General features: G+C 40.0%; 1 protein-coding gene and 2 long non-coding RNA genes across 11 annotated transcripts; 2 read left to right on the forward strand and 1 right to left on the reverse strand.

Annotated features, from left to right (window-relative positions):
* Window positions 1-25854: 25854 nt before the first annotated feature.
* LOC115619360 lies at window positions 25855-28843 on the reverse strand. Its single transcript, XR_003994990.1, has 2 exons — window positions 28727-28843; window positions 25855-27190 (listed from the first exon to the last, which is right to left on the reverse strand). It is a non-coding gene; the product is annotated as an uncharacterized LOC115619360 (long non-coding RNA).
* On the forward strand, window positions 28217-114281 carry CDC42SE2 (CDC42 small effector 2). Of its 9 annotated transcripts, none has more exons than XR_003994988.1 (8): window positions 28225-28655; window positions 29489-29546; window positions 45447-45519; window positions 80897-81208; window positions 93769-93976; window positions 107146-107247; window positions 111773-111890; window positions 112321-114281. XR_003994988.1 is itself a non-coding variant. In XM_030511431.1 (8 exons), the coding sequence occupies exons 5-7, from the start codon at window positions 81155-81157 to the stop codon at window positions 111869-111871; spliced, it is 255 nt and encodes an 84-aa protein (XP_030367291.1). In that variant the 5' UTR covers window positions 28232-28655; window positions 29489-29546; window positions 45447-45519; window positions 47687-47817; window positions 80897-81154; the 3' UTR covers window positions 111872-111890; window positions 112321-114281. The 9 variants fall into 9 exon arrangements, 7 of the variants coding, with proteins under 7 accessions (XP_030367287.1, XP_030367290.1, XP_030367291.1 ...); XM_030511431.1 differs by lacking the exon at window positions 93769-93976 and adding an exon at window positions 47687-47817 and having other exon boundaries at window positions 28232-28655; XM_030511434.1 differs by lacking the exon at window positions 93769-93976 and adding an exon at window positions 77508-77571 and having other exon boundaries at window positions 28232-28655.
* On the forward strand, window positions 90166-93432 carry LOC115619359. The gene is made up of 2 exons (XR_003994989.1): window positions 90166-92241; window positions 92333-93432. It is a non-coding gene; the product is annotated as an uncharacterized LOC115619359 (long non-coding RNA).
* Window positions 114282-144179: the final 29898 nt, after the last annotated feature.

Raw genomic sequence — 144179 nt, forward strand, 5'->3', positions numbered from 1 at the left:
GCAAAGACAAACCGAATTTTGCAGTGCTGAGATGAGAAAAATCAAGTAAGCAAAAGACTACAATGTAAAAGATGGACAAACCTATTTGTTGCTCTTGTTTCAATGTGATCTTAAATAGGAATCCAGAGGGTCTCCAGACCAGGATAAATAGGAATCCGTGTAAGGAACTGAGCCTAAAAATATCTCAGAGTTGGTCACTGTCTGGGCCCAGCAGGTGTTTTCTTTCTGCAAATTTAGCTTTCCAACCATTAAAGAATCTTACAAACCTGCTTAACGAGCAGCAGAGTAATTAATGGCTTCTCTGTGCTAGGTGGTCGTAGCAGCTGTTTCTCCTCTCCTTGCTTACTTGTTGGTTTACGTTCCAGTACCCAGTCATCTTCACAGCTTCCATTTCCTCCTCACTGTGCGGGTGGTGAGACACTGGCACAGGTTGTCCAGAGAAGCTGTGGCTGCCCCATCCCTGGCAGTGTTCAAGGCCAGGTTGGATGGGGCTTTGAGCAACCTGGTCTAATGGAAGGTGTTCCTGCCCCTGGCAGGGGCTTGGAACTGGATGATCTTTAAGGTCCCTTCAAACCCAAACCATTCTGTGATTCCATTTTCATTTCATTCTGGGTGTGAATCTGTTCTTGATACTGCTGGCTTTGTGCTCATATATATCTTTATTTTCCAAAATTAGTATCGATAATAAAGTATTTTTGCATTCCCTCTGCAAAATTTGAAGTATTAGCTGAAACTTTCAAACATTACAGAGGCTTTCACTTAATGCAGGAAATTCTGTTGGAAAGGGCTCACTTCTTGCTCAGATCTGCTACAGTTTAGCTACGAGAGCCATAGGGTCAGTATGGTTTCACCACGGGGCATTGCTTTCTGGAGGTGCCTTTGTGGCCCATATAGATACGCTAGCAGTGCTGCAGGACCTGTTATTCTGAAGGTGATTTTGGCAGAACAGATGTCACCCCACTGATTACACATAAGAAAATCCTAAGGACCTCAGCTTTTGACATCATTTGCCAAAGATGTGTCTGTCAGAGCCTTACGCTCCTGTGTTGTTCATGAAATGTTGACTTTGTGTACACTGTAGCTTTAATGAAAGCATTAAATACAGTCAAGGAATATTTGCTGTTCAAATATTAAGTTTTGGTTTTGTTCTCACCACCTTTCCCTCTCCTTTATGTAACAGTTTCAAAATACAAGGTTTCTTCAGGTTTTTATTTGGAAGCAGTAGCTCAGGATGGGGATCAAGCATAGTATTAGCACATTTGCTATATCCTGATGTTCATAAAACACAGGAGCTAGGTTTAATCTACGAATCGATTTTGTTTGTATGGATAGGATTTATGTTGAAGTTTTTATGGTCTTCATGTGAAACAAGGTGGCTTTTCTAATATAACAGGGCCAAATTAATGCCCTTCTTTGTTCCTCTGCACTTTGGTAAAGGAAGCGTTTAGTTGCTGTTCTTACAGGAATGCTGCTGTACACCACGAAGTGACTCCGCAAAGTTGTTCTGGAAGTAGCACTAAAAGTTCAATCTGGAAAAGTGGCTTGTGTCTTCTTCAAGGTGCTGAGTTCTCAGGCAGTTTATCAGGTAATATGAAATCAACAAACTTGTGGCAACTCCAGTGACTAAACCTAGCATTAATATTTATTCTCAGAGATCATGACAGCTGAAGGAGCTGAACTAGACTGAATGCTGCATAGCATCATCAGTCCTCTATGTATCATACTGGACTTGTAAATAAAGTAATTTAGCTTCCAGTACTGGCAGTTCCTTACATTTCCTTTACAAAAAGGAAAAAAAATATTGGCAATTGAAAACTAAAAATAAAGGCTGACCAGCTTACAGGAAGAGCTGAGTACTAGTACTTCCCTGCTTAGATAACTCTTTCCAAACTATTTGCAACAATTTAATCCTAAACTCTGGAGTTCAGTGGGCTGCCAAATCTTTGATCTTTAGCTTTATGGCAAGTCAATTACTTAACACAAAGCACAAAACACAATGTGAATGCAGTGTTAAGGCTGGTATTTTACAGCTACAAATGTTTGATGTTTTGATAACTGTAGTAGAAATCCAGTCATCTTTGAGGGTAAAGTGTATGTTGTTTGTGTGGTGTATATCTGGGGTGTAGATATTATGATCTAATTCTGTTGAAAGACTTCACTCATGAAGCTTTTATGATAGCTTTATTCAGCTTTTTTAAAGTTTAGCTTTCCCGTGACTTTTTTTCTGCTAGCAAGAATAAATCTGAGGACAAGAGAGGAGAGGAAGGGCACATCTTTATAGTTTGATGAATAGCAATAATTTTAAATAAGTTACTGGTTTTATAAGCAAATATTTCCATTTAGTTAGCACTTCAATAATCTGGTTTGTGTCAGACAGAGGAGTAAAAGCATCTATTTTTCAAATTATGCTTTCCTTGTTCTTGTAGTATGTGCTTCAGCTTTCCGTCTCATCTACCCAGAAAGCTATGGCTTGAGTCCAGGATTAGTCAGGATTAAATAAACAGCCAGTGAAACTATGGTCTGTAGAAGCTGGGAGGGAGGATGGTGTTCTCTGCATTAGGCCGTAAAAGTGGGAACAGTTGTACTGTTTCACCTGCTGCTGCAGTAGCAGCCCTGTTCTCTGAGGTCAGTGGCTATGTGCAAGGGTTGGTTCAGCCGACCCCGAACTGCCCTTTCCAGCTGAAAGCTATCTCCATAGCTGAGTATGGGAATTTTGTCATTCTGCTCTTTGTGTAGCAGAACTGTGGTAGTGAAAGCAAGCAGGCAGTGACCCATACAATGCTCTGCACTTTTTCCAGTGAGTTTGTAAAGGAAAAAATGAAAAGGTCATTGCAACGCTTCCTTCCCTTTTAAGTGTGTGCTGAAGATAAAAATCTTTGGTCCATGGCTGTCCACCTGCAGATGAGCCAGCACTGATGTTTCGGTGTAGATCTTTATCAGCCCATTCATACATCTGCTGTTCAAGAGGGCTGCTATCCTCTGCTTCAGATTTCCTCCTGACACTTGCAGAGGTACAGCCCAAAGTCAGTCTCTTAGTCAGGAAATTCTTAGAGGATTTTTGGAGACTCAGCACAAACTCTGCCCATGAAAAGCAAGTGCTTTTAAGGGGAAGAAAGAAACCTGCACTTTTCACAGTTAGCGATATCTGCCTATGTCACAACACAAAGAGTACGGCTTTCAGGCTGTAATTCCTTTGGTTGTAATTTCAAAGGCTATGTAAACTTTCTGTAGCAGTTTGGCCAACATGTTACACTACATCAGCAAGGAAGAGATCTCCTATATAACAACTTACTACTGAGAAAGGGAAAAGAAGGAATTCTGGCTTAGCTGAAACTAGTCTCTGCAGGAATTTCTCTTAATGTTAAGAACATGCCAGATTTTTTTGGCCATAATATTTACTTATGTATGTGGTTTCCTCAGTAAATTTCCTCTGAACATGCTTTGTGAAAATACAAGCAGACAAGTGGTCCCACTGGACCCTGCAGTCTTGTCCAACAGTAGCTGAGGTGAGGGTGGCTTCTGTCAAACCAATAAATGAAATGTGAGTTGAGTGAGCATGCAAATGAGAATGAGAGAGCATTAAAATTCATAGAAGGAATAGCAAATAGAATAAAGGAATATTAAGGACAACTTTTTGCACTAGTGAAACAAAAATGTCAAGCAGCCATGGAGGAAGGCCTCAGATCGGCAGAACTGTGGTGGTATGCTCAGTACTGCTTTGCTTTAGCTACTCCGGAAGATAAAACCTAGGGGATTTATGACTCCAAGGACAGAAGATCAGGCACAGAGTTGTAAAGGGAGCATTACCTGCCTTTGTCAGATGGGAAATGTGTGTTATGACGTGCCAGTTACACCAAATGATGAATCACACTTCACAGCATGCTGTTTGACATACTTCCCATTCCCCTACAACTGATTTGTAGTTTGAAGTTCTGCTTTAAGATGCATGTTGGGATGTCCGTCACTACTTTTTTGACCATGTTTCAATGAATGTTTGAAACTGCAGACACTTAGAATGGACAAAAAGCATGGAAATGCTGGCACATGCATTCTGTCATCATTTCAGGGCAGAAGACCCTAAATACGCAAGAGAAAAGGAATGCAAATCCACCCCCAAACCAAGGAACAAATTACACAACATTGTTTCTGCGATCAAGACATCCAGTAAAGTTTGCTGCAGATTGCATCACCTTGTTCTTGTACAGTTCGATTTATTTAAAACTTAATTTTCTAGCAGATGAATTAGTTACTTATGTAATTTATTCAAATATACAGTAACTTAAACCACAGAAGTTAAGTTGAGTGATCTCTCAGGGATTTATCCTAAGTGGCATTTCCTCTACTCTGTGTCAAAGAAAGAAAACAAATAGGGAAAACTGAAATTGTAAAGAAACAAAGAAACACAAAAGCATCTGAACTGAACTGTGTGTAACATCTGGCATGGTTTTGAAACTAAAATCCCATTGAATCCTAGAAAAACAACCTCCGTGGAAGTAATGGAACTCTGTAAGTTTTAGCAAGAAGAAAAGAAATATTAAGAATTTTGTTATTTTATGAATTATTTAGGGGACTGTTTCATATTTGGAAATCACTAATGGTTACTAAACAGAGGTGCAAAAAGCTACCGTAGTATTTATTAAAACAGATCAAGAAAGAATGTGTTCTATCCTTTCCTATGTGAAGTTAGGAATAAACTGAGATTAGCTCTAGGGTAGTATCCATATACATGAGGAAATGAAGAGGAATGAGCTGTAGTTCTGGCTGGTGTAAAATAGCATATTTTTGCAGTACAACTAGCCTTCCAACATGTGCCCTCAGAAGGTAAGGTGAGGCTGGGACTGTTTAACTGCCTTTAACTAGGGCTAAGAGGAAAATACAGGCTGAATATCAAGAAAAGCATGACGTGCAGCTCTCACTGGTGTCACTTAGACTGTTCAGTATCTTCTCTTAGCAAAGTATTGCCTGCAGGCAAGTGGACACTTTTTGTTAGGATGTTTGAAGTCTCACCTCCCTTAATACTAAAGCATGTGCAGTAGACACATTAGAATGAGTAGGAATGAGGACTCAGCAGGATGCTGGGAAAATAATGGGTTGTACCAGCTGTATTATATGTATGTCAGTTTAGAAGCAATGTGCTAAACCACATCGAAGGTAGCAGAAGCTGAAAGGGAAGGATATTCTTAACGCCTCCACCATTGCTTACAGAAAATCAGGAGACGAGGAGAGAGGTAGTATGAAAGATGTTGTGCTGCACTTGCTTTGGTGGGAGTGTACCCCTCTGTAATAGCCCTCTGTGGCTCATGGTCTTTACAGCAGGAAGTCTTCCTGCCAGGTGACTGAAGATGGAAAGTGTGTGAGCTGCTAGTCTTCTTTTTTTGTCTTAATAGTTTATGTATGAACATTCGTACATTCGTACATTTGTACGTTTACTTCCCCTACACGTGTGGTGGGTTGACCTGGCTGGATGCAAGCTGCCCACCAAAGCTGCTGTATCACTTCCCTCCTCAGTTGGACAGGGTAAAGAAAATAAAACCAAAGGCTCGTGGGTCAAGATAAAGACAGAGGGAGATGTCTCACTGATTACTGTCATGTACAAAACAGACTTGACTTGGGGAAATCAGCTTGATTTCTTGCCAATAGAATCAGAGCAGGATAACAAGAAATAAACTAAATCTTAAAAACAACTTCCCGCCAACCCTCTCTTCTTCCTGGCTTAACTTCACTCCCCATTTCTTCTATCTCTACCTCCCACAACACTGCAGGGGGACGAGAAATGGGGGCTGACATCAGTCCATTGCAAGTTGTCTCCGCCACTCCTTCCTCCTCCAGGGCTGGACTCCTCACTCTCTTTCTCTGATCCAGCACTGGGTCCCTTCCATGGGAGACAGTCCTTCATGAACTTTTCCAATTCCAGTCCTTCGCACGGGCTGCAGTTCTGCATGGACTGCTCCAGTGTGGGTCCCCTCCATGGGTGCAGTCCTTCAGGAACAGACTGCTCCAGTGTGGGTCCCCCACGGGGTCACTTCCTGCAGCAAACCTGCTCCAGCGTGGGCTCCTCTTTCCACAAGGCCACAGGTCCTGCCAGGTCCAGTGCGGGCTTCCCACAGGGTCACAGCCTCCTTCAGGCATCCTCCTGCTCTGGCATGGGGTCCTCCATGGGCTGCAGGTGGGAATCTGCTCCCCTCCATGGGCTGCAGGGGCACAGCCTGCCTCATCACAGTCTGCACCATGAGCTGCAGGGGAATCTCTGCTCTACCACCCGGAGCACCTCCTCCCCTCCTCCTGCACTGACCTTGGTGTCTGTAGGGCTGTTTCTCTCACATATTCTCACTCCCTTTTTCTGGCTACTGTTCCCAGCAGTTTTTTAATTCCCCCTTCTTAACTATGTTATCCCAGAGGTACTACCACCATCACTGATAGGATTGGCCTTGGCCAGCAGGTCTGTCTCGGAGCCTGCTGGCATTGTCTTTATTGGACATAGAGGAAGCTTTTAGCAGCTTCTCACATACTCACAGAAGCTACCCCTATAGCCCCCCTGCTACCAAAACCTCACCATTCACACCCAATACACGATGCCCTTCAGGAACTCTATGCAGAGCCATTTTCATAGATGTTGTCAAGTACTAACTGTTAACACTGTATTAGCATAGGTTATTTAATCCTTACCCAGCAGATGGATTCTGAATACTCTGCCCCTGAAAATATTCAACAAAAAATCATTTGCGCTCTGCTGATATTTACACTAGGTTAAATGTGAGGAAACTCAATACCACTTGAATCAGAGGAAGCACTCTGCATGTTTCAGGTTCATTTAAGGGTTGTGAGAGGGCTTCTTGTGGGTCTGAAGCTCTTATTCTGTCACTTACATAGTGTTGGCCCACAGCAAACTCTGATTTGGATACACTAATCAGAGCAGTCTTAGCCTAGGTACAGAAAAATATCTTTTTTCTCTATCTTTCTTTCTGTTGGCCACCATCTGTCTTGGTTATCTTCCCTCAAGACTTGTCGTTCTCTTGCTGTCTGAGAACCAAACCGCTCGATTTTTTGTCAGTATACAGGCCTGATGCTTAACCTGTGCCAAATATCTCAGATGATTCTTTTTGAGAGGTTGATGTTTTTTCCTGTCCCTGCTGAACTGCAGTTCTTGCTGAACTGCAAGAAGAGTTGACAGCAGCCTGTTCTGTGCCAGACAGCTGTATATATGCAAAATGTAAATCATTGTGGATATCCTGAGTCCATTAAAACCAGAAAGGCCAGCGCTTCTTGCTGCGTTATCTTTAACTATCAATCTCACAACAAGGAAGTAAGAAGGTGCTGTATGGAAATACAGGTTTAAAACCCCTGGGTGTGTAGCCCTCACCCACACCATTACTGCTGCAACAATGGGAGAGGACTTTCAGTAGGGAGTGTCGTACCTCCTTAAAGCTTGACTTCATAAGAAAATTCCAGCTATGGCATAGAATTCGATCTGGTCAGCATTTGAGCAAATACCTGTTCCTGCTTATATAAACAGCTCAATTAAATGCAGTGCTTAAATGCTTGCAGAACTGGCAGCATGTTTTATTATGACAGTTTGCCAAGGAAGTAAGGAACTCAGGAGTAAATCTTTCCTGCCTTGTGCACAGAAGCAATCTCAGTGAATTCTCCTCTGCGTGTAAAGCAAGCAGGATGCAGCATAACCTTCAAACTGTGCCAAGCTCTTTCTCACACTGGGTGCCTCTGGGTAAGTGTAGCCTAAAAGCAACACAGTAATCACTCATTTAATTTCTGGAGCCATTTTAAGTTTTTACATTGGAGAATAGATATATATAGAATAGAGTATAGATCTTCACCATGGTGATTGATTTCAAAGAAAGTAGCATCATGGCTCTTATCTTGCATGTTCTATCTCTACTGGCAACGCGGCCGTTATCTAAGAAGTGTTCTAGTACAGTTAGATATATCTATATACTCATACACAGGATGGTAACAGTCACAGAATCAGCTGTAGAGAGCACCAGCAAAGCCTTCTTCAGATCTCCTAACCTATGCTTGCGCATGGCATGTTGCTATGGAACAACAAAATTGTCAAAGAAACACAACAAAGCTTCACACCACTGAAAGCTTGCACAGCTGTGCATGCTGTGAAGCATGCTGCTTCAAAAGCCAAGTTACATGCTGTGTCAAGTGCTTTAACTTCCTTGGTTTGCAATGCTCATCTTTATGCCTTTACATAAAGTACATTAATGCTTTAACAGATATTACCTGACTGAAGGAAGAATTTGAACAATGTGTTTCATTTTTTGAACAGTACATCTGACATAATATTCTAGTGTTCCATCCATCTGTGTACCTGAACATCCTCAGATAAGCTTAGATGAACACAAACACACCAAACATGAACACCAACACACAGGTGTTTTATGGCTTTTGTCTGTGCTCAAGGCTCATTTATTGTATGTAATAATGTGTCCTTGCAGGAAACAGGAAAACTAGAGATGTGCATAGAGAATTGCTCCTTGGAATTCTAATTAAAACCACGATTGCACAGTTTAGAATTGCTTTCTCGGAGCTCCAAATGGAAGACAATATTCTGGCCAATTACCAGTGGACCTGAAGGACCCTGATCTCCTGTACCATGGATAAAACCAGGTGAGGATGGGTCCTGTGAACAGGGCAGTCCCTGGGGCACTGCTTGGAGAAGTGGATGAGATGGGAGTGGGGAAGGCCAGTTGCCCCTGCACTCGGCATACAACTGCTAGTTACTGGCATTAGGAGTCTGTTGTGCAGGAACTGGCAGTGTTGCACTTTTCAGTGTCCTAACCTCCTCACACAGTCATCCTCAGCCCCCACAGGAATCACAGTTTCAATATGCCGAATATTGCTGCTGCCTTGATAGACTCTCCCACAATGTAACAGGCAGGGCTGGACCATCTCAATATCATCTAGCATCTTGAGGTAAGGGTAGGATGGTCCCTAGCCGTGTTAAATGGGGGATGGTTAGCAATGACCAGCCCTGGGCATGGCAGTTCTCAGTGTCTGAGCACAAGCAGAGGGAGAGAGGTACTGGGGAAGCCATGAAGTTGAGGGAGACAGACATGGCCCGAAGATGAAGCTCTGCTGGGTAAGGCGAAATTGCAGAGCATTTCTGAAAAGATCAAAATGATTCTTATGAGCTCCTTCTGGACACCTGGAAATCCAATGGCTTTGTAATTCCCCTCAGTGGCACCAGAGCTTCGTGCTTGCATTTTCTTTGCCAGTTAAGCCAGATGAGTACAGCAGCCTGAGGATCAGCTAGGAAAAGAGGATTATGTGATGATACTAACCACAGAAACTTTTCCTTGTTTCTTTTCTCCCTTAGCCAAGGAACTTAGTGTGATCCAAAAGCCTCTGGGCTCATGCATCCCCCTCTCACTGCACAATCTATCAGCAGCAGGTACTGCTTGTAGCCGGACTTTTTGCAAGCCACATGGCAGTTCTGGAAGCCCAGATTTTTCCCTACTGCTGGATGATTTCTTCATTATTCCTGCCTGACAGGAACAGTACTCCAAGATAGAAACTATTTTAAGGAAGGGGACATGGCTCTTTTCTTTTTTCCCCAGGACTTTTCTGCTAGAGGCATGCTGCCAAAGGGGTTGACTGGATTGTACTTTGAATGTCAATGCTAATAAATTAAGCAAAAGAAAGTGTGTGTCTGTTAGTCTTCACACATCTCAGTTGCATAGCTAGTTAAATTGGATACTTCAAAGGAGGATTTTTATCCCAGTCTCAGTTTGGTAGGCCTGGTGTTGAGGGTAGAGCTATAGTTTTTAGTTGGACAAATAAAGCAACAAGAACTGTGTATAAGGTCTCAAAAATGGTAGTCTGTTGAATTTCATTACTCAGTGACATTTGACTGCTTCTTCATAGTCTCCAAAAAGTTTTAGTTGTTCAGACCAAACTTTGCACAGCCAAAAGCTGCTGTATAAATTAATAATGATTACCATTATTTATCATTTTTAATAGTAGTAAAAGCAAATGCCTGGTGGAGGAGGCCTTACAGTGCAAAGAAGATAGTATAAAATAGTTGAAAACATAATGCAACAAAGGGAGAAACGGAGCTGGGTACAACAAAAACTTGACCTAGCTGCTCAGCATAACACCAGAAAGTTTTATTTTAGGACATGTATATATCGTGTTAACAGAGACATATAAACTTGAGATCGAGGTATGAAATAGAAATGGAAACAAAGGAGAGATTTTCATGAAGAAAAAACCCAGAGGCGGTCAGAAAGAGATCAAGGGCAGCTGCAGGAACAGAAAACTCTGATGTGAGGGGAGCAGCTCAGCAGCACGGAGGGTGAGATGAAGCCAATGAATTCCTGGAGGGAAGCTGGCTTGCTCTTGACTGGAAGGTCAGAACACCAGTCTTGAGCTAAATGTAATGAAGAGGTCAACAAGGCCAGGTTTATACCCAAGGAGAACAGTTTTAAGATCTGCTTTATATGTTAAATGGCAGTGGGGAGCCAAAGGGAAAGAAGTTTCAGTAATCATGGTAGTAGATTGTGGTAATTTATACTCTCAGTTTGGTTACCAGAACAGCAGAAAGAGATGAGGTCTTAAAATCTTTTATAGAAAAAATATTTTGTGTGTTGTTATTGTTCTGTATTCTGCTTATAGCAATGAGTAGATACTTAGGATAAAATCTCTCTGGCCATGCTAGAGTAGAAATACTACACTAGTTGTGACATAGGACTGTTTTGAATAGAAAACAGGAAATTAATCTCTGATTGAGATCTGTTTCTTATCACTTTTGTCTTACTTTGAAGTTCTTATATCCAGAGTATTTTCCCTGCAAGCCCAAAATTGTTTTTATAGTAATAACTCCCCTCCCTTCCTCACTTCTTGAAATTTGCAGTTGATTCCTTTGCATATGCTGTCTGAAGAAAACATCTGGCACTGAGGCAGGACTGAGGTATCCACGTCAGGATCTGGAAGGTCCATCTGCGTGGCAGCATGGGGGCACCGGGCGGTGTAATGAAACCTGCTCACGCTGCGTGGTCCAGAACGAAGAAGAGGTCAGATGCCACTGAGCTGACAGATATCTGGCTAAGTGCAGGGATGTGTGTCCGCAGCGCATTAATGGCCCATGCATTAATGGCAGCTGAGAGTTAAAAATCGATGCTGTTAGCAGAAAGGTCTGGAGCAGTTTATAGTTCCCAAAGGCAGAGGAGGCAGGATTGCTAGCCAAAGAGCCACAGTGGGTTTGTGCTGTCCAGGTGGCACCACAGCTGCATGCATTTCAGAGTGACTATGTCTCTCTTTTGTCTACTGCATTTAGCTGCAGGAATGGGACCATTATAAAACTTAGCAGTGATGGGAGTGCATTTGCATCCACAGCACGTAAGCAGCAGTGTGGTGAGTGTGCACTTAATACAGTGCCTGTACTAAATAACAGATTGCTCTATTGTTTACCAGAGTACCCTGCACAGTGTCACGACAGAGGGGCAGGGTGGTAGTACATCCATGGAAGTAGTGAGCATGAGTGATCATCAGCTATGCTCATAACACACAGTAGGACACTTCTTGAACTGGAACAGCATATGCAATGTGAGTAGCCAAAGCAGGAGAATATCACCTGCTCACAGCTGGCCACAGGCAGACCTGTGAAAGTGGAGTAGGAGAAAGAAAATGGTGGTATTACTGAGTTTCCTTAGGAGGAAGTATCTCCTCCTTACTAGAGGAATCAAGGGCTAGGTCCTCAGGAGGACAGGGTATGTGTTCCAGGACTTGCTTGGGCACCTGGATGCCCTGCACTGCACAGTTGAGGTGGAGATGTACCAGCAGCGACGGTTCTCATCTCTCATCTTTAAATGAATTTGCCCACAGAGAAGAGGAGGCTGCATGAAACTATATGTTTTTTTCTCATAGTTTGGTGAGAAGAAAACACCTGCTTTTGTCTCTTTACCTGGCCTTCCCCTGAGACATCAGCAGATCTAAGACATGGATGAAAGGCCTGGAGGAAAGGCAAAGGTCTGGGACTTGGGGTAATGCTGTGGAGGTCAAGTGCTTTTTCACAGTGTGTGTCTGTGAGGGAGAAATGTCCTGGTCATACTTCTCATTAGGCTTCAGTGCTTGAGGTCATGTCCCTGTAATTTTGTCCATTTTTGTATAAAGAATGTACGTTGTCTTATTCCTCTTGGAATACCCAGGTTTAGTACCCGCCTCCCTTATATGAGGATACTGATACCTATGTATGTGATGTGGGCATGTGGTGCATGTGTGTATATGCACTCACAAACTCATCTTACACATAAGAAGTCTTCTTAACAGCACTATTTTCATCTTGTCAAATATTAGGCTTGATAAGGTTAGCTTCAAGGGGTTTTTACAGCAAAGCAGTAGTATTTTTAGGGCTTTATATTTGGAATAGCAAATCTGGGAGCTGAAGAATACTTCTATGGGGACCCAATATTGCACTAGTTTTCCTGCTTCTCACAGCAGGAATTTTTGTGAGAAATCGCTCATTAAAGTTGATTCAGTGAGATATGGTACAGTACTATAATTCTCTGGTGAATTACACACATCCTCACTGTGCTACAAAATAAATATTTCACACGGGAAATACTTTCTGAGCAATAACCATTTGTCATGCAGACATGCACTACCCAGAATAAAGTTGGGGAGAATTTACTGGTGCCCACAACAGGATAGCAATGATTATATGAAAATTTTCATGCTGCAAGTTTATAAATCATGTTAATAGTTGTCAGGTGTGCTGACTGATGTTGTGCACTTTTACAATATAGGCGTAAAGAAAAAACACAACATGTTTGTGATTACCTTTTCCTAGAAGAAGCTCTGAAAGTTATGGTTATGTTGTTAATAAAATGCCTAATTATGGTACATGCTCTGTATGTGCTTAATATTCATATATAGGTAATTCTTGAATGTCTTGGGCCATCGGGTGAGACTTAGAGGAGCTGACCACAAAATAATAGCTTGAGAAGCTCTGACACTATGCAGCTGCACTTTTAAGCACAACTCAGGGTCTGAACTGTTCCTCCATGGGCTTCTTGCTCCACAGCATAAGCTAGCCCTTACCTCAGCTGTATAGAGTTAGCGCTTTCGCTGGAGTGTAAGGACAGAACCAAAGGCTTCCAGCAGCTACATGCAGGTTTCTCATGTATGCTTAATGGTAGTGTTCAAAGTTGGCTTAACCAGATGCTGACAATATCAGGCTGTGTTTGGCAAAAATATGTTTCAACAAACGTAATGCTAATGGGAGTTACACAAGGGAACACTGAAGACATGAAAACAGGGGAGGGAAGTACAGGGGAAGAGAGGTGAGGGGAGGAAGCCAGAGGGACAGGGGAGATTGGCAGAGTAACAAGCACCTCTTCTCTTCATCAGTCTCCACTTTTAATCCTAAATTTTCTCCAAACCCTCCATATGTTTCTCAACTCCAGAAAATCTTCAAATTGAGAGTCAAATTGCATATACCCTTAAAAAAATGTTCAAGATGCACCACAAAAACGAGTGTAAGACAGTTTTAAGAGATTCAATCCCTGGGGGGAAAAAATGCTTTTATTTTTTACCTTGGAGTTTTAAACTATTCCAGATCTACAAACCTATGAAACAAGTTTCGCAGTAGGTGACTGTAGGCCTCCACTGGTCTCAATATTCAAAGCAGTCATGGCCAGCCAGCTGCACAATCCCCCAGGTCAGATTAGGGCTGTGTCTGTCCCTTGTACTGAACTGAGTTCACCAAGGCCTGAGCACTAACAGCTGGCTTTTGTGAGACATCCTGTCCTCGTGAGTTGCAAAGGTACTTTGTAAAATCTTAACCAGTGAGCTTGGGAAGTGTTGCCATTCTTATTTTACAGGTGGAGAAATGATGCAGAGAGGTGAAGTGGTTTGTCAAATGTCTTAGAGAAAGTAAAAGCAGAGCCAAGGGTGTAGTTCAAGAAGACTAAGTGTCACGACTTTGATTTAAGTGACACTTTCTTTGGAAGGCATCTCATTATTCACAGCTGCTTTTTTGTATAATAGAGATGCTTAATTCTAATTACAGAAAGGAGAACTCTAAGAAATTGTCAATTATGAGAATAAGGCTAAAATCACTAATAAAATAGAGGAGGATGTTTACTGCTGAGAGAAGTACAACGTTGAGTAAGTTGGGAGCATGAACACTGTTAGTTCTAACTCCTACAAACAGACTTTGTTAAACAGGCAGTTGGCACAAGGGATCCTCTGCTGCATTTCCAGATATGGGCTTAGTTTCCCCGGGGCTGTCTTCCATGCATCCACGTTTTAAACCATATAAACTATGACTTCCTGAAAATAAAAATAGCCTTGTTAAACTTAGACTTTTAATAAACTATGTCAGATTACATGAGGCAGGAAAAGTATTTCTTGCATAATAAAAGTTTCTGGGTAGTAACAAGACATTTTAAGCCTTAAAACATGCAACATTCTGAGCCTCTTCTCATGTTCACCAGTTTAATTCTGAATGGAATGAATGCTGCTTTTCTCCACACTCAACTTCCTTCTCACACTAAAGCTTTTAACAACAATAAAAACCTGAAACTCATATCTGAAGTCTTTCATCAGACAGAAAGTGAAACAATGTACAGCAGTATCTGCATTGCGTATTTTCTTCTCTGTGCACAGCAGGACTTCAGTCTACATGCAACTTTGTGAATAGTCTCACTGAAGGCAATCTAACTGTTGCCATACAAGGGGATAAAGAAGAATTTCTCTTATTGTTGCAAGGCAGATTGCCATTCTAGAGATATCCACAGGTCACATGTTTGGTGAAACTGCAGCTCTGGAGGTTGACTGCCAAGTCATGTAGGCAGGGTTTAACTGCTGGGCTACAGAGCAGGCACTCAGTGAGGGCAAGCAGCAGAAGGTAGAGCAATGTGACAGGCAGTGTCGGATATGAGTAGCTTTGAATTTTCAAACATGCTAAATGAATGAGACAATTTGTCTGTGTGAAGTTTGACACTTGAGCGTGTGAAGGGCTAAAGCCTTAATCATATATTAGATTTATTGCAATTATATTTTCAGGTTAAAAAAAACCCCAAACAACAGAAACAAAAAGGAAAGCTAAAGCCTACAGAAGTCTCCTGAGAGCCAAACGTAAGCAACGTGCTATATCATCTTCCCGAGTTTATTTGTAGGCCTAAATCATGGGGAAATATTTGGCATTCATTTTGTCTGCCCACCACAACATGTGTTTCAAACAAGGTAGAGAATGTGGGTTTTGTTCCCTTTTTGGCTAAAAAAGGACCCCTTGCATCATCAAAGAATGGACATTCATTCAATTCAGTCCAGTCAAAAGCACAAGCTAAGGAGATTCTTTCCTTGCTGGAAGAGGATGCTGAAGAAGGGTCCCCTTCTCCCACAGGTACTTTCACTCATCTCTGTCAGTAGCTCTCTTCCTTTCACTTCTGCATTGCTTCAGGAGGTCTGTAACTGCTTATAATTTCAAATCCTCTTCACCGTTAACAGCAGAGTGAAGAGGCAACTGAGAAAGAAGTGTAGGGGAAGCAGTAGCTAAGGACACAGCTTTCTGAAGCACCTTGCTGCTAGCCTGTGGAGAAATTATAGAGCTAAGCACAACATTTACCACAATAGCTATTTTATCTGGAGTAATAGAAGCATGAAATGATAGAAAGTCAGCTTGCAGAATTAGCAGCTTTGCAGTATTAGCATCTTGTGGCCATATAAAGACAGCAGTCTCTAAGGATGTTTCAGTTGTTTCTCTCCAGATAGCACCATTGGCAATGACTCAAGAATACAAAATGAATTACAGCAGAACCACTGATACAAAACAGAATAAAGAAAATCAACGGGGATATTTTTAATGAATCACTTGCCCTGTTACAGGCAGTTTCAAAAGTTATTTTTACGATTAGTTTATATTTATACACTGTTAATTGCAAATCTGCTCTTGCTAGTATGAACCCGTCACTCAGTTTGTAAGGTACTTTTCCATTTTTATGCCCTCACAGGAGGTTACAGTTACTGGAGCCCCAAATTCTTTGTAGAGAATACGAATACAGCAGCCAGACAGTCTTTGAATGGCCAAGGTCAGACAGTCTAATTTTTTAACAATGTGGAAGTGAAAACATTCTATGCCCAGCTGTTCAATTTATGTCTTTTGTTATGCATCAGTGAATTCAGATGGCGTAAGCTAATTTTTAGGGCACTTCTACATTTTGAGGTCTCTGTGTTACAATAGGTTCATCTGACTCTTAAACAAGTATATATGAATGCAGTTTTCTTTTCTGTATTGCCAAATGAGGATCCAGCAGTTATCTTTGTCAAACAAGTAAACCAGAAAATAAATAAATATCATATGTGCAGGGTGGGATTGTAAAACATCCTGAGTACAGGGAAGGCAGAAGTCCTGAGTTCTGGGCCAGATTAGAAGTCACTTTCAAACTTTGATGACAAAGTTACATACATAATCCATAGTTAGACATTATAATAAGGTACACAGCATGTCAGGGCTGCTTAGAAGAGACAGGAAGCCTAACACACTCCGGACAAGTTTTGTTCATGGGTTGCTGCAGTCTGCTGCATGGCGTGCTTACTCTAAATATAAAATAGTTCAGAAAGACAGCAACTAGCATGGTGCAATAGCAGCAGTGCAGTAGAACAAAGCAGTCAGCGCAGAGGACCCTGTGTCTACACTACACACATTTTGGAAGCTTTGGAAGACAAATGCATGTATGAACTAATTGGAAATTCCTGAATTCTCGGCACTTTAAAGGAAAAATTATTATAAGCAAAAGAGACAATTGGAAAAAGAAAATGCTGGAAAATATGCACGTGGCCAATTTCTTTTTTTCCCCTTGTACTATAATTCTTCATGCACTAAGCACCAGCAAAGGCACTTTTTCAGTGTCAAATTGGGTTGAAACAGACCATCTTGATAAAAAACTGTGGAGAAAGTTTTGTATTTCCATGGGTAGCCTGGAACTGTCAAGAGTGGCACTAGGGCCACCCAACTGGTCATTTAAGCATCCTCACGTCCTCCATGATTGTTTCTTAATTTTACTTGCTCCATCTTGTTCTTCATCTTAAATGTGAGCTCCTCAAGGCAGGATCTATTTCTAAATAGGTGAGAACTTTCCTGGTTTGGTTTTAAATATGACATAGTGGGGCTTTTCGGTACTGCCCCAAGGCAAGCAGTAAACAACAGCAAAACTAACAGTAATCATATTTAACAACCTGAGGTTCCATTGCATTTTCAGCCTTCTGCTGCTCCCTGTTTTCAAAGCAGTTGACCACCTTGGGAACTGAAGGAACACATAGCTGTTTCCTGCTTCTGTACATTCTGTTTGTTGTCCTTGTAAAAACTGTATATGCAGCAGTCATATATATGGGTGTACTCCAAATGGACAGAAAAGCCAGAGAAACTGGCATCTTGTTCAGGCACATACATATCAGCAGTTGTAAAAACTGAAATTTGACAGTTTTGAGATTTTCTAACATTAATATGGGACAAATAGGCTGTGTCTTCACTGTGGGGTAAGTGCGCTTTATGGCACCAACATGCTGAATATAGGAGCTGCTGAAGCACCCTACAAGTCCCCAGCGGGTTGTTAATCCCAGTTAGCACTGTATAACAAGCAAGGTATAGCCAGGAACAAGAGGCAGGTATAGTGGCTGTATCCCAGTCTATCCTGGCATACGTGTGCACTCCTAGATTGAGACACTGGAAAGACAGTCATGACCCATTTAATAATATATGGTGAAATACATGTAATTGATGGTGGCAAGTAAACATGAAATTCTTAGCAAAGCTGAGGCACTTTCTGAAAAAGAATATGGCCTGTTCCTGGGTTATAAATTTGAGTGTGTGAAGAACTGTTTGATACAGAGGGAGTTTTGGGAAGGGAGGGAGGGAGGGAGGGAAAAAAGAATGAATTTTATAGCTTTGAGAGCAAGGTGATGATTTGGGTTTGTGTATGTGTTCTTTTTAAGCCTCATTTGAGAGAAGCAGTAGTAGGAAATTTGTAAAGGAGGACCAGAGCAATTGTTCTGTTCCCACAGATTGCCTGGGCGTAATGAATTGAACATAAGCCCCATGTTTCTAATTTGATACTTTGAAAGTCACTCTCTTTTTGCCCAAGGCAGACATCTATTCTCCTATTAAAGTTCCTCTAAAACTAAGTTTAATCCAGCTTCCACTGAAGTCAGTGTTTTTAAATTGATTTCACTGGGAATAGAAATAGGCCTCTAGGATATATCCTTGCATTACTTCTTGGTTTTGGGGGTTGGGGTTTTTTGGGGGTTTTTTTGGTTGTTTTTTTGGTTGTTTTTTTCTTTTGGGGGGAGGGTGCTTTTTATTTTTTGGGTTTGTGTTTTTTTTGACAGATTATGCCATCCTAAGTACCTCTTCATTCTTGAGGAAGTACTTGAGAAATGCCACATTCTTGAGGAAGTGGCATAGGAGATAGGTAAAGAGTTTCACTTCCCAGGAAATCTCTTAACTTTTTCCAAATCTAGAATTGGTTGGAGCAAAAAACTGGAAGACCACTCCCAATCTGTCCTATGGCCCAAATGAATTAGTACGTTTTTCTGTTCAAACCCCCACTGACATATGCCTACATATTGAACCCAGCTTGCCGCTACGAACACCTTAGAAAGTATCCTACAATACCAATCTGTAAATGTTTGCAGGAGGCTACCAAAAGTTTGTTATCAAAGGTTCCAACCATTCCTGAGTGGTGGGAATCTGCTGGTGCAACATTACAGGGAAAGCTCTGACAGCTATGTGGAACAGGTTTGAGCTGCATTGGTTGCCAGCAGCCTATCTTCGCTGTTGTTCCCATTTGTTCCCAACATCACTGATGTTGCACTAGCTCTGGCAATGTATAGGTTAAAAAATACCTTTAAAGAAAATCTTGAGTGGATTTAAATGCTTTTTAAACATGATCCCACATTGCAGTGGTAAATTGTGATAGCTATTTTTCAGCAAGATTTTGGTTTAAGCCCAGATCTTGCTATCAATGCTTGAAGTGCCTTAGGGACAGGGCCTCAAAATAGAACTACTATATATAACCAGATGGTGACAAAACTGTAAACATTCGGGGGAGTTGCTAAGCAGAATGTTGTTCTCAGTCCTCTTACACTGAAGCAATTAATTGCTTTTGGTGTCCCACAGACCTTCTTCTACCCAATAAAACTACCAAAATTAAGTCCACAACAATAGCCTGTGTGATACGGTTACGTTACTCCCTGTTTTGAATTCCTTGCTCCCTGGATAGGACAATGCAGTGTGTTAACAACCAGCTCATCTCAGCTGGCTTTGGTTTTGTCACACAGGTAGGCTGCGCATGGCCTCAGTGAAACAAGTAGTGATTAACCTGCTTCCAAATGCATATTTGGATCAACACAACTAAAAGTACAGAAACCAAAAGGGAAGCAATCTTGTGGTGGACACAAAGCACCAAAGTACATACTGACTTTATAAAATTATACATCCTTATATCCTTATATATAGGCACAGTCCTATTAGGTATCTTTGCCATGTACGGCTCAGCTGTAGGTTGTTTGAGGAAAAGACCCTTTACAATTTCAGTGAGGTATTTAGCATAGAAATCCTTGGAATGTTTTCTTAAATATATAAACGGGCAGGACATTTTATATAGTTGCTCCCTGCTGCTATCCTCCACATTTTCACTGTAACTTTTTTTTATTTTTAATGTATGCACACTGTAATCAGTCTATTTGTCAGGGATTTTTGAAGTGGAAAACAATTCATCAACATTTTGATTGGACTATTTTTTGGATATTAGAAAAGTAACAGTTATATTATTTAGCAAGAGGTAGGTAGCCTGCCAAAATCCTGTAGTTGTTAAGCATACTTGTTTTGCTTATGCATAGTACCTACACTAGTGTGCTTTGTTTACAGAATGAACTGTTCTGGAATGAATAGCTAAAATCTACTCAGGTACAAAGAAAGTCCTATTGCTTTTTAATATGAGATGTTGCTGAAGTTGCTGCAAATTTCAGTGGGAGTTCAATATTTGGAGCATCTCCAAGATCTGGCTCCTAAATTGGAACCTGAATTACATTTAGTACCCATTTAAAACCCGTATCATTTTTAAGTGTGTCCACTCAGTTTTATCATGCAGTGCCTCCTTTTTCTTTGCAATTACTCAGAATTGACCAAACTCTACCAAAATTGCAGGGCAGGAGTATGCCAATTGGCAGCAGCTGAATGCTTCCATTTATGGGCGAAATCAGGTGTGCATTCCTGCAATTTCTCACAGAAAGCTACTTGTATGAATTAATGTGGGGGTTTTATTACTTTCACCTCAAATATTTTCTTTAAGCAGTTCCATAACACGATGGAGGTAAGACTTGAGTACAAGTAGTGAATTCTGAATGGCCCAAGATTTCTCCAAATGATTGCAAGGGACAATGTTTTTCTGCAGTGCAATTGCCTCCTGCTGTGCTGCTGTGACGGTCCCCCAAAAGAGGAGGTTCCAGGAACATGAAATACAACACAGACAATAAAACTTAGTTAAAACTACTTTAAGTGCCATTCAAAGTATTGGTTACCATAATGAAGACCATCCAAGGTCTTGTCTCACTGGATGGAAGCCTGACACAAATACCACTGCAGTGAGAAGGAACCTTGGGCCATCTCACGCTCATTATACCAGTATCAACCTACCGCACTGCTCCTGCTGCTGGCTGAGAGGTAAAACCCTGAAAGTACAGCAGCAAGCTACTTCAGCTGAGGGCTCATACCCCTGAAACCCAGTTCTACTTACACTTCTCAGAAGGCCATACTTGATATTCTATTTTGTAACTTACCAATTAATTCATAGAGGTGAGCTATTTTTTTTTTGGCAGTACAACTTCCAAGGCATTATATCCTCTTACTGTAGAAATCAATATTTTTTAATTTTGTCTTTGGATATAGCACGATTGTATTTAATTCAGGTTAGACATCCTGATGCTCTGCTATGTTAGACAGCAATGTTGCTATGAAGAGCCCAACAGTTACATTTGAGGAAAGCTTACCATGTTTTGCATAGTTTCATGAGGAAAGGAAATAAATTAAGATTAAATATAGACTAGTAAAGGGAAAGAAAATGGTTGATTAAATGCTGCTTTCTCAATTTCATTCCATATGGGAGAAAAGGCAGTCACTCAAGACAGAGAGGAAATAGTTTCACAGAATATTTGGATTTACAGTGCAATTAGCTGGAAAAAATTACTGTGACCATATATTGCTAAAGGCATAAAGCTGCAAAAAAAAAAAAAAAAGCCTGTGGCTGCCTGTGGCAGATATGATTTTCATCATGTCAATTGAGTAATTGAATAGTTCTATTTTCAAGGCAATTCTCCCAAATACATAAATGTGAAAATCTGAGATTTCTCAGTTTTGTGCTGGAATTTCTTCTTTTCGTCTGAGTAAGCAAGGGTTTTCTTACCTCAGTTCAAGTTGTGCATGCTGTGTATATTTGTGTGTTTGTCATAAAAAGGTAAAGTCCCAGCTTTGTAAATCTTTACAAGGTTCATTACGAGAGGTAGCCCAAGAGATAAGAGATAAGAGAAACCCTACCCAAGAGATGGAAAACTACAGTATGTTATTTCCCTTCACTAGACTGTGAAGAAATCACACAGTAGAGTATTTGTGAATGTCTCCACTGCAAGAAAAACTTTTTACAAGACACTAGGGAATTCAATCAACAAAAACCTTAAGAAACTAGAATTTATGAGTTCTAGCATTCATGGAACTTCATAGTGTTCTGTCCTGTTAAGTGAATCTTACTCATATTTTGATCTATACGCATATTTTTGTCCTTTTCTTTTGTAGTTTTGGCACAGATTGGGATTTCACTTCCTTTTGCAAAGCTGAGACTAGCGTTCAGAATAGATTTTATCATCCATTTACACTCCAGGAAAACATTCTCCTACAAGTAATATCCGCATGACTTGTACCTCATTGTCAATGTTATTCACTACATCAGTAAGCGTGTTCAACTGAGGAATGAAAAGGCAGGTGTTTGGGCTTAGCCATGTGCAGACACCCCTGCCCTGTTTTGACCAACTCTGTCTGGCAGTGGAGCTGGACGTGCAAAATTGCACCTTCCCCAAGAATGAATCAGTGAGACTGATGGCATGGTGATAAAAAAACCCAACTGTGTAACTGCACATACACATTTTCTGTGGTGTGGATAGCACCTTCATATATATCCTGCCTCTGGCTTGATCTGAGAGTTTTCTGAAATTCTCACAACTCTGCCAACAGTTAGTGGGATTCCTGTTCTAGGAAAAGGTCAGCACGTTTTTCTCAGCACATCACCTAGTTCTGTTGTGAGCCCCCCCTCTTCTGACTCCTACTACGGACATGAAATAAATACCCGTACTTAATGATAATATTGTCTGAAATCCCAATTGCAAGTTCAAAGAGCATATGCTTCAGGGAATACAGTCACTGTCCAGACGATGAGAGCAGTTGTTTTTTTCTCATGAATATGAATATCCTGTTCAAAACAAATGTCATCAATCTTTGGTGGCCTCGGACTGAAAGCAATTCCAAATTAATCCAGCAGGTTGGCAAGAGAACAAAAATGCCAACAATATATGAGTTAATGCAACTTACTGCCAGTTATATAAACAAGGAAGGCATCATAATGGAGTCGCTCATGGCGCAGCCAAAAACTGCCCCAAGCAGGCTTTTAGTACTACCTATCCATCAGCTAAGTAAGATTCTGTTCCCTTGCTTAAAATTGAATAACAAAATAAAACTAGCTACTGTAAACATTGTATAGCATTGGGGTGGGGAAAAAAAAAAAAGTCAATGGAAAAAATAAATACACTGAAATTTATAAGGTGGAACTGAATATGAAAGTTCATGGTATAAAGAAAAAAGACCCAGGCACACAAAGCACTGTGTGTTAGGAAGCTGAGCATACAAGGTAAAAAACTGGCCTCATTGAAGATAGTGGCATGTGTTCCACTAAGTCATTGAAGTTCTAAGGTCAGCGTTGAACTGAGGTACACCCCTGTGTTTAGGAACCAGTGAACGCTTCATGGAAAGGACAGAATTTACCATAGAAGCGCAAAATGCCCTTACTACTGGATACACCATCTTATTGTATTTTTTTTAAAGTCAGAAATAGAATTATTCTGACTTTTAGGAATTCTAGATTCCTTTTCAGGTTCCTTTGAGGGGAGGGAGGAGAGATGAAAATGGGTTTGAACAGCTTAAAAAAAGAAAAAGCAATGGGGATTTATATTGTTAGCAAATGAAGAGCTGCCATCTTGTCACCATTCCTTCGATAAACTGAGCTGTTTCTGCTGCAGGGACTAGCAGGTTAGTAGTAGTGAGAATGTGAGTCCACCAGGTTTGCAGTTCAGAACAGGGCTGGTGCAGCTGCATTCAAAAACCAGTCAGTGTAAATCTTCAATCGAAGTAGCAACTACCAAATACAATAGAAAAAGAAGAAGAAAATTATCTTAAAGAACAAAAACAAAGGAGCAGTGTTGGCTTTCAAAATGCTGGTTGGATGCTAGGAATTATGATCCTAAATGGTCCAGAGACCTAGTAAGTCACTTAGCTGCAGCTCCTGTTGACTTCAGAGGACTTTTTCCCAGATGAATAAAAGCTTGCTGGGAAAATATTTGAACCTAGCGAGCAGCACTAATGAGATAAATCTGTAAAACCCTCTGTGCCATTAGCAAGGCACCTAGCAAAACTAACAGCAATGGTGAGAAAAATTACACATCGCAGAGGATTCCAGGGGGTTTCCATCCATTCCTGGACCATTCTACCCAGTTTCATAGTAGCATGTTCCAAAGCTTGTAAAACGCAAAGCCTGGTTTTTACAGTGTCTCATAGAATGCCCCTGATCTCTGGTAAAACCAATAAAACTATCTTTTCATAAACAGGAAAACAAAGTTAATCCCTAGAGCTTCTGAAATAATAATGAATTTTGAAAGTGTAGAATTATTTGTATCACAATAGCAAGTAGAGAAGCCAAGCAAATTGGGACTTGCTTAATACCGGGCAATGTGTAAACATAGCACAACATAACAGAAATATGCAACCTAAATAGATCAGACAGCCAGAGGGCAAGAGAAGAAAAAGAGATGCATGTTGAATAATCATGACTTTCAAAAGCCATGTATGTGCACAGAATGAAAACTAAGGAAAGCTACAGAAAATATGTTAGAAACCTAATTACCAGCCCTGGTTCCTCCAAGTGTAAAAAGCACTATTATGTTGTGGGTTACATTTCTGTCAGAAAAAAGAATAATGAATGAAGGTATCATACAGAGATTTCATTGCAGGCTCATGATGAAGCAATTACATCACTGCAGCTATTTAGCAAAGTTCCTTTCAGATAGAAACAGTACTATTATCTGAAAGTCCCACAGGATTTTCACTTGGTGAGCTTTTGTTCAAGCATCTTCTTTTTATTATGTAGAAAAGCTCTGAGCTACTTTGCCAAGTTCAGGTTTTTACATGTTAAGTGAGAAGTGACTGAGTCAAGAGGACACACGTTCATTTCCATTCTCCTCACACTTTCTTGGTGAGTGGTAAACCTGCCTCACGCTATTTGGTGAAAGAGCACCTCAGTTTGTGTTTCAGGTCTCTGGATCTAATTCATGGTACTACATATGGTATGTATAAAGTCGTAAGGGAGCAGGCATGGTGCATCAGCTTTCACATGCGACAGTCAGCAGGTCACGCAGAGGGGCCTGTATCCAAAACGCATGGAAATTCAGAGTTTGCTGGGACTACTAGGTGAAACTTCGGCCTCTCCTGGAAAAAGCAAATCTTTTCCCTAACCTGAACTTGTTCACAGGGAAGAACCATTTAGAGAAAACACTGGGAGATGGATATCCCCAGTAGCTTCCTCTTTCAGCAGAAAAGAAGATAAGAAGCTAGCCTTTCTTCTCCGCCACCACCACCTCCACTGACTGGGTTATGACTGGACTCACCTTCAGTGTTGGTCATGAACGGACCCTTGCAACCCACTGAATGAGTAGAGTGTAACATGTTGCCTCTTGTTAGCTGAGCCACATTAACAGACCGTAATCCTGGCTCCTCACGCACGTGTGGCAACTGCAAAACAAAATGCATTTGCCTAGGCTGCCGCCATGAAGGTACAGAGTTGCCACAGGTAAGGAATGCAGGTATGGTCAGCTAAGGCACTTCAGTGAACAGGTTCCTTAACCATTTGTAATTGCTGGTCCACACCTTCACTGGCTTGTATATGGCTACACTAGAAATAGAGGAATCCTTTGGTGTTTATGAGTGTTACACCCACACACTCCTACTTAGTCACAGCAAACATGTTCATTTTATTGTTAATTTAAAAAAGGGAACAATGCATTATGAAATTTGGAATTGTAAAGTAATTTTTCCCTTTTAAAAAGCAATATTTTTTAATTTTTTTTTTTTTCTTTTCCCACAGATACCATCAAAGCCAGCAGTGTTGGGTTTCTATTTGTTGTGTTTGGTACACTAACTAGCAAGCACTCTGGCCCACAGGGTGAGAAGAATGTAATTTATCATCAAAGGTTCATATAAATATTGAGGTATTTCTGCCTGACCATTTTTTTCATGCTTCAGCATGAGGCCCTGAGGACAGCACGAGAGGAAAAAGTTTTAGAAAGAAAAAGTTCTTGCCTTACTTTGGGTATGGAAAAAGTAATTAGTAAAAGTAGTCAGTAATAAGGGCAAGACTGTGTCACTGGGGAAAGAAATCAAGAGAATGGTCACTATTTAGTCAGAAGGAGATACTTGGAAAGCGGTAAAGATAGTGTGACTGCGCTTTTGAGGAACTAACTGTAGAAAGCAGAGTACAAATTGTTGGTCAGAGCACATTTGTCCAACCCAATTCAATCTACTGAAGGCTTAATTGAGTTTATTTGCAAGCATGGCTGGCTCTGTACACAGTTGGTTCTCACACACAACGTGATTAGTACATTGTTGGTAACTATGGCAGCTGAATACGTACCATCGCTGCCAGAAACGGCCTGGCACATGACTGTCTTCTGACAAGTATTTGGCACACACTTTCACAGGGTAGATTAATCTCCTGACTCTGCTGCTGGACACGGTTTGGAGAGGTTGGCTTCTGACGGGTTTATGCTACTGGCCCACACAGCGTGCCTCTGGGCACTCTAGCATCTGTTTGAGACACGTGGCAGGGCAGATGCCCGAAACTCTGAAGATGTACCAGAACCATCTAACAGAGATGACTGTGGATGCACGACTTGACATATCTTTGTTCCTTGATGGGAATTGCTGCAGGAAACAGTTCCAACTTTGTGTTACCACAGGGTCTGATGAAAATGCCAGAAATCTTTAGAATACAGTGGTACTCCTAATGCGGACAGTCCTTCGTGGGAATTGTTAACATGTTAGCAGCTTTGGCCTAAGATTTCCTGCGATGTTCCTGTGATTCACCTGCTCCCAACTGAAATTTGGCCAACAAAAGGCAGAAGTTCTTACTTACACTACGTCTTAAATACACAATATCAAAGTGACATGTTACATGGTTTTCGCTTCTTGGTTTGTACACTTCCCAAACTGGGATAATGTTTCTGCAGAAGTTTTACATGTAATTATGCTGCTTGAATCACTTCCATTTAACTACACATTTTTTTTCCTGCACTAACTAGCTTCACAGAATTTCTGTTAGCATATCTTCTTCAACATTACTTTGCTCCTTCTCCCAAGAATTCTTCAGGAATGGAGTCCTGAGACAGAGCTTGAGAAAGAAAATTAACTTCTTGTTAGATGGACTGGATCTGCACCCAAACTCTGGATTAAGTTTCTGGGTTTACCACATATTATATGTATGATGTGAGGCAAGCTATACTCCTTCTTTATGCTGCAATTTCTCATCTTGAAAGTGGGAATGATAATACTTTCTCTACGTCATGGAATTCTTGAGAAGTAAAGTCCATTGACAGTAATGAGAAGCTTAGGCAGAATGGAAGCAACCAGCTGCTCTTTGCAGGCATCAGATAAGGGTGTTTGTCATCTAAACTTGGGCTGGAACTGGTTTTCAGTGCCGCTGCCTGCGCAAAGGGAGATCAGTGGCTGGGTATGCCTGACACAGCCACCCCTTGCACTCTGTCCTTCTGGAGGTCAATTAGACGTATCCACATCTGTTACCTCAGTGGGCACAAATAAAGACCTCTGAGAAAAATGTCCAAATTGTAGAAAAATAGCCTGGAAAAATAATGAAAAACAACCATGTCAGTTGATGCAGGTCTTATTAATGACAAGAAATCTGTGTTGTTAGTTGTTAGTAATAAACGGAGTTCATAGTCTAAAAACAGATCAAAGTTTCTGAATGATTTTTTTATTTTTTTACACGCTTGATATCCTTTTCAGACTGTTTTATAACTGTTTGGAGATTTAGGTATAGACTAGGAAATTTTCCACTCTACAACTGATCTCTCCAACCTCTTTCCCTTGTGTTGTGGTCCAAATTCAGCTTAGTGGCAACCTGTTAGCACTGCCACATTTTCCATTTTAACTCATGCTGCTGAACCCCTCATGCTGCTGAATCCTGGATGATGTTCAAAATCAGGACAAGCAGCACACAGGTGAGATGGAGCCTGTCTCTAGGTGGAGAGCTGCAGCTCAACAGCACCAGGTGTCCTTGGGTAGAGCTGCCAGCCGTACTTTGCTACCCAGCGAGGAATGCCTGATCTGGCATGTTCCTTATGTCTCATATTTGAGTCATGCATGCCACCTCCAGCATTTACCAGCACGCAGAGGCGGGTGGTTGCTGCTGTCAACAGCCGGGGGGCAGAAGCCAGAGCCCCTTCTCTTTTCCTGGAGGTCCAACCCCAAGCACCCCAGCTTTTGTGACCCGCTTTCCACACCTCTTCATGGCCTCTGCAATGCCAGCGCAACATTTTGGACAGCCGGCTGACAAAGGGTCAGCCATTTGCACTAACCGCCCCAAGGTGCTCTATCTCCTCACGGCGCGAAGGCACGAAGAGCATCTGAGGAGGTGAGATAACCCCGCTGGCGTCGGAGGACGCTGGAGCGCTGGCTTCGCCAGGTTCCGGACAAGGAGCGCCCATAACGGGGACCACACCCACACCCGCACCCGCCCGGGGCCGCTGTCCCGCCGGGGAGCACAGCAAGGCCGGCGGCGGTTCCGTGGCCCGCCCGCTCCCCCAGGGAGCCCGGGCGGGGCGGGGCGGGCAGGGGGCGCTGCGGCGCTGGCGCCGGTTTGAAAGCGCGGCGGCGGCGGAGCGGGCGGTACACCGATAGGGCTGACGGGCAGCGGCAGCCGTCCTCACCGCCGCCCGGCCTCCTTTGTCCCTTCCCCTCCCCGGCGCGGCTAGCCCAGCCCAGCCGGCAGCACGGAGCGGAACGGGCCGGGCTGGGGATTCCCTCTCCGCGACGCCGAGGTCGCCATCTTCACCCCGACCTCGCCTCGGACCCTGCCGTCCGGGCTCCCGGGAGCCGTCCGGGATCGCGGGAGGGGGCCTGCGCCGCGCCGCGCACGTCCGCTGCATGTGACCGCCGGGCGGTAGCGGCCTCCTCCGCGGATCTTGTCTGCGTCCTCCTCCGCCCTCAGCGCGGCGGAGAGGGGGCGCGGAGCGCCCGACAGCGGGGTACGGAGGTGCCGGGGCGCGGCGGGCAGACAAAGGAGCGGGCGCCACCGTGGGCAGCGGTGAGTGGCAGGGGTGCGGGGGTCCTCGCTCTTGCCGCCCTTCTTCCCCGGGGCGCCCGCGGGGCAGGTACCTGCTGGTGGGCCGGGCTGCGCTGCGGCCGCTCCCTTACCCGGGGAGGGGGCGCAAAGGCTCGGGGATAGGGGGAGCTGCCGTCCCTCAGCCGCCGCCTGAGACCACTGGTGTTTCCCGCACCGCCGGCCGCGCAGTGGCGAGCGAGGGCCGAGCGAGGTGCCCGGGGGCTAGGGCTGGGCCGGGCCGGGCGGGGCGTTGTGGGGGGAGCCTCCGGCCCCGCCGCCGCAGGAGCGGGCAGCGAGCAGCAAGGCCGGCCAGTGCCGCGGGCGTGGCGAGTGATGCTCAGCGGTGACCGCTCCTGACACTCGCACAAAAGGGAGCAAGCGACATATTTTTTGGTGGGCGATATGAAAAACGATGAAAAGGGGGTTTATTATGATTTTTATTATTACTATTATTGTTCCTATTCCCCCCTCCCGCGGGGGGCAGGTGCCGCGGTGAGCAGGTGGGCGGGCGGCGGGGCCGCGGAGCGCGGCTCGGCCTCTGCCGGGCGCAGGGCGTGGTGCCGCGCTGGTGGTGCCGCCTCGCAGCCCTGACCGCCCCGCACGGCGGCTGGAGGGGCACACGCCGCTCAGGGCACGGGGTGCTGGGGCGTAACGGCCGGGACTTCGTCGTGCATTCGGAGGGGTAACGGCGTATTTAACGCGGTTACTTGAAATGCGTTGCTTGTCTTTTTCAAGCTCAGCATTTGTTTTTAAGGCAGTTTTCCGGTCTGTGTAACCTTGTGCTCTTACTGAAATTGTGAATCTTGCTTTCACAGGCCAGGAGAACATAAGGTTCTTCGACTTTTGACTCTGAAGTTGGATGTGCACTAAACTGTAAGTCTTCCGATTTTGTTTTTTGAACTTGGATGGATCAGTGGAGTAATTGATTTACATTTGTGAGACAAAAACTTCAGAAGTAATTTAAGCGGATTTCACCTGCAGATATATTCCTCCTGGACTATGGTAGCCACTAAAAAAATAGAAAAGAAAATCTGTAAAGCTTAGGGGGGAGGGGTTGCTTTAAGCTCTCTTTTTAACTAATTTTTTTTTGTGATGGGCCTTATTTAAGTGTCAAGGCCGTACAGTCACCTTTTAAGCTTTAAATATTCTATAGGAAACACCTGTAGATGCAGTAGTGGTATATTTCCTTGCATTTAACTGAAGTAATTGAGATTAGATGGTGCTTTTTTCCTTGTGCACAAGGAATGTTTAGTCAATTATTTGCTTAAATAATCTGATTAATAATAGCTCAGTCAAGGTACAGATACGTTTCTGAAAGTTGTTTGTTGTCGAAATACAGGTGCAATGTTGAAAGATGTAATAAAATACTAAGTTTCTGTTATAATAAATTTTTTTGAAGGATGAAAGGGACTGTTCTAGATGAAACTGTAGAACGTGATCAAGCAAATTTATTACAACTTCTAAAGAACAAAGTATCAGCTCAAATAAGCGACGAGATAATTCACTACAATTTTAGTACATACAGAAATTCAGTTGTGTGTCAATAGTTGCATTACTGCTCTCCTGAATTTTTTTTCTCCCAGTAACTTGGGTGGGAGATCTGGATATAGCTGTTCAGATATGTAAGATTGTTTTGCTAATGGGTAACAGTTCTTACACACTTTCTTCCTTGAGGAAGGGCTGGTATCCTTTCCACAGCAGAGAATCAGTTATTCTGTGTTCAAGAAACTTCCTTCTAAAGTTTCTGTACATCTAGGTCAAAGCTGTAGAGATCAGAAATTACTGTCTATAGTCTATAAAACATTATAATGCACTTGTACACCAGAGGAATGAGGAACTCTGTTGTTAGGTGTAGCTTGTCTGGAAATGTTACAGCTATGTGATATGTTATCTTTGTTTTAAAGGTTGTTTTGCTGAAAAATAATTGACAATTTACTTATGCTGTCACATAACCAGACAAAATACATTGTTTTGAACCTTGCTAGTAATTCTGACCTGATGAGAGTGTCAGAAGTTCTGTGGTGGTCTGTGGGAAGACTTGTGGACATGGTGGCTTCTCAAGATAAGGAAAAGGCAGAAATGTTTTAAATACCCCTTCGTAGTTTCTGCTGTCCAAAAAATAAGTTGATGTAGAAGTAAGAAGGGGAGAAAAGAAACTGAGTGTGTTTTCCAAGTGGCTTTCTAAATATTTTGCTGCGACCCTTTTTTTTTTTTTTTCCCTTACCTACATACCAGAGCTTTATTTGCAGTGATAAAATATTAACCCTAGTCAAGAGATTGGATCATATGTTATAGAGATGTTACAGTAAACAAGAATTGTTAAATACCTTATTTCATATTTCTCCCCAACAAGAAGTGTAATCTGCACTCTTGCGTTTCTAGGAGGAGTAATGGATTTGTGGTGGTGAATTAATGTTAACCAGCAGCTGCTGCTATAATTCATTGTCCACTGGGGAGGAGTCTGTGTAACACCTGGTAACTTGAGCAAGGCTTTTAGAGCAAACTTGCACAAAGCTTCGATATTTGTGCCAGACCTTTTGACCCTCAAAGGCAGGGTGTGAAGGGGTTTCTTTTTCTGCCTCTTCACCTAGGATTTGCTAGAATTAAAATCCACTATTAGAAAAATACTTTTTCTTTACACTATTGATATATGAATTTCAAGGAAAACATTTCATTCTCTTGAGTATGATTGAGGTGGCATTTTTTTGAAGTTCAAGATTTTTTTTCAAACTTCAGGATGGTGTTGAGACACTTGCTTAGCGTGATTTATAGGCCAGTGCTTTAGGCATGAAGCATAATTAGTCAATAATGGAATTAGTTTACTCAATAAGGAAAAAAAATAAAGTACTTCCTGGAAGTACCTCTCCTGCAAGTCTTTTTTGTTTGTTTGTTTCATTTTTGGTGAACTTGGCTTGTTGTGGAGTGGCAAGTTATAGGTAAGCTTAGCATATACTAAATTAGTAAAGAAAGTCTCTTATCAGTTTGTTTTGAAACTCTCTCATCATTTGTGTTAGCTCTCTGCATAGAAGCCCACTGGGTCCTGGTCAGTGTCACCGAGTACTTGTATGGAATTAAAAGATGACTTTCACTTACTTTTGAGTGATACTTTTGGCTATTCAAATTAGCTTTCAGGGAACTTAGTTGCAAATCTGGATTATACTTGACAACCCATGTCCTGGAACTGAATAGTAATTTATCACCAAAATCATTACTGCAACACATGTTTTTCCTAGATAGGGTTGTAGCTAATATTAAAGACTTACATAAACATGTGTCTGAAAGACTTAGTTATCTTTAGTCACCTCCTTAACCTCTGGGTGTCTGTTTCTCACTGTAAAGCTTTCTGTGTGCTCAGATAGAGAAAATGGGTGAAGTCTAGTGTGGCTTTTTGTAAAGCCTTGTTGTAGCTTGCTGTGTTGTATTCATTAAAATGCATTTGCTAGTAACTACCATATCTGTTGAATATTAGACTTTCTGTGTCTCTTAATCTTAATATTGGACTGTAAAGCAAATAACTGAGTTTTAAGAGCTGAGAGGTGTTGTGAAAGTGTTAGTTACTGTGTTGAAACCTTAAAAGTCACAGAAATGCTTTCTTATACATGCTGAAAGATTGCAGGGAATTGGCTGGTATTTAGTCCACAAATGTAACTGGTAAATGTACGCCTGTCTTGTAATGCAATTTTATCAGTTGTTAAAATATACTTACGGTTAACATGAAGGATTTTTTCTACTTGTCTTGCCATATTACTGTTGCATTGGAAGTACTAAAGCTAAGTGAACAGAATGGTTACTGCACAGTTAAATGCTTTGGTTTCTTATTTTTCGGGAATAAATTTTTGAACAGACTAGATGGAGACACATTAGGATAGCAGGGGCATGGTGTTCCTTCCTGTAGCCAAGCCTGGGAAGAAAATGGAGGGAGGGGAAGCAGAGGAGGAGAAAATGCTTCTCTGAAGGATGCTGATCCTGGGACGGGTCGGTTGAATACTGAGTTCTTTAAAAACATCACTAAATCAAGAGATTTTTGAGTATTCACAGTCGCTTAAAAGTTTCAAAATATTTTGATGAAGCAAATCTGTCTTGCATGATTAGTGTCTCTTGTTTTATTGCATGAGTAGTGATGATGTAAGGAAATAATGACGAATTCAAGGAATGAGCAACTTGGGACAAATGTAAGTGGGTAAGAGCAAACAGCTGCACTGAACATGTTGAAGTGGGGGCTTCACATAAAGAGCAGATCGAAGAGGAAGTTTAACTGTGACAAAGCTGACTGTTATTAGCAAAAAGAATGTAGGACAGTTAGGCTGGTGAGTGTCCTATGACAGCATCTGTTCTTGGGGCCTGTTACATAGCTTGGTAACTCTGCCTGAGTATGCCTTTGGTCTCTTTCTAGTTCAGTGTTTCGTGTGTGGTTAAAGTGGATGTGTGAGGTTAAACTACTAGTCCAAGGGTAATTACTGTCCCAAGAGGAACAGAAATTTCTCTTTGATTGCTTCTCCTCAACTCCAAGAGGAAGAGGAGCTCTTTTGTCTGTAATGAAGGCACAGTTAAGCTAGTGCAGACCTACTTCAGAGCGCTCTTCCGTATTCTTAGTGTCACATTAACAGAAAGGTTTAGGAGGGAGATGTAAGGTGGAAAACATAAGGTGTCAATGTGATTGTCAGCAGGTTTTGCAGGCCTCTTCCTGGAAACATGACTATACTGTAGTAATGATCCCCTTTGATTTATTTAGCTTTCTGTCCAATCAGGTTGTTAATATTTGTCATGAGATGTCAGAGGGACAACTGATACCTTCTTTCTGTGTATGCAGTAATGTGTCAGAGTGGAACATGGGAGAAGGCAAACTGCTGACAGTTCCACTGCCTGAACACTTAAGAACTGCCATTGAGCTTGCTTCCAAGTTATGGTTAAGGTAAATTCAATGAACAACTGAAATGGATCTCTCTGAGTTGTGTTCAATGAATGACTTGCTTATTTGGCTAATGTTGAAGATATGGGTCAAAGTATGGGCTAACATCGTGTAATGCCAGATGTCTGTTCGATTGCAGTTACGTGAGCACTTGATCTTATACTGTGGTTATTAGAAAACTGTCAGCTCAGTTCTTCACTGGGCAGAGTTTGAATCCTCTCCTACAATACATAAGTTGTAACAAAAGTGTCATGGGCCATGGTGAGGGCGCTGTAGAAACCACTGTCCCTGCATTGGAGAAGAGGTGCTAGAGGGGAAATTGCAGTTCATCCTTATAGTAAAGGAGGAACTCTCACCTAAATGGGCTCCTCATGCTGGGAGATTGATTACACATGGTGATGACCACTTGGATCCAATAATTTTTCACACCAAAACAGTTACAGTACTTTGAATTGCACTTCAGGCAGGCAGGGATAAAATACTGTAAGTATCTCTAACCATTTAGGGTAAAACAAAGAGCTGTTTGTTTTAGCAGTGTATAAATCCTAATACAAGGGCAAAACAATGCATGAACCAAATAACTGATTAGACTGCATCATTGTTTGCTGCGTATTTTGGTGTCTTGTGCTTTTTTTTTTTTAAAACAAATTGCTGTACAGCTTGGTTTTGTACTGAGTGTACATGCCTTGAACTTCATCAGTTATTACACGGAGTTCAGAAACGTTTTGTTAGGAAAACTAACTTTCCACAGAATGATAGAATCATAGAATGGCTTGGGTTGGAAAGGACCGTAAGATCATCTAGTTCTAACCCCCTGCCAGGGGCAGGGACACCTTGCCCTAGACGATGTTGCCCAAGACTCTGTCCAACTTGGCCTTGAACACTGCCAGGGGTGGAGCATTTACGACTTCTTTTTGCAGCCTGTTCCAGTGCCTCACCACCCTCACAGGAAAGAACTTCTTCCTTATATCTAACCTGGTCTTCCCCTATTTTAGTTTAAACCCATTAACCCCTTGTCCTATTGCTGTAGTCCCTAATGAGGAGTCCCTCTCCAGCATGCTTATAGGCCCCCTTCAGATACTGGAAGGCTGCTCTGAGGTCTCCACGCAGCCTTCTCTTCTCCAGGCTGAACAGCCCCAACTTTCTCAGCCTGTCTTCATACAGGAGGCGCTCCAGCCCTCTTATCATCCTCGTGGCCCTCCTCTGGACTTGCTCCAACAGCTCCATGTCTTATGCTGAGGACGCCAGACCTGCACACAGTACTCCAAGTGGGGTCTTATGAGAGCAGAGCAGAGGGGCAGGATCACCTCCTTTGACCTGCTGGTCACGCTTCTTTTGATGCAGCCCAGGATACGGTTGGCTTTCTGGGCTGCAAGCACACGCTGAAGCCGGCTCATGTTCAGTTTCTCACTGACCAACACCCCCAAGTCCTTCTCCTCAGGCTGCTCTGAATCACTCTCTGCCCAGCCTGTAGCTGTGCCTGGGATTGCCCCAACCCAGGTGTAGGACCTTGCACTTCACAATGTTGAACTTCATGGGGTTGGCATTGGCCACCCCTCAAGCATGTCCAGGTCGCTCTGGATGGCATCCCTTCCCTCTAGCATATCAACCGAACCACACAGCTTGGTGTTGTCGGCAAACTTGCTGAGGGTGCACTCAATCCCACTGTCCATGTCGCTGACAAAGATTTTGAACAGGATCAGTCGCAGCACCTCTGTGACCCCTGAGGGACACCACTCGTTACCGATCTCCAGTTGGACATTGAGCCATTGACTGCAACTGTCTGCATGCGGCCATCCAGCCAATTCTTTATCCACTGGGTGGTCCATCCATCAAATTTATGTCTCTCCAGTTTAGTGACAAGGATGTCATGCGGGACAATGTCGAACGCTTTGCACAAGTCCAGGCAGACGACATCAACTGCTCTGCCCCTATCCATCAGTTCCGTAGCCCCATCATAGAAGGCCACCAAATTGGTCAGACAGGATTTGCCCTTGCCACGGACTTGTGCACGTTCAGGTTCCTAAGATGATCTTGAACCTGATCCTGTCCTACAGTGGGCCTAAGGTTTTCATTCTCACAGTCCCTGCATTTATCTTCCAAGTGGAAGAAATGGAAAAATTGTTGTCACCAAGGCCTTCCCAGTCAAAATCCCAATTGTCCTCTTAGAAAAAATAAGTGTGTCGGTCTCTTGAATGAAGTTGCTGATTTCAGCCTTAAAATTAGTGTCTTTTCTGTCAAAATACAGGCTTACCTTTGTATGGGCTTAATATACTTTTCCCTCACTTCCTTTTTGGAAGGGGATTTTTTGTCACCTTTTTTGTACTCACCCACTGAATTTGGAGACTATTCAAATGTTGTGCAAAAATAGGACTCAATTTGCTGTTGGCTTTGTCAAAACAGTCATACTAGTAAGTATTGAAATACTATATGCAGAAGGCTCTGTTACGTTTATTAGTTGCTTTTATCTCATGTTCATTAACTCTTGTGCTGACCGATAACATCTCTTTTAATTGGCCCCATGTGATGCAGCTATTCTCATCAAACACCAATTGCTAAAGGAATTCCACCTACTCCTTTAAAGCTTCCTGAGAACAATTTTACATTTGAGCTTGACTACCTATTTCTTCTCTTTACCTTTCAAGTGAATGGCGTCTTGCTCTGTTTTTCAGTACTGAAGTCCTTTTCCAATAAAGCTCAGTTTTATACAGCTTATTCTCCCTTGAGATAATAAAAATAAATTAAAATTGATGTAAAAAAGTAGTTTGAAGTTAAGAGTAGTCCTGTTCACCTGAACTGTATAAACAGATTTTGGGATATGGTAGAAATTCTTCTCCAGCCAAAAGTATGTGTATGTATTTCAGAAGCAGGAGTTTACTGGTTTATTTCCTGGTTACATTTCCAAGAAGTCAGTCTACAGTGGACTGAAAGAAAGGTTTAGAAATACTTGCTTTAAGTACCTCTAATTTTTAGGGGGAGGAAGGAGGGAGCAAGGAGTGGTCTTTAAATAATTGCTTTAGTTTTGGTATTTCATGCAGTCTTATCCAGATTTATTTATGCACCAGATTTATTTTTATTTTAATTGTCCTCAAGCATATGGGAGGAATAATTTGTGGAGCTAATGGACGACTAGACTATGTCAGTAGCTCTGGTGCATTCCTTTGTTGTTGTTGTCCTATCAAAAATTCATCTTGCACAAATGTTTAGTGCACTGTGGTCTGCTCACAGTGGGGGCGTGTCACTGATAGTGTCACTGGTACAGCCAGGGTTTGCTGCGTAATCAAGACGTCTTATTTCAGTGTTGAAATAGTGACGATTGACTCTAATGCAGTTTTCCTCATGAAACATACACCATTGCCAAGCTTCCTGTGAGGTCTCTGAAGAAGAGCCTGTAAATCCCTGCACCAGCTCCTTGTACTTGCTCATGCATGATTGTTAAGTGGTGCTTCCACTTACTGCAGGCCTTTCCCAGGAAGTCAGTAGGAGTGGTGAGGGATGCCTTTCTGTTTCAAGTGTTTCAAGTTAAACTCTGGCTATGATGAAGTTAGTGGTGAACCTCTCACTGAGATCCTAAATCCACTACAACTGTGTCTGTGAAGAAAGTCAATTGCATCTCTGCAAGAATGTAGTAAGGGTAATCTTGGTCATAACTTGCAGGTAGCAGTTATGGCGAAGCCATGTCCCATGTATTTCTTCAGTAGAATCAGAATCGTTAGTTGTATCCCATGGTGCTTACAAACTAATATGTGATGTTATCGCTGTATGTATAGGATAACGCAGATACACAAAAAAACCAAGGATTGTTGCCTTTGCTCCCAGTGCTGTGCACTCTGTTTTCAGGATATGTGTGTATTCATAGTAAGAGGATCCTAATTTCCTAAGGTGATACCTTTTTTTTTTCCCCTTCTTCGCCCCGCCCCCCTCCCCCCCCCACTATAGACCTTTTATATTCCACATAAGCATGCATTTTAGTGAAAAGGTGTATAAATTAAGAATTCCTTTAAAGAAGAAAATGTTGTTCTGGAAGTGACATTTCCACAGACAGTGGAAGCTAGATTACGCTTTTTGTACTGAATATACTATTTCTTTTCTTCAGTCGTTAAACTTAGTTCCCTTTCTTTCAGGGTCAGAAAGCATAATGTGAAAGCTTTGTTGCTTTCTTTCCACTGGTTGAGGTCATATTAAGATTTTTTTTGTTAGTGTTCTTCTGTAATGACAGCTTTATCAAACTATTTGTCTTATCGTCTATTTAAATGTGACTTAATTTGTGTTTGCATCTATTCAAAGATGCTGAGGGCATTTCAAATACTGTACTGTTCTGAAATCCCAGGCAGCAAATTCTGCAAATCACCATGGTAATATGTGTGTGTATGTGGGAGGAAGGCTAGAGTCAGAATCTGCGTTAACAGAATCTGTTAATATTGCATATGCTCAGTGTCACTAGCACTGCTTGTTCTTTGATGTAGATATGTCCTTTGCTTAATTAAAAACAAAGTAATATTACGCGGCTAATAGTGCTTATAGTCTGATTCTTAATCAGATTTCTTTGTAACTAATCCACTGAAATAATCAGGTATGTGGGTAATCATTGAGTCTTCTTTCTCTTCAGGAAATGGCATATAAGAATCTTGTAGCAAGAAAGTTCAAAGCTTCTTTGTTGCCTCTCTAAGATCTTATGGATAGGCTTAAAAGTGAGTGTTTTACAGCTAGAGCTACATACTGAGGACACTCTACTACTGATAGCTCATGTCCTGGTGGTTTCTGCCAAGTCATTGTGAATGTTTAAGGCTTTGATTTGGGTAAGTCTGTCTGGATGCTTTTGTACATGCACTTGTTGCCGTAGACACAGAATTAGTTCTGAAGAAAAAAAAAAAGAGGAACTGTGTTCTGTTTTATAGTGCTGAAGCTGGTTCTTAATAATTAGCCTTAGTCAGTGCTGATGACAGATCAACTTACAAGTTCCTATGAATTTGTAGGAAGACTGGTTGTGCTTTGTGTGTGGAACAAGGGGAAGTTAAAACTGACATTTTTTGACTCTTTACTACTGTAATCTAAATAAACTGGGGGGGGAGAGGGGAAGAGAGGTTTGTATGATAAGGGGGCTGGAACGCCTTGCATAAAAAGACAGGCTCAGAAAGTTGGGGCTGTTCAGCCTGGAGAAGAGAAGGCTTCATGGAGACCTCAGAGCAGCCTTCCAATATCTGAAGGGGGCCTATAAGGATGCTGGGGAGGGAATCTTCCTTAAGAACTGTAGCAATAGGACAAGGGATAATGGGTTTAAACTGAAACAGGGGAAGTTCAGGTTAGATATAAGGAAGAAGTTCTTTCCAGTGAGGGTGGTGAGGCACTGGAACAGGCTGCCCAAAGAAGTCATAAATGCTCCATCCCTGGCAGTGTTCAAGGCCAGGTTGGACAGGGTCTTAGGCCACATGGTCTAGTGTGAGGCGTACCTGCCCATGGCAGGGGGGTTGGAACTAGATAATCCTAAGGTCCTTTCCAACCCAAACCATTCTGTGATTTATTTTACCTTTAACTGTATTGATTGTCTTAAATTTTAATGGGTTGCAGTAACTTACTAGTTTAAAAACAATGGCTCACTGCTATTGACAATTACAGGGCATTGATACCAGTTCAAAATGCAGACCAAGTTACAAGATTTGTGTCAGATGGCCTAAGAGAATGGGCTTCTTCGGTCTTCTATTTCATTGAGAAACCCTATAGCAAAACCATGAAGAGGGATGTAGAGTTGAAATGCCCTCTCTATATCAGGGTTCAGATGAGTCAGGGGAGGTTCATGAGAGCTGCCTGTGCCACCGGCAGAGTGGAGTAATTAGCCTTGTGTGACACGAATACTCAGCCAAACTGTCGTGAGCTGACACAGTCAGATGTAGGTCTGAGCTATCCACGTGTGTGTTCACATCACTTGGTGTATTTTGTTTTCACAGTGTTATTCACTTGTTATATGAAGTCTGTCATAGTAATAATGTTTATTACTATGGTATGTTTTTCTTCTCAATGCCAGGCCTCTTTTGAGAGGGTAAGTGTGGGAAGTGATGACTTTGAAAGTCGTTGCCTTAGAAAAACAAGCTGCGGTTTTTCAAGGCTCTTTTTGCAAAGGCTGAATTCTAGTGCGTAGGGAATGGAGCTGTTTGTATAGCTGATGACATTCTAGGTTGTTTCTTTGCTTGTTGAAGAAGATGTTTAATGTCTGTCTCAGCCTGTCTACTGTTACATACGGGATTTGTAGTAGCACATGGGTTGATTGTCACCTGTGTGATTTAAAGCAGACAGATGAGGTGAGTGTTCATGCTAGATTTTGAAGCAAAAATTTAAGTAAATTACATCCTTTATCTGATGAATCAGTTAAGTTATTCATAGCAAGTTCTCGAAGTCTGTGTCGGCAGGTATGAAAACATAGTACGTGCTTCTGAAAAGCATACTATTAAATGCACCTTCCACCCACCAAACCCCCTGATGGTATTAGACTATCAACCATTTACTTGTGAAAAGGAAAGCTTTTACATATGGTAAAAGAGATGACTGTTAGATTTAGGTTGTATGCTAGTAAAAAAATCTGAGAAAGAGGTGTTAGCACACAGATACTTTTTCCTTCTTTTTGTGAAAGGCTTCGCCTCTCAAACATTATAATATATATTGAATTTTTCCATATTAAAAATCCAGTGTGTCTAATTTGAATGAAATACAAGATTTCACACCTTTCATAGCCGAATTTCTGCACTCCCAACCTTTGACCCAGGTATCTTTCAGTCTTCTCCTTAGAGTGTTCATATAGTGTCGTCCATTCATTATCCAAGTAGACACACCTGTGTCACTGATAAGCAAAAGAATTTAATTAGAACAGAGAAAAAATAAGGAAGCTTAATGCCAGAACAGATAAACATGACCTGGGGGTCAGCCTTCTGTGGGTCTGACTCTTAGTAGTTTCCAAGAGAATTATTATTGTGTTGGGTTTTTTTCTTGGGGAGATTTCTGGAGGCCAGTGAGGGTAAATGTAAATAGTATAAAATAGTGAAATGTCTTAGTGTTGCCATCTTCTAAGGATCTCTTGAAAATAATATTTGAGATGGGGGAAAAGATACTCAGAGATAAGTTCAAGTAGGCTGCTGTCCCAAGTCCTCTTCTAGGCTAGGTTGGTGAATAGATACCTTCCTCCTTTAGAGGTATCTAAGTATAAACTGTGTATCTGTGTTGTCCTTTAAAGGACTCTAATTTTGTGACATATCCGTCTGATGGGAGAAACTAAAACTGCAGAATCATAGAATGGTTTGGGTTGGAAGGCACCTTAAAGCTCATCAAGATCCAGCCCCCCTCCCATGGGCACGGGCATCTCCCACTAGACCAGGTTGCTTGAAGACACATCTAACCTGGGCTTGAATACTTCCAGGGTTGGGGCAGCTTCTGTGATTCTTTGTGCCTTGACTTACATTCAGTGTTACAACCTTATGGCTCTTTTGCTTCCCAATATGCACAGCTCTGAACTCACTGACATTTATTAGCTCTATGCATATTCATTATGGCTCTATTAAATGGAATGGTGTACAAGTTATGAGTGTCATAATGAAATGATAACATATGCTGTAATGGCTATCTGCAATTTTCTGTATGTATGTGACTTTGCCATTGATTGGAATGGAAGGATGATTGTAGATCTGTGAGTATATACTATATATGGCTATAGAGATATGAAAATTACTTTGCAGGTGCAAAACTAATTCTTGGAATTTCTTCCATTTCTGTTTTTAATGGCTTGCAAAAGCATGAAAAAGTCAGGTGTTCTAATCAAGATAACAAAACCCAATATCAAGCGTAGATTTTTTTTTTTTTTTTTTTTTTTTTTTTTAATAGATAAACTGATTTAACTGGTGAAGTTCAATGTCTGGATTTCCCCGCCCCCCCCCCCCCCCCCCAATGGGAAGGACTGGATGTTAGCAGGCTATTTAACTCTTCATCTACCATAAACTCCTGGCTTCTTTAGCTTAGAAAATACTTCTCCTTAGGACACAAATGCATTTTTAAATCTTAAACTTTACTTAGTGTCTTCAAGTTCTTTATCAAATTTCAACCTGGTTTATGTAATTAGAAAACAACTTGGAAAATGCTATGGGACTGCACTAATTATTTTCTCTCTGAATTTGATACATTTAGTAGTAACAGAATTTATCTGCTCAAGTGTTAATCCTTACGACACTTTCGTAGCTGCCCCATAAAAATAGACTTCTTTGTCATTTAGATTCTCTAAAAACAATGATTTCTCTTCAAGTAGAAGCACTGTACTAATAGATATGTTTCACCTTTCTAGGGCAATCTGTAGGCCATTTATCATATTGATTTGTACTTTTATCATCCTTGTTTTCATACAGTGTTTTTATACTGAACTTCTCAAAAAGGCTAATATGCCTTTTAAGCTGTGATGGACTAAGTGAAATAAATCATCTGAGCAAATAATGTCAGAATAATGATGAAATTGCCTGCTAATGTTGCAACATTAGCAATTTCTTATAACTGGTTAAATCACTAATTTAATTATTATTTAGAAATACAGGACATATACTGAATTGTTAGCTCTGAAAATGAGGCTTCAGACAAGCATGAAGCTAAGAATTCTCATGCAAATACTAACACTTAGACGATTGCTATTTATAACTGACATTCTTAATGAATGAATGATGTAGGCAAGTCTTCAATAAGCCATCCAGACTTCATAGAAAGTGGTTACAGCTTGATTAGTAGTGTGCCTTGGCAGTACCTGCAAACAACTGTTCTTTCCACTCTGCTGGCTGGTAGTCTGTGCCAGTTCATTTAATAGCCTTTCAAGCCAGAAGTCTACCATTTATAGGAGTGGTTTTGTGAATTAAATTGTCCATTAGGGTGTGGGTTTAGTCTACAGGCTTTAATTATCTGGGACTCTAGCTGTGACACGATGACTTACAACTTCTGGTCCAGATCTCATTCATGATTGACTTTTAAAAATATTATTGTACAAGGATGGTTTTTATTTTTGTATTGTGACGCTCTTACAGTGTGGCCCTAGATTTCTAATGCTACAGTTTAGGCAAGTGTAATTCATTTATTTTCTACGTAGTCTATTTTTCTTTAAGGAGATGGTTGCAAGAAGACATTTGGCTTAGAAGTCATAAATATAGTTACTCTTGTATCTACTGTTACGTCACTTGTAATAGCATTTATACATATTGAAATGGCCTATACAGAATTTCAGTCTTTACACAGTTTTAGGTTGTTATTTGTACTGTTAACATGTACTCTATGCTAACATCTCATAATACAAGATTGTCTCACTTTTCTCTCTGTAAAATTTACTAATATGAATCTTTCTCTGCTTTGATTTCAGTTGTATTGCATTTGGGTGAGGAGGTCCATGTTTAACTACAGTTAAATTAATTGGTTCTCCTGTCTGTATCAGATATTGTCCACCGTCTTTAACTCAAAGGTAGCCAACTTTCAGTGAGTGACAATTCAGTTATGAAGTTGACATCTACTCTAAAAATGGATGTTTGCCTTGCTGTCTTTAAGGTTTTAATTTGCTTTCTTATTGAACTTGTTAGGCAACCAGTACAGTGTCATGTGTTATAAGCTGCTTGCTCAGCTGTTTTGTCTGAGAAACACTTTATTGTGATGTGATTATTTTACCAGGGGAAAGAAAACTCATCAAAACTCTAAGGTTCTAAATATAGTTCATGTGGAACCCAAGTGTTGTGATACTGAACTGTTTTCCCTGTGTGCCTCTGTTCCTCTCTTTATAATGTCCTCCTTTGCTCCGACTAGATGTCCCATCTTTGGGGCCTCTGTCCAGTAACTCTGGACATCTTATAGTCTGACAGGTTTATTGTTCTGTTAATTAAAGTTTACTTTTGTCTCTGAATTATTCTGAGGTAACTGAAGATAGACAAAGAGTAAGAAGCTGTTGTCTGACTCCTTAGCCAAAGAAAGGAGTCCCAAATATTCTTTCCACAGAGTTTCCTCATATCATGCTGGGGCAATGCAATCATCAAACACAAACAAAATGGCAGTTACAGCCATTTCCTAATACTGTTCCTCTTAGTAATCCACCGTTGTGAAGTCTTTCTTTCTGACCACCCAGATTTCTATCCTAACAAAAAAGGTGATCAAAGCTTTCTGTCTCTTTGACATGTAACGCTGTCCAGACAAGTTTCGCTCTTCTCTTTTCCTCCCTAGCATTCTTCTCTTGATTTACCTTTTTTCTCTCATCTGCCTCATCTCTTTCTACTACATAAATTTTTATGACAGTCTCTTCTGAAAACTACAGGGGTAAAGAAAAAAAACCTCTGGATTTTACTTTTTAATCTGGTTTATGACAGTCTGAGAAAAAGCAGGAGGCTGTTCCCTAGTTTGCTTGCAAGAAAGGGCTGAAATATGACAAACAAGGCCTCTATGAAAGTTGGCAAGGAAATGTCTTGCCATGGAGTGTGAAAACACTGGGAAGCTGAAGTGTAGATCAGTTATTTTTTCGAGGGCTTTTGCCTGTTTGGGGTTTTTTGATTTGTTTGTTCATTTAGTTTTGTTTGGGGTTTTGTTTGTTTGCTTTTGTGTTGGGGTTTTTAATAAAATCTACCAAACATTGCCCTACCTAACATAGGAGATGCATAAAATTTAATTTACTACAACTTTTACCTTATTTTACGTGAACATTTGAAATGTGATATGGATTGTTTGGGGTTTTTAGCTTTCCTCACAGCTTCTGTTTGTTTTGAGGCCCGTTTCCGATATATGACTGCTTTCACAACAGTTTGCCATTATGGGTGGATGCCCTCTGAATACAGCGGTGTTCTGGTTTGTTGGGGTTTCAGGTTTTTTGTTGGCCTTTGCCCCCCTTTCCTTTGCCCCCCTTTCCTTTGCCCCCCTTTCCTTCGCCCCCCTTTCCTTCGCCCCCCGTTTCTCCCCCCCCGTTATTCCCCCCCCATTTTCCCCCCTCTTTCCCCCTCCTTTTTTTTTTTCCCCTCCCTTTTTTTTTCCCTTTTTTTTTTTCCTTAAATGCAGGTTTAACATCAATAAATAATGTGCTGCTACTCCAGCAGATTTTAGAGCAGTGATTCTTCTTGTCGATCAGAGCCAGCTCTTGTGGATGTTTTTCCTTTATGTTATTGCCTGCAGTACTTCTTTTAGTGAGAAATTCTGAACTTGGTAGCAGATGTCATAGGCAATAATTCAATTACAAACTTGTTTGCTAAACCTCACGCATGTCATGAGATTTAACTGCCAAATTACATTTTTTATTGGGCACTTGGGTCAAACCAGTTATTCCCTGAACTGCCTGCTATTGCCAGTGATCCCAAGGCTGATCAGTAAGAAGGATTATCTAAACTTGCACAAAAAATGTTTGAATATACATCTGGTTTAGGGTGTTTCCACCAGCCCCTGCTGGTACTAAGGTCTGACCCTAGCAAAGGGAGCTGCCAAAACTTAAGTAGTTACTGCTATTGAACCTGTGCTCCCTATTTATTTCCTTTAACTATGTCATACATATATATACATTAACAGTGTGTAAACATGTTGTTAGGATGAGAATAAAGCATACCAAAGAGTGCACAAATCAGTGAAGGTTTTTTGCCAACACAGCAGTGAACGAGATAGCCTGTAATCCTTGAATTCATTCACAAATGGCAATAGCTCAGCTGTCCTGACATCTGTGGTACTCTGCAAGGGAGAACAGTTAGAGAAACTACTGACTCTCTTGGTAGCTACCTCTTAATAGCTGTTTTCTTCATGCTAACATGAAATTACATTGCTCTTCGTTATAAGTAATTTGCATTATGAAATGTAAGAGATGGCATAAGTAACTATTATTTTCCTTCCTTGGTCTCTAGAATTGGGGATCTCTTCAGTGAGTAACTTGCTGCTTGAAGAAAGGACTAGACTAACTGAAGTTGCGGAATTCAGGTAGGCAATACTGTCAGTTTACTTTTCACTTTAAATGTTGAGGTAAACATAGATGACAGATCTATGAATATTTATTGTGGCATCAAAACCATCAAAGCGTGATAGGGATTTTAACCTTAAGTAGGTTGGATCTGTTTTCATGGTGGTTCTCATGAAGCAGCGTTTAAAGTGCATCTGTGGTGATGAGCCGCTTGATAAGAAGTCCAGCAGAATTATATATGCAAATTTCCTTTGTGCTCATAATAAAAACAAATTGATTAATATTCATATGTAATTTAGACTAACTTTTAACAGGAGGCCCAGGTACTTCGTGACCCTCAATTAATTTAGTTATTTAAATTGTCTTGTTGCCCCAACAGACTCTGATATTCATGGTATGTGCAGCCACCTGTACTTACTTCTTCCTTAGTTTTCTTACCAAAGTATATTCTTGATGGATTTGCTAATTACTTTATGTCAATTTCACATTCTGATTTCCTTGTTCAAAGTAAGCTTCTAAATAGGTCTCCAGTACCTAATCCTTCAATAAGATGATGAAACTCCTTTGGTGTTCCTTGTGTGATACTTTTCATGGCTTTTAATAATTTAACTTGCAATTTAATATCCTGTGCTACTGCTTATCCTGCTTTGCTTAGCTTTGAAGGACCCATACATCTTGCCTTTACTACTTTCTAATTCCCATCAAGTACACATGCTTTGGTGTGGTGTTAAATAATGTAGATGAATGGCCAGTGTTTTTAATCAGCTGAATTTGCCTCCAGCTAAATTCTGGGATAGATCTATTCCTATTTGACTTTAGTAAGTGATATGATTGCAGAGCATTTATGTAGGGTTAATTTCTGTGGGTTACGCAAGTACTGATGTAACAGTTGAACCCTGAAACTACTGCTGGTTTCTTATGAGCTCGTTCTGTACAGCAACTTTAATTTTAGAAGCTTGTAAATTCTACTTTAATGTTATCCTTTACTGTTTCATATTTTACTGTCTAAAAATTCAAATGAACCATGCAGAAGGATTCTGTTAGGTATCAGTACTTCAGGAAATATGCATAAAAATCTTACGCATGCTGCTTCCTCAGAAAGAGGTGTAACTTGTGGAACATATTGCACAACTCTCATTGAGAGCGAAGCCTGCAAAACACTGTTTCATTTCTCAGGTACTATGTAGTAATCTATTTTACCTTATTCTTTGTGCTTCTGAGCACCATTCATGAAGTATGTCATTTAGGTAGCAGTCAAACTTGATGCTTTACCGTAAAAATGCCCAATTTATGCTGAATTTCATTTAAATACTCGTAAATGGCTAACGTTACAGTTTTCTTCTTTCTCCCTTCCCCCATGTTCCTTTGACAACTCCGAGGTATTTTCAGTATGACTGATGATACCAAACATGTTTGGGCTTATCCTTCATACTGTGCACTTCCTTTCTATGAACACACCCAGGGTTTTTTTTTGGCTCTGATTTCACTGTTACTTGTCAAATCTTTCAGCCAGAGAGCCCAGGGAAGGAAAAGTCCGCACATTAATTGACCCTGGAGAATATGTGACAAGGAGGTGGTTTTATTACTAGCATAATAGTGAAACTGGAAGTGTAAGTGGCATACCAAAGAGCTGCAGTCTCTCCTGCTGGCCCTGCAGTTTCTCCTCTGGCCTGCTCCCACCTCTGGAGCATCCCCAGATGTTTATGTACCCAACCTATGAAAAAAAGTTTAATTTTAGAATGAGAGTTGGGTGTGAGGAGGAAGACTCTCTGTCCTTAAGACTCTGTAAGAAGGAAGGAAGAAGGAAATGGTAGCCCGATCAGGAAATTTAAAATTAAACTTTAAAATTTCCAATCCTTAAAACCCCATAATCAAAAAACCCACCCTGTGGAGGTGAGGGGAGTGGGGAGAAGAGAAGGCAGGCACTTGAGTAGCAGATGTAGGGGTGATAAGACCAGGTAAGAAATGATGATGTTTGAAGAAGATGACTGAGAGGAAGAGAGGAGAGTAAGGGCTGTACTGCAAGCAGCGGAGGCATGAATGATTGCTGATGCAGGAAGACGAAATGGGAAAGAGACAGGACTTCTCCTGAAGCACTAGTGTCAGTGGTTATCGCCTCTGAAGCAGGGGAGGCAGGGAGCCAGAAAAACTCCACAGTGTAAAACGTGTATTTCATTCTTGTGCCAGAAAGAAGTGAAGTGCAGTGGGTGTTCCCAGCCTGTTGTCTGCCCTTTCTATACATGGTCCAGAAGTGTCTGCAGGAAGCTTCAGTCACAGGTCAGCAAGCCTGACTTGGCTTGCTAGCAGCTATGAAGTTGGTGAGTGTAAAATCTCCATAGACATCTTCGGGTATGTTTTTTTCTAGCCTAGTAAAACAAAAACCCATGCCTAAAGTCCTAATACTTCCTTTATCTTAGGCATTTTGAGGTACAAACTGTCAGTTTGAAAGACAGTGATGAAGGACAATGCACCAGGGCCATTCCCTGCTGCCTCTTGATCTAGAACCCTGCAACTTTTCCCTCCCCTTTACCTTTGCAATTGCGTGGCTGGACTTGCATCTTCACTCGCATAGCCAGTGTTCCTTGTTGCATGGCTTGTGCATGACCACGTGGTTGGTGGATGTGATTCCAGTCATGTGAAGAAGAAGGTGTAAGATGTAAGGCTTACATGATGATTATTATGTAAGGCTTATGATTACTATTCTTAATCATAGTTAGAATATTCCTCATCTGGTCTCATGATATTCTGAAACACATACTTTAAACTGCTTAGAGAAGACCCAAAACAATCTGGGGGAAAAAAATCCAAATGTGTCTTCCTTATCTTTTCCATTCTAGTATTGCTACTTATCATCTAATTCACTAAAGGTCTAAAATACTGTGGTAGGGGAGAAGTGGAAAAAAAGTATTTTTTCCCCGTCTGGAGGTAGTGTCAAAATAGTAGTGAATTTTAGATAAATGCATTTATACTAGTAAACAACTTGAGTTTGTCAAGGAAGCCCTTACTCCATTCACATCTTGCACTAGAAGTTTCTGCAGCACTTCTGCAGTACAGTGTTGCAGCCAGAAGTACTAGCCTAAAATGTTAGCAGGCCATTCATGTGTTGTGTTTGTCTTGCCACCACAGAAAATCATGCCCATCTTTAAAGTCTGAAATATGTCATCTTCTGCTTCACTTGTGTAGTATATGGCTTTCAAATTTGGTTTGTGGGCTGTCTTTTCTAAGATTTTAATGCATTTTAGTTTCCTGTTTAAGAAAGCGTTTAGACTTCATCTGCCATGCTTTAATCGGTTCTGTATGACTCCAGTTTAACAATAGATTAATGAAGTTAGAGCAATGGCAAAAGGAAGTTTTAGTCCACTTATTTAATTGAAGTTTATGGTGCTGTTCACTTTAAGGAAAAAGGAGAAAAATGCATAATGTTGGATTTTAACAGTTTGTTTCATGAAGGATTTGTTTTTCAGTTTAGCTTAAATTCTGCATGCAACTCCTGAGTTCTGATCATTGCATAAATCCTGTAGGAAAAACTCTCAAGTAACACAGGTGCAAACTGTGCTCCTCTGTACTCTATTTTACATGCTCATTTGTACAAATACATTTCATTGCTGCTGTCTCTTGCACTGTTTTTGCATCTGACTGTCCTCCACTTCCTTCATTGTTAAACCTGGCTCAAATCACTTGGGTGCAGCTGGATTATGTGTCTGATCCAGCTTCTTACATAGGTCTTCAAAAATGGTTTTGATTTTTTCTCTGAAACATTTCGTTTGCATCTTGAATTAGAGCAGACCTGATCCAATTCAATGGTATTAATGCAGAAGTCCACAGTGCAACTTTTGCTGCAGTTTTTTACAGTAAAGTGGAACATGAGGAACAAAGTCACTGAAGCTTTGTGCCAACAGAAACCATAAAAAAAAGAAAGCTAAGAATCAAAGACCACCAATAACAAAATTGGTGTCTTGAAAGCCAACTTTCATTACACTTCTCTGTATGAAGAGAGTAGCAAGCAAAAAGTAGACTAGGAAAGTGTGGCTGGGAATATTGGTTGATGTCTAAATCAGACATTTAAACTGGTTTGTCCTCCTGCTGGGTAAGCCATCCTGCAGTGTAATGTGAAAGGGAAGGAAACCACAAGGCCCACAAATGGTACTAGGAAGTACACCTGCATGTTGTTCAATTACTGTAATTTGAAGTACTGCATATACATCCTGAAAGAGGTTTCATTTTTGAGGTTTTATATTTAGACTAACTATAGCCGAATGTACTTTGTAATATTTAAAGTATCTCCAACAGATTGGGTGGTTCTGTTCTATAAGTTGTTTTTTCTTTTCTTTCTGGAAGTACAGTCATATGCTGTAATCTTTTCCTTAAATTGGCTAATCTTACAAGCAGCGTGAAATATGGCACCCTGGAAAACCTGTACATTCTTCCTGCCCTCACACACTATGCTTTGCAATCATATTTTTAATTTTATATGTGATTTTTATGAAGGAAAAAACCCCCTGCCATTCTGTAATTAAGGCACAAAGCCTAAGAACTGTAAGAGTTTAATTCTGGTTTTTACCACTAAATAATCACATCTCCACAGAAAATGCCCCAAGCCAATGTAGTGCGTAATGCCAAGGACAAAGTGCTGTCTCCAGTGAGAATGCCAAGGATGAATGTCCTGAGACTACTTGAAAGTTGGCATCCTGTTTCCTGGGGGAGCCCAGGCTGAGTGTTAATAGACCTTTTCACAAATTGCTAACTACTTATTGTCTGTCTTCTGTACATCAGATTTGTAGTTATCCTCCAATGTGCAATGCCTGTCCATTCAGAAAAGCTACAAATGTTCGTGCATTATATAGTCAAATTAGACTGCTATAGGTATCAAATAATTAAGGGATCCTATTCTGCAGCATGAAATAACTTGAGATACTTAAAATCTTTAAGTTAAGTAGCTCAGAGGCAGAGCTCATATGAAGTCTAAGAATCTGATCTTTGCAGGGTGGATGCAAAAGTGAACACAAGTGGAGGAGATCTATTTCCCTTACCATATCTAAATCTTGTTCTTGAATTCTATGTGCAACTTCTAACCATGGCAACTGTCCATTTTCTTTAAAAGAAGGAAAAGGATAATATTCTTTGTTGTATTAGTGATCCTATATCAAAAAGGAAAGAGGAAATAACAAACAGACTTTTGCTAATGGCACAATTTAACTTTCAGGTTCATCTTGCACAGAAAATTCCACTTTGCTGTCTTTCTTTGGACCAGCAATTGCTACAGCATACTGAAGGACATAGAATGTTTTATCTTCTAGCTTCGCTTTTTAACATTATATACAGCTTACTGGATACTCCCTTAATAGGAAAAACAGTTTAAGCTGTGTCCTTGAAGGAGGCGTGTGTTCCAGTAAGCACTTATTCAGGACTTTGGCGCATAGATTCAAAATACTGTTTTGAAAATCTTACCCATATTCAGCTTTGCACATGCAGATCTCACAGACATCTCGCTTTCTTTTTATAGTTTCACAGATACCTAGTCTGCATGTTTACTCGTGTCCAGAATTGTTGCAGTTTGCTTGAGCCGTTTAATGCTACCCGGTGTCAAGGAGAGACTGATTTAGTTTCTTGGAATGTGCTTCATTCAGATCGTATTAGGCTTCTCACAAGACACCATTCTGTGATATCATTTCCTTTCTAAAATATGAGTGAAGTAATTTCTTGCTACTCCTGCCTCTGTAAGAATGAGCTAGTAGCTGCAGCATTTTCCGAGAATCCTATTTGTTCCTATAACTGAGGCAAATCGGAAGAAGCACATTTTGTCTTTCTTCTGAAATGTATATCAATCTTTAATACTTCTAGTCTTTCTTGATTTCCAGTTATTAATCCTAACAGGGATGTTGTCTGTTACTGAGTAAATTGGGGAGAAATGGTAAGCAGGGCAATATTTCCATTATTCCTGTTGCATAATAGATCTGTGCCTCTCTTTGGCTGGATTACGCATGACCAACCTTTCTTTTGAGGCTGGTTTGTTAGACTTCCTTCCAAGTATTTGTCAACAGTTACTCTGTCAGTCAAGTTTGGTCAACCAGCCTTAGTTATAAATCATGTTCAGAGGCTGAACTGCACTTGCACACTGCGAGCACATTGACTCATTAGTACCCGAGTTTGAAGAACTGGAAGAGTGGCCTCAAGCTGTAACTTCCTTAAATCCCATTGAATTGACTCGGGCAGGAAAATAGTGGTGGGGGAGTTGCAGTGTCTTCACTGGGCTTTTTGTTTTCATTTTAGTTAATATACGTGAATTAAAAAATGAAGCTAGTAATGCCAGCCTAGACCCCTTTTTAAGACCAGTCTTTTCAAGTCAGTGGCAGTATTGTTAGCAAAGAGGCTTTTACTGTAGTGAGGTAGGAATGTGAAATACCCTTTCTTAAAGAGAAATGCATGGATGATTGTTATTTGTTATACATGTATATGAAGAGATGTTAATTTCCTTAGGCAGAGAAGGGAGTGGAGGCATGGAGAAGCATTGTAATTAATTACTGGGGGAGGGGTGCCAGAGGAATTGTTTGAAAGCCAAATCTGTTCTTGAGTAGCACCTGCTTCTCAAAAAATCCATCAGGCTCTGAGTGGAAACTGCTGGGTACTTAGCACTTCTGCAAATCTAGCTACCTAACTTTCCACTTGAGTTTTGAGATGATGCTAGCATAAGGGTCCTAACTTGAGATGCCACAGGAGATGGGGGTGCTTCTCTATTGAATGTTATACGCTTTTCCATGAACTGTGACTTAAGTAATTGAAAAGCCACACTGTGACATGAATCTCAGTAATCCCAGCTGATTTTAAAGTGCAGATCCCCAGACTAGTTTGTACACAGATGTTTTACCTCATTTATCTGTTGTAAGGAAAACAAACTCATGGAGGATTGCTGACATTTCTTGCTGTTAACAGTTGCCATGGAAGAAAAATATTATTTACTGTGAAAATTTCATTATGTACCTTCAGATAAGCCAGTCTAGAAAATTATTTTGTTAAGTTCTCTCTCCAAAGACAATGGTTTGTTTGTTTCTTTACCCCCTTTCTTCTGCTTTCCATCTACCTCCTCAATGTCTCCTGCACTCTTTGCCTCTGGATATTTAGATGTTTCAGCAAAGCTTCTTAATGCAGTGGGTTGTCTGTTTTGGTACAAGTGCTTTTACTTCCCCTTTTCTTCCTTTTTTTTTTTTTTTTTTTTTTTAATTTATTAAAAAAAAATCCAAACAAATAAAATAATCCCAAAAAACCAAATATATCTCTGACCCAGTTGTTTTATATTGTTTGTAAACTTCAGGTCTGTTTCATGAGTATAGTTTTCTTTTGCTCTGCTCTGCTTTACTTATCCTCTCCCTCCCGATAGAAGACTATAACCTTTCCTGCTACCTTTATGTAACCTTTCCTGCTACCTTTACATCTCTTCCTGTTTCTTTCGGCTGCCTGTATCTCAAAATAGCTGTAGTTAGATGCTACAGAATTTGGTGATGCCGTTAGACCCGGAATTTGAAGGCTGCTGGATAACATGACAGTCCTTTGAAGTCCTTTGTGGGGTGGCACAAGAGAAAACTGCACCTACTTCTGTTTTAAAAGCCTTCGGGAAAGTTGCTAGCTCTGCAAAAACTGTCCGTAGTGCCATTTAGGAATGAGGGACTTGGTATGCGTTACTAATGTAGCAGTGGAGGCTCTTGGATGCTCTTTGTTAACCTAATATATTGCATTGCTGTGGCTAGTAACTCCTTTTACATAGGCATCAATTCCCAGATGTAAAGCTTTGTTGCAGAAAAGTCTGACTTATGTTAAAGTTTGGGGACATACAACAAAGCATGTGTTTGTTCCAGTCCCTAGAGACTGATACACTTTCATTTCCACATATGTTTAACAAAGTCATGTAGTGTTTGCTTACCAAAAGCTTCTACAGTAGAATAGCACAGCAGCTATTACTAATTTGGTAGTGCAAGCCAAGCTCAAGTGTGGAAGTGTTTTTTTGTTTGTTTCATTTTTCAGATAGGCAAGAATCTTCTGGAAGGAAGACATGTTCACATATATCCAGAAATAACAGCTTGTTTTGCAGAAACTGATTGTGTTCTGAGGACATGCTCAATAATGTAGTTATTAATAACAAGCAGTTATGAAAAGAAAAAACATCTGTCACTTCACAAATTAGGAGCAGCAACCGAGAAAAGCTTCTGAAAGGCTTTTCACTATTTCATTGTCCTATTAGTATTTGTATATTTTAGCAAGTACTTTATTTTTGACATCCTGCATTTTCAATATTACAGTAAAATAGGCTATTCATCAAGAAGTGGAAGAAAGTATTTTAGACTCATTTGCGGAACTTCTGCAAAAATCCCAAACGTTTTGTCTCCTTCCCCATCAAAGTACCAGTAATGCATTAATGAGTGAAAGCGGATGACCAATATGCACTGACTGTTATTACTAGATTGCCAGCACTGTCTAAATTTTTCAGGTGCCTGGGATATATTATAGAGCGCGTTAAATCAGCATTTGGTTTGAAGTCTTAGTCTCAAGTACGGGGTGATAGCTTTGTGCACATCTCACTAAAGCAATTGGAATGCTTGAGATCTCTATAAAAATAATTTACATACATACTGGATAATTTGAGATGCTCAAAAATGGATGTACTAGAGACACAAAAATCAGATTCATTCTGTTTTGACAAATATCAACATCATTCACTACATTGCATGTTCAAGAGTTACAAGTATTTCAGTACCACTGTGTGTTATTCTGCAGCTCCTCTGACTCTTACCCCTCTTTATCCTTCTAGTTATTTCTGGCTTGTGTGCTGCCTAATGTGAAACACAAGAGTTAGTTTATCATTGTTTGGTTTGGTATTTGTTTGTTTGGGTTTTTTTTTTTTGGGGGGGGGGGGGGGATGGCGCTCTAGCAAATGTGTATCTTTAACAAAGAAATTGAAGTATTGAAGTTCTTCCTACCAGTTGTTGTACCATCCTAGTTACACAGCTGTACAACAGGAGACAGAGAGGGGGTTATAAGATCAGGCTAGATAAAAGAGCAGGTGGAATCAAGTTTTAAAATATGTAGTATTACAAGCAAGCATATGGTACATGTACTTTTTTGTTTTAATAATCTGTATTCCTACTTTTAAATATTTACAAGATATTCACATGGAAGGAAGCCCACAATTGCAGGTTAGTGCATCACAAATTCTGGATTAAAAGAACAATTAACTTTTTGTTGCATTTAGAAGTATTAGAAGTATTTGAGTCGTCATCCTCAATATCATCCTCAACTCCTGAACATTCCCTGACACAATCACCCCCTCACCCTTCCCAGGTTATTAATGCTGGCAGTTAACTGTGATGCTTGTTCAACAACTGTGTTGAACAGTTGAACCATGTTGCTTTTTTCAAAATGCGAACTTTAAAGAAATTCCTATGCAAAAATTAGGCTTGTTCATCTCTGCTTTCCTTTGTGCCCATTCAGAAATATTCACATGGTGCTCAAAGACCTCAGCAGAAGTTCCAAGAAGAAACATGTTAGGGAGGATCTAGCCTGTTTCTGAAAAGGTTACTAAGAAATAGACTAGACTGTCTGTGTATGTCCTGTGTCAACACACAGTTAAAATATCACACTTCTATCTATGATCCTTCCAGTGTATGCATCATAGTTGTTAGCGTATGGGACAGGTGGCCCCCTTATAGTTGCAGACTGTATATGGAAATCATCATCCGCTGACTCTTGGGGAGTGTGGTAAACGCATAACCTTGCCAGGATGCTCTGGTAATCTTACGGGCAGCAAATGCAGCAATTCCTATTGCCTTCTATGGAGACTTGGGTTCCTCAGATCTGGCACAAATCCCAAATGTTTCTTCCAACTGTTGTTAAAGAGACAGACCTTCAGGTATTAGGACTACTGATCTCATCACATTAAGTGAAAAACTAGTCTAACTTTTAGTTAAGGCCTAGAAAAACTTCTTTCCTTTCCACCTCTTTCTGTGTAGTAGTCTGACACCCTATTTGAGAATGCTTTTGCATCCCATGTACTCTCTGTATGTGCTTATTTATGAAAAACTAATGATCACTTTGAGTTCCTTTCAGTGAAATCTTCTGTTTCCACTGTAAACTACTTACCTGCACACAGTTTCAAAAAATGTGTTGTATGAGTTATGTATTGATACTCAGGGTTCTCATGGAGAGTTAATTTCTTTCTGTGTTATTTTTCTGCTATTCAAGAATGAATTTTTTGCCTGAGGAAGAGGAGTCCAAAGTGAAAACCAATTATTTTTGCTTGCTTTCTTTACTCTGACACTAGAAATGCTAATCAGTACTTTATAAGAAATTGCTGATGTTTACAGGCAAGTTGGTACCAAAACCAGTCCAAGTAGCAATTATGGAATCACAGAATCATACAATGGTTTGGGTTGGAAAGGACCTTAAGATGATCTACTTCCAACCCCTCTCCCATGGGCAGGGATCCCTCATCCTGTACCATGTCACCCAAAGCTCTGTCCAACCTGGCCTTGAACACTGCCAGGGATGGAGCATTCACCACTTCTTTGGGCAACCAGTGCCTCACCACCCTCACAGTAAAGAACTTCTTCCTTATATCTAACCTGAACTTCCCCTGTTTAAGTTTAAACCCATTATCCCTTGTCATCTTACCTAAGCACTTGATCTGATACTGTGGTTGTTAGAAAACTGTCAGCTCAGTTCTTCACTGGGCAGAGTTTGAATCCTCTCCTACAATACATAAATTGTAACAAAAGTGTCATGGGCCATGGTGAGGGCGCTGTAGAAACCACTGTCCCTGCATTGGAGAAGAGGTGCTAGAGGGGAAATTGCAGTTCATCCTTATAGTAAAGGAGGAACTCTCACCTAAATGGGCTCCTCATGCTGGGAGATTGATTACACATGGTGATGACCACTTGGATCCAATAATTTTTCACACCAAAACAGTTACAGTACTTTGAATTGCACTTCAGGCAGGCAGGGATAAAATACTGTAAGTATCTCTAACCATTTAGGGTAAAACAAAGAGCTGTTTGTTTTAGCAGTGTATAAATCCTAATACAAGGGCAAAACAATGCATGAACCAAATAACTGATTAGACTGCATCATTGTTTGCTGCGTATTTTGGTGTCTTGTGCTTTTTTTTTTTTAAAACAAATTGCTGTACAGCTTGGTTTTGTACTGAGTGTACATGCCTTGAACTTCATCAGTTATTACACGGAGTTCAGAAACGTTTTGTTAGGAAAACTAACTTTCCACAGAATGATAGAATCATAGAATGGCTTGGGTTGGAAAGGACCGTAAGATCATCTAGTTCTAACCCCCTGCCAGGGGCAGGGACACCTTGCCCTAGACGATGTTGCCCAAGACTCTGTCCAACTTGGCCTTGAACACTGCCAGGGGTGGAGCATTTACGACTTCTTTTTGCAGCCTGTTCCAGTGCCTCACCACCCTCACAGGAAAGAACTTCTTCCTTATATCTAACCTGGTCTTCCCCTATTTTAGTTTAAACCCATTAACCCCTTGTCCTATTGCTGTAGTCCCTAATGAGGAGTCCCTCTCCAGCATGCTTATAGGCCCCCTTCAGATACTGGAAGGCTGCTCTGAGGTCTCCACGCAGCCTTCTCTTCTCCAGGCTGAACAGCCCCAACTTTCTCAGCCTGTCTTCATACAGGAGGCGCTCCAGCCCTCTTATCATCCTCGTGGCCCTCCTCTGGACTTGCTCCAACAGCTCCATGTCTTATGCTGAGGACGCCAGACCTGCACACAGTACTCCAAGTGGGGTCTTATGAGAGCAGAGCAGAGGGGCAGGATCACCTCCTTTGACCTGCTGGTCACGCTTCTTTTGATGCAGCCCAGGATACGGTTGGCTTTCTGGGCTGCAAGCACACGCTGAAGCCGGCTCATGTTCAGTTTCTCACTGACCAACACCCCCAAGTCCTTCTCCTCAGGCTGCTCTGAATCACTCTCTGCCCAACCTGTAGCTGTGCCTGGGATTGCCCCAACCCAGGTGTAGGACCTTGCACTTCACAATGTTGAACTTCATGGGGTTGGCATTGGCCACCCCTCAAGCATGTCCAGGTCGCTCTGGATGGCATCCCTTCCCTCTAGCATATCAACCGAACCACACAGCTTGGTGTTGTCGGCAAACTTGCTGAGGGTGCACTCAATCCCACTGTCCATGTCGCTGACAAAGATTTTGAACAGGATCAGTCGCAGCACCTCTGTGACCCCTGAGGGACACCACTCGTTACCGATCTCCAGTTGGACATTGAGCCATTGACTGCAACTGTCTGCATGCGGCCATCCAGCCAATTCTTTATCCACTGGGTAGTGCATCCATTAAATTTATGTCTGTCCAATTTAGAGACAAGGATGTTGTGTGGGACAGTGTCAAACGTTTTGCACAAATCCAGGTAGATGACGTCAACTGCTCTGCCCCTATCCATCAGTTCCGTAGCCCCATCATAGAAGGCCACCAAATTGGTCAGACAGGATTTGCTCTTGGTGAAGCGACGTTGGCTGTCACCAACCACTTCATTGTTTTTCATGTGCCTTAGCGTGGTTTCCCGGAGAATTCTGCTCCATGATCCTGCCAGGCACAGAGGTGAGACTTACTGGTCTGTAGTTCACTGAATCTTCCATTTTCCTCTTCTTGAAAACAGGGATTGTATTTCCCTTTTTCCAGTTGTTGGGAACTTCCCCTGACTGTCATGGTTTTTCAAATATATGGACAGTGGTTTAGCAACTTCATCCACCAGCTCCTTCAGGACCCGTGGATGGATTTCGTCAGGTCCCATGGACTTGTGCACATTCAGGTTCTTAAGATGGTCTCGAACCTGATCCTCTCCTACAGTGGGCCTAAGGTCTTCATTCTCACAGTCCCTCCATTTATCTCCCAAGGCTTGAGCGGCACGGTCAGAGCCCTTGCCAGTGAAGACTGAGGCAAAGAAGTCATTGAGTACCTCAGCCTTCTCCAAATCCAAGGTAGCCAGTGCTCCCATTTCCAGCAGGAAAATTAATAGGTTTTAAGCATTAATTAAAAACTAATTAATATTTTTTATTTTTAGGGTGGGGTTTTTTGTTGTTGTTTTAATTAATAGTTTTTAATTTTTTCTAATTTATTTAATACTTTTGCTGAAGGTTCTGAATGGAAGCTCTGCCCATATACCTCTCTCCTTCACAGCGGCACAACTGTGTGAATGTGTTCATAGAATGAATCCAATTGTTTATGCCAGTAACATTTTAAATTAAGCTTTGGGAAGGTAGTTCAGTGTGAATGAACATTGCTTTAGACCGAAGCATGTTGTGCTGATTTGGTCATTGTGTCCTTTTCTGTTTTGTGTCTTCTATCTGTGTCTTCCAGAAAAGGCCGTGACTTTTAAAAACAATTCTTTCTGGAAGATTAGAAGTATTAGGAGACTGTTCTTAGTGGTTTTAAAAAAGACAAATCTCATCTCCCTCTTCCTTAAATTGAACTGCAGCTTGAACTTCCCATCAAGTCATGAACAAAGATAACTGGTTCATAAATGAGCAGCTTCTGAAGACCCTTCCCTGGAGGGGACCACTTGTGGTGGTGGCAGGCAGCTTAGCCAGGGCACCCGATGCCTTCTGCAGCTCTTCATATGTAAATGCTCACGAGTGAGTGCTGGGGTTGCCCGCCTGTTTTCTAGTGGGGGGAGAAAGGGGAATGCTCTATTCTGGCTGTGCTCTGCCTGCTCAGAGGAGCAAATAATGGAACCCTTTGTGCCCCCCTCTAAAGACATGTGCTTCAACAGGAATGGGCTGTGCAGCTGCAACCCTAGCAACAAGGGCCTGGAGAAAAGAATGGGGGCAGCTTTCCAATGGAGGATGGCCACATTTGAAGATGAGCAAATTAAGCTGGTAGCCTAGTGTTTAGAAGAACCAGTGTGGCTGTTAATTCTCCCTAGGGTTTTTTTTTTTTTTTTTTTTTTTTAATATTTTAATACTTAGACTGAAATCTGTGTGGTTTTTAATACATAGATCAATGATGTAAGACTTGCCAGTGTCTTTGTTGGTTGCTTTTAACTGTATGTTGGTTTGAGCTTTAGGAATTTTTCATATTGAACATAACACTTTTAAGTCGTTCTCATAACAAGTAGTAAAAATCCTTGGTTATGGGTGGGATTTGGGTTTTTTTTGGTTTTGTTTTTTTGTGATTTTAGAGTCTTAACTTGATAGTTTTTCCTGGAGAATTCACACATAATTCATTCTTACCAGTTAAAGGGCATGAAGGTATTCAATTCAAGCTGATAATTTTTTAATGTAGATGCACAAAATGCTTAAAGAAGCAGTGGTTTGAGAAATAAACTTATTGTAAAAAAAAAAAAAAAGTGTATATATTCATGGGACTATTTGCAAGATTTGCATTGGTGCTTCCAAAGTGGTTATGCTTATTATGACAGTTGATTTCTAGATTAGTTAATGTTAAATGTTTTAAGATGCAGCAATCCTATCCATTTACATGGGAAGTCCTATAAATGAATTGGGATAATGCTACTGATGTGAATACAGTAGGCTTCATTAATTACCTAGCTGTGGATACTGATTCACCAGCCACAGTTCTGGCTGCGTGTCTAGGAGAAGAGGGAGTGTTTGTTTGAGGGAGACACTGAATAATGAATACCTTAAGCCAAATGATCTGTGGCAGAGTGGCAGACAAAGAGGGCTTTGGGGAAATGACTGATTATCCTCCATGAAAGGATCGCAGCAGTATCTGGCCTTCATGCCGAGCCTTGCATGTGAGCCATTGCCCTTCTGTGTGGAGAGAAAAAGGAGAAATCAAATCCACGTAGGAGTAAAGACATCTTGCCGGTGAAGACACTGTGTTACTGCATCATACTCACCTAGTTACTGTAACAAAGAACGTGGAAAGTTTAGTTATTTTAGTTCTGTTTTCTAGTATTTTGACAAAGGCAGTAGCCATTTTTTGGTTAGGTTGGTACAGATCTTTTGTTGTCTTCCATTTTCTTACTTCCTGTATGCAGTCTCTAATGTCTGTGCTACCAAGATGACTCTAAGTGAAGTGGGAAGGGAAAGGTCTGGCAACTGCAAAATATTTGGAGGCAGCTTAAGTCCAAGTTACGGAATTCTCAATATTTTTGTGAGGGTTAAGAAAAATGAGGGAAAAGTTTTGGACTTGGGTAGGATTCGAGGCTGTACTTAAATGCTAGATTTAACTACCGTACCTTGTGCTCTTTGCAGAAGTTGCTAGTGAAAGCAAAGTTAGAAATTTAAAGAGCTTAACACCCCTTTTAACAGCCTTTTCCTTTGTTTGAGAAGGAGCAGCCATAATGGAAAAACACATTAAAGAGCAACTATAACTTTTATCTAAATGCACATTCTTACATTTTAATCTTAACTTTTTAGATAAAAATTATTATACCAGGCAAAGGAATTGGTGTGTGTTTTTGGGGCTTTTTTGTTCCCAAATATACACAGGATGTATTTGACAGCAGATTCAAGGAAAATGTCCCCCACCCTACTCACACTCTGAAACGAAAAAGCGAACAGTTGTGTGGCATTGGAGGAGATAGAATCTCACTCAAACTTTGTATGGTAAACTGAATTGTCACCTTAGAGATGTTTGACGATTTAGTCAAAGTAGTTGCTGCTTGCTTTTCAGTTGAGTGTATTTGCTTAAGTCAGTTCTACATGCAGACTTGATTGTGCCCTCCAGCAAAACCTTAGTGACTCATCTCCAGACCTTTCACTGGAAAGGAATATACAAATGAAATACTATGATGTTATTAAATAATTAAAAAGAAAAACCCTGCGACAACCCAACTAACCAAAGAATGGAACCAAGACAAATGCGAAGGCAGAAAAGACCTTTTTTTTTTTTTTTGTTTTTTCTTTTTCTTCCCCCCCCCCCCCCCCCCCCCCGAACAGAGAGGATTCTGCTGAATTTTACAGCTTAAATTTTCAGTGATAATGGAGTTAGCCAGCAGTTCTGTAGTATGCAGAAAGAATGCTTACCACAAAATTTGTAAAGGTCAGTATGCAGATACTTACTGATTGTATGTACTTCAGACCTATTGCAGTCTCTTCTTCAAAAGTGGCTGCAAAACTTCTTAGGAGTTCAAGGTAACTGAGAAAAGAGGCCAAGTCTCTAAAAGGACTAAACTCTCTAATAGGGCTGAAAAAAAAATAGTACATCTCTCAAAATCAAAAAATATGCCATTTCACCTGTTTTGTAAAGCCGATGTGCTAGTTTGCGCTATTTTTATCTTCCCAAATCTTGTCTTTTTAATTCCTGTTTCTTGGTCATTTGCCACAGCGGTGCTTGAGAGAAAATGAAGCCTTATGGTACTTGGTGCTTTGTATTTCCATATCGCTGTCATCCCAGCACAAAACAAAGCTCCAGTGTTTAAAACCCAAGCATAGTCTTATTTAAAGGGAAGCGTGTACCAGTATCGATCCATAGGCTTTTCGGACTATGGCAGTATCAGGAAAGGTAGTGGATTTGTATGTTAGGAAATTGTAATGGTCTGTCATGGTTTTCCATAACAACACTTGGAGCCAGAGTGATCCTTCTGAATGTATATTTAGCTTGTGGTCTAGGGAACTAAGTATTTGCCAAGAGAAATAACTGATTAACTGACTTTGCCTGTCAAAAGAATCGAGTAAGACAACAGACCATGGACAACAGAGTAGATGGTATTGGCAAATAGTGGTGGGTTTTTTTTGGGTTTTTTTCTTTTTTTTTTTTTTTTTTTTTTTTAAGCTTAAACTTGGTAAGCCGTGTAATTCACTTCACTGTCTATGACTTGTTCTGCAGTCTTCATCAGCACAGTTTACAAAAGAGGTCTTAGAGGCACCTGACAGTCTTTCCTGATAACGAAGAGCTACAATGGTTGTTGCTGCCATTTTCCTTATGGCTTTGTTACATATGTTACAAAAAGATCACATCTTGCCTTGGCTGTCTGGAAAACTTCCATGGTTGGTCTTGACTAAAGGAACTTGTATTTCCCTGTTTCAAGAGGGCAAATGGTTTTGACTGATGTGAGAAACACTTGGGTCTTCATGCATATATTTATAAAGGTTCTTACTCTCTGCAGCAGCAGCATTCTTTTCATAGCAAGGAAACACAAGCATTATGCTTCATATTTTATTCAGGACTTCTCAAGTTTATCAGCAGAAGTACTGTATGTCTAGTGATTGTTTTCACATGGGAAATACCATGGTCAAAACACTGTTTATTTTTCAGACTTCCATTAGGGGTTTTGTTTAGGTCAGAAGGTTGGAAAGAAGAGGGTAGTGTTTTCTCTGTGTGTTTTGTTTATCTTACTTACCTGCGTGCAAGCAGGTAACTAACATAATGAGAGAGATTGATTGGGGGCAGCGTGCCCCTGATCCTTACCACCACTGCTGATAATGTTTTCAAATGTGTTTTCTCGTAAATAATTTCATTTCTTCCATTTTCCTTTCCTTCCTCTCAAACAAATTCTCCAGAGCTAGGTTTTTATACCTGAAAGTGTTCATTCAGTGTGGATAAGCAAATAACATCAGGTAATGTGACAGTGGAATTTAAGTGCCCACAATGGGAAAAAGAATGCAACTTCATTGCTGTGCTATCTTACAGTGATAAGATTTTATTTCACATTGCTAACATCTGCTATAAGTAGATACTCTTTTGGCTATTACAAAATGCGGTATTTAGTGACTCTTTTTTCCTCACCATATGTGTGAATGGAGAAGAGTAGTATAGAAATTCCTGAGGAAGCAATAGGAAAGCAAGAAGTAGGTAGTATCTGATAGGGCAATATCTGAAGGTCGTGCCAGGCTAGTGTGGAGGCCTGGACCACACAGGGCAGGAGCAGGAAGCATGGCCTCTTCTTTCAACAAAACTTCTGGGAATGTGAGTGTAAAAGGACTCTGTATCAAGAAGCACCTAGTTCAGATATCTTTGAAAAGCTGTTTTTCACCTTTGCTGTATGGAAAAGGTGGACTCAGCACAAAAGGGCCTCTTGGCTTGTTCTTTCTGTTTTGTTTTCTAATTTTTGGCTCCTGTCCCCGCTGCCGAGGATTCAACATGTTTGCTTGACAGTGCAGTACTTCAAGGAGAATAAAGATAATAAAAAGAGGAGAAACGTTACAGTATCTGGCAACTTGAGACACCTGGAGGGTGATTGCTTTGTTCGAAATACTGGCAGAAAGGTGAAAGGTACACAGAACTCTAGCTAATCCCAGTTTCAGCCTTAACAGCAGTGAAATAGTGCAAGTATCTTGAAGGAAGAGTTAAAGAGGAAAATGTTTTATGTTTTCTAATGTGTGGTTCACTTTTCTTGAATTCCTGATTCCTCTGTTACTCCAATATCTTTATTCCAATGTTACTCCAATATTTAGATTTGAGCTGTACCAGGTAGATCAGCCTACAGAACCTACATACATAGATAAGACTGATGGAGATTTTTTTTTTTTTTTTAATTATTATTTATTTAAAAAACAGAACCGAATCACAAAGCCAAATACAATACATGAGTGGGAAAAATATCAAAGTAGATTATGAAGTAGGGAAAATTTCTACAAAGCTTTGATTATTTTATAAGAAAACAATATATTGTATGGTTTTACTTGGAATGTTATACATACTGAAAATAATAGTAAAAGGCAAGTGATGTGTGATGTCACACCACACATACACATTCCAGATGCTTACTTGTACTACTCCCTGTATTCTGCCATCTGTAAAATGAGGAGGTTGAGAAATCGTTTGAGAAAGGGAGGAAAGAAGTTGAGGGGGAGGGATGGTAAAGTGTTTGTTTAACTCTGAATTATACATAAATGAAGGGGCACACTTTTAAGACTTAGCTTGCTTAGTCGTCAGGATAGTTTTCTAAGGGTACCAGTAGATTCCCCATAATTTGTTTTCTTCAAGTGACATTTGAATGCCTATTTTAACAAAAGATCATGAAACAGACAAGAAGTTCAAGATCTTGGTTTTCATTCAATAATGACATTAATGTCTCTTTGTTTCGAATATTGGACAACAACATTGTAGGGGCCTCATCAGACTGGAAGAACATCCCATCCATTTATCACTGTTTCTGTTTGCATCTAAAGCAGGCCATCGTCAGTTTAGCTGGCATTTGTCTACACAACAAATTTTCAAACTTGAGAGTGTTTTTTCCACTTAGTTTCCAGGGTGTGGGGTTTTTTTGTGATTTTTTTTTTTTTTTTTTTTTTTTGTATATCTGTTAAATGCGAGGTATTAGAAGCACATTGGCAGCCACATATCAACCAATTACTTAATTATGTATTTATTGCCGTCCTTTCCTCCTTCCTCCCCCCCCCCCATAGCTTTTACCATTAAGCTATATACTTGTTTAACCTGGGTTAAACTGATTAAATCTGTGTTAGAGTAGGAATGGGGACCTGAAGGCGTGTCATGGAACAGAAGTGCTGATTTGCAAACATCTTCAAAAGTGTAGTTACCCAGTTATATCAGTAATGTCATTTGTGCTTTTGGGCAGAATATTTTTTTTTTTTTCTAATTAAAGTTGTGTTTTGTGCATCCAGCTATCATCTGGCAGCTTGACCATGCAAATAAGAATGCCATGTTTAATAAATAGGCTAGATTAATTGATACCATGTTTATTCTTTGTAACTTCAATTTTTCATTCCTTGGTGAAAACACTGTACTGCTGTCTTAATTGCTCTAAGCAGTTAAAAACATTAACTTAAAAACATTAACTTCTTAGGTGATAGCAACTAAATGAGAAGTTCGTGTCTATGTTCAGCATAGGCGCTTCTCTTTTCCCTTAGGGCAACAGAATCTTTCTGTGAAATCAAAACAAAAGTGTCATATAGGACTGTCTGAGTTGGCTGTATGTTCTGAGCTTCTCTTGAGGTTATGGTTACTAGTTATTGACAAAAAAGTAAATATTTTATGATAGCACTGTATCCGTAAATGCATTTCATGCATGAAGATCCTAGCATAAGAAGGCAAAAAAACCCAGATCCTTTCAGTCCAGGTATTTTGTTGTTATTGTTACTATAACCTGGAGATAGTTATTGTATTTTTGACATGATATAGCTTTGATTCCTTCATGGAAGATGGAAATACACGACACTGCAGGCCATTACCTTAAAAACAAAGTTAGAGCTAGATTTTGATGCCCAAGTACTTCGTGTGCACAAATCGGCTCCCTTTTCCACACAGATGCCTATGCAGGGGGTGAGGTACAGAGCACATGAGAGTCAAAGAGTTGACATTTGGGATGGGGTCGCGCTCTGAGGTTAGGTGAGTCTCGGTCATGTCTGTATGTGGAAGCTGTACTAGGTGGTCCAGACTCCTTTTCCATAGTCTGCTCTAGAGTCCTGTCTGGCATGGGTACCACTACTCTGCTTGTGAAAGCTCTCTCTCACATACGTTTGGCACCTCCTGAGGTGCCCACATGAGAAGTGGATTAAATGCAACGCAATAGTTATGCATGAAACCACATCTCAGACAAATGAGCACCAACCTCTTCCTTCTATAGACATTGTGTATGTGACAAATGGCAAATCTAGTTTTATATCCAGTGTGTTCTTGGTTGCCTTCTCTCCCCCCCCTCCCCCCCCAAGAATGGGTTTTCTGATTTCTTTTTTAATAGGGTAGTTTGTGCTTAATATAATTCACAGATAAAAGACTTTCAAAGGCAGAAGTCGTAGCGTAGGAACGTAACTGTAATTGAAAGCTAGTAGGAAGCTTGTAGGAAGTAAGCAGCAAGTGCTGTCTGGCTTTGAGCTGAAGAATGGAATACTCTGATGTGGAGGAGGGGGTGATTGTGGTGTGGTGGTTTTGCAGATGTTTTGCCCCCCCCCCCCCTTTTTTTTTTTGGGTGGGGTGCTGTATTTTCTGGGAAGGTCTTGTGATGTTGTGGTAGCTACTTGATAATCCAAAGTACAGCTTTCCAGTCAGTTGTGGAAACCAAGCCTGGCAGAAAGAGCTGCACAGCTTGTTAGTTTTTGTTTAATGAAACCAGAGCTTAGTTAAGATTCCAGATAGTACAAGCACTGTGGTTTACTGTGTGTTCACAACATCTGTTTCTGAACACCTGGTAGCATGATAGAAAGTACTGTTTTTCAAAATGCGTTGAGAAGCAGATAGCTTTGCTGAGAGTTGAGGTTTAGTGTACAATAAACAGTTTCTACCAACAAGAAGGTTAACAATTAAACCAGTGACTGTGAAGGTAAAATTGAGAATAAAATGTCATGCTAGTTAAATCTTCTTTATTGACCTGGGTAGGAATAAAGAACAGATTTACAACTGTGTGCTTTTGCTCTAGAATGGCTTGGTTTTTGTGCTTCAGCATTCTTGTGTATAAAGCAGAACCATTTGCAGTGTAGCTGAGGGTCTCAGTCGCTGGTGGAATTGAGATTGGAGCTGGACAGTTACTCTCCTTTCATGTGATTCTTAATGTCTTTGGGTGTCTTCTGCCCTACCCAGCTTCTTCTTTTAGGACAAAAAAAATGCTATCGTGATTATTTTTCAACTAGTTTGTATTGAATAGCTGGCATGACTCTGCTTTGCAAAAGTCATGTAGTAGTGAATCTAATTTTTATTGTGTGACATGAGCTTAGTCTAGAATGTATCGGAGAAAGAATAGGAAGGGTGTTTCTACTGCACAACACGCTTAAGAGCTAATACAAAGCAGAGTTTTTAATGAAGAGAATTAACATCAAGTGGATGAGTATGTCAGAGCCAACTGACTGAAGCACTTTTGCAGTCAGAGTAAACTAATACATGTGGTGCCGGCAAATCAGGTTTTTTACTGGTGAGAAAAAGAAGACCTTGATAATCTAAGTATCCATCTGTTATCTCCTCCAGTTTTTAAAAAAATTGACAATTATCTGCACTGAAGGGGCTTGCAAATGTGTGTAACATCAGTGAGGCCTTACCTAGGGGCTGGGAAACTGAACAGAGATCTTTGACCAAGGGCTTGTTCCCTGAGGAGGGCTGGTCTGCCTGCAGCAAGCAGGATGCCCAGTGGCTGCTCCCACCCACCCTCCTGCACCCTCAGCCAAGAAGCTGCTTCAGGTCTGAGGAATGTTTGTATTTATCACAGTTCATTCCACAGGAGGGTTTTTCATGTTTTTAGAAATTGAATTGAAATTTTTTTCTTAAAAACCCACAACAACAACAAAACCCAACACCACCAAACACAGCAAATAAACAAAAACCTCACTAAACCTCAGAATTTACAAGAGCAGTTGTTTGTTGTGAAACATTTTTTAACGCATTCTGTTAGTAGGCTCTTGGTTAAGATTGGATAGTTTGTAACATAGGATACTGCCTGCAATTTATTAATGAGAGTTCTTTAAATTGTTGTCTGAATTTGCATCCAGAAAATCATATCCCATCTGTGGTATGCCTGGTTTTTAAGAGGACATATGGAAGTAAAAGTTATAACTACATGCTATGCAGGTATTTTCTGTCTGTTGTCTATTTTATGAGAATACAATTTTGAATAGCTGTAGTTAATATAACTAGAAGTTCATTGTGGAGTTCAAATAGTGTAATCTGGTGGTTATTTAGTGTCAGAGTACACTTTTCATATTGCCTATTTACTTCCTTATAGCGAGCCATTGACTAAGAATTGAGATACATAAAGTTTCTTTCATATTTAGTAGGCAAGCATTGCAAGTTGCTTCTGGTTTTGTCAGCAGCTTTCAGTCTGGGGAGCTGAAATGAACCTGTGTAGCATTTGTAAATATGAAACTCATTGGCAAAATAAATCTTGGCTTTGACAAACCTTTATTCTAGGTTTTTCTGCTCACTGGATGCCTACCGATGTACGTAAGCCGTATGCCACTGTATACATAGGCATTTCATAAGAAAGCCAAACCATTTGAGATTTATAGTGTTTTACACTGGCAGTAGAACTTCAGGTGGCTTCACCACCGCTAAGATACGAACTGCAGGGCATTTTCCGAATAAGCATTTTTAGCAGTAATGGCCTTGAGCTTTTTGTGGGTACACAGGGAACACAATTCAATGTTTCTTGGCAAGATAGGCATAGCATTTCTGAGGAGCCAATTCAGCTTCCTGTGCATTCAGATTTCAGAACAGCTGTAACTGTTCTGCTTAGAGTACTTATTTTGTTAAAATGTTTCTGGAACATTTTGAAACTTGGTTTTTGTAGAGCACTTTGTTTCTTAACTAGGTCAATAATTCTGGTATCTCCACTGAAATTGCACTTCAGCGTTGGAGATTTGTCTTGTGCACCATGTATTTTTATTTTAAGCTAACTATATGCTTGGCTATTTTTCTACATATGTTACGACATTGTGTCTTTTGGGTTTAAAATCGCACGTCTCTCTACCTGATCTCTTAAGCTTCATCAACTTTTGTTAGGCTTTGGTGGAGTTGTTTGTGTTGCCTAGTATGTAAAAAGACATGTTGCAGATGAATTACTAAGAGAAACCATTGTTATTTGGTTAACTTAAAAGGGTTTTATTATTAAATTGTGATTGTCAAATGATAATCAGTGACTGAATGAAAATTAAATGATAATCAATAAGGCAATAATGGAATGGTAATTAAGCAGTTATTTAATCCCATTTTCATGAAGGATAAGAAGGAAGACCCTGGTAATTACAGGCCTGTCAATCTCACTTCAGTGCCTGGTAAAGTTGTGGAGAAGGTAATTCTGGAACTTACTGAAAAATACTTGAGAGACAACACAGTCGTTGGTCATAGCCAGCACAGGTTCATGAGCGGAAAGTCCTGCTTAACCATCCTAATTTGCTTTTATGACAAGGTCACCTATTTAGCTGACCAAGGGAAACCAGTGGATTTTAGCAAAGCTTTTGATACTGTGTCTCAGAGTATCTTTCTGGTCATAATGTCCAGCATATGGCTAGGCAAGTCCATAATACATTGGCTGAGCAATTGGCTGATGGGTCAGGCTCAAAGGGTTATAGTACGTGGGGTCACGTTAGTCTGGTGGCTAGTCACCAGTGGGGTTCCCCAGGGCTCAATTTTAGGACCTGTGCTCTTCAATATTTTTTGTAAATTATCTGGATGTGAAGGTCAAATGTACGTTAAGGAGGTTTGCTGGTGATACTACATTAGGAGGAGCTGTGGACTCCTTCTAGGGTAGAGAGGCCTTGCTGAGAGATCTGGATAGGCTAGAGAGTTAGGTAATCACAAACTGTATGCAGTTTAACAAAAGCAAGTGCTGGATTGTCCGCCTGGGACAGGGCAGTCCTGGTTATACATGCATACATACTGGGGGATGAGAGGCTGGAGAGCAGCCCTGCAGAAAGAGGTCTGAGGGTTTGGGTTGATGGCGAATTGAATAGGAGTCAAGTAGTGTGCGCTGGCAGCCAAAAGGGCCAACCGTGTGCTGGGGTGCATCAAGCACAACATCACTAGCCAGTCGAGGAAGGCAGTTGTCTCACTCCACGCTGCACTGGTGCAGCTCCACCTCGAGTGCTGTGTGTGGTTGTGCGCACCTCAGTGTAAGAAGGACATCAGACTATTAGAGATTGTTTCCAGAGGAGGGTGACCAATATGGTGAAAGGTCTTGAGGGCAAGACCTGGGAGGAGCAGCTGACATCACTTGGTTTGTTCAGCTTGGAGAAGGCTGAGGGCTGACTTTGTTGCAGACTACAACTTCCTCAAGGGGGGCAGCAGAGGGGAGCTGCTGATCTCTTCTCACTGATGACTAGCAATAGGACATGAGGAAATAAAATAAAGCTGCTTTAGGGACAGTTCAGATTAGACATTAAGAAAAAGTTCTTCACCAGGAGTGTGATCAGTCACTGGAAGCAACCCCAGGGAAATGGTCACAGCATCGTGCGTGGCAAAGTTCAAGGAGCATCTGGACAATGCTCTAAGTCATATGGTTTAATTTTAAGTAGTCCTGTGAGGAGCAGGGAGTTGGACTTGATGATCCTTATGGCTCCCTTCCAAGTCTGTGATTCTCTAGAATACTCTAGATACTCTATGGTTCCATGATACTTCTAGGTCTAGTGTAAAACATCATTTACCTTGTTCCTGGTATCAGATGCTGGGTAAGGGGTCTCTCAACCTTGAGTAATCTCCCTGCTCAAGGGGGAGATCACTCCTATGCGGACTGTTGCTGTACAGAAGAGTTCAATGGGCTGGGGGACTGGGAGAGGGGTGGGGAGAGGGCTACAGATATTTACAGTGTAAAGTGATTGCTTATGGTTAAACCCTTCTGTGGTGTATCTGCAGGTATGCAGCTGTAGCAGTTTGTTTTGTCTAGTCCCAGCTCGGGCTGGTACTGTTAGTTCCTGGTAAGACATGGCTTAGATTCCTTAGTCCCTGTGAAGACACGGCCTATCACTGTTCTCACGGTTTGTCCTGCGGGGCTCACTGCAGTCAGACCTCCTTGTTGGTGACGCCTGAAACAAAGCACTCTTCACTTAGAGTGTGTGCATCCATCACAGGCTTGCCAAACAATAGACCTCCTCTGCACTTCCAACAAAAAAATTAGTAAGGAAATACCTATCACAAAATGGAAAAGGTTGAGGATTTTCAAGATTTTGTTTGCAGTTATATTTTGTTATACTCTTGCCTTTGATCGTGGGGATAAGTATTTTATCAGTGTTTTGAAAAAGACATTTAAGAGCTCTCTGGGGTCAAGTATTTCTTCCGCAGACTGAGTACTCAAATTCAACTGAATATTAAGGATCATTTGCAGTGATTCTCAATCCGTGGGAGGGAGAAGGAAAAAGCAATAATTCCTCTCAGTTAATACATAGTATTTGAATCAGTCTGCAGTCTGAAGGTGGTCCCAAAATAGGGTACTGAATTATAAGGGGTTTTTTCTGTGAAACAACCCTCTATAGGTACTGGTATTATCACTGCTAATGAGCTGTGTCTATTTGTGAATATGTAATGGCTTAGTGTGAACAACTGTAGAGGAAGAAATCTCCTGAAGAGTTTTCCTTCCCTCCCTAAATCTCATTCAGTTTTGAAAAAAAAGAGTGTTTGTTTCAGAAAAATAAAAGGTGCTGTTGACTGCAAATGTCATTGCATACTGGCTGCAATCGTAATACACAAAATTTTTCTTTACCATCTGATTCTAGAAACTTTATTCAGTTTATAGTTGTTCTCCTTAATACAGAGTAGCTGTCTGAGGTTTGTAGAAGTAAAAGCTTGTTAGCTTTCTCGTTATTGTCATATTTGTCATATGTAGCATATGAATGAAATACTTTCGTGACTGCTGCAGTTACTGTATTGCAGATTGTGTTTGTGGCTTCAAATGCACAGGTGCATGCACACGCAGTCATGGTGTTCAGTAGGTTTCTTGTGTGTAGAAATGGATAAGAGGGGTTATCTGTGCTTTGGAAGTTTAGAATATCTCTGTGCTTGCTCCTTATTCAGTAGCTGTATTTCAGTTCATGGTTTTCTTTGCAATTGCTTAAGGATTATGCAGTTAGGATACTCTTCTGCATTGTGGCATATTTAAATGATGACACATGAACCTAACTTCTTTGTTGCTGCTTTTCCCTTAAGTGACTTAAGAAATGTCTGGAGGCAGAGGAAGAGAACCATCTCTTGCTGTATGCTGCTAGACAAAGATGAAACCTGACCCTCCTGTCCAGGTGTCACTTTGTGCTGTGTGTTACACAGTAGTGTGCTGGCAGGTCTCTGGCTATCAATGGGAGAACAGGAAAATGACAGGCAATTTAACGCTTCCTCCTCTCCCCCGCCCTTCATGTGCTGTCTTTTGAAAGCACATGTGGCTATGGCAAGTATTTTTAAATGCGGCCATCTTTCTGACTAGAGTATTCTTTTGAGACTTGCTTTGTCAGCCTGTTCGTGCAGTTCCCCATATTTAGCTTCAGAGTGAAATCTTAACAGGCCCGAGTTAGCACTTACACCTCTCACAAGTTCTAAAACTTCTGTGCTTCCTAGCTCTGCCATATGTCCCAGTAACTTTCTGCTTTTCCTGCCTAACTTTGGTTGTATTGCTTGTATTCCTGCACCATTTTCTGTCTGAAGATGTACTTCCTATGAAATAAACGAAGTATTTTCACATACTGCTTTGAAGTGTCTAGTCAGGAAAAACTGGTGCCACTGCAGACCAGTTGTAGCCTAATTTAGACTTGCATATGTGTAATTGTTGTGTGAGTGTTGTTTAGATGAGGAACCACTAAACATGGTAGAAATTCAAGCCAGCAGATGCTATGTGTATTAAGCTGCTGAGTGGTCATTCAGGAGAATTAATGGGAGTGCTGAGAGTGCAATGGACTGCACAGTACAATAGACTGTACTGCTGCCTGGGAACTGGTACACCTGAGAAGACAGGCTGAATGAACTAACAGGTTCTGTAACTTCTGTATATACTTCAAACATCCTAAATTCCACTTCTATTCCAGGGTGATCCAAGTATCTTTGAAAATGTGATTTGACTTAATTCTTAAGTTTCTTTAAGCAATCTGTCATGTGCATACATGCAGGTGCACTCAGAGTTCAAGTCCTCTAAAGCAGCTGATAATAAATTATAAAAGGGCTAGAGAATAAACATAAAGAAATGATAGGGCCTTAAATGCTAGCAGATGAAAAATGTGCTGTTCTGTCACACTCTGAGCAGAAACTATTGCTGTTTTGTTGCTTGCAAGCTACGGAACTGAAAGCTAAAGCAGAAGCACCCTGCTTGAGCTGACGTACTCTTCCTGTTTGAAACATCTCATCACCATGTGCCAAGGCAGGCTTGAACAGGGGTGATTCATCTGGCTTTTCAAACAGGCAGATAAGCACCTTAAGTGATGTTACTGGATGACTGAGTAAACTTAACTTATCCGGTCCCTCAAAAGGTGATGCTGCTTTTCTTACTGTAATTGGTCCCATAATTGTTTTGTACTTGAGTGGGAGGTGAGGAAGTGACAGCAGTAATCTACTGATGTGCATTAAAATGTCTTTAGATGCAATGGCAGACTTTTGTAAGGCTGTCTATGCAAGTTAAAATCTGCAATAATGGTGTGCCATGTTGATTTTATTTTTTTTTTTTTTTTTTTTTTTTACATGAAACACTGTGTTGGTGAATCTATCTCTGTAAACTGACAGTTTTAATGGCCTTTTCTTCGATTGTTCCCACCTGTTCCCTTTCCTCTATCTTAAACTGTCCTTGGAGATTGCTGTGGTGTATTATTTTTCTGTGGAAAAAAGAATAAATGCTGTAAATAATGCTTCTTACCTATTGTCATACTAAAACCAGCTAGGGGTCCCTTGAATATCTTGTGTAGCCTGTTACGTGGTTTGTCATTGGTGGTGCTTTTTTTGCCCCTGGAAACTGTTCTATTCCTTTTAATGCCACACTGTTAAAGTGAGGGACTGTCTGAATGCTGATGTTGAGCATTTCCCATCCTTACTTTAGACACATTAACAGGGGGCTCTTCAGGGAGGTTTTGAGGGCTTGGGTTTTTTTATTTTCTTTCCATTCTTTATGGAAATAGTACCCTGTTCAGAACCTGCCTCAGACCACTGGTTTGCATTATTTATTTTTTTCTCTGGCTGCTATTACATGTTAGAATTAACAAGGAGGCTGGCTGAGAAAAGTCTTCTTTTGTGTTACCTTCAATAGGGCTTGCCAATTAAAAAGATAATGGTATGCACCAATTAGAACTTTGACTCACGAGATTTATTTATCCTTTTAAGGTGAGTGAGCAGGCAATATGAAATCAGATTTCCTCAGTCATAGGAGTGGATTCTCAATGGCTTCTCATGTGTTCTTAACTCACTGGTTTTGTAGGTAGGGCAGAATAAATTATGCCTAGACTGTGGGTTATGTAGAATAAAACATATTTAATTTGTCTTTAGTTTGTCTTCCTGCTATTTAGTAAATAAAATTGGACTGTTAGTTTTCTGTTAATCTTCCTGTATTTTCATAGTGCAGAACTATTAGATGTTCTGTGCTGTGTTTTTCAGAGAAGTAGGTTCCTGTCTGCATGCATGTGTGGGAAATAATCTGAGCTATGTGTCAGCTGTTTCAGAAGGCTGCATTGAACCCGTGTATGTTGAAAGCAATTATTAGTTGAAGATACAGGAAGCTTTGAAATTGTCAGTGCTAGGGGAAAGGTTACCTGCACCGCTCAGTCACTGACACAGTATTGCCCTTTAAACTTGGTTTGGTCCTGAAAAACTGTGCTTTTCTTTTTCAAACTGGGCACAGGGAATTTTTATGGAACCAGTGTAATACGTTTTTCATTTGTTAGTTTCGTGCACAAAGAAGTAACAACCTTTCAAAGGCATGGCCACTTAACTGAAAAAACAACTGGGGCAGAGGGGGCAGGTCACTTGTAATTGATAAAATGAATGTTTAAGCTTCACACTATCAAGACGTTTTAAAGATGTTTAAAGGCTCTGCCCTTCAAGCTACCAGCTGGCACTTGCAAACTATGTGTTCACTGTCACGCTGCATGAGTTGTTCTTTCCTTGGCTAACAGGTGTTCTTTTCCTTCCTTCACCTACTTTACAGCTCCCTCTCACAATGTCAGTGACCTGATATGAAAAGCCTACTATTTCTCCTTATGGACTTGCTGTGGTTCTCTTCCTGTATCTTTTGCCCTTTTCCAGTATATTTTCTCAGATGGGTACATTTGTTGTGGGGAAACTTCTGATTTGAAACTTTCCATTCAGAAGCAAAGCACTCTCATAATATGTAGTTGTTCATGGCTATTAATTTGTGTTGAGCTTGATTTGAAGTACAGCCTATTCCTAAGTGACTTAAGGAAATACGCTAATGAAAACCATTTCAGTATAAATAGGGGAAAAACAACCCCTGACTCCAAATGACTAATAATCCCAAAGTAAAACCCTATAATAAAATCTTATAAAATATCTTTGTTGTAATGTTCAAAACTGTATCATAAAGATATGAACAAATTACCTTTTTACAGAGTCAGGACCTATGTGTTCCAGGTTTGAAAATACACAAGAAAGTCTTAACTCAAACTTTGAAGACGCTTCTTCAATGTCTTTAAACTAAATCCTAAAGAACTTGGGGGATGGGGAGGAATAGATATGGGAAGGGAGAAGGTTATGAGAAAGTGAAAAAGAGCTCAGCCTATGTAGATGCTGAATGTTGTCCTTTGTCTGGCAAGAGTTACTTGCAGCTCAGGTTTCTCTGGATCTGAAAGTGCAAAAGATAATTGGTGCATTAAAAGCAGTGCCAAAGTCCCCACAAGTGCCTGCTCTGCTAGGTGGAAGGGGAGGAAGAGGGCTTCTGCAAGTGCACTCCTCTGGTGCGATAAAGTTTCTGATCTAGAATTCATGCAGGAAGGCAATTTCTCTATAGGTCATGTTTAAAATCTCTGTTGCTTTTTGTACAGATTGTTTTATTTCAAAAAATGAGACTGGCAGGTGACTAAACACTTCTCACTTCCTTTGAGAGCCACCAGTTGCCACAGCTCCAAGTGTATGGAAGCGTGCACCAGCCTAACCTCTCTGTTGGTTTGGACACACCTTAATCGTTTCCCTCCCCTTATTTCTTGCTGCCACTTGGCTGTATCTGCTAAGCAGCAAGAGGAAAAAGTATTGCTACAATAGAGATTTAAACTGAAAAATATTAAAGAAGTCTTAAAATTTCACTCTGAAATGATAATTTCCCATTTAGCAGCTTGCAGGATTGAAACAAGTGATAGCTGTTCAGAGCCTTTAAGAAAAAACAAAAGTGTCCTTTATGGAATGATACTTCCATATCAAGAATAATTGTAATTTTTTTTCTTATGAATTGAGACTAAAAAACTAGTAGTAGTCCTGGTCACAACTTTGTGCATACACGAGCATGTCATAGTACATCATGTCATGACATACCATGACATGGCATACCTAGTTATGACCTTGTGCATGTTTCACTTTTTAATTTTATTTTTTTTTTCTCTCCCCTTCTCCTTAAATAGTAGTCTGAGCTTTGGAGCAAATCTAGTTAAACACCTGCAGTTATTTTCTTTCTCTTCCTGTGGTTTTATTTGCTTCAAGTAATTGTCAAAGAGCGCTGTTACCGCACTTCCTGTTTGAAGCCACAGTGAACAGTATGCAGTCAAAGGATATAGAGGGTTCACCCTTAAAAAGAGCTTTGTAGATGATTTTTTAAAACAGCGTCAGTTCTTAAGCAATATAATTAATAAGCAGGTTTATTCTAAGTGACCTTCTATAGCATGCAGCATATTCCTGTTTGGATCAACTAAGGTAGATAAATGTTCTCTATCCTGCTTTTTGCCAGTAACATGAAGAGCTTGGGGGGGGGAGACTGATTTCCTTTTTTGTCCTTCCTCCTGTCCTGTTCTGTTTATTTCCTACAGAAATGTTAATACTGCTTTAATAAGAAAAACTGCTGATACTGTAGGAGAATATGCTCCACCCCTACTATTCGTTATTGCAGTGTTTGTACTTAACTGCCTTTATGACTGGTATTTAACAATAAGCAGTTGTTGTGGGTTTTGCATTAGATCAGCTACTGTAGAATAAGCTTTCTGAGTTCTGAAGCTTGGGTTTCACTTTAAATTTTAAACAATGTATCTTTTTAAATATTTTAATTTCTTCATACTGCTTAAAAATTCTATAAATGCTATGAACTTGAAGTTGTACATAAAGCCTTAAAATGTGACAACCTGTATGTTTTTGCATTGTGAATCGTACACCCTAAATTAAGTCTCAATTCAGAGTTTGGAAGGTTTAAATGGGGAAAAGTAAATAGGTGTTTCACCATTCATCACTCTGACTAACTTTCTGGTTCAGACAGAATAAGCACCTTGTCTTTTCAATGTGAGTGGTATGGTGGTGTGTTCTGAGCACCATAAACTATATAAAGAGTAAAAACAAAGAGCATTAGAGCTATTGTCTTGAACTGTTTTCTTCAGCCTCTGTTGTCATCTTCATCTGGGAAGTCTACACAGACAAATGCAGCAATACATGTGAACAGTGCCATATTAAAAGCCTTGGTCCTACAAAGCAGAGAACTAGCTGTGAAGTACATGTTTGGGATCTCATTAATTGCAGCTTGGTTTGGCTTCGCAGGAACACTTTCTCAAGAGAATTCTAGTGGGCTGATACTACATAATTACCTGACTGGTAGCTGTAGGTCAGTATGGTGCTTTCTTCTCTTTCGTTCGTTCGTTCGTTCTTTCGTTCGTTCCTTCGTTCTTTCGTTCGTTCCTTCGTTCTTTTGTTCGTTCCTTCGTTCTTTTGTTCTTTTGTTCTTTTGTTCTTTCGTTCGTTCTTTCCAATAATTTGGAAAAGAACAGAAGAATTTTCCTGTTTCAACTTGTTCTTTAAACAAATAATTAGCAGCATAAGAGAAGTCCTAGTGTGTTGCTATTGACCGTGCAGTGCTGGTACACCTTTTGCCTTCAGTTTAATTGCTTTTCTTTTCCATTTTGGTGTGATTTGTACCTGATCTTTTATACTAACTTGGCCACTGTAAAAATCATTTGTTTAGCAGAGTGGGGGTGGATAAAATTGCAGTGCTGCAACAAATAGTGCTAAGTTTTGTTTGCTTTTTAAGAGGTGCAGTTACTGTCAGTTTTCTCCAGGCTTACAGATATGTCCTCCCCAATCGCTTTTTCTAATTAAAAGGCAACAGATTGAAAAACTGCTTGGTACTGCTTGTAGAACCATAGAGTTAAAGGCAAGTGTGGCATTTTATAGGCTATAAAATACATTTTTAAGAATGAACATGTTATGAGACTGTTACCATGATCTCTAGCTTCACTTTGTCATTCAGCAGCTTTTGATTTAAGGAGGGAAGTCAGTTGCAAAGACAACTCTGTCCTGGAGGACACAAGTCCTACATGCTGAGAGTGGCTGGGTGGAAGAGGTTTTCTGCACTCTTGAGTATTTTGTAACCAGGAAGATCCTCCCAGGCTTACAGGAGCGTGCACAAGTCCTTCGTTTTTCTTCCTAGGGCTTCAGCTCAGCACAGTGCTTAATGCTGCAGTACGCTGGAGGAGAGAGAGTGCTAGCTATCGCTGAACAAATGAGGAGATGGATCAGCAGAGGAGATTCCCTGCCTTTTCCATATAAGTCTTCTGTACACAAGTGTAACAGCGGGATGGAAGTTAACCCTTTGTGAGAACAAGCATTTGTTATGTTAAATCTGGATTTTATCAAAAAGACACTGTGGGGAAGCAATAATACAAGTGTCAGACTTTCAGCAGTTGCAAATCCAAATATTGAGTCACTCATGCAGCAAGAGAAGCCCACTGTGATGTATCAGTTTACAGCTCTGGCAGGTTACATATATTAGACTTCAAAATGCAAATTAGACTTTGGCATAGTTGCTTTCTCAATTTTTCTGAGCAGCTAGCATTGGGGAAGCACTGCTGTGTTTCAGAACAACGTGGAGCTTAACTTCTCAGAAGTAAGCTCACCAAGTTTTAAGGAGCTATAAGATGTACAATGACTGGACTAAAATTGTCAATTGTTACATGCTTAGCAGCAGTTAACCACATTTTTGTTCCAATTTTGCTACATCTTGAATCAACTTCAGAAAAGAATTGGATAGCATGCAAATTCTGATACTGTAGAGAACAGTATTTTCTTATCACACCTTTCTGCATGAGTCCAGCTCTTGCTATTTAAAATTCATCAAATTTACAGTAACCAGAAGAATTGAGAAAATAATGTGAAGCTACCTAATTATGAAGTGAAGACTTCCTGAGAGACTTTTATATTCATTCTTGGATTTCACACTGTTTGTTGGTAACTTTGTTGCAGCTTCTTGACATGCGTATGGCATTTAGCTGATCATTGAGGTAGAAAAAAATCTTTTTAAATAGTGAAGATAGTTATATTAGCATTGTACTAAGAACCTTTTTTGAAGTACCTGAAAAAAGAAAGGTTGTGTAGAAGGATTTTTTTCTTTTTTTTCTTTTTTTTTCTTTTTTTTTGGGCGGGGGAGTGTTTCAGTCTTTTTTTTCTTACCCTCAAGGTGTTCTGTTTAATAGAATTCCTTTGCTTTATATGGTGTTAGTGATAGGAAAAGCTAGCAAAGCATTTTTTCACCACTTCATATTCTGATCTTTGGGCAAGAAATAGCAGGCATATAAACTTAAACATTACCAGTAGCTTTTTCAAAGCTAGGAGAGGCAGGTACTTTTGCTAGGGTTTTGCTGCTTAGATGGTGTTACTGCAGTATACATTGATTTCTTGAAATGCCTCTGTTAGTCTCTTAAAAGGTAAGAAGTGGGAAAACTTCCCAGAGGCTTTGGACTTAGTGTAGGAAAGGTACCACTGTATTTGTGTGTATATGTGCGTTGTAGGTAACAGTCTTGGAATGCACCTGGCTAGTCGTGGCTGCACAGTACAGTAACTTGACATGTGTATAGTATGTGAGGGACCTACTTGTGTATGTGCTTGACATGCAGAGAACTGTTAAAGGCAGTAGCTAAGTGGGACTGCTCCGTCACAAATGTGTGTGTATGTACATATGTATGTATGTGTAGTTTGTGTATCCCATGGAGTCTCCAAACCACTTCATTCTGTGAGGAATTTTATGCAAATAATGATGCATAATTAAGCACATATTTCTATGAATAAAGATGCAGTTTTATATAGAATTATTAAGGAGTATGCATGTAAAAAACTTCTGAATACTCATTATCTCACTTTCTCTGCAAGTGAAGTTTGAGAGATGCCAAGATAAATGACCAGGGTGAAATCTCACAGGAATTTTTATTGCACTTTTACTGAAAGAAACTGGGTTGGAGATTAACCAATAAACGTTATTTTAGCAAAGGAATGGTTGGAATCTGGAGCCTCAGTTCTGCATGACGAATTCTAGAGGTTTGAGGAAACGGTTTCAAACTTTGCAAGTAGTCTCCTATTTTGAAGCCAACTTCACATGAAGGAGGAAGGTAGAGTGAGTGGAACAAAATTACCTTCAGTTGACCAAGTCCAGCCATTTTGCAAATTTTCTAAATACAGAAATTCATTTATTTCTTCAGCATTTAGAAAAGCACGCCTTTATTTGACAGCTGTGCAACAAGGTTGAGTTACTGTTTAAACCTCACGCCGTGAATGGACTGGGTAACTTTTCCATTGAGAAATATGAAGTGTCAATAAGCAAAATTCCCTAAGAAGTTTAAAGGGGTGTGTGGGCAATTGTCACTTTCTAAAATGACACTTAAAAGTTAGAAACAGATCAAATAGAGATGACTGGCAAGAGATTGGATACCAGTTCTTGATATCACTTCCTCTAACCAAAGCTGGAATGTAAGGCTCATATGGATTTATGGTATATGCCATTGTTGGTATTCACTGTAGAAATAAGCACATGACCTGTTTGCTAGTGTCTCTTCAGTCTGTGGTTCAAGATACTGCTAAGAAATCACTGGTGTGGGTGGTTGACTGGGAGCACGAGATTCTGTATGTTCTTTCTTTTTGATGCAATGTACTTCTGCTTTCAGGTTCACATAACGCTAAGGACCAAAGAAGCATACATAACATTTCTGTGGTGCTGGGACCAACCTTCTGAAAGAAGACTCTAACTTTTTGCCTTGAAGGTGTTTGTCCTGGGACTGTCTTGTCTTTGGAGAAGAGCTCAACAGAGAAAAGATTTTCAGATTGGAACCATTATAAGTAAACCTACTTAAAGGACTTGCTACCTGGAGACAGATTTACGGAGTCCTGCTTTTCATCTGTGTTCCCACTGCAGACTGTAAACAATGAGTGAGTTTTGGTTGTGTTTCAACTGCTGTATTGCAGAACAGCCTCAGCCTGTAAGTATGAATATTGCCAATGCTTTGTTTTTGTATAATTAACTACATCGTTCACACTTTCTGTTTTTCTTGCAGTTTTTTAAATTACTGCTGTTTGGCCAAGCTCAATGAGAATTAAATAATTAACTAGCATCCTGGCTCTGTGGGCACAAAAATTGTCTGTTCCAGACTGTTGTCACACAGATATTTTCCTGTCCTTGCGATCAAATCTGTCTAGTTTTTGTAAAGAGCCTTTATTTGTTTGAATTGAAAAGGAGAGGAAGTAGTCTAAACTAATCTAAACTATCATTGTAAAATAAGCAATTTTTGAGTGGATATATGTAAAGGTCCTGGCTTCTGCGTGGCTTAAGGCTTGCCTTCAGATGTGGTTGGACAATGATGAAGGAAGGTAACGATTCTGTTAAAAAGTCCAGAGTGAAATCAAGTTCTTCTCCAGCTTAATTTAATTAAGGATTTCAGCCTTAATTGTTTTATTAATTTTTAGATGAAACCTTAGGAAAGTGAAGGGATGCACTCATACTGTAAATACTTTTTTTTAATAGAACTTGGAATGGTGGTTGTGTGAAAAAGTACATAGCAAACAGTCGTATAGAAGCACATATCAAAGTATATTTCGGACAGAAAGTACAGTAATAGTATTTGGTTTCATATGTTTGAAGTACCTTTAGAGTGCATTCCTGAGGCCAGTGGTGTTGGGAGAAAGTCTGCTTGCATGAAGGTGAAATTAACTGGGAATATGGTTAGCACTGTGAGGAAAATCATTATATGGTGTGACATCCGTATCAAGCTAGATGAGTGTACAGAAAGGACAGCCATCTTGCAAATATGTGGAAAAGAGCCCCATTACTACTAAGGGTATGTCAGAATTACAGTGACCAAGAGAATCATGGAGTGAACAGAACAAACATTAATATGTTCAGATGACAATGTTTGGCTTTAGGGAAGCTGCAGGATTAAAATAATAATAATCTGATGTTAGGTAGTGTCATTGCGCAAAGCCTGAATGCCAGACTGGTCCTTGGGTGGCAAATACTAAAGTTGTAACCATTACAATTTTAACAAATGAATGCAAGTGTATCCCTTAGTCAAGTAGAGTTGTGGGAAATGAACTCTGAGATACCAACAGGGGAAGCTGCAGTCCTCTCCTGTTGCTTGGATGCCATGCAGTCCTTTAAAATGCTAGCTGTGTCCATTTATAGCCAAAGTTACTGCCTAGTTTTTGGAACATCTGTTTCAATTAAAAATAAGGCATGACTGTTAAAAACCTTTGAGATGGAAAATAGCATGTTTGTTTACAAGAATCCTGAGGCTCAGTCCTTACAAAATCTTGACTTATGTTTTAGTTATTGCCCCAAAAATACACAGTATGCTAGTACAGCATGTGGGTCATAACTCACGGAAAGGGTAGAGAATGTACTTCAAAAGCGGAGAAAAGGAAAACAACCCATTTTTGTTGGTCAGTTTGTGCTGACCTGATAGTGTGCATTTGCTTAGAAAAATAAACCCATCCTTATGTTTAAGATACAAATAGCATGTTGCCGAGCATTGACCTAGTTCCTGAAATCTGCCTTTCAAATGTTGTAGGAGCCTTGCTTGTTATGAAGTGCCAAAATTTTTCAGGATGCATCTTAGATTAGAAAGTTGTGGGCTCTGCTTCACATGCTTGACAATAGGTGCTTAATTGTCCTTCCCCTGCAATTACTCAGCTCATTTTGCTGTGTTGTACAGCTGTTTTTCAGCCATGCACTGTTGCTGTAAGCAGAGTATTTAATCAGATACATACACATCTGAGTAAGTACAGGAATGTTTTTTCCTCTCTGATTCGTAGCAAAGCATGTACTGTCAGTATGTGCATTCAGTCTGTCAGTTTAGCCCAGGTTCTCAGGAGAAAGGCCTCATCTGCCCGCTTTCATCCCTTTCTGGTGCCTTCTTTCATTTTTAACTCCTGCATCTGAACTTCCCCATAGCCTGAGTGTCGCAGCCATCAGTTTCATGTTCAGCATGCTTCTTCTGTGGAAGGACTAATGTGGTCTTGTAGCAACACTAACTCGCTTCAGCCTCTCAGAATATAAGACCTTGAAAGCAGGAAGTTACTTAATCTGCCACTTGCTCTGATCAATGCTTAAAATGTTCCTTTTGTTTTTAAACTTCCATTCTCTGAACCCTTTTATTTTCTCATTATCTTTATCACGTGCTGATATCTGGGACACCTTTCATGTCACGGTTAGTGACATAAATTTTTATGGAATTTTTACTGGAAGAAAAGCAAAACTTTTAGTAGTTGCATATTTCTGTGATACTTACAGCTTTCATTGAGCTAAGGAGGTCTCCTACTCTCTTGAAATCAGGATGCAGGAACTGTCTCTGCTTTCTTCTGGCAAAACTCTATCGTATTATGTTAGGAATCTTCAGTACAGCACCTCTATTCTTTGTGCTGTAGTGCACTTAAAACAAAAAACATGTATGTGCACTGAGTCCTTTCAGTAAGTTTAATAGAAGGCTATTATTCGGGCTGTACACAAAGGCATTTTCTAGGTTATTGCCAATACTCTGTATGCCTTCCAGACTTGCATATGGGTGCTTTCCAGTGCATTTTCATGGTTTTGAACCATGTCTTTTTAGATTAGATTTGCACACTGTATGGCAATAAGAACACATTACTTAATTTTACTGCCATCACTTTCCTAGCAGCATACCCCAGGGCAGAACAGTAACAGTGTTGCAGTTATATGTTAATGCACTTTAAGGGGTCCTTAATTAAAAGACAATATTCAAGTATTATGGTCATCTCTTGTTGAAATCTGTCACAGCACAGCTTTCTGTCTTTTGTCGGTGCTAAATTGTTGCACCATGTTCCTGTGAAATAAAACACAGACGTCTTAGAAGCAGTGTTCTTCTCTCTCTCCTAATTTTTTCTGGTTGCTAAATGTTTCACTGGGTGTTTCCAAGACTGCAGTATTCATAATAAGATCTTGGAAGGGGCATGTTTGAACGTGGGTCTCTGCTTCACTCTAACAGGATGGTAAATGAAGAAACTGAGTATGCAAAGAAACAAAAATAAATAGTGATGCAGTTGAAGGTGCATGGTGGCTTAGGTCTTGCTTCTTAATAGCCCAAGGTCTTTACCACAGTAGAATGCAAACAAAAGCCAAGGGAAGGTGTTCTCTTACCTCCTTCTGGTTTTCTCTTGTCAGGTTTGGATTGATAATATGTTTTACCACAATGAAGACTGCAAACAACCAGCTGCTTAGATACCTGCTTTCATTATACCAGGGAGGTGATATTAATCTCTTAATAACTATGTTCAGGTTTTCTTGGTTGTTTAAATAGCCTGAATTCAATCTCATGATCTGACCCAAACCTTTTTGGTATTTTGAGAAGAGTAGCATTTTCTATGATTGCACTAGGTTTCTTACACCTCCCACTGATACCCTTTATAGGTTCTGTTAGCTGATCTTGCACTTTCCAGTGACAAGATGAGGTTTTCTTACCATGCTTCCTATATGCTATCATTCCATCCACTGCTGTGTTTGAGTCAACTCTGCCAAATCCCTACTACCGGATGCATTGCTTGGTAATGGAAGTTTAGAGAGCCTTTTATCTTGCAGATTTTCAGAGAAGATGTCCATGTTTTGTTGGGTTTGTTTTTCTTAGCCTGAGTTCATTGCCTACACCAGGAATCTGTTATTTTTCTCCACCTTTTTTTCATGTTCTCTGCATTTTTAACTTGCATAGTTAATTTTTGGTCTGAGAAGCCTTTGGTCATGATCTGGTGCGCTCCCACCTGGTTTGGGCCACTGCCTGGTACAGCTGAGCTCTACAGTTTACTTTGACCTTTTAGTAAAGTGACTGCTCTGCTATAAAGGAACAAACTGTGCTCTCCATCTTGTTCCGCTTCCTTCTCTAGTTAATTAGTTTCTGGTTTGTTGCTTATCTCTTGTTCAGATAACTTCCATATTGGATTTTGTCAGAGGGCTGTTGCAGTTTTGCTGCATGCTATGCTGTAAATGTTTAAAGTGGTTTAGAAAGTGAAGTTTCCTTCATCTCTTTTTTGATGTGTGAAAGAGGATTGACCGATCTGTATTTATAGTGGGAGACCCACCTTAAAATACAGGCAGAGGAAACCTTGCACATACTGCTGTATTTATCAACTGATCTGAATGCTAAATGACACAAATGACATAAATGGTCTTGATTCTGATTACTTAAGGAAATTAACCACATAGATATTGTCAGCTCTAGCTTTTTTTCTAGAAAAGGAGTCATAGATATAGCTAAAGATCTACCACCACAAGTCTTGAAAACTTGAACATGATAAAGATAATTAAGCATTCAGTATGCATAACAAATGCAGAATAAATCACCTTCAGTAGGCTTGCACAGTAAATCGGGAGTTTGCCACTGAAGTCGTCCTGGGCCAGGCTTCCCATTCGGTACAGCAGTTCTGTGTAAGTGCAGCTTCTTGCTCAAAATAACTAAAACTCTGGCTTTCTTACTCAACAGCTTTGATCAGCCTACCACATTCAGTAAGTCTATGAAAGACTCAAATGTAAAAGGTGACAACTCTAGAGAGCCCTCGTATTTCAGAGTTGTCGTACTGAGTTACATATTGAGCTGCCAGTTAAGATGTTTAAAATTCCTTCTATTTCCTATTCAGTGCTGTTGTAGAAGTAGCCTGAGGGAACACCTTATCAAAGAGGGCAGAGTTAAATAAGCAGCAAAATACTTGGCTTTTATTTCTCAAGCCTGATCTGTTTGTGGTGCTTTCAGCCTGATAGAGCTGCTTTAGATTTTTCTTTTGCCTCTAAATTAGCCCCACATGCTTTAAAATATCTATTGTGATGTTAAAGTATTAGAATGGTTACAAAGACAACAAAAAAGGCAATATTTTATGCGTTTATAAATACTCGAATGAAAAGTTAATATTTTGTGACCCTTTATAATGGCTCTGAAATCTATAGGAGCTCTTAGCTGTACTGGTGCTATTTATTTAATGTAATAGTAGTTGATGGGATGGAAAGTAGCTCTTGGGGGGGCTGGGGTGTTGATGTGTGTCTTCACATGATGAACATATTTGAGGAAGGATGTAATATGCTTTTAATATTTACAGGTTCTACAGAGCTTAGGCCTTCTGCTTGAACATGGGGGGGAAGTAGATTGTGCTCTTTGTTGATCTGGACACCAATGTTAAAGCCATTGAATTGCTTGTTTCTTTTAAATCTCAAAAAATTACAGTAAGAAGACATCTTCAAAGGCAAAACCCAGTATGAATTTCTGACAGAAGGAGCTGCTGTAAGAAATGCTGATACTGCCCCTCACAAGTTCACACTTTTGCAGCTGCCCTTGGAGACTGTGCTGAAGCATTTATGAAATTAACAAATCCAATGCAATTTTTTCAGCTGGTTTTTTCCCATTCTGCTTTTCAAATTGCAGCCAGGGGAGATAGGCAAGCTTGTGGGTTTAGGGGCATTGCTACTTGCCAGCAGCTAGAGGTGGAGGTAACCTGGACATGGTCTGAGATGTGTGCTTTTACTGACTCCATGTGGAAGTATGCTTTGTGTTAGTGAATAGAGGAGTCAGCATTGCTCTAAAGCTAAGTTTTCAGCCTTTCAGCTCTAACTGGTTTTGATATGAAAGGGAGCATTGAGAGTAGAAGCTTCCTCTGCTGCTATCTTACTGTATTTTTGTTGTAAGTTTTCTGTAAGGGATCTGAGATGTTCTGTTGTAGGCAATTCTTAAAACCAATATGCAGCTCACAAAATATGCATTTTTAAATGGCTGTTTTAAAGATCTCTGCCTGCACTTAGATTTTTAATTCCAACATTAATATTTCACAATTATTAAAGTTTTTCTTTTTTCAGACTTCTCAAACTTTCCGTTCTGCTGTTCCTGTCATGACTCTCACTTACGCATGAGACATGCATGATATCAAAGTTCCCATTGAATTACATTATAGCTACTCTCCGTGTATTCTCAGAGATCCCCAAGTTATAAGATACCTGTTAAGCCAGACTTTAATATGTAGTCACTTGCAATGATTTTCTCACTTTCATCTGCAGAGTGGCTTAGCTGATTGCTCTGGAATGCTGACTTCTGTAATTCTGAGTTAATATCCTGTCACAGAGAAAGGAGAACGGAAATGTGGAGGTTGGGCAGAAAAGCTGAAGCTGTGAACTGATTCAGGGAAGTAATGCCTCTCTGAACCCATCAGTTTTATTTTTGTTTTTCAAACAGTTTTAGAGAGGTTTTTAGCTACTTGGGTGTACCCTCAAGAGAGCTGTAGTTTACTACAGCTGAGGAAAGATACCATCTCTCTTTGTGTTTTCTCCCTCAAATAAATGTGTGACATTGAGTGATTTGTTGACACGTCATGCTCTGGGAGTGACCTGGCATCAAAAGGGAGAGGTTCACCTGGCATTTTTTTTAATAGTTTTAAGTTACATTATCTTGCTTCTTGCAATCATTAAATTCAGCTCATTCAGTCTCAGAAAATAGTGTGGGTTTATAACATGCTCTCTTCAGCAGGCATGAGATCTTCATAATTGTTTGTTTCTCTTGCTTGTGGTAGGACTGTTGTTCAGTGTGAATGTAACTACCCTTTTTGTTCTGCTTGATGATTTATCATAGAGGACTACCTGGTTCATAGTTTGTATGTTTTGGTACTGGGATGCTCCCAAACCAGAATATTTTAATTTTGTTTCATCTTTGGCAGGCCTGCATTATGGTTTAGGTGTTTCTAACCTGCACAAGATGGTTTGAAGTTTGTGTGTGGCTGCCTTATCTGTGGAGATTGAGAAATAATCTCCAGATTACCAAAATCTGGTTTAAAAAAAAAAAGAAGCATCAAAATTGTGATTTGTTTAGCTAGACCAGCACTTCTCTGCTAGCATTGCATGGCTTTTCATGCTCTACTGCTGTGGCATGGTGGTATTAGCCAGCTAGAGCTCCCCACTTCTGAAGCAGAGGCTCAGAGCTCCTCATAAGAGTGAACAGCAGGAAATGCTGCTGTTTATTGGAGGATGCCTTCCAAGAAATTGTGACCTTTTAAATGCTTGTACTTAGTTAAAAGTCAAAAGCATTTCTGATAGGTAGTGACTGTGGTGACAGATGAGCGCAGATGAACTCTCTGGAAATCTGTCAGTCTCTTATTGTGGCCTCATATTGTTTTAAGCGCAGGTTGAAGTCTTGCCTCCACTGAAACCCCCATGTTATGCCACTAATTTCGAGTTCAGTTTTCTTGTAGCTCAGGCCTGATTTGAGAGGTCAACATTGCTGTCCTTGTTTTACAGCTGGAAGATGTTAGGCAGGTTATTTAGGGAGCTGCGTGATAGTCCATCGGTGGCTTCAGAGCCTCTGACCTTAAATGACAAAAAAACAGAAAAATAGTTTTCGTATATGGGGTGATGTGGTAGGTAGAGAAAAATGGATAGGATTTGGATAAAATGGAGGAAAAGACTTCAACAGGATTGGTGAATAGATGATAATTGGGGATTGTGCCAGAATGATATAATTTGAGGTGATGTCACATCAGGGTTTTCGAAAACAATTGCATAAACTATAGTTATTAATCTTTACCTCCTTATGTATATTTGTCTAAAACTTGCCTTTTGGGTTGCTTTATTAGTTTTGTGAACTGAAAAACTGCTGCTTTCAGGAATTAAAGAAAGCACAATTGGCTCTGTTCAACTGGAAACCGAAGTTGTATGTTATGGGAGTGTAGTATTTATAAAAGAAAATTACTTTTATAACTCATTAAGTTCCTCTAAACATAGGGGGCTTTCAAGCCAAACACGCTTCAGGTAGATTTTTTGAAAGATTTTAGTAAAATTAATACAGGACAACATGTTACTTAACTCTCTCTAGAACAAATATGACTTTAAATACAGTTTGCCATCCTCCAGTTACATGTAATTTCTAGGCTTTAGGATGATGGTTAGATTGTAGATTACTGTTAAAATGGGACAATAAATCCTGCAAGGCATGTATTCTGAACAAATCTTCTAGGATATGCAAACACACACACATTTATGAGTGTGTGCATGCGTGTAACATACTGGATTGCTTGTATCCTTGGTAGCAGCTTGGCATTGCTGAACTTGAGAAGAAGAAATGCCAGCACAAGAATAGGTGTGCTGATCCACAAAATAGCAGGCAAGAGGAGCCTACGGGCCTTTTATTTTCCGTGGAAAAATACCAAATGCATATTTTCTTTTTTTAATATCAGAATTAAGCTTTAAAAATTAAATGCTTCTTCAATTTGTAATGCAAAAAAAGGAAGATCTGTGGGAGGAAAGAAAATAAATGCAATGTCTGTACTTCAGAGAATAAAAATATAGGACTGATGTGAAAGAGAAGAGCTGGTGCTATTTTGCTGCTTTTAAAAAGTATTTTAAAATCTGTCAAAGATTTTTAAGCCTGTTATGCTGTGTGGATATTATCTTTTCTGTAAGCTAACCATGAAGACAGTGCAAATCTGTAAAACACTATGCAACCAATGCTAGGCTGCTAGTAGCAGTGAGTATGAGGGAGAAGTGATTAAAGTGGCCATAGTGAAAGCAGCGTGGATTAAATTGGCTGCTGGAAGACTAGAAAAGATATAATCAAGGTCTTTTTGTATGGCCCTACCACTACAGAAATAAAACATACACACGTATCTCAGGTCAGTGAGATTCAGCTGTTCCTTATAATTCAGGAATAAAATGCCAACATTTCCATTGAGAGAGTAATTCTCCTACACGGAGAAGATAATCAAGAGGAACTGTATACATTTTAATACTTACACGTCTTGATTAAAATCTGGCAAAAAACTGATGTGTGAAGACAGATGTGTGTTAGCGGATTTGGCAGTTAAAGAACTGAAGGTTATGGGGTTTTCTGCAGGGTGCAACACAGTGTATTTCTACATAGCAAAGGCATACAAACTGTAGTTCCTGGTTTCTCTGATTTGTGAGGTACGTTTTAGATGGTGGGTTGGATTTTGTTGTTTTGTTGTTTTGTTCAGAGTGTGTGTGTGTGTGTGTGTAGGGAATAATCAGCTGAATTGCATGAAACAAGTGCCAGAGTATTACTCTCAGTGCGTGACTGCTAACTGTGCTAACATTCTCTGAGGAAAGGCACTACAAACAGCTTAAATGTTAAGGCAAAAATCTATTCTAGCTAGATTTTTAAATGGATGCTGTTAATTATAGATTACATAGTTAAGTCTAAAAAGACAATATATACTTGATGTTTATTGTAAATATCTTTTTCCATATCTAGAAAAATTATAATACAAGAGGAGTTTCTGAAGTGCACAACACTCACGTGAAGTAACAGCATTGTATCATCTGCCATAATATTTTATAAATGTGGGGGCATCTTGTTCATCCTTTGAAGACAGTAAAATCAGTCTCCTTGTATGCTGCTGGTAGCATGCTTCATATCACCAAAACTACATTCTGCAGTATCTTTTGTCTCTTGCACATTCTTTCTGAACTTGACACCAGTGTAAACACTAATTTCTGTTTAGTCAGAGTGAACAGAAGAGCTTACAGGAAAAGTGATCAGGTACTCTACAGGGTCTTACATTACATAATAAATCTAGCATTCAGAATTGGTCAGCTTGCATTATTACCCAGTGAAAATGAAAGAAAAATTATAAAGGGAATGAGAGGATTTTTGGGGGGTTTATGTCCTTGTATTTTTTTATCTAAAAAAGACAGGGAAAACTTTTCTTTTGAAGCATGCTCTGAAATACACCTTGAAAACCTGCTTTACATTATAGTTGTTTGTTGGTCAATAAAATGTACATCAAGTGATTGACTCTTATAAGAATCCGTTTTTGAAAATAAGCAACATTTCCAGTTGCCAGGTCTGCAAACTTGATCTGCGTTCAGAGTCCAGCTGAATCTTTTTCCCACACTGGTATAGTAAGTTTTCTGCAAGTAATCCCTTTGCTTCAGCTCACTGGAATTTAGTAAATAATTTGGTCATGCCCAAGAAGGAATAGAATTCAGCTTAGGCTCTTAGCAATGTTGCCTCTGCAGGCACTGTGGGGGTGAACATCACTGACAACTTTTTTATGACCGAACATAGCAGACACTTGCAATGTGTGAGAAAGGAAATGCTGTGGGATGCTAACTGTGGTATGGCTCATTCTGTTACTGTTCCTCAGATAAATAACCACACCTAAGTTTTAGATTGTGTTTTATGCAAGTTTTCTTGTTTTAGTTTCTTAATCAAGAATGAACTGTAACTATATAATCTTAAAACACAGAAGAGTGGTCTGAAAATGGAGCCTGCACGGAAACAACTGGGAAGGACAGAAAGGTTTGGGTGTCTCAATTTTTTCCTTTGTGATCCTAAAGACAGAATGTGGAGTGTCTTTGATAATGCGTACATCTTTCCGTTTTCTGACTTTTTTAGCTAGGCAGCTGGAAAACAAAACCTTTGTTCTGTTCTTAGTGGAGAAACTTATGTTTGCCCTTGAGTTTTAAAGAATATCAGATTCTTAAAATGTACTTAAAATGTATTTGCATTTTCAGTATAATATATTAAAATTAACACTTCAAAGCTTAAGATACTATGTTTGAGATTGTCTAGAATGATGTTAGAACTAGGGTCACTTCTGAAGCTGTAATGTTTGGCGTTGTGTAAAAGCAGCTGCAACGTAAACCAAGCATACATTGTTTTTAAGACAAACTTTTTAAGCCTCTGAAGAGCTATAAGCAATTCCCTTTTTTTCAGGAGGGACTTTAACATAGCTGCTACAAATAATTTAGGACAAAGAAAGGTAAGGGAACAGCCAGAAGCTTAAAGTGGCAGGATTTCTTAATACTATTCTATTGTCTTCTAACTCTACAGCCTTTGAGATTTTTTATCGAGGTAACTTGTATATCAGTTGTTCTTTCCAGTAGGAGAAAACAGCAGCATATCAGTAAAATTCCTGCCTGGATGGCTGTCAAATGACAAAGTTGACTAATACCTTTAGGAGACCAGGACAGAGGTGACAATAGAGAGGAGTGAGGAGCTGGGCCAGGGAGGACTCCTGAGAAGTGAGTATGTGGTGGGATGTAAATGCCAAGTCACCTGGAAGGATGAAATTTTTCTGGCTGTCCATGCCTGCATACATGTTCATTTCACCAGGTTGTGAATAAAGAGATGTGGAGCAAACACCAGAGAGACGGCAGGACTACCACAGCCTTCTGAGTTTCAAAAACTGCGGGATCTGAGAGAGCTCCATGGTGCTCAGTGTTGCAAAGCCAAAGCTTCCCCTTCTGCTGAATGTTAAAGAACCATGCTTTCCTATTCTTCCTGTCTTAAGAAGCTCCTAAATATGGGCTTATTCTGGCAAGACCCATAGATCTAACACACTGAGAAAGCCACTAAATTTCCTGGATTCCTACAGTGGGTCCAACTTCAGAATTGACAGTACTAGACTGAAGGAATAGTGGCGAAAAGGTACGCAAGTAGGAGACACAATAATAGAAATTATGCTCTCACAGTAATAAATTTATCACAGATAAATTAGTGCAGAAGACCTGCAAGGCAAGGAGGGATAGGCTTGGCACAGAAATGGATTAGTAAGTAGAAAGGTTTTTCTGAACACTACGACCAGCCAACATTGCTTCTAAAATGATTGTGTGATGTGCTGTTGATTGTACTTGTTAGTCTAGCAGTAAATTCTGAATCATGAATGTACCTGAGACTGTCTTCAACAAAATTTGTGCCTTGTCTTAGTACAGCGAGTGGAAAGAGCAAGGAGCTATTGTTACTACTCCTGAATACTTCTTTTCAATGGGGCTGTGTTTAGAAGAGTAGAATTTGACAAATAAATTAGGAATTTGGGGCATTTTCTGACTTGATGAAATTTAAATAGTTAATGATTGTTTACACTCAAAATCTGAGGAATTGTGGCATGCCTCAGCTAGACTATGCAAAAGTGCCTGTACATGCTTGGAACTGGTGTTTTCCTTTTGATAGGAGGTTGGGCAAGGCAGTAAGGATTCCTTTGTTTTGCTAGGGAAAGCAGAACACTCCTTGAAAGAACTTCCTTGTTGAACTGAAATAGGTAGGAATACAGTGCTGGACTAGAAGTTTTCCATTTTTTCTTCATCTTTCAAGTCTATGGATTTGCAGTGGCACATCATGTTGCTCTTCCTTTGCCCTCATGCTTCTGATAGGATTTGTTAAGTAGCTCCTGAATAACCACACTCTGGGCACAGCCTTCTGTGTGGCTGCTCTGTTGGATACTATTCTGAATATGTCAAAAGCTGAGCAGAAAGCTATTTTAAGTCAAAGCACAGCTGTTGATTGAAACATTTCTTAAGAGTTGCTGGTAGAGTGCTCCTCCAGAGAAGCTTCTAGCTATGCTATGTGTGGGCTCGGCATCTCAGCATCCCTAAAATATCTACTTCCCCATCTGTTGCTAAATTGTGTTGGATGCTTGCTGTATTGTTTATTTTTAATTTTGTGTATAATGCCATCATTTCAATGTCCACTAGTGCGATCACCTTTCAAATGCATGACTTTTTCATAGTGTGGGGAGAATATGTAAGGATGTTCCTGCTTCCCTTGTGTAGGTTGACACTCCATCTTGCTTTGAATTTCAAGAGCAAGCAAAGAGAGACTACATCATACATATTTTGGTACACCCTTGTTCCAGTGACTTACCTAAAATGAACGAGATGATCAGTTTTTCCAACGTTCAAATTTGAGATCTTCGCGTAAGTCATCATAGGAGCAACCAGTGGGATGGCCATTGAAGCAGATTTGTGATTCCATGCTTAGGTATGCTTCTCCACACTGCAAATCAGGGTACCCAAGGCTGTGTGACTGTGTTCATATGCTAATGAGGTGGCTGGTCAGGATGCCTTTGGAGCAGCAAGGAAAACCCAGAGTTAATGAGTTCACAAAGGTGGCAAGTAAATGCCAAAGGGAAGATTGCCAGAAAGGTCATCAGTCAGGAGTGTGTCTCATGGATCTGACACACGTTAAATGTAATAGGAATAGTTCCCTTAAAAAAGGATTTGTACCAAAAAAAGTATCTTCATTTGGATGCTGGAAAGAGACTCTTTGTCAGAGACTGTAGTGATAGGACAAGGAGTTTCAACTTAAACAGGGAAAGTTCAGGTTATATATAAGGAAGAAGTTCTTTACTGTGCGGGTGAGGCACTGGAACAGGCTGCCCAGAGAAGTGGTGAATGCTCCATCCCTGGCAGTGTTCAAGGCCAGGCTGGACAGAGACATGAGCGACACGGTGTAGTGTGAGGCATCCCTGCCCATGGCAAGGGGGTTGGAACTAGATGATCTTAAGGTCCTTTCCAGCCCTCACCATTCTATGATTCTATGATTTAGATCAAGTTCATTTTGATAAAACTTCACCGTGAAGTTAGTGGTACTAGAAAAGCAGGTGAATGCTTAGTTATTTCATATCCGTATGCTTATAAACAATAAGCTGCTGCTACTTGGGCAAACTAATGTTAAGCTTCTAAGATGACATTCACACAGGTATTTAAAAGCTGATGAATTCACTGTGTCTTTGTTGACTCTTCAGGATATTAAATGTCATGGCTTTGTTTTCACCTGTCATGTAAGTACTAGACCTTACACTTGTTACTCCTACTATGAAAAAATACCAGTGCTGTAACTCCTGAAGATCCATCTGCTCCCAGTAAGGGTATTACTGTGAGTTGCATGTGGAGATTTTCTGAAAATACCATGTGTGCTCTGATTTGTTGTCATAGTCGAAGGTGAATCACAATGTGCAGTACCAGACTGCTGCTTGCAAGCACATATGGCAGTGCACTTACAGCTGTTAAGAGCAGTGGATGTTTTAACTAGCCAGTCCAGAGAAAGTGTTAGCCTTAATGAAGAGATTATTTTTGTATGGTGACTGTGACTGAGGAGGATCCTGTATCTGGCAGTAGCTATTGCTTGTTTGGAGGTAATAGTTTATTATTTGTTCTTTTACTTTTCTGTGATAGAGTTTGGTATGTGCATATATCCAGAATGTACATGGGAGTATGGAAATCTTGTATGTAATGTATCTTACGCAACGTGTATGCTTCCATACAGGTTTAAATGTGAGCAGATGCCTACATTATTTTAGCCAGCTAGCTCTGGAAAGTCTTATTACAGGATTTGTGAGCACAAAGCATCATTCCTTAACAAAGTAATTTCAGTATGCAGTGTGCTTAAGGATACCCGAAGCTTTGCTTGTGTTGTAGCTGGAAAGGGGAATGACATTCATTTGGTTGAGCAGGAGGGGCTACATGTTGTAATCCTGACACATGTTCTCTAGAGAACTACAGCTCTTGTCATGCCAGATGACCTTACAAGTATTTCCTGTGTTCTTTCTGGAAAAGGTCAGCAAGTGAAAGAGAAGAAAGCTGAACATGATGCAGTTTGTGGTGTGTTATCAGCTTTTATTTAAAAGCTCTTAGAAATTTTCAGAAAGTTTGTATTGTGGTGTTATCTTATATCACTTGTTTAATCTGTATCCTTCAACATGTGATCTCCCCAGTGATTTTGATCACTGGGGAGAATCTACAACATCTGTGGAATAGGGAAGTCAGTTCCAGCCCGCTCTACATTTTTCTTTATCAACAGCTGAAGTTAGAGACTTGAAAAATCATATAGGTGACAAAAGACTTCTGGATGTTATCTAGTGCAATCCCCCCACTCAGAGTAGAATCAACCAGACCAGCTTTCACAGGGACATGTCTACTTGTGTTCTGGTGATCTTTAAGGATAGAATCCAGATTCGTTAGGTTCTTGGTCCAGTGCTTGACCACCTACATCACAATTTTAATTTAAAAAAATTTTTTTTTTTTTTTAATTGGTGTTTTCTATCTTGCAACTTCAGATTGTAGTTCTTCATATTATCACTGTGCCACCTCCAAGCCTCTCTCTCTTCTGTACCATCCTGTTAGGCAGTGAAAGACTGTTAAGACCACAAGCAGATGTCTCTTCTAAAGGGTGAACAAATCCACTCTTTCAGTTCTCTCTCTCCGCCCTCGTGAGACCCCACCTGCAGTACTGCATTTAGCTCTAGGGCCCCTTCCATAAGAAGGATGTGGACCTGCTTGAGTAAGTCCAGAGACCATAAGGATGATCAGAGGGCTGGAGCACCTCTCCTCTGAAGAGAGCCTGGCAGAGGTGGGCTTGTTCAGCCTGGAGAAGAGAAGGCTCAGGGAAGACCTTTTAACAGTCTTCCAGTACCTAAAGAGGGGCTACAAGAAAGCCGGAGAGGGACTTTTTACAAGGGCATGAAGTGACAAGAGAAAGGGGAATGGCTTTAAGCTGACAGAGGGTAGATTTAGATTAGTCATTAGGAAGAAATTCTTCAGTGTGAGGGTAGTGAGGCCCTGGCACAGGTTGCCCAAAGAAGTTGTAGCTGCCCCACCCCTGGCAGTGTTCAAGGCCAGTTTGGATGGGGCTTTGAGCAACCTGGTCTAGTGGAAGGTGTCCCTGCCCATGGCAGGAACATTGGAACTAGATGATCTTCACAGCTCATTCCAACGCAAACCATTCTATGATTCCATACAGCGTACACCAGAGCTTCTTCCCCTTACCTGTGTCATAGCTCTGGATTCACTCCAAAAGGTGCAGTGATGAACTTTGTTTCCAGCTGTGTGGGTTGGTAATAAGCATTTGGTCCAAGCAGCACCTAACATGTTAGAAGTTATACAGCTTGGCAACTGTAAGAAAAGTGCATATGTTAAATGCTAAGTTCTGATTTTTGCTGAAATAACACAAGCCAGTATCACAGCCTTGTTCATTGCGTCCTGCTATTCTTGTCATTGATAAATTATCTTTTACTCTATAATCAGACTGTGTAGTCCATCTAAAAACATTAAAGAAGTATGGTTGCTATAGGAGAAAACCAGTATTATTATATTAGATAATTGTTGCTTGGTTGGGTTTTTTTCATTGTTAGAGGCATTAATCACCAGAAGTAGTGAAAATAAGTTTACTGGAAAGAGAAGTTAATTCGTGGTAGAATGTGACAGCTAAGCTACAAGTTATAAATGTAATCTTAAAATTGTCTTAATATGTATTTTGAAAAGGACAGTATTTACTACCTATACTAAGGAATGGATTCTGATTTGCTATGTGACTTAAATTTGGTTTAAGCATCTGGAATGGAACAAGTTCCCTTTAATGTGTGAGCTAAACACATTTCTTTAAAAGATCTATTGTCTTTCCTAGTCATTTGACCTCATCTGGCAAATTTTCCTGTTTATTTAGAAAACATAGGCTACAATTGCCAGTTTTATCATGTGATGACTAACACCATCATAATATAATGGAATATTGTGTAAACACATCAAAAAACAGCCACTTCAAAAGATTCAAGAAGGTGCTGGGTTTGCTAAAAGCAAAAGAGCTGTTTGAGATAACAATATGCAATCCAGTTTGAGGTATTAATTTACAAAATAGATTAATTTCATGTGAAGTTAAATTTAAAATCAGGCTGGAAGATTTGATAAAGTCAGTTTCTCTGCCGTTTTTCATTCTTTTATTTTCCCTTTTGTCTTTTTTATAACTGTGAATGGAACTGCTAGTTTCTTTGCTTGGGAGTTCAGGAAGTGACAGTTTGCTTGTTCTTTTTTTGCTGCTTGAGTCAGTAAGTGCCAAGTGATTTTGCTTAAAGGCCAAATCTAGTGTACATTTGATAATCAATTTACTATATGCTAATTATAACAGCTTACATTATTATTAAACTTACCTCTTTTCAGTCCTTTGTCTAAATTTCCAAACTCTTTCTCCTTTAACTGGAGAAGTCAAGTAGCATCCTGGATTTCTTGAAAACTTGATGAAAGCAGACTGTGCTGGAGGCCTGCTACTCATTTCTGTTGCTTAAGAGCTGTCATGAAAACCTGTACTGATTTTTCCTCCTGCTTTGGTTCTGATTAAGCCATAATTTTTAAGATCCATAAGCAATAAAGACTCTTAAAGCATTCTGCTAGAAACTGCCCATTTAAGGGACTGAGAAAAACGTGTTAGTAATGGCAGCAGCTTTGGTGTTTTCGGTTAATGAGGGTCATAGAGCTGGTCAGAACACTGTGCTTATCACCACGTTACTGCCTTAGAATACATCTGCCACTGAACTATGGTGATTTGAAGGGAGTAGCTAGCATTTTAATTTATCTTGCATGTTATCTTAGTTGTGTTTCTCGGTGTTTCTTCTGTGTGGTAGACCTCTTGACATAAGACGTTTGAAACTTAAAGGTCTAGTTCTTCATCCTTGCTTCTTCAGTCACTGTTAATTTATGGTTCAAAAATTAAATTAAATGTTAAAACTAAATATCTGCTAGTGCCTGACTGAACTTTTAACATTACTGTGGATGGTATCTCTTTAATTTCATCAAGTTTTGCATAGTTCTCGCATAAATGTTGGAATTGGCAGTGGAAGCTCATGGGCTTAAAACGCTGGAAAAAAAAAAGTACCGTGATATTCATGGAAATGTTTAGGAGGTCTGCCGCCTTTTCATCTAAAATACAGTACTGGCTATATGACGATATCATACATCCATCCATTGGTTTCACAGTACCAATTTGCTACATAATGATCCAGTTGCTAGAGATGGGAGTGTATTAGCATTCCAGCTTTATAAATGTACATGCATATTGTTGGCTTTAACATGAATCTCCAGCTTCCTAATTAGGGAGGACTGTGAGGAGAAATGCATCTTAAACACACAACACACAAAAACAAATACAAGGGATACCCTTGCCCCTGCAGCTCCTTTATGTAGGGTTTGATGGAAGACACTCTCTAAGACCTTCTTAGGTAGTTTTCATGGGTCAGTATTGGGACCCCAGACACGTGATTAAGACCACAACATATCTTGAAAGACAGACAGACATCCTATGTGTATCAGACTATTTTGGGAGCATTATAGCACATATGTGGGAGGACAGAAAGCCACCTCTACAGAGTGATGTGATACTTCCTATTCTGAGCAAGTAACTAGCTCTTTCGCTGTGTTAGCATACAGAGGATCAGTTGAGTGGCATAGCACAGGGATTCCTTTGCTCCTGGTGCTCTTTTCAGAGCAGATACGAAAAGCAGGAGAGATCAAAGAAGGAAAAATGAAGGGTGTTTTCTCTCTCCTTCAGTTTTTCCTGTAACCATCTGAATCCCCCATCTTGAAATGGTTGACTATCTTGTCTTTGATTAAATCCTTTCCTTAGATTTCTGTCTTAGCTTTATCTTTGGCCTGTACTGCTTTTGAAATTGTAGATGAGTTCTTGAATACGAAGCAAGCAAACAGCTCTATTTCGACAGAGAAGTCTATCATTGAAAAGTTTAATAGGTCACTTTGTTCTCAGGGAAAAGTTATGAAACACCTATCTTGATTAGTGGTGAAGATCCCAGAGGCTAAATTAGCAGATTAAGAGCTTGTTTTTTGCATTGGGTTAGTCTGAAATTAGCACTAAAATGCATAGTAACAGTTCTCAAAAAAAGAGTTGCTGTTTGAGGGTTATTTGTGAAGGAAGGTTAAACAAGTAGCTGTAAGCTCCCATATAAATCTGAAAGTTCCTATTAAAAAAAAAAAAAAGGCAAATCACATATCTACCTATCACTGACTTGAAAGCAAATTCACTAGGCATTGCATTTGTCCTGTCTACCTTAAAAACAGCAGTTGCGGTGGCTCTACTGGGATTACTTCTACTGTAGGGGAGCTGGGGATTAGGGTTGTTTATATTAACTTTAGATCTCTTAGTGTGGCAAAGGATTAGATGATGTGGTTAAAAGTAATTATACTTCATTATGTTCAAATTACTCTGCTGTTAGTTAAAAGTCAAGCTTGCAAACAGCTATTGTAGAGAGTGAATTGCTTGTTACTGTATATGATGCCATTTTAGTGACTGAGATAGCAGCGACTGAGCAGTCTGAAAAACTGACCCCCATGTGGAGACAAGTTTAAAAGCTGTGTAACTTTCTGAATTCAGTCATTTTTCTGCTTTGAAAAGAGCAACATTTTCAGAGGTAATAAATGTAACTGGTCATTCTCTGAACACAGAAATTAATTTTGCAGAACAACTCTTTATTACGTCCATATGGATGGTTCACTTCTCTATTCACCAGGGGGAGTTTCCCAGTAGAGGGAGTATATTAAGTCTTGACCAGGGCTTCAGAGGGGAATTAAATGTTATTTTCTTATCTTCTTGCCAAGAGAGATAAGCCTGTTTTATTACAGTAATCATTTAAGAAAAGGGAAAAACTCTTTTTTTTTTTTTTTTTTTCTTGCTTAACTAGGTTACCAAGTCTCCAAGCTAGCAGTAAGCATTGCTGACTTGAAGGCAGTACTGGCAGGTGAACGGGGCCCACTGAAGCCTCAAATGCTGCTGCAATAGCCCACTCTAATGTGGAATATTATGATTTGATTTACACAATCCTTGGTCTTCTTAAAGAATAAACTGGAAAATGAATCTCTGGAAGTTGATGCTTTTGCCGTGCATAAGGTGAGGTGCTAAAGCATGGTATTTTGTTTTGGTTTTCCCTAATTATGTATCAAGGCCATTTTTGAAGTTAAATACAAAAGTTTCTCATCATTTTGTTCAGAAAGGGAGGCTATAAAGCACAAGGATTATGCCTCAATGAATGTCATTTCTTGAAATTTTTTTCTGCACGTCCGTCTTTGTGGCGAACTTACAGATTTTATATTGAAATAACAGCAAAGCCAAAATAACATGTAATGAAAAATAGTAGAATAAGGAGAAATTATGACAAAATTGAGCCAAAGCTCCTCTTCTTTATAGGTAGTTAGAATGAAAGATAGAAAGAACGGTGTCAGGAAAAGGAAGGTACATCACTTGACACTTTGTATATGGATCATTTCATACTGATCTGATTGGAAATATGTTGCACAAGATCAGAATAGATCAGCATGCTATTTCCTTTCTGATATAATTTACTCTGCCCTACATTTTTTGGAGCACTGGTAACTGAAGTGGCAGAGAAATGCCTTGAAATGCGATATATGATATATTAATACATATTGTTATGTAATACATAAATATATCACGTGCAAAATATTTTTGCTGCATATAAAATAAGACAAAACTATATATATATGGAAGCACAGTCTTGAAAACTGACATTTGTAACATTTTGGTAAATGTTACAAAGTTAGCAGTAGGAAAGTGTTATCGTTGCCTTGTGGTAGCTTAGTGATACTAATGAGGAATAATAAAATGTTCTCAAATGAAAAGCAACTGTAGGTGTGTTAGGTTTTGAAAAGAATGGTCATAACAAAGATTTACCACTCATGATTTGAATACCAAAATTTTTTATTCTTAATGCGAGTTGCAAAGTTCCAGTATTCCCCTGCCACTAATTTGTTGTGAGTGTAGACATACTCTATTTGTTCCCTGTAGTATGCTCGCACTGAAGGCAGTGGGTATTCTGTTGCCTAGTTTCTTGCAGTTAACTTTTCTGAGATCCTAAGATCTCAGGACAGCATGCACCTGGGTAAAGATCATTGGTGTGTGGGAAAAAGAGTTGGCAGTTTGTCTTGTGTGTTAAAGGGGAGGTAAATTACAGGTGCTATGAGAAAAGTGCCATATATGGGAATTTTAATAAAGCAATGTTCTCAGAAGCTCTACATGTTCCAGATATGGTGGTGACTTATCATCCCCTCTGAATTTCCTCAGTTTCCACCATGTTTTGCTCTGTGCCTTGAAAGCATGTTCCTCATCCACACCCACATACCACTTCCATCTGAGGGCTGACCAGGGCTGAGACAGAGCTTTTTGCAGATCAAATCCACACAGGCTTTTGTGTTGCAGCATCCTTTGAAGTGCTGTGTGTCACTTACATCTAGCAGTTTTCTCAAAAAATCTGGTTTAGATTTAGCAGAACATGGTTTTCTGCCAGCTAAACAGAAGAGACTGCTTTTGGTCCCCAGCATAGGTAGGTTGGTACTTGACTTTGGGACACCTTTGTATAATACTCTGACTTCATTTGCAACTTCTACTTTTAGCAGCTTCCAAAAAATAATTATCAGCCTGCTAGGATCTAAGTGACATCACTCAAATATACATTTGAGACCTTGATGTTACTCTGCATGTATTTTCTTTTTCTTATTTTTGAGTGGCCTGTCCTGAACGGCAGAGAAGGATGCATAAGGAGAAAAATTTCCAAACCTGTTCTTTCTCGTATGTATGTATACAGGCAAAGAACTTGCCTAATTCAGAACCGTTGCCATCACTATGAAGTGGCTTGAGCTAGAGAAGCACAGCCCTAGCCTCTGAACAAAATTTGGAGATAGTCAAAAAAGATCACTTCTTCCTTGCAAGCCAAAAATAAAGGGGAATAATAAGGAAATTTTACATGCCTCTGGACCCATCAGTGGAAATTCTTTGTTTAGAGAAACAAACTACAGTTTTAAATGTCTTGCAATAGGTATTTTTTTGACCTATGAAATCGGTATTTCAGAAGAATGCTTGTGGCTTTGCTGAAGGGCAGGTTGTATACGTGGTATAATTAATTTTTTTCTGAATGAAGTTTTTAAACTGTTCACCAAAAGTTTCAAGAAACTTGCACGGTTAAAATTATTTCTGTGTGATGCAGCTGTTGGTGGCTTTCTGAATTCTCATCTTGTACTTTGAAAGAGATGCTACCCTGTGTGGGTGCAAGGCATCACTTGGAGATTAAGAATAGAAGAGACATCAATTCTTTACTTCATTACTATGGTAACTGATATGTGATCCAGTTTCATTGCTTCTAGTATATGTTCAAAGCAAAGCTTCTGAGGTGGGTCCTTGGACTGCTTCCATTCCTCTCAAACATTTAACACACAAACCTGCATGTCCTCTACTTCTGTTTAAAGATAACTTACTCTTTTTGTGGTGTGAAGACTACCTGGTGTGTACTTCACAATTCAAATTCTGCAGATTGTTTTCAAGGGAACAAACTGAGTAAAGCCATTAAAATGTGATATTCTGTAATCCACTTCTAGGATCCCTTTACAGGTCTTTTCTCATCTCTCACCTCTGTTGTGCTCCTTACCACCCATCCCCCCCTTAGTAAAGAAGGAAGTACCCTAGGACAAAGCTGGGGAGAAAGAAGGCTGAGTCAAATACTACAGTTGAGACTTTAATACTACAATTCAGGTTTTATTCTTTGCCCACTGATAACAAATGCTTCAGTAACTTGGCCCAAACCAACAAGAAAGGTAACAGCCCAGTTAGTTAATCAATATGAACTTCCTTTTACTTCCCCCCTGCTAAGAAACAGTCACAAATAAAACAGTTATGGGACATAATGTCTCATTGCAGTTAGGCTGCTAGAGTTGGGACACATAAGTGTTCTGTCAGAAAACATGTTTAAAGCCAGCCTTTAGATGCTCCCAATATTCAGCTGCATGTATGTTGAAGTCCTTTGCACTAGCATTATAAACATGCAGTTGGTTTATATATCACCTTTATAGTCAGATCTCATTACTACAATGGTTAGTGGTGTATGTATATATTATAAGGCTAATTATTTGTGGTATGTTATCAAGTGGAGTTTGGGGCATGGGTGACAGCTAGCGGGAATACATTTTCAATGGGCTGTGTCAGTTCAGGCATGTGGCTTGCATAGGAACAACCATGGAAGGGCTCCAGTGATGCACCAGAGGGAAATGAGCGTAATTGTACAATTCATTTCTTCTTAAGTAAGAGATAAATGTGCTGCTTCTCAGCTTCTTTCAAATTAAATATACTGAATTTACTGAAGAGTCAAATCTGTGTGTTAATTCTTATTGTTTATAGAACAATGGTTTTGCACATATTCTTAGAGGTAGAGGGCCTCACAAAATACAACTGCACAGTAAAATGATGGCAGAGCTAATGTTTATGGTGTCCTCTGTAAAAGCTTTGTAACCTTTACGGGCTTGCTCCTGTTGCTCCTGCCTCCTGTGTTGCATTCCTTGCACAGAGGTAACTTTTTACAGTGCTCCCTGTGTCACTTCACCCATGCTAATTGGTCATGAGGCTGTGCCTATGGAAATGGCACATCCTAGTAAGAGCAGCTCAATGTCCATTAGCAATGGTAGTGTTTCATCCAGAAGAAGTCTCATTTGTACACTCCAAGATTCCTCTGAAATTAAATTGAAGCATGGTAAATGTGGACTGGCAAAGTTGCTTCAAAAGCATGCTCATGATCCAAGCTAAAACACTAGTGTAGATACAAACTGAGCTCTCCTGCAGAAAAAAAAAAAAAATATGATGTGTGATTGTTTTTCAGAGTGAATGATTTTGTGGTCTTAATGTAGCTGAGCATTTAAATACTGTTCCACTGCTTCAGGAAGAGCACATCAGTGGGCACATGCCAAGGTGTAACTGGCTGATGGCCTCTGATACGAAACTCGCTTAAGATAAGAAACAGTGTTTGATGACAGTTCACTTTAACTGCTGGTTACTAGTTGACTAGCAGATGATTAGCAGAAAATCATTTACAGTCACAAGATCCAGCACATTAGCTCTGTTACTGGCATGACAGTGATCTTAGCAACAAGTAAAGGGGAAAGGAAGTTGAGTTGCACAAAGAAAGGGTTTGGTTGTTCGCAAAACAAGTAAATAAACAAAAAAATCTGAAAGCTTTGGGATTATCTACATTTTCTCTGCATAAAAACCCTGCATTTCAAAACTCTACTAAAACCAAGAAATCATAGCTTTATTGTTCAGTCATATAAATGAATCTAACTGTGGCTGTTGGTTGTTTTTTGTTTTTTTAAGGGGAAGAAGGGCAACTACTACAAGCCTGAAACAAGTTTAAGTGTTTTAATTGGAGTGGTGGGTTTCATACAGCTCTCTAGAGCTTCTTTCTCTGTCAGAGCCATAACATATTACAATACTATATTGTGTAAATACAGCAAAGGGCATTTAAAATAATTCTCAGGCTTGGTGGAGATGCTCCTCGTCCTGAATGTGTCAGATGAGCAGTTCTCATCTAGTGGAAGCAGAAACCTGGTGTGGGTCACTTATGCCTTTAATAGCTGATATCATGCATAACTTAAGAAACTGTATGCTGTAAGTATAAGTGAGCTTGACTTCTAGATTGAACTATTAATGCATTTGCGAGCGTGGTAATAGATTCTGTTTGGCTGTTTGTAGCTCTGTGAACTCTCCTAATGTTTTCTGTAACTGAGACATCTCAGTTAATTTTCATAAATATTTTCTCTGTGAAAGCTCTCAAATACATGAAGATGTTTTTATAGCTATGATTATTTTACTTGGTTGATATTTACTTGGTTGATATTACTTGGTTGATATGACTTGTTGGGAGTAAAAAGTTCACTAATAGTTTTCGCATATATCAGGACATTTTGGTTTTGCTGTTTCTATGGGAGTATTTTATGTGTTTCTCCTCACCCCAGCTATTAATATGATGCAATAAGGTACTGAAATGTACTGAGATCTGACTTTAGTAATAGGGAAAAGGTGTAGTAAAGGATTAAATGTGTTTTGTACTTGCTGGCTAAACCCCATGACGTATTCTCATAGTCGTGGGCTCTGATTCATAAAGATTTAATCTGTAGCGGTATTTCAATAGCAGCTAGCCCAATCATGAGGCATGTACCTTCGTGTCTCTAGTCTGGGTGGTCTTACGATCTCATTGCAGATTAGAAACAGAGATACCTTTAAAAATGAGACTGAGTGGACTTTAAGATGATGGGAAGCTTTTAATTAAGCTCTCAAGTAGTTTCTTAGCTATTACATCTGTATTTCGTATGACACACCTTAAATGGAGATATTCATACTATTGTAGGGTTGTTGTCAGTTGGGGGTTTTGGGTTTTTTTGTTTGCTTGTTTGTTTTGGGGTGGGGTTGTTTGGGTTTGTTGTTTGGTTGCTTTTTTTTTTCAAATACAGATACGGGCATACAGTGACTGCACAGTGCATGGTTTGCTCTGTGTAAACTCCCTGGCTCTGGCTTAAGAAATGAGTATAGGGTTTTCTTGGTTTATTCCTTTAGATGCAATACTTAGCTGGAGGCAGGCAACCAAAGGAGATTTAATTAGAGGAAGTCCTTACTGCGTCTGATTTTTCATTTGCATGTTATTACATTAATAAAAAATGAAGCTGTGACTCTGAGAAGGTGAGGGGTGGCAGGGGCAGACCTTAAGCAATTCTTGCTTTCTGTCTCATGGTATGGGAATCAGAGTCCCTAATCAGGCATCCTGCCTCACTATCACACTGCACCCCTTCAGCTCACATTCTACAACCATGCAGACTGGAAGTTATCTGAGTATATGGTGTTCAGTAAAGATATGTCTTTGACCAACCCTGATCAAACTCAAGGCATTGTTCTGAACATCACCATGAAGGGTGTTACAAATAGTGACGTAAGTTTCCATGGCATGCAAATCAGAAATCTGTAAGTTAGTGTTTTTGTAGGCTATACTAATGTTCTTTGATCCTTAATTCTTGTTTTGGATGACTAAACCTCATATTTTATCTGTCACATCATGATTTAAATACAAATATAGGCAGAAGTTACTGCATAAAACACTGCAAATACTGCTAATAAAGGATGGAATGTATTAAGGTAATTTACAAATGTTTTGTTGACCTAAATGTTAGGTCCACTGATACCACTCCTGAGTGGTATCAGTGATGGTCTAATGATCTGCTATAGATCATAGAATCATAGAATGGCTTGGGTTGGAAGGGACCTTAAAGATCATCTGGTTCCAACCCGCCACCCACAGGCAGGGACACCTTCTACTACACCAGGTTGCTCAAAGGCCCATGCAACTCTGCCTTCCAGTAAAAGATACAAGGACAGTATTGCAAATGTCTTATTTAACCTGAGAATTTGGACTATGCTTTTTGACTATGAAAATACCTTGCAGTATATGCAATATCCTATGGACAGTTAACTTCTATATTTTTGACACTCACTGTTTTGCCTTTTCAGTGACTCTCATGTAGATGGTTTCTTTACCTTCCTTTCAGAAAAGACGGCGGCGGATTGACCGAAGCATGATTGGGGAGCCAACAAACTTTGTTCACACAGCTCACGTAGGATCAGGGGATCTATTCAGTGGAATGAATTCGGTAAGCATGAGCAGATGAAGAGCATTTCACCTTAAGCAGAATACAGGAACACTGTATGTGTATATTGTGGCTGAAGCAATTATTATTTTTTTTTTCCAACTATGAGAAAGAATCTCTGTGAAAGAACAACCTGCTAGCATCTTAATCTCAAATCCTAAACTCTTGCATTCAAGGTTACAGAATACCATTTTTAAAATTCCTCTATTTATGGACAACACCTAGTAGATTCTGTATAAATTGTATAGGCTATGGGTAGAATACTTCTTAAAAATTTGTTCTGATGGCATGTATGAACTAAAATAGAGATGTATCTAGAAAATATACTAGAGTATTTTAAGTAACTTCTAAGTGTCTTGTAGTTGACTAGATTTCTTACCTTAAATGCTTTAAGCTATTTTAAATATTGTTCATGTAAAACTAATTTACCTCACAAAAATGGTGCACAAATTTTCTTGGGTGGTGTTTTTGAGGTTTTTCTATACTATGTAGCCCTATTTGCAGTGTGAATTATTTCCAGAGCAAGCAGCAATGTCAGAGGCAAGGTTTTGTGGCTTCCTGTAGATGACAGGAGCAATAAATATTTTTATCTCCCTGAAAGTGAAAACCAGAAGGTAAGGTAAATACTGAAAATCAGCTTATGAGGAGAGATTTCTGGTGTACAGCTTCATATTTATGTGAAATGTCAATCTGTTTTTAAGGTCAATAATATGCACTCTAGAAAAGGGTTGTATGTAGATAATGATGAAAATTAACTTCTTGACCTTAATAACACTCTTTAAAGGAAAAAAAATGTTTTGAGATTAAAATGATGGAAAATACTTCTTGACAAAGGAGAAGAAAGAGTTCTCAGAGGTATCAGAATAGAAAGCAGAGTTGTAAAGGAAAGAGACCATTTTAATGTAGGCAAGTGAGGTCATTTGTAGTTTCAGCTAGTTGACAGCTTGTAACTCAGTACATATTGGGGAAGGGCAAAGATAGAAAATCTGACATGACAAACAATTTGCTACACTTTCCCAGAAACAGTGTAATGGGTTGGAAGTGATTTCTATGAAAACATCTCTAAGCATGTTAAACAGACAAACACAGCCTCAAATTGATAAAATTCAGTTAAAGCTAATTATTTATTTAATGCAAAGTATTACATTAATATTTAAAGCCATTCTAAATTGAAATAAAGTAATAAAGTGAGCAGGTTTGGTTTGTTGGGGGTTTTTTGTTTAGGTTTTTTTTTAGCATGGCTTTTTGCTTTTTGTGTTTGTTGTCTCTCTTGTGAGAACCTTCCTCATTCTCACAGCTGAGCTGCCCCTTGTGATGGTTGTGGTGATTGCCTGAAGCTTTGCTCTTTCACGTCAGACGTTTCCCTCTGCTTGCCCTCATCTTTGCCTCGTGTAATATCCAATTAATCTCTAGATAGTAGGTAATCATTATTGTCTCTCTACATAGACTTTTTCATTTTGAACGCTTATAACTGGCTATCTCTTTCTCTCACTTCTTTTCATTTGGATAATGTGCTGTGTCAGTGACTAGAGTAATTTTTTTGATCCCGGGTAGAAAGGATCTGTATGCAAAGAATAATCCTGTTTTTCCCTCTCTCTTCAGAAGCACAAATCTCTGCTTTTTCACACTGCTATTTTCCTGCCTCTTCTGTGGTGACTTATTGTGGTAATATTCCATCCAGTCTCCTTGTTCATTCTTCACAGTGTAAATTCCAAGATTACAATGTAAACTTCCATATGTTTTTCTGCTGCTTAATTTCCTTTATAGTATGGACACTATATTCCTTCATGAACCTCCTTATGCCTTCTCTTTTCTGAATACTTCAGAAGGACCTCCTGCAATTTCATTAGCTTTTCCCATGTGAATTTGGTTCTTATTTACTATGTGGAGTGTGCCTTTTTCTCATCAGCATTGTTCTTCATTACATGCCCTTATTATTCTGAGTACAGTAGCTTTCTGACTACTGAAATATTTTGCTTTTTTGTTTGCTTTCTCTGTAGAGCATCTCACTCCTTTGTCAAAGGTACATTTAAACAGTCGGAGTCCTCTGTGCACTGTTTCTTTCTCATTCCCATCACCACCTTCTTTTATGTTCGTATTCCATAGTGAAATCTCTCACTTTCTTCTTCTGCTTCATATTCCTCATTTTAGTCTTTAAATTCATGTGTTTTGTCCTTTTCTTAGTTTTCCCTCGTTTTCTTTCTCAAGGGTTGTCTGTGCGATTTCCTAATTCTAAAAGGAAGGGGAAGAAAAGGAAAGAAGAAAATTAATCAGACATAAGCAGCACAACAGATTGTATGATCTCTAATTGGTGCAATCCCCTTCACTTTCCAAAATCTTTAAATTCTTATCCTATCTAAATTGGACATAAGAGAGAACAACCTTGCTATTACGTATCATCAAAGGAAGGCAATGGCATCTTTGGGAAAGAAAAAAATAATTGCATTTCATGGTGCATGTTTTTGTAGCTCAGACTGCCTCAGAAGGAAGATGCTTCAGAAAGAAGAACACCTGATAAGCCTACAGCTGTTATACCTGCTTTTGCTCAGTGTTTTTAATGTTCTGTATCTCCTATAAAAGCTTTAATATACAAAATGGCCACTGAACTGCTAATGCAGTCAAGTTTAATTTGCTGCGTTCTCTTTGCTTTAGATGTAATAGCCTCTGTGTTTTAGCCTCTGTGTTTTACTTCTTTACCCACTAACACAAACATCTATATGTGTGACTCAAGTACCAGAAAAATTATTCTAACCTCTAGAAGTACTCAAAAATTTACGCTTTGGCCAGGCAAGTTGTCAGGCTGGAAGGTGACATGGCCTGGAGATGTTTTTCTGTCTCTTTTTCACTAGAGGTAGGGTCATTCAGGTGAAATTAATGCCATCCTCAAGTCATTCTTGTGAATACATTTACATGTATATTAATTCTTTTCTGAGAGGGAAAAAAAAACCCAAACCAAAAAAAGAAAAAAACACCAGATTAAATTCAAACTCCTTTTGTTCCAGTGACCAACAGAAGATGTTTGGTGCATGTGACCAGCTGGATAAAATGTCAGAGTTCTCAAACACCACCCCGTAAACGTGGATGCACTTATCCTTACTTCGTTACTGAGTTTGTAGTCCATATTGGCTCTGAACACTTTTCCCCTGAAGAAAAATGCAACTGTAACTTTGCTTTGCTGCTGTAGCTGTATCATGTATTTGAGCAAAGCGTCAAGGTAGAAAATGGCTTTGCACTGAGTTTAAATACAGAAAAATCAGATCTTTTGCACAGTGCTGAAGACAAAGATCCTAAAACAAGTTTGTTTTGTTTTTTTTTTTACGTTGGCCTTGAGAAACTGTGTGTAAGGAAGAGTTGTGCTGATTAATTTTGTGTGTGTGCATGTGTTTTGCTTTGCTGTAGAAAAGAATATACTTTTGTCTTTGTAGATAGGGGAAATAACGTGCAAGCTACTTGGAAATATTTCTCCAGTGCTGTTTTAATACAGTTTTCTAGTGTTGTTTTGAGGTCTCTGTGAAGGAGCATACATGTAATAATTGCAAGTGGTGCCCTGCAGGCATAGGCTTTGCTGCAAGTTCAATTTCAGAAGCTGTAGCCTTGAATGTGTTATTTTGTGCTCATTGTGTACTTGTTACGTATGCTCTGGAGTGCAGAGGGAAAAAGGCAAAACCTTTAATGCTGGAGTTGTCTTCCTGCAGGCACTTGGACATTATTATTTTGACTCCTGCAACACAAGCAGTAAAGAACTATGGATTCCCTTCCTTTTTGTTGAGAAAGGCAATGAAAGCCATAGAGGGATGTGCATGTCTTGGAGTGAGAGGGGAAGCGTTCTTTATGTATTTCTTTGCATCAGGCTAAAAATACCTTCAAATAAGCTATTTCCAGGGAAGTTGGTAGACTGAGTATGATTGAAACAATAAATTCCCTGCCATCTAAAAGAATAGAGCAATGAAGGAAAGCAGTGTTGCTGTTGTGTAAATAGATAAAAAAAAACTTCCACGAACCAAAAGTTCCTTTTTGGTTTAGAAAGTTCTTTTTTTAATTATCTGAAGTTAGCCATATGGTGCAGATGCTATCCAGATATTTTGTAAGTTGTCTATTATACTTTTAACATAACAGTGTCAACTTCTCTGGTTTATCATACTTGGCAAAGAACCCTTTCCATATAATGAGGTAAATTATAGATTGTCTGATGGAGTGGAATTGGATACCAGTTAGAGATTTGATTAAATTTTTTTGAGTAATCAAGCGGGTCAGTGAAAGCCTGAATCAGCCAGTTTTCTTTAGGAGAGAGGAAAAACTTCTGCTCAAGCACCAGTTCTTCCCTCTCTCCTGCTGAGCTGCCTGCAGAAGTGAATATTCCACCAAGCCTATGCTGCACATGTCCTCATGCAAAAGTAATGCAGCTTTAATGCCAAAGGAGCACTTGAAAACCAAACCTAAACTGAGAAATAGAATTGGAAGCAGAAAATCCATAGCTCACTAACTGCCTTTCCTCTTTTCTCTGTCCCCCTTTACCTTCTGTCTCCAGGTGAGCTCAATTCAGAACCAAATGCAGTCCAAGGGAGGCTATGGAGGTGGCATGTCTGCAAATGTTCAGATGCAGCTTGTAGATACAAAGGCAGGATAACCCTGGGGAAACCTTTCCAGTAAGTATTGCACTGTGTTTTTTAGGCACTGGTAGAGTAGTAAGAAGAACAATCATACTACTTCAGAATTAGCTCCCTATAAATAGCTGTGTGTTTATGATGCCCAATTTTAAAATGGATTTCTGAGTAAAATATACAGTGTCATGTGAGCATATTATTCTTTTTACACAATGAACTAGAGCTTGTCCTGACTGCATCAGTCTGTCTGTAAGACTGTTTTATACCTAAGGTGATGTTGTAGGCAAATCTTTGCAAGTGAAGTTAGTTGTATAATTTTGTGATATGGTTAGTATACCATTTTTTGCAACAGTTCCATCCATTTAAGTGTAGTATATAAGGTGTCGAATCAATGAATAGCAGCGTTAAAGTAGGGGAAATGGTCACTCAGAATGTTCAAAACTCAGTTTAATATGGTGGTTTTTTCTTCCAGGTTCTTGTGGGTTCCTGTATCTTCTTTCCTGTGTCCTCTTTTTTGCCTTGGTGACTGCTTTCTGTGCTCATGACGAGAGAAGTGATGGCTCGTTGTTCACCCTTTGTGATTACTCCAGTGAAAAGTTGCTGTTCTGCTCTGATGATGCCATTTATCAGATTGGTCCAACCGTGCCTTTCAGTGGCATGCACGCATTTGCTTCTACCAGAATCATGAACATAGAGCTGTTTAGGATTGGGTTTAGTTTTTCGTTTGTTTTTAAGGCAAATTAAAGCACCAACCTGAGCTTCCCTAATCCCTCACAAATACTAATGTGCAACATTCTGTTGCTTTTTAATCATTAAATCTTTTGTCCACTAAAGTCATTTAGCAATGAGTGAGTTTCCGTTAATGTCTTCAGTCATCTATTGTTCATACCCATTTTTGAAAGGTCTAGGACCTGCAAGCACAAATGATTATTTCATACAAAATCAGCAGAGTAGATGACCGCATGCTTTGTGAGGTTGCTTTGTATGGTGGCCCTCTTGGTGCTAGCAGAAAAAAAAAAAGTAAAAATTGCTTACTGCAGACTGGTGAAAAATTTTGCTGTGGCACCAAGTCATGCCTGTTTCTAACAAAGGATTTGTAACTTAGCTGCTTCAGAATTATGTTTTTATTTTAGTTTTTATCCAGCTGGTCTTGAAGTAATAAAGAGAGAGCTTGTGTTCATGAGGCATTTGTTGTAAATGTTCAAGTATATTTATTTTGAAAGAGCTGACCTTGAGACTGTAAACCAGTGTAGTACCGTATCTAAGTGTTGTGGAAGTGCTTTAGTCTATTTAAAAAAGCATAAGTTTGGCTGCTTCTTTTTCTTTTTACAGTTTTTCTTAATTTTAGGCTGTATGGTCATTTCCAGTAGCAGCATGTCAAACTGCCTGCAATATTAGCTGAAAAGTTTAGTAGACCTCTCGAGTAGTTGGCAGTTTCTGTGTACTAAATATTTAGGGGCCATGGAAGTTGCTAAGAGCAACATACTAATCTGGCAGAACAGATGCCAATGAAAACAACATACAGGGTGACTTTTTACTAAGTCAGTAAAACGCCTTTTGCTCAGGTTCCAAAGCATGTTTCTTTCACACGTTGTGAAACTGTATTTTAATATTGCACTGTTTTCAGATTATCTCTATAAATGGTCCCTTTTTTTCCTCCTTGTTGGTGGTTTGAGAGAAGTCAATTATTTGAGTCCTGGTTGAGTTAAATTTTTATGTGGGGAAAAAAAAAACATCCAAACAAGGCATAACTGAGCCTAGTCAGATCTGTTTTTATACGTGAGCACGCATGTGTTCATAAATGTAGATTGCTGTCAATGATTCTTTATTCTTTTTCCATACTTACCCTGATTTCACATTGCAACAGCTGTCAGGTTGATTTAAACATTTATGAACCTACCTAGCCTTCTCTCTCAGTTCACAAACAACACACAAAATATAGGGCCATGGTGGTAGTTTGCCTTTCCTAAATTGTATTCCAGTGGTAGGTGTCAAGTTATCTGGTTCAGTAGTTCGAATTGGGTTGGATAGTCTTCACTGATTAAAGGTACTGATTTGTGACAACAGAAGATCAAGATGTTCAATTGTCTGGGTGCATAAACATGGCAGTGCAGTGATATATATATTTTTTTTTTTTAGAGGTCAACATTTCCAATGCCACTTTATCAATGAGTCTTAAATATACTATGATTACAAAGTTATTTGAACTTTGTCATTGGTAATAGCAGCTTAAATTTGCTTGCCAAACATATCTTGCACTTGTCAAAATGTTTTCAACTCAATAACCAGGAGAAAAAAATATGACGTATTTTTATAACAGACATACTTTTTTTGTACATTGTGTTCATTCTTGAATAAAGTCAGTTCAGTGTTGGCTTGGAGATATTAAAAGGAAAGTATTGACTTTTATTCAATAAATGTTTTCTTTCAGTTGGTGGCCTATACTTTTTCTTTTCATAAATTACATTTGCATTAGAAGACCACTTGCAGCTTGTGGGCAAACTTGTGGTGAAAATTCTCTGAGAGTAACTTACTAGTTTCAGTAAGTAATTTGCAGACTGGAGTGTTTTGACCCTTTTGTTGCCAAGTGGATTAAACCATAATTTTAGTGGCAGTTTTGTTGCATTGATTTAGCGTGTATAGCAGGGGCTTCTGCAAGGATCTTCAAGGAAAGGTTTCTTAAATACACTGGAAACCTTCATATACAGGATTTCTTTCCTTTTGACTGCAACTGGTATGTGTGTTATTCTTTTGATTGTGATACAGATTACTGTGGTGATCAGACTTAATTGTACAACTAGTCATCCTAATATACACATATGCATTAAATATACCTGCAAGGCACAATATTGTCTACTCTGTATTTGGCTCAATTTTTATATTTGACACTCTCAAAGTTAATTCATTAAGCACTAATTTACAGTTTTAAAGCTCATGATAAATTGTTGTAAAGACTGGTAATGAATTCTTTAGCTCATGGCAAGTTCTTCAAATTGCCAGTTGAGGAAAAAAGAGAGTTCTAAAGAGAAAGAAAGATCAAGATAAAGCCTTGAGATACCAATCAACTAGAGTGTTCTGTTGTTTAAATGTTGAGGTTATAGAAGCTTAGTACTGTCTACAAAGGTGTATCTTGAAGAGCAGATGCTTTAATATAACCGTGTATAAAAACAAAGGGGTTTGACCTCTTAAAGAAGGAGCCAGCCTGCTTTCACTTTGTCTTTAGGCTGTTTAGCTGCCTAAAGCAGTTGTATGAGTCAATTTATCCCTTTTGTGCCTTTTTTGATTTTTTTCTTTTTTTTTTTTTTTTTTTTTTTAAGTGAGAAGGTGCAGCATGAGCAACCAAGTCTCTAAACATAGTTTTGGTCTTACGTCGTACTCTTGGTCGACTGTACTCTGCCATGATTTGATACACCAGAAAACCCTCACCCTTCAGATCCAGAAAATTGTTAGAAAATCTTGCCCCGTCTACATAATGACGTTCTAACCAAGTACAATACCTGTTCAGTCACAGCACAGTTATTCTGATTTCAGTATTCCTTGTCTTTTGGTTGGCTTTGAGGGGGGTATTTGGGGGGGGGCGGAGGATAGAGGGCATTCAACTAAATAAAATACTGATTTTCAAAGTCTAATTTTTAAAGCTATTCCTATTTTGTGTATGTCCATGAGAATAGGGCTCCTTCCTACAGAATGGAAAGTTGATTTCTTTGAGCTTTATAAGGATTCTGTGGATCTCCAGCACTTTATTGTATTTCCTGATCTCCATCTTCATAGAAGATCTCTATGCATGCCACTCAAAAGATTTAATGAATTGACTGTACTTTCTTGCTTTATATGCCTTAAGAAATAAAGAAGTACTATGCCCCCTTCTGAAACCAGCAGGAAGCAGTACAGGGTTTGCCCACAGAAAGTTTATTAAGTTTTTATATTTGTGAAAACAGTTTAATGGAAGATGCCTGGGTAGTACACAGTCCCACAGATCAAAACGTTTAGGTGAGGATTTCACATAAATTGTGATCCTGGATTTTGAAGTTTTGGAATATTGCATTTATTTGAATTTAAATGGTAAAATTGCCATTACTGATTCCATATCCCTTTTTCTGTGATCACAGCTATTCACTGAAGACTATGCACAATTATGCATCATATTGTTACATTATGCACTATTTACTCCAGCATTTTCTTATTCCTTAAAACAGGTGTTAGCATGACATAATGATGAAATCTGGACTGAACAGATTTAGTGGTATAGTGCAATTCCATGAGCACAAACAGTTACATTAGGACACAAACCATTTTTGGAGTAAAGGACATTGTAGGCTCAGTGTTTAGGACTTCCTTTGTATTAAGTCTGGGAAAACATGTTGGTTGCAGCCACAGGCTACAGCTTCCCTAAAAAGCTATGCTACTAACAGCAAGAAGATGTACAAATGATCATCAGCACAGCACTACCTTACTTAGGAAGTTCACCTGCCTGAGGCTGATGGCACGTACAACACGTGCCACTGGGATGTTAAGAGATACTGAGTGAAGGGATTGACAAGCAGCGAGCAAGATTCCCTATGAAAACTTAACCATATCCTGATGGCAAAAATCTGTGTAGAAATGGTAAATCTTAGATGGTTCTTTCAGTGTTTGCTGTTAGGTGATTAGGAGAAATCTCTGTGCATAGCTGCAATAAGACAACATAAGGGGAAGTTATCATTAACTTGAGCAAGTAACACTTCCTAAATGCAAGCCATATTTGTTAATCATCATCACTGTGAATGTATAGCTCTGGCTAGATTCCTTGAAAATCAACAGAACATCCTTATTCATAATAGATGTCCTACGTTATGCAATATTGGCAAATACTAAAGCAGTATTCTGGTGAGCAGATTAAAAATGTTTATGTAAGGAAGAGGAATTGCATGTGCTTTTTAGTATGTCAGAACAAGAAAACCCATTTACTTTCCCTGTATTTGTGGCATGAAGCAAACTGCTCGTCACTTAATATTACTAAATCAGCTATAAATTATTGAAAAATGTGCAGTACTCAATAAACTCACAACTGTTTAATTGTATTTAGCATCCTGAATGATAACTGCATGGTCCTGACTGTAGTTCCATATACATGGCATTAAAGCCTATTGAAAATGATATGCTGGATCTGCCAATGCTTAGTAGAAGTATTTCAAAGGCATACCAGTAAAACTGATTGGGGCTGGTCCCACTGGGACTGGTCCCATCTACTTATTCTCGCAGCCTGTGCTAGCACTGACACTGATTTGGCTCTCAGCTGACTGTATTGGGTACTGACTTACAGTAAAGTTTGGGGGTTTGGGCCAAATTGGTTAGTTTTAGCCTGGATCCACTTCTTAATGCTTATCCAGAGTAAGTATGGGAGTGGCATGGGATCAGAAATAATTTGTTATGGGGAACACTGATAACCTGGCTGTGGAAAAGCATCAAGCTACTTCCACTTTTTGGGAGTGCCATTCCCAGCTTTGCACAAGTTATTCTGTTTGGTTTGGGGGCGCAAAGCACATAGAACATGTTGCCAAATGGTCAACTACATCACCACAAAGAGTCAGCCAGCCTCAAGCAACATCATTGATTTCTGCCATCAGTGCTAATTGCATCTGTCACCACTACACAAGACACGATTTTCTTCCTTCACACAAGCTAATAGAATTTACATGTTCAGACTCCAAACAGGTTTCTTATTAAGCCAAGAAAACACAGTGCTGGTAGAGCTGTCAATAATTTGCTGAATACCAAGCTTACTTAAATATGATGCAGAGACTGCATTTATGAAGGATTGAGCTGTCATACAAAAGGCATGTTCATTTGTTACAGCTATTTAAGCATTTGTGGGGGCTTTTCATGACATGGATGGTCTACAACCAATGTATTGTTGGATTTTTTTTTTTTCCAAAAAATGTGATGATTAACAGAAAATAAAAGTATGGTGTTATGTTTGGTTTATGATGCTTCACTTTTGGACTTGGCTTGTAGTAGAAGACATTCCTGGTATGCCATGACACAGTGCACAGAGGAGGGCTGCAGATCTGGTAGGTAGCACTGAAAGTGGCTTACTCTGATTCTCCAGCAGGTCAAGAAGGTGTTGGTATGTGCAAAGGTCATGATAAGCTTCATCAGTCCAACACTGACTTTGAGGGTAGGAGATGTTTCAGCACGAAACAGTGAGCCACCCACTATGGTCACATGTGGTTAATGCTTATGTACATTTTGGCACTCCACAGCTTTTTCCACTTGTCATAATTTCACCTACTGGAGCAGTAACAATTGTCTCGCGTATGGTGTATACATTAAGCAGCAGAAATAATGCACGGATGTGGGGACATTATGCTGCGTTTCGATTCAAGTGCATAAAGGAGAAAAACGTTTTGGAAAGTGAAAATAAAGAATCAGCAATCACATTTCAGCAAGCAATGCTCTGGGTTTGGAAGGACTGATGACTCTGGGGAGGGCTGATACTAATATTGATTGAGTGAAAAGAAAGGAGGGTAAGTGGGGGAGGAGGATAGGTGTCCAAGCGCTGTACCCAAGCCAATTCCCCATAGTGCTCTGTTCAAGAAGGGAGCTATTAGTGACAGCCACAAAACCAGAGCCCAGTGCAGCAAGGCTTGTTCATTTTTCACTGGTTCGGGTAGTAGGTTCCAAGCCAGTTACTCTTTCTGTAAGTTGCAGCAGACATACAGTTTTCAGCTGGCATAAGCAGGATCCATTGCAACAGGCACGGTAGGAGCAGCCCAGAGGAACAGGGCTGCATGGTGAACAGAGCTGGGAAATGAGAATCTTTTTCACAATTTTCAAAGTCTGTATTAAATGAAAACTATTTTTCTTAATGTGAACACATACAGGATGGTGCAGTGGATGCCCATGCAGGTCCACATCTCTTAAAAAAACATTCAGAAACCTGTTTTCAAACCCATTTTCTGGAGCTGGACAACATGGAGATTATATTCCTGCTACAGGTCCAAGACCCAATATTTCTTTTTATTGGCTAAAACCACGCACTTCTATATGTTTACAACTATCCACAATTCCACAGATGCTGTTTTCCTCAAAGACAGCCAAAACGTACCCAGCCCAACCTTTGGATGGGAATTAAATTGCCATGCCATGCTTTGGTTAAGAGCTTCATCACTCATTCTCTGAATCACAACCACAGCCCTGGAAATAGATGACAGAAGGAAACACTGTGGCTAATGCAACAGCTTTGTAAAACCTCAAACTGCAAAGTTACATCAAGATGACTGCTTACTAAAACAATTTTAAATAGGATTTTCAGCCTCTTAAAACTTGCTTGCTTACCCAAACACTTACAGCAAAATTAAACTGGTTTGACCTACATTGATGCAGGGGCCCCTACTGTACCCAACATACATGCTGTAATGAGACATAACGATTTCTTCTCTAAGAAACAAGGCCTGATGTTTCCTGGGACACAAGGCACCTCTCAGCCACTTTATGATGTGTCCACGTGCCTCCTGTGAGGCAGCGCTTCAAATATCCACCCGGCAGCAGTGCGGAGGCAGCACAGCACCAACAGGACATACATTTTGCCCCAATCCAAAGCGCCAGAGCCATCTGGCATGAGGGACTTCCAGTGATCCTTGTCAGTGCTCGCAGGCATGGCAGCCACCAGCAGGCAGATGCTGGTGGAAGCGCAGTGGCCAGTGTGGTCCAGCCAGGTCTGCCACTGCAAGACTCGCTCCACCACGCACAGCCGCTACAGCCCCGGTCTTACCCCAAACTGAGCGAGCTCTTTGCATCACACCCCCAGGCAGCCCTGCTACCTTCTCAAGTGCAAATCCACACAGCATTGCACTGAGTTAAGAAAACCCGTCTCCAATCAGCTTTTCTAAGTCCCAGCGCTTGGCTAACTGCGCAGAGAGAAGTCAGGTCTGCCAGCTGCCTGCCCCCATTTAGTGGGATTATGCCAGCCCAGTCAGCTGATGGAAGGGCAACTGGAGCTGGTTATTCTCAATACAATAATCAGTGCTGTCAGTGCTTGGAAAACTGTGATCAAATATGTGCAGCTGCACATTTGGATCGCTTTCCCACTGAACGGAAGAAACTCGCACACTCATGAAGAAAAACCCTGTATGGGACTGACATGCCTTCTAAATTTAAGCTTCTCTCTAACTAAGAAATTTCCACAGTCCTGTGCAACAAGCCATGCCACAGGGCCCATAACACACACCACCTCCTCACACCACCACCACCCCCCAGAATTAGTAATCCTGATGTTCACATTACAAGATGTTTAACAAGTTGCAATAAATATTTGGGTAATTAGAAAGTGGGCACTTGCGTCCCTGGATGAGCACTGTCCCTAGGTAAAGCCAGTTTCACAGCACAGTGCACTGTTTCCCAAAAGAGAACCTTACATCCAATCCTCTGACCATAAATGAACCTGAAATAAGAATGGTCTTTTCTAAGCTGGCAAAGAGAATCCAGAATCAGATTGTTGCAAAGAGTTTAAAGGATTTTACAAAACTAGGAATACATGTGTGTCCTTCAGGATTTTATTGCTTTGGGTTTGCCTCTGCACAACCTTTTGCCCTAATTTCTGGTACACCACATCATCTGTATTTTATTCCATCACTGTGTACTACTTAAGGTTTTCAGCTTCTGAGAACTATTTCTCGAGACTACATGCTACTGATGTTGCTTGCATCCTATTCGAGGTCAGTCTTAATCCTCCCATCACAAATGGCATCATAGTCACATTTATATGGATTATCAGGAATATGCAGCAGGAGCTAGTGAATTTCAGTACATGAGGCTTGAAATAACAAACATAGAAAAATTGCCCCTAACCACCTCCTAGAATGCTCCTGAAGAAGCATTAGCAGTGTTTTGATATCTGGTTGGGGCTAATGTACTCTAAAGGATAACAGCAGTGCCACATTTTGATTTTATAGCATTGTACCAAGTAAGTGGCATCCCAGGCCTCATCCTCATGTCAGTAGGTAATACTTACTGAAAAATCACTTCAGAGCTTTCTAGTGAGGTGCACAAACACACAGCATATAATAGACACTTTAAAAAAGAAAAATTTGTATATTTGTTATTAATAATTATATAAATAAGCTATCTCATATATACATATATATACATATATATACACATACATATATATACACATACATACATATACATGTGTATATATACATATAAAAAAAAAAACCTAATTGCCCTGTCCCTTGCCTGTGTTCTGTGCCCAGAAAGATGAGACTGCTTCAGAAGCATCAGAGTAACAAAAGAGTTCTCTAATGCTTCAAGCAACTACCACAAGATATGAAAAAACAGATCTTCTGAGAAAAGTAAAAAGAGTCACAGCACTCTTGTCAAAAGGGCTCATTTATTTTTATGAAATAATTTATTTGAAAAAGGACTGCAGGAACTGAGCCAGGATAGAACAACTTGTCTCATCAGAGGCACTTTGCTAATTTCTGCCAGTAAGAGCACTTAGGGTCACCTGGGTGAAAAGAAAAAGACCTTTTCATTTCTAATACAGCTTCACATACAGCTTTTAGTCATTTCTATCACAAATGTTCATTTGATGGGACATAGAAACAAGATCCGACCTGTCCTCTGCCAAGGTGCTGCAGAGAGACAGTCCTGTTACCAGTATCTTGGCATGATGGAAGACCAACCAAGAGGAAAGACCAAGGAATTTGCACGGATAGATGGGATAATTCTTTTTCCTCTGGCTCCAATAATCAACACCTCCGAGGGAAGAGGGGAGCAGGGGACGGTGAGCTGCCACTGTCAGGCCAGCTGTAACTGAGAGTTCTGTCCATGACACTGCTTGTCTCGCATTTTGCTCACACACACTGACCTGGTATTACTAGCTCTTGGCAAGAGGCACAGGTCTCTATGCAACCTCCCATGGTTCCAACAAGCATCTCTGTGAGCGTGCCTGTAAGTGATTAGCAGAGAGGTTGTTTACAACACTAAGATGTCCCCTTAGTCAGACCCAATGACACAACATTGTCATTCTGATGTAATACCTTCTTGAGCCCTTATCCCTGAGAACAGACATGTCAAAGACATACCATCTATTTTCCTTACAGACAGGGTGACCAATGGCAGGACACTATTGAGAACATAGCGCCATGTCCTTATCGGAGCTAAATGCTTCAGGTCTTGCCGTTTTGTTCCTCTGGTTAAATGCAAAGTCAATATTGATTTTGATTGTTTGTTGTTCTTTAATCAGCAAGTGGGTTTGATGTTTGTATTTCTGGGTTATGGGCAGCAACAGAAAAATCCCAGCCTGGCTGGCAGTTGAAATGCATAAAAAGGTATGTGCTCCAGGGTCAGTGGTGCTCTTAAAAGCCAGACCCACAGTGTGGCTGCTCAGCTGTTCAGAGGCTAAGCACAGACCTTAGTACAGAAGCCCACAAACACGAGCAGGCTTTGGCAGCAGTTCTTCGGAGTGAGAAAAGGAAAATTCAGTGGCTTCTGCACTTTCAGGCTCCACCAGCTTCCTTTAGTCAGGTAAACCTGCCTAGAGAGAGGAAAATGGGAAAAGCCTCTGGACTGCTCCTACAGTTGATCCCTGAAGGAAGAAACACTCTGGGGCATCAGCCTAGTCCTGCTGTTGAAAACATGGCAGCATGCAAAGCATCAGCTGGCAGATGACTGTTAGCACCAGGACTCAAGGAAGATGGTAGGCTAAATGATATAAGCTTATTGTAGCTTATAGAAAACTAATAACTGGCTTTCCTCCTTCTGAAAGAGGCTGCTGCAGAGTTCAAACGTCTGGGGTTTTGTGCAGAAGTGACCAAGGTGAATGGCACAGCGATGCCCACTGATGAACTGAATAGACAGTTGCAGGGGCACAGCCTGCCTCACCATGGTCTGCACCGCGGGCTGCAGGGCCATCTCTGCTCAGGCACCCGGATCACCTCCTCCCTCCTGACCTTGGTGCCTGCAGAGCTGTTTCTCTGACATATTCTCACTCCTTTCTCCCAGCTGTTGTTCCACAGTGGTTTGGTTTTGGGTTTTGGTTTTTTACTCTTTCTTAAATATGTTATCACAGAGGTGCTACCATTGTGGCTGATGAGCTCAGCTTTGGCCAGCAACGGGTCCATCTCAGAGCCAGCTGGCATTGGCTCCATCAGACATGGGGGCAGCTTCTGGCATCTTGTCACCACCCCTGCAGCCCCCCCACTACCAAAACCTTGCCACATAAACCCAATAGACCAGTATATGCTCGGTATTGATTTCTCCCTTATGCTCGTGAGGGTTTTGGAAAATGCGTTGTGCAGACATTATCCTCCTTCACACAAGGGGGACTGTGAATGCTAAGCCTCCAGTACACTGCACAGAACAGATGCTGTAAGATGTCTGCTACCCCCATTCATACTGGCTAACAGCTGATCTCCCTTTGAGAGCGTACGTGTGACTTCACCTAGCAAGGCAGCGCACAAAGCTTCAGAGGTCTCCTGGCATTCTGTGGTGTGAGTTGTCTGTGACCACCGTATGTGTGGTCTGTACGTCACCACTATACAGTGGTGTGAGCTTCTGTGTACATCTCTCTAGTGCGCTGCTGCCCTTGGTACCCTACATGTGTCTCTGAGTGAAGGCAACTCAAACAACTGAGACGCACACTGACATGGTGTGCAGGCTTCTCATTCCAAGTGAAAGAAAAATAGAAACACATGAATCTAGACAAAAACAATAAAACCCCACACACCTCAACTTTGCTTTCTTGCCAACACTCTGCAGCTTCAGTGAGGGTTATCTCAGATGTCAAGCTTAGGGCAATGCCATTCCTCACTGAGCATTTGGCTGTCAGTCTTTAGAAGGTCTAAAGTCCTGAAAAATCACGAATGTGAAGAAAACAACTCAGCTTCAACATTGCTTATCCACTAGATCCTGAGCACTCGTTAAATTCTGTCACAAATCAGCTTACAATGGTTGGCTTGGTTGAGCTGAGTGAACCCGGGACTCCCTCTGTGCTCCTCCCATCTGCACTGTGAGCCCTTCTTTGTTGGGCTGTGCCTTTCAGCAGAGCAGTCAGATCTAGCAGCCTGCTAAAACTAGCTCCGTGGTAATGCTCTTCGAGACCTCAGCTCACAGGAGAGAGAAAAAAGGCAGCAGCAAACAACCTCCCCTCTAAAGGTTAAAACAGTGTTTTAAACTCTTTGACACAGTGCTGTATGTGCCATATTACTGTCTGCTGTGCTCCTTTGCTTCAGCTGAAACTGTAAACCCTAACCAGCAGTGCCGATGGCTTTCTGCTGGCAACCCCACCTCCTGTTGCACCGTCTCCTTGGCTCTAGCTGTGAGCCTTGCTCCGGGGCATATTAGCACCAGTTCCAGCCAGAGCCCATGACCCACCCGTTTCCCACCATCCACACTGAGAAGCAGCATTTTACTGATTTTACTGCCCCAAGTTAATCACTGCCTCAGGAACACAAAAGCTCTTCTTGGGTCCCTTTGAACTGTCCCAGATCTCTGAAAACCAAACTGAAGGAGTAACCAGGGATTGTTCTTTTTTCCTTCTTCCCCTACAGCAAAACAGTAACAAGTTCTAACAAACACACAACTAAGAAAAGAGCTGCATGTTTTCTGCTGCGTTTGGCACTCAGAAGCACGCACTGGCTAGCACAAAAATACGGAGGAAGGAGAGGAAGATGTGTAACTCACACTATGATGCTTCTGTCATCAAGTCTGGCTAAATTCTGGATCTTCTTCCCTTACCTCCTCTTAGACCTGGCAAGCAGATGACCTGGCAAGCATTACTGAAAACTGTTGTTGGTTTTGGACACCTTCCATCTCTCTTACTTCCCTATAGGTAAATTCAGTGAGCTGTTGTATGCACCCACTTTTGCTAGATAGAAAATATACTTCTTTTTGAAATATGCTGTTCAAGAAGCATGTACACAGGACGAAACAGCACATGCATAAGCATGCCTGGTTCTCGGGTCATGCTCCAGCCTGGTACTGGTTTTCAAAACACTCATTGGCCCTAAGCTGCTTGTGAGAGAGGTTACATGAGATGATATTAAGTAGTCAGGCAGCATGACTAGCTTCCAGCCTTAGCTCAGGTCTTCCTGCAGTGGTTTGTTCTTACATGCCTCTCCAACTTTCTTGCCTGAAAGCTGACCCTAGCAATAGGGGACATGTGGTACCAGAATTCCATGAACAGCCCAAAGCTATAGGAGTGGGCACCACTCACATCCATCGTATCCCAAAGGGCCTCATGCTCCAGCACTGCCATTTCTCTTGGGAAGGTAGTCCCTCTCTGCTTGGGGATGGCAGAGTGAACAAGCCTCTCCCACTCTGGGCCCCTGCATTTGCTTTGCATCGCAGTGCTCCTCCACAAGGACGAAGTGGTTTCTAGCACCACACGTCATAGCAGTTTCTTACCGACACCGGGAAAAGAAACCTACCCACCCCACAGCTCCTGACAATGTATGATCTGTACAACAGCAAAGCTCACAGGCATGGTTCTCCAAATCCTCACATAGGATCAGGAACCAGCTCTGCAGACACATTAATTGTTCTGAGAGCAGCTGTAAAAGCTGCCTGCCCAATTTACTGGGCAATTACTGTTGTGATTCTTGATGAAGCCATTTACATTTAGAATACCCTGCTCAGCTACAAAGGGAATAGCTGCCCTGTGCTTTGTTCAGCTCCGCTGCCTCGGCTATTTCCTGCACACTGAAAATGGTGGCAGTGCCACCACTGGGTGCAGTTGCTCCATCAATCTAGGCACAACCCAATTTTCCACTCCCTCTTAAACACGCATCTGCACATCTTAGACCGTTAGAAGGTGCCAGGCACATTTATCACACAGACGAGGCCTCTGCTGCCTGCAGTAAAGAGAAAATAAAGATGGCGCACTGTAAAATGAAAAGCAGAGCAATGTACACTGCAGATGTAGGGCATGAAAAATGTCACACATGCATTTAATCTACCTATAAGACTGTTTTCTTGTGCCAGTCTGTGGCAAGGCAAGCTTCAAGGTATCTGCACAGCAGCTGGTTTCTCCCCCAATCTCCTACTTGCTCCCACACTCCTCGTACACTGGTGAAACCAGTCCAATCATCCTCTCAAGCTGCACTGCACAAAACATGACAGAAGATACTTGAATGAAGGCATGAGAACAGGGGCATTTTTAAAGCTCTGCTGGGGTCTGAATGGCAGCTCTGAGCTTGGGTCAGTGGCATCAGAGGCAGCCTCTCTCCCAGTCTCCCCTTCTTCCTCTATGTGATGCTGCTGCCCCATATGTCCAAAGCTCTGTCTAGGCTGCTACTGCTGCCACCTTACCCTCTTTGTGCCTTGCCTCTCTGCTCTGATAGACCCCTTACAGTTTTTTTTCTCTATGTGCTGCTCATGATGATTTTCCTTCCTCTCTCTTTGGCACTATTTTAACTGTGTGTTGTTGCACCACCCTGTGGTGTGTGTCCCTCTTTCCTGTTCCTCTGTGCATGACTACAAAAGTGTACTACAAAGCACACACTATATTTTCTGAACCTTTGGTGCAGGGGGGAAAGGTAAGTGGGAGGAGGAATGATGAATGAGCATACGGACAACACATCTGGAACTACAATTACTGGTAAACTGTCCCATAAGCATGATTACCCATATATACACAGGTTCACACCATAGCTACTATGTCCTCTAGGGTTTGATAATTAGATTCTCTAGAAGAGATGTCCCATGACTCTTGCTCGTATAATGCAGGTTTTTCATGATAGCAATAAAGTACTTGGCAAAAGCTGCTCTGCAGAGGTTTGAAAGAGAAATATTTTAGCTACTAGCACACTTTGATCTGTGGTGAAACATGTCCTGACCTCTGATATTAGAATTATTTCCACAGCTCATTACCTCATTTGGATAAGCTGCTCTTGGGTCCCATCTACTGTAGGGGAGCTTCTTCGGGCTGGGAGGTCTGAGGAAGTGGTGGATATCAGGGATGGAAATTTATGGGTGCCTGGATCACCTGTACTAAATCTATGAGGTTTTCAGTGCTTGAGAAGTGCTTACACACTTGAGGAAAGATGCGAGGAAAATCATAGAATTGTTTAGGTTGGAAAAGACCTTTAAGATCACCAAGTCCAACCGTTACCCCAGGACTGACTCATCCACCACTAAACCATGTCCTTCAGCACCAGATCTGCATAAACTGCCCCTTATAAGAGTTGTACTAGGGATAAGGAAACAGCACTCTAGCAGCTGGTCTCATAAGAACAAATAAATAAGACACAATGCATGAAGTTTTAGTGTTAAGAGCTCCTGAGCAATCAACAAAGCACAGAGACAGACAAGACAATAGCATTGTAGATACTACTTTTGCATGTCAATTTCAACCACTTGTGCAGTGTACAGTGTTCTCCTCAAACACTGCAGACCTATTTTGTGGGTGGTAGTGATGAGAATGCGCCTGTTGCCAAACAAACTGCTAAGTATACAGCCAATTCTTTTGCGTTCTTTTCTTTTTGTTTTTTGACTCTTTAGATAAGAAGTTTACTGGGGATGAGACAACAGCACTCTAGCAGCAGATCTCATAAGAACAAATAAATAAGGAACAATGCAGTGAGCTCACAGGACTGCCATGTGAGGGTTGTGTGGAGCCTGATGACAGCTAAGAGAAAAAAGGGACTGAATACAGCCTGCAGCTGCTAACACCAAAAACTTCTAATGTTCACAATACAAACGTGTAAGTGGACTCAGACAAAAGGTAATAACAAATATCTATAAAACTCATTATCAATCTTGCCAAATTAAGAAAATCACTGCCACGTGCAAGCATGAACATTATAATGCTGGCTCTAAAATGAGAGCAGATTGAGAGAAAGGACACTTATTTTGAAGTGAAATTTGGAGGCTGTTTCTTGTTGACAGTTCTGGAGACTGTGGAGGAAGAAGAGAAGAGCAAAGACAGAGAGGAACAGAGATTGTATCTGTGTGTGTATCTGAGCACAACTCCAAGCTAGGTCAGGTCATTCTAACCTTTTCTGTGTTTTTCCACTCTTCCCTTCCATTTAAAAGCAAGACCAAAATACAAGCTAATAATGGGGTTGGTATGCCTCTGAAGTCTCTGCTCATGTATAAATCTTCCTTAATTGCCCAAGCCAAGTAAACTTTCAAACTGCCAGAAGAGTAGGCTACAATCCTGACTTACAAGCGTACAGAGTGCATGCATTCCCTCAAGGACAGAGAATTGTATTAGCAGCAATATTCAGACTACATCTGCAATGTCATGCTTGTTAAATAATTAATATACTTAAACATTACTCTCAAGGGAGAACAAGGGCTTCAGGACATCTACAAAATCATTCTTGTAGTAGCCTGGGCTATTTTTTGTATTACAATTATGTCTAGAGGCACCAGCTGAGACTGAGACCTCCATTCAGTCAATAGGCTCTGCATAATCAAGAGTAGTCACTTTAAGTTCTTCAGGGAAATCTGAACCAACAAAGCAAGATATAAAATATTACTTTCAGGTGTCAGACCAAAAACACATGCAAAAAACCCCAGCCTTCCCCCCCCCCCCCCCCCCCCGAAAAATACTTGCGTGCCTTCAGCTTGTGGCACAATCTCCTGTGAAGGAGTCAACAGGCTGAACTGACAAGTATTTCTGCAGAAATGGTTTGCAAGTTCCTTTCATCAGTCCTTAAAACACGTCACATATACAGGCTTTATCTTCCCTTTCTATTCTGTCACAGAATATAACTGATACCCACAATGAACAAGAACTGCTGGATAAGGAGGTTTTACATCACCATAGGTTTTTCTCTAGGTGAGAAGTGTGCCAGTCTAAGCAGTTAAATTGGCATTAATCTAGTTCTTTTTTTTCCATAAATGAACTCACTGAAATAAATACAAGCCAGAGGACTTAAAACAGTTTTGGTGGCATCTGATGTAGTTAAAAAGCTAGTTAAATGAAAACAACAATGGTTTCTCTGATATTCCACCTAGAAGTAGCTTTTGGGGAACTTTTACAAGGAAAAGCATTTCTTAGAAGAATGCTACTAAAAAAGTAGGAATTAGATAAAAGAATCGCCATTCCGAGGTTTCTTATGTTATAATAGCCTGCCTTCTTCAGCAGTGTATCTATCTGCTCATATCTGGTAAACCTGGAGATGCTCCATGCACACAGAATTTCGCTATGTTTTCCTTCCTTATGTTGCTACACAATGGTGTTAGGATATCTTCATAGCAAACAAACCAATTCTACTTTATTTTCCTCTTCCCTCTCACCTTACTACATCAAGATTTCCAGTGTGTTACCTTCCTCTTGGTCAGAGGCACCAAAAGCAATTCTGTTCTTCTGATGCCCCTTTGCTAAAAGTAAAAGTGGTTTTTGCCTAGTTCAGATAGAGCCATCCATGCAGAAATGGTACCAATAAGGAGTTTTTGCTGTAAGGACACTAGATGAGGATAACTGTGGCATTTTATGAGTCGAGTCCTAAGGCTGAAGAAAGGTTCAGTAAATAGTCATATGTAGATTTTACTCAAATAATGGAGACTATGTATGGAAAGGCATCAAAACTTTCACTTAATAATGTTTTTGTTTATTTTGCACCTTAAGTCAGCTGCGCTGTTGACTGGCACATTTGTCACTGGTGAAGCAAGCCTGTCTAATGCTGAACCTCTCAAAACAATGCTACTGCATTCTACTACAATAGATGTAATTACTCCCATGCATGCAAAGACACAGTTTCCATGCATGTAAAAAAATGCTTGATGGAAGTACATGGAGTAGGTTGCTGAAACACAAGCTTCTCCGTACATTCAAATATATCTGATTACACACAAGTGAAGGTGGAAATGCACACGTTTCTGATTGGTCTGGGAAACTTTTAGCAACTAGTGGTGGAGAAGAGCTTGTGAGGGCCATCACAGTTTATTCCAAAGCATTGAATTAGGTCATTGACAAAGAGTTGCATATTCAGTACGCCAGTTTCCTTTCAAATCTGTAAGATTAAAGAGTAAAAAAAAATAGCTTTAAAAAAGCCCTTTTTATCTTAATTTTCTTAGATATAATTCAGAAACAATTAAAAAATTTGCATTTTACCAACACTGGGAAAGCTGCTCTAAGTCTTGAGCTACATTAAGTTGCTAGATTTCTTGCATCCCATAATGACCCTGTGGCATTTGGTGAAGACAGAATTCCTGAGGAATCAGCTGTCTGGGTGTCTGGTTCCTATGTGGAAACAGAATAATAAAAAAGATATGGGTCAAAGCACCCAAGCAATAATGGAGTTATTTGTCTTGGTGGATGAAGATATCAACATTCTGGGTTAAAATCATGAACTACAGGAGAAGGAATAGAGATGTTTTCCCCTCAAAGTGTCTTTTCTTATTATGAATTCCCACCAGCACTGTTAAAATTTGATCATTTATTTTTAGCATGAAAGATAAAAATGGGGATATTAAATATGTTTTATCCCAGCAGCAATTCGCTCTTTTCACTCAGCATATACTGTCTTACAAGGATTGAGAGATGATTTTTGACAGTAATTTTTTTTAATAGCCCTGAATAAAGATTTCTGACAGCAAAGGCAGCAGATTCTTTTCTTCTGTACATGGAACTTAGAGTCCAATTCAACAGAAATAAATCCATTTTCCCTTTTGCTAACCAAATATGACACAACACCCAAGAATTAGCAGAAACTGCTGATTTAATGAAACATTAAGGAAGGGATGGGAAACAGGTTTACTCCAAAACAGCCAAAAGCTACAGAGCAAGCTCAGCAGGTAGCAAGAATTATATCTTCTTCGATGTTCAGTTATTGAAAAATAAGGTATGTCACAGCATGGCACATGCACTGGAAACATCTTCCCATGCGGTTACTGCTCTGAATCACAGAGGTGCTACAGGCAGAAAATTGGGTAAGGCTTTAAAGCGAGTATAAATGCAGATTTAAAAAGCATCTGACTTTAAAGTATCAGTTTGTCTTTGCATGCACTGCAGGATTTTTTTCTTTCTTTGCACTTCTTGATTAAACAATTTGACCTGGCATGAGGCAGGAAGCTTGTAGCAAAGAGGAGAACTTTACATCTCAACATTAAAGTGTTTAGTCCCAAAACAATTTATGGTATTCTGTCTCATAGTGTATGAGACACCCAAAGTTAATAACCATACAGAGTGAAGAAGATAAAGAAAAATTCTTAAAGTATATTTTAAAGTTTTGAAAAAGAACATCCTAGAAGCTTGTAAAAGCAATTAAAATATTTTTCTTTAATGACAGAAAGACAAAAATTTGGAAGCATTACTGTGTTCTGTGCTATAGCAAGAGCACAAAATGTGGACTGGATATTAGTCACATACTATCCATTTTTGCCTAAAGCTACCACCAAGGGACTGCCTGGACCATCATTGTGTATGCCTTACCGAGAGAGCACACGTTTCAATCATTCCAGCAAAGACAGAACCACCAGCAGCACCAGAGGAAGGCTTTTGCCAAGAAACAGCTGGAGAAGATGTGCCGGAAACGATTATGTGCTGCAACAGCTATGGAAGCAGCAGATCACTGTGCAGAAGGAACCTTTAGGGTTGCATACAATAACAGCAGTGGGAGGGAAGCAACTGAATGAGTTGTCTGCCCAAGCAAGCCCCTTTCCTTTTGGTTCTCTCTTTTTACATAGATTACTCTCTTACTGGCTTCTGAGCATCTCCATAGCTCAAATGCCTTTCCTAAATCATTCTGAGGAAGCAAACCTCCCAGAACTGCAGTTTGCTGGCTCCAGGCAGAAGAGTGATAAAAGCTACAAAAAGTATTGTTATGCTGTGTAGAATTATACAATCACAAGCCCTGGGGGTCTTTGCTTTAGAAGTTTCCTGTTGGCAGTAAATCTCAAAATCCTAAATAGTAACAGTACTTTGCTGACACAGGAATTGAAACAATTTGGGGATGCTTCTCTGAGCTCTTTGACTTACTGACCTCGACATACTTCTGTCTTACAAATACAAACCTGTGAGACATCACTTTAGTTTTCCTGGATCGTCAAACCAGTCACAAATTTCCAATTAACCTGCTGACCTAGCACTTACAGATAGGATTGAATTGCTGATCAGATAAAGGTTTTGTCTGGGGCAGCAAAGTTACCTTCTGGAACCACATAGAAGCGTTAGTCCAAACACTGCACTCACTCCTTGTATAGCTAAGTCAAAGCTCTGGGCAGCACTGTGGGTTAGGAAGGCTTCTTATCTAACTTCTCTATCTTAAAGTGAACATTCTGGATAATTTCTGTGGTACCGCCACACAACAAGATAGCTTGTTTCCTGCCAACAAATGTGGCATAAGTACTATTCTACCCCAGAGATGCAGACACCAGCAAAAGGGATTGACACCATTCTGACTTCGCCTTGCAGAGGTTTTCTTGGCATGTATAAAATCCCCCTAATCCCTTGGCTCACCTGTAGCCCATTTTTTGATAATTTAATAGGTCTTTCCAGGTTATGCAGAAACAGGACATTTTCTCCAGAGTAGTTGCATAGAATTTGGCATTTTCAACACCAAATTTACCTGACTACATCTACCTGGCATATATGCGAAGCCAGGAGTTGTTCATGTTTATCCTTGATTATATATATGCACAATGTAGTATGCCCTGCTATGAAGGCCAGATAACAGGCCCCAGAAAAATGGTATTTTTGTATAAGAGCACATCAGCATGTACATGATAGATAAACTTCCCAGATACACAGGTTATAGGAATCTGGGTTGGCAGAGGACTCTGTTATAAAGTTTTGCTGTATTAACCAGGGCTTAATGTCTCAGGAGTAAAGTCAGGTTGCTTAAGAAGATTAAAAGTCACCCCAGCATTACAGGATGGAAATCTAGACACTTTCAAAAATGGAACTGCGTATTTTTTAAAATGAGCTATACAATGATGTGGTTTGTTTCAGTGGTCTTCTTTCATCTATATTTTAGGTCAGTGCAGATTTATGTACTGATGACAGGGACTTTAACATAGAAATCCTAAAGATGGTGCTCAAAACCCCAGGGCTTCTGAGTTCAATATGAGTGGAAGCAGTTTAACACCTAAGAAGGCACTTGTGAATGGGCTTAGGAACATTAACAGGCTGTTCTGCAGAATAGCTGATTCCAGACACAAATTGCTATCAACTGTTGAGTTGGTTCATCTTTAAGACAAATGATGTAGTTAAGTATACTTGCAGCAGGCTCAGCTGCAGTCACAGAAGCAGCTCCTGCTGCCCACAATCAACACTGCCCCCTGCCCTGCTGCTGCCTATGGCGATACAGATGTTTCCTGGTAAAACTGATGCAAGCAGTTCCTGCCCATTTGTCCTCTGGACTCTTCCCTGTGCCATGTTCTCCCCCATTTTTGGTAGTTGTGGAGTTTGTGAGACTGCTTCTACAGCCACAAGTTAACCAAACCAAGGAACTGACCAAGGTTAAAATAACTATTAAATAAGCAAATAAAAAGCAGCAGCTTTGCTCTTAGGTCAGATATCCATGGACCCACAGCTTCTGGTGAGAATGGCACATTCTCTACATTGCTGCCAGCCTGACATGAATAAATTGTTGATGACCCGAGCTGATATTATGAACTGAAGAGAATACGGAGCAGATACATGTTCTTGTTGGCTGCTTCTGCAGGGCTGGGGACAATAGCCTCTGGCGAAGGCTGGAGGGAGGAAGAGAAATCAACCACTGGAGCTCAAATTCCTTGTGTTGGTGAGTCAGCACTCTTGGGCTTCAAGTAGCAGTGTGCATCTAGTTCAATTTCTCACACATTTATTTTTCTTTTTCAGAAATAGCAGTATTAAAGTGAAATTTCAAATTCTGGAGTGCAATTCTGTGGCAAGGGCTTGTGCAGAAAGCCAAGGAGACTTGCTCAGTAAATTGGGTAGGCGTCTGTGGTTGTTTGGTTCCACAAATATTTTACTTCCTATCACTTTAGAATAATTCCAGCTTAGTTCTGGGTAGCTTTTGTCAGACTTTTTCATCCCTTTAGAACATGAGACCAAATTAATCTTAAGCCGCTCAGTTGTGGTGGTTTCTGTTCCAGTTCCTATACATTTAACAACAGCAACAATAATAATAAAGTAATTATTCTTCCTCACTCCTGTGATTTATCAGGAATCTCTGGTTTTCACGCTATTAGTTTTAAAATAGTCTTCTGACACTTAAACATTAAGCAGGCATCTGAAGTTGCCATCACTGGCCAACATAGGTAAGTCAGCAGAATCCCCTTATGTGGGTACCCTTACATTGGTCTCACTTTTTTCTGAAGAGATAAGCAATGGGAAAAAAAAAAAAAAAGATTTATATTACCATGTATAGTTTTGTCAGTACAGCTATGTCTATGCTACCATCATTTTCCTGGCACTGTTCCACTTGTTATTGTAAAGGACAGAACTTTCTGTTAAGCACAGAAGAGTGTTCATTGAGTAACATGTACTCATATTAAAAGAGGCTTTTAATATGTTAAAGCACACTGTCTTTGAGGGTTTTTTGTGAAGATGCTACCTACATTTGGCACACATAAAATATCTAAAGAAGAAGATTAAAAAATCCCAAATAATATATCTCGCTTCTATCCTGAACTTAAAATTTTAAATAACTTAAAACTAACAATTTTTATAGAAAAATGAGTGACACCACTAGTGTAGTTAATGCCCCAAATCTTATTCTTGGGAGTACAGCTTAAAACCAAATATCTCCTAATGCATACTAAGCAATATCATCAGTTAATCATGATCTGCAGTCATAAAATTAAAAAGAAAGGTCTTCACTGATTCCAGTATATTTAGGACAACAAGTTGTTATTTTAGTTTTACCTCTGTAAAACTAAATCTGCTTTGACAATGTCTCCAGATTTCCCTCTGCTGGGATAATGGCAACATTGCTCACCAGAAATAAAACACTTGTCTGTTTGTGACAGTTTTGTGGGGAACACTGTTTTTCAAATGTGTTATAATGTAAGAATGTTTATAATGTAGGAAGATGTATAAATTTCCTTATGCAGAGAACTGCAATAATCAGACTGTTTGGGTATTACAGTCTTGTTTCTGATGACAGCTTAGATGGCATTGGTCACTTTAATCTTCCAGGATGTACCTGGCTGTTTAGAGCTTTAGAGCAGACGTAACAGAGGAGGTGCTGGGAGATACAGCTCAATGCTGCTATCTCTTTGGGAAGTTAAGTTTTATGTTTTCAGGTGTAGCATTAGCTTGCAAACCCTTGCTGGCAAGACCATCCAGTCTTCCCTATTTCCTGATCTCCATGGGTAAGTGCTTGCTCTTACCTTGAAGGTTCCTTATTCATTCACATTCATGTCAGCAGAACTGGCATCAACAGCTCTGGCCTTCATTCCCGTTAAAGCAGTTCAATACTGGTACTAGCAGGTGTCACCAGACATCGAAAGATTGATTGATCTGAAAAAAATATTATCAGGCTGGGTCTTGTTCTGCTCACTGGAGCTAAAGAGAGCAGGGTAAAAAGGCATAGCGTTCATCTTCCCAATATGTTTTTGCTTGCTTTGTTGGGGAACAGGGTAGTTAGTTAGTGAATTCAGCCCCTTGAGTTTTCCGAACTTTTTTGGCTCAACATGGTCGTAAAGGGTCACATGTTAGAGGATATAACTATGTGGGGGAAGGAGTAGCTATCCATTTGTTAAAGCCATTTAGACGGTTCCCACTGAGAAAAACTGTAAAAACCCTTTGTACCTCTATGGGAGCCCAAAATAGCCATGTTCTGGACACAAGTTGGGAAGCTGCTACGTTAAAATGCAGACTGCATTTGCACTCCTTGGAGATTATTTCAGTATTCATGCATATGGACAGTAATACATTCATACAACTAGATACCAATCTGGTTCAGATATCATGAAATGTTATCTGAACATTTCATGAAATGTAAGTAACATTTTTTTATTTAGTTACTGCTATAATTTTTGTATGCATTTGCAGTTACTCTCAGACAAATAACAGGGCTTGCTTAGTTACAGTGTGGTATGTTTGAGTTCAGGATATGAATCTACTCATTCTTCCCTATACTGCAGCTTTTTGCAGAACTATACCACTCCAAGTAATGCACACAGAAAAAATTTTCAGCTAATACTTTCCATTATGTACCTTACCACCTCCCCTACTCCTCTTTCAAATGTGTATGAATTTTATAGGCTTACATTAATATTTGGATTGTCAAGGAATCTCAGTTTCTCTCAGCTGCCTGGGAGAATATATCTTTCACAATGTTAGGAGGGTGAAAATTACTAAACCAAAACTAGCCCAAACAAAACCCCCACCACTGACTCCTTACTGCATCATGCACAGCTGATGAATTGGGTCTGGCAGGGATGGAGTTAACTTTCCCCATAGCAGCCCTGATAGTGCTGTGCTTTGCATTGGTAGTTAGAATGGTGTTGATAACACACCAGTGTTTTGGCTACAGTGCTCTGTAGCATCAAGGCTGTCCTCCAGCCCATTCCCCCCCTCCCCAAAGGCTGGTAGGCTCAGGGTGTGCAAGAGCTTAGGAGGAAACATAACCAGGACAGCTGACCCAAACTGACCAAAGGGATATTCCATACCATGTGATGTCTGATCAGCAATAAAAGCCAAGAGAAAGAGTTGGAGGGCATTTGTGATTTAGGCATTTGTCTTCTGGAGCAACTATTATGCGTTCTGAAGCCCTACTTCACTGGACATCACCTGCTAATGGAAAGTAGAGAATAAATCTTTTGTTTTCCTTTGCTTCCACAAGCAGACTTTGATTTTTCTTTATTAAACTTAACCCAGGAGGGTTTTTTCATCTTATTTTCTCCCCTGCTATCCTGCTCAGGATAGAGTAGCTTGGTGGGCACCAGCCAAAGTCAACCCACACAGCTGGTCAAAAGCACATTTATTCTTAGTGTTGAGGTTATATTAACTTTCATGGCTTATTCAATTTTCTGCCATTCTTCTTGGATTATCCTGGAGGTAAAGGCACCTGATTGTGGGTTATTCAGCTCAGACACCTTGTTCAGGAGAACTGAGAACGGAGCTCAACCTATTCAACTCACACTGGTTACAGCATGATATCCAACATCAACCCCTACACACCTAAGGTCAGTTCACAGCAGTTTCTGATAAAGGAGCCAGATACACCCACAAAATCCTCAGAACTGGCACTATATAGTTTGCTATGGCTATAACCTGGTCATCTTATCTAGGGCTGCTCCTTAAGTTGAAATATTGTTGTTAAATATTTACAGGTACATTTACTTGTACCTGTTTTACAGATGGATTTTATAGTCCCTTGTCAAAAATCACAGTATACACAATGCAGCATGAAAAAAGGTAGCATGGTAATCATACTGCTAAAGGAATGGACTAAAGAAAACAGTGAATCAAATGCATGACAAAATGCTATGGCAGGTACTCAGAGATAATTTGTTTTCATTCTACAATTAAAGACTGAATCATATTCACGTACCTTCAGTTGGATTTTCTGTAGCAACATTTAACTAACATTAACATTTACTAACATTAAGTAACATTGACATTTTGATGCCATGCATAAAAATCCAGATAGATTTTTTCTGCCGTAAAGTATGGCCATCTGTATGACTGGTGTTTGCACTTGCACCCCAGTATTTGGGGACTCATATTTAAAGTTACTGAATAGGACATTATTTTATTGTTGTCTCATGTTTTAGAAAGCACTTTGCCATTTGGAAAAGGGAAAATAATTCTTCCTACACTTAAAAATGTAAGACAGAATAAACCAAATTATATCCGAGATGCTTAATTAAGTTTTGTCTCAGCCACGTTCACATTTTCTACATTGCTGGATGATATTGAAGGTACAAATCATCAAGTTTAGAGGACAAAATTTGGGAAACAATTACAAATAATATGATTGTATAATATTGATTTCATGCTATTAAATAGTCTTACTATAAGGGTTTTATTTGTCCAGGGAAGAGAAACAACACGACTTAGTAGTTAACTGAAGAGCAGTGAACAACGTTGCACCTATAACACTCATATAAACCATTTGCAGTGATGTAGAGAGTACCCACTGTCATGGACAAATCAGATAGACACTATCCTCTTTTCTTTCCTCAGCAAGTCTACAGCCACAATGAGTGAATTATGATAGAACTCTGTAACATTTAACATGTGGCACTTACATCCCCAAAGCAACACTGCTTACCAAACATCTCATTTGTAGGGAGTGCTAGGATTTTGATCCACAACACTAAAGAAGCTATATCCTCAAAAAATTCACAGCCCCTTGTCATTAAAATCAAGTCTAAACTGCTAGCCATCACCCTTCCCTACAGACCACCTCTCCTTACTATGCTGCCACACAGCTGTGCTAATGTCAAGCCATACCCCAACTGATAACCCTAATAACCCCAGCTTGTTATTAAAAGAGAATACCTGAAGGGCATCCCTCCCCCTGCATCCCTTTTTTATTTACTTTGGCAGGTACATTCCCAGACACAAGCAATTTGAATCCAGAGCATTCTGGGCATGCTGTATAGTCCACCTGTGTGTGTGTGTGTGTACACTGTGTGTAAGAGGCAGGCTGAGAGAGGGAGAGGGAGGCATTCTGGCTGCCACAAGAAATACTGAGTTGAATGGTACAGTGCTGTCAGGAGTGGAAGAAAATCTCTATGAAGGTTACTCCTCTGGTTTTGCTTCCACAAGGATTCCTGCATTCTGTTTGCAAAGCTACTGGGAGATATCTCACTATCGGTATCTACAGACACCCCTCAGTACCATTCCTTTCCCTCTCTGGCCTCCTCCAAATAACTTCCAAGAAGAGATCACGCTCAAAATTCTCTTCCGCTACAATTCTGTGGGAAGATAAATGGCTCGGGTTTTCTAAGTCTTATAAATTATTCAGAAGGGGCTCATTTTAGTGCACTTAGATAAAACACTGTTTCATTCCTAAAAATACGTGGGCTTGAACTAGCACACCAAATCTTTTCATACGTTTAAAAAAAGAGTAGTTTCCTCCAAACAAAAATATCTCAGGACAAACTTATTTGCATGACAGTAGCTACACTTAGACTTTTGTATCCACCCAATTTTATACATATTCTTTTAGATTTTATCCAATAGCTAATAAGAATAACAATAACAATAAAAGCAGCATATAAATAGATAAGTTGCAAACTAATGTCATTCTTTTCAATACTTTTCAATATGATTTTAAAAAGTTGTTTTCTATGTAGTATTTATCCTTCTGAAACTATTTCAAAGTACTTTTAATGAAACCAATATAGAAAAGCAATTACACATGAAGAAATGTTACAGACTAGGGTTTTATATTAAAATTCCTGTTTAGCATTGATTAGTAACAATCCCATTTTACTGGTTTTGGCAGATCTCTTTATTTAGAGTAATACTACATGGTGTGATTTTTAGACCTAAAGCTAGATTTTTTTAAATTTGTAAGACAGGCAGTAGTCCCACTCTATTCCCTCCTTAGACAGTGGAAAGGAAGCTTTGCTTTTCATTGGAGAGATGCTTAGCATCATCTAAGGATGAAAAAATAGATTAATTTTGAATTGGCTGCACTCTATCTTTCTAACCAAACCAAGCTACAAAACTGTGCCGGTTCTTTGGCTTCCATAGTACAGTTCAGTATTCAGACTCAAATCTTCAATGTGTAAGAACAAGCAGGCATAAGGCCAGTAATTGAGCACAAAAACTGAGTCCTTTTTTCTGAAATTACAAGATACCACAAAATGTCAGGAAGGGGAAGAACAAGGAGGGGTTGGAATCAAGGCAAATCTGTACTAATTTTATCATCTCTTCTATTATGATGGAGTTAAATGAATTACTATTATAATAATGGTAGTTTGCTTAACAAAATTTTTCTAGGTAGTTTACTTTTAGAAAAATATGTTTCTCTGTGTAAATATTGAATTTCTCAAACTGAATGAATTCAACAGGATGCTAGGAAGAGGTGCATTTCAGTGTCAAAATAACCTTTGAATTAAAAAACTTCTATTAGGTAATGCAGAGAAGTTTCTACTTTTTTTCCTTTAGAAAGTAAGCTCTATTAAAACTACTAGAGATTTGGATTGAAAAATGCAAATGCTGGACATTATCAATAAGAGAGTGACAGTTTCCCCACACAGAGCTTAGAAAAGACGCATCTGAGAAAGGAAGTCTGAGCTCAGTAGGGAAATGAAAGCCAACTTTCATTATTAAGTAATGGTAAACAGCCCACTGGTAAACAGCCAACTACTAGCTGTAATGCAAGTTCACTAGTAGTAAACCAAGACTTAAGAAGTACAGTTGGCTGTGGCTCAATATCTGAGCCAGCTGAAGGAAGCTTTTGAAGTTTAGGCATTTTCAGGAGTAATTTAAAAAAAAAAAACCCAAACCCAAAAACAAAAACCAAAACAACCAAAACCCACTTTACAACTCAGATATAAACTCATGGATAATGTTGATTTTCAGCTCTCTCATACTTACCTAAACCCTATGGCAAGTAAGGCCTTTTTCCAATAAGGATTTCCATTTGACATTTTGGAGTTTTTCAGCTGCATTGGTTAAAAAATGTTACACTGAGTTTTATTAAACTTGGCAGCCAGGGTGAACTCCCTCACCTAACACAAACCATGTGCCTGGAGAAAGTAGCTCCTAAATAGAAAAGGGTTGGGTTTTTTTTGTTTTGGTTTGGCTTTTTTTTTATGTTTGTGGGTTGTTTTGGGGTTTTTTTTTTTGTTTGGTTGATTGGTTTTTGGGGTTTTTTTGGGGGGGGGGGGAGTTTGTTTTTATTTTGTTGTGGGTTTTTGTTTGTTTGTTTGTTTTTTGTTTTTAAGTTAGGTATAGGCTGGAATTTTAGTATAATAAAGCTGCCTCTAAAAGTTTGACTAGTTGACTTTTTCCGTTTGGCTGACATCTGCCTCTTTTTCTAAGGGCAATGAACAACATGAGTCATGTTGATGCATGTGCATATTTCAGTCCAAGAAGAATTTGAATTCAAGTCCATTTGATAGGTAGTTGTTAAATGGTTTCAGAAATCTGGATACAAATACAAATAGCTGTGCAAGTCTCGTAGTCAACTGACTACCCAGTTAAGTACTATTCATATGCAAAGTTTAGCACAGGCAACCTACAGGGAAAGAAGTTAACTCTCTCATGAGATGTCTGGCAGGGTGACTTAGGAGACAACCACGGCTCTTTATGTGCCACAAAAGCTTAATCAAATATTCAGGAAACATGTATTAGCAAATATTCAAGTACAACCTCATTGTGCCACTTGTACTTACATTCTACCTCATTCAGGACCTCTGTTGCTGGAAATCCGGCAGAAAGGATATCTCTCACATGCACCAAAAAAAAAAAAAAAAAAAAAATAGAGACTTTGATCCAAAAGTTCTGTATGAGGAAGGGAAGCAGAAATAGCTTAATTAAGCCTTCTCCTGCCTTATAGGCTTCAAATAAAATGCAGAGCAAGGTCCAAGCAAATTTCACATCTATTGCTGTCAGCAAGAACAGAAGTTAAAAAGCTCATTTGTCTGAAAGGTGCAGCAAAACACTCCAGGCAGCTACTTTCTCACAGCTTGTTACATCTCTCAGACAGGTCAAGTCATTAGTCATATGCCTCTTGTTTCAGAAATGAATTTATTGAAATAACTATGATGATGTACATTTGGCTTTTTTATTGCTTAGCTAATGAGTGAGACAAAACATAGCTCTAAAACTGGGTTTCCAACTTTTCCGACAGTCATGTTAGACAATGTATTTCTAAATAACTACAATTCTGAGGAGGCAAATGTGTGTTAAAAAGCTGCTTTTCTTTCTTAATGGCAAGTATTTACTTTTCCTTTATCATACAATTAATTTAGCACAGTCCATAGTTTACTGCGTAACACAACTTGGAGCCAAAGTAAGCAGAGTTGCATTACCCTTGAGACCAAATCAACAAGACAAGGAAAGCACATCCAAAATCTTTCATTATGAGGTGTCACAGATGGAATGATGCACTTCACTCGTAAGAGAGAAGTAGCAATGTGTTTATTGATATAAAACAGTGAGTTAACAAAACTCAGTGGTAATGCGACAGTAGTTTAGCAAGATTTTGATAGCAAGGTACACTTGCTTATTTACTGCATAGAGGACAGGCCCAGAAGAAACAGTAAGGGAAACGGTACCATTGAGTCATGAGGTTCAGAAGGGGGCCCCTTGCCTTCTAAACATCTTCTCAGAGGGGAGATAGGTGCAGCTGGATCCAGATTTAGTGCCAGACTTGGTTAACAGTTTATGTTTAAAAGATCATATATGTGCAGTCAATCCTTTATATCACTTAGCTAAGATTTCAAAGTTTAGCAAGCTCTTAGTCACTTACTGAGGCTCTGTTGCAGCAAGGAATATCTCAGCCTCCAGGAGTAACCTTGAGAGGTGTCCCTGCGCAAGGAGAGATCCTGGTGTTTAGGTCTTGGCTGTCTGCTATAGATAAACATAGGCTGGTCACATGCTGCTTTCCTCCCCACAAGGAGACTATGTGGGAACAGCAAGATTATAGTATTGGGCCTATGTGAAAGATGTATGCCCATAAAAGATTCTCCTCCTTTACTTTCCCCTTACCCCTCAGAAAAACTAAATTTTTCAATCCTTTGTGTTTTGGAAGCAGTTACAAAGAAGGTAACTTTGGGTTCCTTTAATGCAGCTCCAGCACTCTTCAGGTGTTTTGCAGTGGTTTTGGTGTTTAAAAATATCCAACACCTATTTTAAAATTAAATTCCATTCGGTCATCTATACCTTTAATGATTCACAAGTTGCACTAACACCCTACTCTGGAATAAAGGAGAGATGTTAAAGATACTTAACTAGGAGGTTTAACCATGCTATAGCTGCAGCTGATGTTTAAGCTGACTAATTGAGGATGTGCACATTTGCTTGAGTTAAATTAACATACACTTCACTTAAATAGGAGTGGATGAACCATAATAAAATGTATTTATGCATGCTGGAAGTCTATTTTCTTGGGTGCTATGCTCCTTCCTAGCAAGCAGTCTCAAATTTAAAGCAAGTTGTCCAGAAATATTTTCAAGTCAGTAGCAGTATTCTCACCAGTTCAGACAGGATTCTATGGGTCTTCTCCTTTGCATCTCTTTGCCACTGTTTCTTCCCTTTTCTTTATAACATATTTTGGGACAGACAGTTCACAGACCACTTGCTTAGTCTGATTTCTACCAATTTGTCTGTTACAGCAGCCACTTGAACAGAGTATTCACATGTCAGACTCGAGAGCCCAGACTTTTGATGGTTGAGGATTTGTTTCCCAATTCACAATTCTGTGCTCAGACAGACTGAAAAACATATTCCTTGTTTCCCAAAAACTTACTCTCTACAGACAAAGACTTACTATAGTTCAACAATTTCTTTCAAGTTGTGTTGAAGTGTTTGTTGAAAGTAATCCATAGTCCAGCAGTAGGCAATTAATTTCTGGTTCTAAGGCCTAAACTCATTCAAGGGGAATCTGAAGCTCTGTGCTTCACCACACTAAGTGGATGTGCTTTGCCAAGAATGGAAATGTTCTACATTTTTGTCATTGTATACCATACATAGTGTGAGAACAAAATCCCTGGTCTGATTCCCACCCATGTTGCCTAAATGTCACTACAGGCACAAAGTGTACAGTTTCTTGGTTAGGGAAAAACTATTTTTTTCCCTTTCAAAGTGTACATCAAAGCGACAACCACTACTGTTTCATCATTCATGTGAACCTGCCTCATTTCTAGATTATTGCTTATAAGAGTTTGCAGTAACAAATCATTCCTTGTAAAGAATCTTTTTTCTCCTGATCAGGTTGAGGAAGGTGCAAAGAGATTTGTTTTCTCATACAATGCTAACTGATTTTCTGCTGTAGTAGAACACTACACTGTGTGATCTTGAGAACTACATCTAAATTAAGAACACTTGGCCAGGACTATAAAAATTCAGCATTATGTTTTAACATCTCCTTTTTCTGGTTCATTATCTGAAAAATAGAAGTCAGTTCAATTCACTGGCATCAGACAGGAGCCTTACATTTATTAAAAAGTGAGACACATCAGTGTAAAGCACTAGATCATACTTGCCAGTAAAAGTGCTTTACACACAGAACAGTGTGCAAATACAGATGCTAACACATCAGGTTTGCCTGATATTTGATGGAAACTGAATTTTTTGAGAGAGGAGTGGGGGGGCTGGAGTTTGGGGTTGGGAGGGGAGGGAAAGGGGGGCTGTATGCATCTGAAATATACGATTTTCCTGCCTGTAGGGCATGCATCAGGTTCAGCGTAAGGTTGGTGCTCTGTCACATGCAGCAGTATGGGGAAAATGTGTTTCGTAGGCACAATTTGAGGCTTTTAGACTGCTATGTCTTAAGA

Source organism: Strigops habroptila, chromosome Z (genome assembly GCF_004027225.2).
Source record: "Strigops habroptila isolate Jane chromosome Z, bStrHab1.2.pri, whole genome shotgun sequence".
Classification (NCBI taxonomy): Eukaryota; Metazoa; Chordata; class Aves; order Psittaciformes; family Psittacidae; genus Strigops; species Strigops habroptila.

Excerpts from the sequence above, each read along its gene's own strand:
- CDC42SE2 (XM_030511427.1), top strand. The coding sequence starts at position 81,155 with ATGAGTGAGTTTTGGTTGTGTTTCAACTGCTGTATTGCAGAACAGCCT. Across the intron at positions 81,209-107,145 it reads TTGCAGAACAGCCTCAGCCT|AAAAGACGGCGGCGGATTGA; the intron begins GTAAGTATGAAT and ends CCTTCCTTTCAG. Across the intron at positions 107,248-111,772 it reads TATTCAGTGGAATGAATTCG|GTGAGCTCAATTCAGAACCA; the intron begins GTAAGCATGAGC and ends TTCTGTCTCCAG.